This window comes from Echeneis naucrates, chromosome 22 (genome assembly GCF_900963305.1).
Source record: "Echeneis naucrates chromosome 22, fEcheNa1.1, whole genome shotgun sequence".
In the NCBI taxonomy this organism is placed as follows: domain Eukaryota; kingdom Metazoa; phylum Chordata; class Actinopteri; order Carangiformes; family Echeneidae; genus Echeneis; species Echeneis naucrates.
In genome coordinates, this window is record NC_042532.1 from 20,834,290 (window position 1) to 20,958,823 (window position 124,534).

The 124,534-nt window shown below is 43.7% G+C and overlaps 9 protein-coding genes across 19 annotated transcripts; 3 read left to right on the forward strand and 6 right to left on the reverse strand.

The window, feature by feature from the left end:
• Nucleotides 1–7,912: 7,912 nt before the first annotated feature.
• Nucleotides 7,913–38,289, reverse strand: ppp2r5eb (protein phosphatase 2, regulatory subunit B', epsilon isoform b). 7 transcript variants are annotated; one of them, XM_029494663.1, is made up of 14 exons: nt 37,903–38,289; nt 30,703–30,863; nt 13,472–13,668; nt 13,237–13,338; nt 12,230–12,322; nt 11,905–12,035; nt 11,497–11,556; nt 10,459–10,567; nt 10,225–10,278; nt 10,049–10,099; nt 9,852–9,971; nt 9,631–9,758; nt 9,352–9,453; nt 7,913–9,262 (listed from the first exon to the last, which is right to left on the reverse strand). In XM_029494663.1, the coding sequence occupies exons 2-14, from the start codon at nt 30,857–30,859 to the stop codon at nt 9,163–9,165; spliced, it is 1,404 nt and encodes a 467-aa protein (XP_029350523.1). In that variant the 5' UTR covers nt 30,860–30,863; nt 37,903–38,289; the 3' UTR covers nt 7,913–9,162. The 7 variants fall into 7 exon arrangements, with proteins under 7 accessions (XP_029350523.1, XP_029350522.1, XP_029350521.1 ...); XM_029494662.1 differs by having other exon boundaries at nt 30,703–30,866; XM_029494661.1 differs by having other exon boundaries at nt 37,710–38,289.
• Nucleotides 38,290–39,533: 1,244 nt separating this feature from the next.
• Nucleotides 39,534–41,833, reverse strand: wdr89 (WD repeat domain 89). Its single transcript, XM_029494665.1, has 2 exons — nt 41,677–41,833; nt 39,534–41,268 (listed from the first exon to the last, which is right to left on the reverse strand). Exon 2 carries the CDS (start codon nt 41,217–41,219, stop codon nt 40,086–40,088), a length of 1,134 nt encoding a protein of 377 aa, XP_029350525.1. The 5' UTR covers nt 41,220–41,268; nt 41,677–41,833; the 3' UTR covers nt 39,534–40,085.
• Nucleotides 41,834–44,154: 2,321 nt separating this feature from the next.
• Nucleotides 44,155–61,813, reverse strand: sgpp1b (sphingosine-1-phosphate phosphatase 1b). Of its 3 annotated transcripts, none has more exons than XR_003840366.1 (4): nt 60,867–61,813; nt 53,467–53,556; nt 47,556–48,201; nt 44,155–46,758 (listed from the first exon to the last, which is right to left on the reverse strand). XR_003840366.1 is itself a non-coding variant. In XM_029494047.1 (3 exons), the coding sequence occupies exons 1-3, from the start codon at nt 61,557–61,559 to the stop codon at nt 47,650–47,652; spliced, it is 1,335 nt and encodes a 444-aa protein (XP_029349907.1). In that variant the 5' UTR covers nt 61,560–61,813; the 3' UTR covers nt 44,155–47,649. The 3 variants fall into 3 exon arrangements, 1 of the variants encoding a protein (XP_029349907.1); XR_003840367.1 differs by having other exon boundaries at nt 44,155–45,915; nt 46,023–48,201; XM_029494047.1 differs by having other exon boundaries at nt 44,155–48,201.
• A 5,476-nt stretch (nt 61,814–67,289) lies between these two features.
• On the reverse strand, nt 67,290–89,770 carry syt16 (synaptotagmin XVI). Of its 2 annotated transcripts, none has more exons than XM_029494543.1 (7): nt 89,639–89,770; nt 81,397–81,570; nt 77,518–77,748; nt 75,373–75,596; nt 71,935–72,396; nt 71,533–71,722; nt 67,290–70,969 (listed from the first exon to the last, which is right to left on the reverse strand). In XM_029494543.1, exons 1-7 carry the CDS (start codon nt 89,649–89,651, stop codon nt 70,656–70,658), a joined length of 1,608 nt encoding a protein of 535 aa, XP_029350403.1. In that variant the 5' UTR covers nt 89,652–89,770; the 3' UTR covers nt 67,290–70,655. The 2 variants fall into 2 exon arrangements, with proteins under 2 accessions (XP_029350403.1, XP_029350402.1); XM_029494542.1 differs by lacking the exon at nt 89,639–89,770 and adding an exon at nt 87,229–87,343 and having other exon boundaries at nt 70,656–70,969.
• A 766-nt stretch (nt 89,771–90,536) lies between these two features.
• On the reverse strand, nt 90,537–94,520 carry snapc1b (small nuclear RNA activating complex, polypeptide 1b). Its single transcript, XM_029494183.1, has 10 exons — nt 94,245–94,520; nt 93,691–93,850; nt 93,443–93,583; nt 93,059–93,163; nt 92,822–92,977; nt 92,498–92,569; nt 92,106–92,168; nt 91,701–91,836; nt 91,406–91,477; nt 90,537–91,155 (listed from the first exon to the last, which is right to left on the reverse strand). Exons 1-10 carry the CDS (start codon nt 94,403–94,405, stop codon nt 91,127–91,129), a joined length of 1,095 nt encoding a protein of 364 aa, XP_029350043.1. The 5' UTR covers nt 94,406–94,520; the 3' UTR covers nt 90,537–91,126.
• A 401-nt stretch (nt 94,521–94,921) lies between these two features.
• Nucleotides 94,922–98,366, forward strand: yipf6 (Yip1 domain family, member 6). Its single transcript, XM_029493920.1, has 2 exons — nt 94,922–95,459; nt 96,175–98,366. The coding sequence occupies exons 1-2, from the start codon at nt 95,121–95,123 to the stop codon at nt 96,520–96,522; spliced, it is 687 nt and encodes a 228-aa protein (XP_029349780.1). The 5' UTR covers nt 94,922–95,120; the 3' UTR covers nt 96,523–98,366.
• A 502-nt stretch (nt 98,367–98,868) lies between these two features.
• LOC115035966 (uncharacterized) lies at nt 98,869–102,623 on the forward strand. Its single transcript, XM_029494039.1, has 4 exons — nt 98,869–99,709; nt 100,426–100,629; nt 100,817–101,027; nt 101,138–102,623. The coding sequence occupies exons 1-4, from the start codon at nt 99,004–99,006 to the stop codon at nt 101,388–101,390; spliced, it is 1,374 nt and encodes a 457-aa protein (XP_029349899.1). The 5' UTR covers nt 98,869–99,003; the 3' UTR covers nt 101,391–102,623.
• Nucleotides 102,624–102,770: 147 nt separating this feature from the next.
• Nucleotides 102,771–103,680, reverse strand: dtd2 (D-aminoacyl-tRNA deacylase 2). Its single transcript, XM_029494333.1, has 3 exons — nt 103,463–103,680; nt 103,319–103,388; nt 102,771–103,232 (listed from the first exon to the last, which is right to left on the reverse strand). Exons 1-3 carry the CDS (start codon nt 103,571–103,573, stop codon nt 102,907–102,909), a joined length of 507 nt encoding a protein of 168 aa, XP_029350193.1. The 5' UTR covers nt 103,574–103,680; the 3' UTR covers nt 102,771–102,906.
• A 532-nt stretch (nt 103,681–104,212) lies between these two features.
• nubpl (nucleotide binding protein-like) lies at nt 104,213–107,458 on the forward strand. Of its 2 annotated transcripts, none has more exons than XM_029494078.1 (11): nt 104,213–104,383; nt 105,094–105,238; nt 105,365–105,399; nt 105,858–105,948; nt 106,055–106,094; nt 106,175–106,265; nt 106,369–106,462; nt 106,577–106,662; nt 106,752–106,872; nt 106,990–107,072; nt 107,152–107,458. In XM_029494078.1, exons 1-11 carry the CDS (start codon nt 104,255–104,257, stop codon nt 107,257–107,259), a joined length of 1,023 nt encoding a protein of 340 aa, XP_029349938.1. In that variant the 5' UTR covers nt 104,213–104,254; the 3' UTR covers nt 107,260–107,458. The 2 variants fall into 2 exon arrangements, with proteins under 2 accessions (XP_029349938.1, XP_029349939.1); XM_029494079.1 differs by having other exon boundaries at nt 107,193–107,458.
• The last annotated feature ends 17,076 nt before the right edge of the window (nt 107,459–124,534 follow it).

Sequence of the window (124,534 nt, forward strand, 5' to 3'; positions counted from 1 at the left end):
ACATACATATTCTATTAAATGACACGGAGTTCAGTGAATTTGGTTTAATCATTTATTATTTACAATAAGGTACAAAGATGGCCGCTTACTAGACTCGTATTTTTCCCGCTCATTTTATTACGGTTCCATGAAGCTTTGCTTGTTCCAGATTCCATGTTTTAGCAAAACTAAAGTTGTTTCCATATGAAAAGGATTTAAATTACATACCTGGAGAGAAGGGCAAAGATGCAAAGTTGCAGTCTATTTTTCAGTAAATGTGGAGTTTGACAGTTAGCATTCTGCTCCTTTTGCGGCTGAAGAGTTGTACAGGTGCGGAAGGTCGCGTGGTGACGTCAAACTGAATCCAGCGCTCTGATTGGCCCAACTCTTCTTCTTCTTCTGTTGCCGGGTAGACTGGACGCTGCTGCCCCCTGCCGTTAGACTTTACCAAACGCCATCTTGTTTATTAATTTTTTCTCAAACTTTTTAATGAGTTTATTTAAATTAAATATCCTCCAGTTTGATTTACTTTTTATGGATTGAAAAAAAGTTCACAGGAACAATGTGCAGTAATCGCAATAAAAACCAGAACTGAGTCACATGTCAAAACAAAACAAAACAGAACTCTTGTAAACAGCCTGTTCTATCGTACAACACAAACTAGGATATTGGATATGTTGAATCATGTATAATAATAATAATAATAATAATGTACAGCAATCAGAAGTTGTGGTTGACCGTTGACTTGGTGTTGAACTGCATTCACCTCGTTTTTGCACGTGTTAATACTCACTGATCGTCATCATCCAATGCTGTCAAGTAGCCAAGGTCACCTGAGATTGCAATACTGGGTGTGTGTGGTTGTGTTGTCAAATGCACACTGCACCAAACACTCCTCGGGGATGCCCTTAATTGGCCCACTTGCATCATGGGATATCAAACACACATGACAGCTGCTGTCTGCTGTAACAAGCTGAGCTCTGCAGGTAGGCCCCTCTCTCTGATGTTTAGTGAATGTCTCTTGCTGCACGCACTGAAATATGGAGGCTTATTAAAGGTAAAACTGCTGATGGAAAAATATCAAATTACTGCAGGAGGCGCTGCAGGTTCCAAAAATGGGAACTGGAAACTAATGGTGAATTATCACTGAAATGAAAATCTTGATGTTATGTGAGTTATTAAAGCTTTGAAGAATATCTTAGGAAGTTGTCAGATCCTCAAATCGTTCAATATGAAGAAAAATCTCCTTAAATCAGCGTCATACTTTTATCCTGAATACTGAAACAAACACAACATGTTTACTTTCATCTCTTTAGGTTGACTCTGCAGTTTCGTGCACTCAAGCTCCAACTGTCCCATGACAGAGTTCACCCTGAGACTGATAATGAGATATCAACAAAGCCAGAGCTTGATTTAAGTTTCTTATGGTTCAGTTTATCAGACAAGATGGCATCTTTGGCCTAAATCCTACATTTCCTTTTGTACTATTTTATTATTTTCTGCAAATCTGCATCATGTTCATATTGTTAGCACAGCTGTGAACTTCATCCAGCGCAGATTGACATGTTAGTTAAATACTGAAAAAGGAAAGGAAAAGACACAATATGCTCTCTAACCCAAAACCACAAACTTTCCCAAACATGCTTTCGTTGTGTGAAGACAAATGCACTTTTGGAAAAAGAAAAGAGTAGGAAATAAAACATTTCTAAAGGAAAGTAACATACAGTCCAATTTGTGCTTGTAATTATTTACCTGACTGGTTTTGTCACTAATGGACTTCCATACTGTACTGTAGGAGTTGTCAGTGCGTGTCTTGTTCTTTGTTAGTCTTTCTAGGCAAACTGACACATGAATGTGTTAATACGACAACATCAGCTGGCTGAACTCCACCGCCGACTTTCTGCAACTCACCACAAAACTAGAACACGTGTCTCAGGCCGCCTGCTTTTGGACATTGAAGTGTCTCCACAGGGACTTGATGACTGTAATCACTCTAATTATAACACATCACTAACCCCCAATTATGCCCAATCAGCATTCAGCAGGCGGGCGCCATTGTTCATGTGGAACGAGCACTCATGGCCACGAATCTTGGAGGGAGCTGCACGTTGCCCTTAAGCCTGATAAATGTTTTTCTGATGCAGCAGCTCCACAGAAACACATCGGAGTCGACTCATGGACAGAATAAAATGCTTGTTTCCTAATGAGCCAAACTAAAAAACAGGAGAAATAATGTTGCAGTTGGAAGAAGGGCAACAGGCTGTTTGTGTTTCTGCAGCTCTTATTCTGAGCAGCAGTTATTTCTGGCTGCTCCTTGAGCAGAAACGAGTAAATGTCACATTGAGATCAAAGGCAGCGGGAGGACGAAAACTCACGCCTCATTTGGGGAGAGAAAGTTGGAAGAGGTATCGAACCCTCCAGCGTCGATCGATGTGCCACCTGCACATCTGGAGGGAAGCGTAGGTGCATCCCTTCTTATTGATCTCAGAATTAATTGGTCCAGCTTCCATCAGTGCTGTCCACTGGCCCTAAAAGAAGGCAAAGAGCTCAAATATCAAAGTGACCTCCACACTGCGCTCACACTTTGCCTGTCCAGCCAAGTTGGACGGGGTTCAAACACAAGATGGCGTGGTGGTAAAGTGGTAAGGTGGGCAGGGGGTGAGGTGAGGGACTTGGTGGTAAATGCTGTTTGTCCCGTACAGACACGTCTGTGTTGAATTGCCAGTCTGTTGTGTCGAGGTCTAAATTTGTGGATTGATCAATAAAAAGAGCTTTAGGCTCATCAGATAAACAGTCCAGCTCGCACTAACATGTCACAGGAAGTTGAAGCACAAAGTTACTGCCGGACTCCAGCTGAGCCCGACAGTGGACGGCAAAGCAGACGTTACATGGCAGCGTTGCTTCAGTTTGAAATGACACCAGTCATGAATTTTAAACCAGCAGTCGAGGTGAGTTTGTCCTGAGAACACACAGCCGCTCCATTTCAAACATTTGGTGAAGATAAATTGGCCCGGCAGTGCAGAGCTGGATGTGAAGACGTGTTCAGGACTCACAGTTATGGAGCAGAGGGACTTCCTCTTCCCTTGTTTTGCTGCCTAAATCTTAACAGCTCGCTGTGGCATTTAGAAAAGCCCCTTCAGCTGCAGTTTAATCGCAGACGACTTGTGAACCACAAATGTTTTAAATGTGTTCTCTCTCTCCTTTCCAGGCTTTCGGAGGAGGCGCCCGAGGTAACCTTCCTGTGATCACTTTGTCTAGCTGTTACTGCTAATTACAACCACGCTGCTCACGCTGCACTTTCTGTCTCTGAGTCCCTCTTTTTCCATCTGAGCGTTTCAGCTTATTCTGTAGCTTTTCATTAGTCACCCTCCAAAGTTCTCAGGAGGAGGAAACAGAAGCCCGATGTAAGATGAACAGAGGAGTGTCAGAAAACTCTGGAGATGGCTGCTGTGAAGCCAGTAAAACACAATCCAGTCCGTTCACACGATTCCTCCCACAGAGCGGACGTTTGCAGAGGAGATACCACCAGGAAGACGTATTCCTCCGTTCACACCTGTCCACCTGCACCAACACGCTGCCAGATTTATGGGTCAGGAGGTTTTGTGTCGATGTTCTTCCAGCTACAGCTGAATTCAGGAGGCTTTTAACAGACTGTCGGGCAGCCGGAGGCTTTTTACACCATCTGACAGTCGTTTTCTCAACATGCTGCATTTAATCGTTAAATATTTAGCGCCGCTGCCTTGGAACAGCCAAAATGTATGTTTGGAGTCATCAGTGGATTTCCAACCTCCTCTGACCTGCTTCCTAGTTTACCCAGAATCCCCTGCTGCTAAACAAGCCCAACTCCATCAGAGCATCTGCTGCGTTTACTTGGATTAATGAACTCACCAGAAACATTCAGCACAAGGGCCATGAAAAATATTTACCATTTAGGAGAGTCTAACTTTGCCAATTTCTTTCTACTTCATGGCATTGTTTTCTATTTTTGACAAAAAAGAGAGACAAAAGAAAATCCTGCAGTAACAACGCTCAACCAGATTAAAGGTCCCATAGCAAAGATAATCAAAGACCACATGGACGTCTCCCTTTAGACCATATGGACCTTCATCGTCCACCACATCGTCCAAGGTCTAAATCTTGGAATGAAATTAAATCAGTCAAATAAAATCCAGCTTTGTTAGTGTTAATCACATGATGGTGTTCTGACGGAGACGTCTGAAATAAAAGATCACTTTAAATTTGGCTCACAGACAAACTCGTAAAAAGAAAACTGTCTCCTAACCAGCAGGAAAAGAGTAAAATCTGGACCCAAAGTCAGCCAATGTCAGAAAGGTATTTGGTGGAGTTAGTTTTCTCCTCATGTCGCTTCATTTTCATCAAATTCTGATGCAGCGCGCGTCACTGTGCAAACCAAAAGTGATACGAAGGCAGCCTGTTCTGTGAACGTCATGCTGAAGCTGAGTCTGCTCTGACTCGCTCTCATCTAAGAGCTCTATTACATCTGTAAACCAGACACAGGAGTTAAACCTCTGTGATGTTTTACTGATCTGACTGTGGAAGCACTTTGACCTTCAGGAGCTGCTGAGCTCCTTGGGACTCTGGAAGACTGAGGGATTCTGAAGGACGATGAAGGACAATGAAGGATTTTGAAGGACGATGAAGGATTCTGAAGGACGATGAAGGATTCTGAAGGACGATGAAGGATTCTGAAGGACGATGAAGGATGATGAAGGACAATGAAGGATTCTGAAGGACGATGAAGGATTCTGAAGGACGATGAAGGACACTGAAGGATGATGAAGGACGCTGAAGGATTCTGAAGGACGATGAAGGATTTTGAAGGACGATGAAGGATTCTGAAGGACGATGAAGGACAATGAAGGATTCTGAAGGACGATGAAGGACGATGAAGGATGATGAAGGACGCTGAAGGATTCTGAAGGACGATGAAGGACGATGAAGGATGATGGACGATGAAGGACGATGAAGGATGATGGACGATGAAGGATGATGGACGATGAAGGATTCTGAAGGACGCTGAAGGACGCTGAAGGATTCTGAAGGACGATGAAGGATTCTGAAGGACGATGAAGAAGGACGATGAAGGATGATGGACGATGAAGGATGATGAAGGACAATGAAGGACAATGAAGGATTCTGAAGGACGATGAAGGACGCTGAAGGACGATGAAGGATGATGGACGATGAAGGATTCTGAAGGACGCTGAAGGACGCTGAAGGATTCTGAAGGACGATGAAGGATTCTGAAGGACGATGAAGAAGGACGATGAAGGATGATGGACGATGAAGGATTCTGAAGGACGCTGAAGGACAATGAAGGATTCTGAAGGATTCCGAAGGATGCTGAAGGATGAAGGACGTTTCAGTACTATGGTTTCTCCTACAGCTTCAGTATTAAATATCCCTTGAAGCCTCGTTGTGGTCCCTCAGAGTTCAGGATGAACCCACAGAACTCACAGATGAGATGGCCATCGACTCAAAGAGACACATAAAAGTGTCCCATAAAAACGAGGGGGGAGGACGGACACAAGCGGAGACGTGTTGTCCCAACTCATTTACTAAAAATGTTTAAAACCATGAAGAGGGAACCGATGGAGACGCCGGCTGCAGTTAAACATGATGGCAGCACATTAGTCTGACGCAGCAGACGTTTCCCGTGTGTGTGTCGACATGGAACACACACACAGATCATGCAGTGTGTGGGCAGCATTATTTATGGCTGCAAGTGGGAGGACTGAAACGTCCAAAGTCTCTTTTCATTGACGGAAACAGAAGGTTTCTATCTCGCTCACGTTACTGATGTCAAACTATCACAGAAACATTCATTAACATCAAAGACATGAAACACAACACCATCAGTCAGAACATCGATGGGTGGTCGCCTTCAACATGAAGCAGAGCGGAATTAAAAAGGCTCAGATTAATATCCCTCCATTACCACACCGGGATTAAAGAGGGGAGGAGAGTAAAGACTGAAACATAGAAGCTGATCGATGATGACGCCGTTATTTTTCCTCCAAAGGTCAGGAAGTGAACCCTGACTTCCTGTGATCACACCTAGGAGCTGTCAGGACTTCCTGCTCCACAGGTGACCCTCAGGAAATAAGACTGTGTGTGTCTGTGCTCTGAATCATCAACTGACATGATCAGTCACGTGTTGTGTTTTGTGTAACGTGGGACACACACAAACACACACTCCGCTGTGAACTTCAGGTCTGTGCTGCCCTCTGCTGTCAGCTCTGTTAAACGGCACCCCGCCTGTTTGTTTGTGCAGTTAAAATTTCATTAACTTTGATTTTCAACCTGTTCATCTGTAAATAAAACAGTTTTCACACAAATCATTCCTTTGTGAACTGGGTGAAAACAAAACAAAAAAGATGAACTTTCTGAAAAAGTTTGTGCCAAAACTGAAATCAAAATTCAGTTTTCATTTTCCAGGTTCCTTCCCTGTTCATGATCTTTACACGGTAACAGCTTTTCCAACCTGGACCTGAACGAGCACGTGGTCCAGCTGCTGGTTTCAGATCCTGAACTCTTACAGATGTAAACTGGATGAAGACAAAGAAACTCGGCTGACTTGAATTTTTAACTGAAACTATAAAAAAACATGTCGACGGATCGCTGGAGAAAGTTCATAAAATCTTGAGTCTTCCAGTTTTTCTGCAGAAAAATAAGAAACGAATCTGAGGTGATTTTAAATTGCACGCAGAGGATTGTGGATAATCGATGAACGGAGACTTCCGGCCCGCCACGAGGATCCACATCGACATGAAGGTCGAAGTGCAGAATGTCTATTATTATACAGACGTGAAGCACTTTATCTGACCTTTGACCCCCCTCATCTGCTGTTTTCTTATTCTGCTAATAACCAAATCCAAACAAAACGGCAGCTTCCTGATGAAAGAGTTTTGGTATCCAGGCAGAGACAGCCAACACTTTGAAGACAAAAACAGAAAATCCACGTAAAGTTATCTGATTTGACTTCAGCCGGTTCTTCGTCACCGTTAAACTGGAACTCACTCACTTCTCACATTTCCAGCTTCTGTTCCAAATTCAGAAAAGAAAAGAGCCAAACAAAAACAGATTTAGGTTTAACTCACACGAGCACACACAAACACACACCTGTGAACCCAGTAAATAAAGCGATTCAGCGGCTGGGCTTTATCACAAAACAGGTTTAATTTAATATCTCTTTATTTTTTAAAATAATTAAACATTTGTATTTCTCCAACCCTTTTTTATCTTTTTTTTCTTCAGTTTTTAAATCATATTATTTCTGGGCCATTCTAAAGCACACATTAATTCAGCCAGGGAGGGGGAAGGGGGGGGTTCACCGCCAACAAGTGGTCTGCTCCATGCCTTCCTTCCTCCCTCCCTCCCTCCCTCCCTCCCCCATCCGCCGCCTACCTGCCCACACCCTCACCCCTAAACCACACCCCCTCCCCTCCCCACCCTCCCCCAACTAAAAAAAGTATATCCAACAGTCAAAAGAAACTTCAGCAAAAAAATATCCAAACTGAGAATAAAAACTGAGAGAGGAGGGAGGAGTGAGACAGGAAAAGAAAAAACAGACTAAGAGGGGGAAAGACGATCATAAATACCAGGAAGTGGTCTTCCATAATACCTCTTTATATACTGGATACTCCGCCACAGTTTCCTAAGCAACAAAAACAAAAAAACCAAACAAACAAAAAAAAAAAAAAAAACTGGCTAAATTACTACAAGATACAAGATTATCAGTGTACTGCATTCAATAACAATGTACAGGGTTGTCTTTTTTTCTCACTGTTGTAATACTGTGAAGTCAACGCAGCCTCCCTCTCCCTCTCCTTCTCTCAGGGGTGAGGTGGGGTGAGGCCGGACAGAGGGGGCGTGATGGCGGCGGCGGTGTGGTAGGGGAGGGGCACTTGTCTTTTTTTGGCGTTCCTCTGAAGACCGTTTTTTGTTTTTTTTTTATTGTGAATTCCCCGTTATGGCCGGAGGGTACCAGTGCCAGACTGATACCAGAGACACCTGGTACGGTTGGTTGATAGACCAGGAAGGGGGGAGACAGGAAGGGAGGGGGGACACAGGAGGGGAGGAAAGACTTGAATCAAATGAGGAAAAGTAGTCGCCTGTTTCTGAAGGACAACGTTGGATTGAGTGCGTTTACATGTAAACTGTTCACCGCCTGATAATTGGCCGTCGAATGACCCCAAAGGTCAAACAGGAAGTGAGATCAATGATTATTATCTCAGGACGTGAACTACATTTCCCATCATGCTTGGGTAAAGCCAAAGGGAAGGACTGTTTCTGTAGCGTCAGTCTTTTCTTGTTTTGTTCCGATCTCCTCTAAGTTCAGCTGAAAACCAAATAAGAGACTGAACTGATGAAAACAGAACTCATCCTGACAGACATGGAAACGCACTCAGCTGGAGGGAAAGTGTGTGTTTGTGTCACGTGTTTTATTTCCTGTTTAAAACAGGAAGTAAGGAGGGAGGGGGCAGAAATGACAGACGCACCATCAGACAGGAAGGGAAGGGAACAGGAGGGGAAGCAGAGAGAACCAGGAAAATAAAAGTTCGACTCAGGGCAGCAGTGAAGACGAAGGAGAACGGGATGAAGAGTTAAAATCAATCTAGCTTCTCTTTTTTTGTTGTTGTTTTTTTGTTTTTCAAGAGTTCATTTCATGTCCTACAGTCCAAAAGTTTTTTTTGTTGCTGTTAAATCCCCCTCCCACACAAGTCATTTTCTCATTTTCTATTTTTTCTTTCTTTTTTTTATTATTATTGTCTTGTTTTTCCGTTTGCAATAATATCAGTTTAAGGGAAAAAAAAAGAAAAAATTATTTACAGTGCTGTTGAAATAATGAAAACAGACGTGATGAATCTACTGTAAAGTAAGTCGCATAAACAGAGGAAAAAAAAAACATAAGAAAAAACAAAACAAAAAAAAACAAAAAAACAAAAAAACAAAAACACAAAACAAAAAACAATTAAGAAACCAGCGGGCGCTCCGTGTCGATCCAGAGACCGCGGCCTTTATCGGAGATTTCTCGGAGCTCTGGTCAAACATGGCTGATGTGGGGGAGGAAGAGGAGGAGGGAATGGGGTTTGGGAGTCAGGATGGAGGGGGGACAGGAGGAGGAGGGGCGGGGCAGAGGGGAGCGCGGCGCTGTCTTCGTTAAGTTGGGATGATCCCGTCGCTCCTAAGGCCTCGCTTCAGCTCCAAGTCCTCCAGCTTCTTCCACAGCTCCTCCCGCTCCTTCTCCTTCTTCTTCTCACTGAAACACAACAACAGGAGGATGAGGAGGAAGACGAAGGCGACGAAGAGGATGAGGAAGATAATAACCAGGATGTGGCAGCTCCTTACCGCTGGCGGTCCGACTTGTAGGTGGCTGTGAGCTCGTCGAACAGAGTGCTGTTCATCTCCATGAAGGCCTTCAGCACGTTGTAGACCAGCGCCACGATTGCCCTGGGGGGGAGGGGGGAGGGGCAGAATGACATCACAGCTCCATCTAACGTCTTTAAATAAATTTGGTGTCATTCTGAACTTTTTCTGAAAAATAAAAGCCTTGATGGGAAAGATGATTAATGACAATGATCATAACTGACTGATTGGTATTTGGGGGGTTATTCTGTTCAGACTCACGGGTTCCAGTGCTCTTTGGAGATCCTGTACAGGCTGGCGAACATGATGGGCAGGATGACGCTGGAGTTCTCCTCGATCAGACTCATGATGTACTCGTTGTTCCAGTAGTACAGAGCTCGCTCTGCCACCTGAACACACAACAGACACACAAACACCTGAGCTGAGGACGCACACAGGAAGCTACAGCCAGAAACGCCGACAGAGAGCAGAGCGGCTCAGACCTGGAAATGTGGGCTGGAGACACATCTGGAGATCTGTTTGAAAAGCGGCTCCTGGATCTTGACGAACTGTGTGGGCTCAATGACATCCAGGATTTCCTCCAGCTCCCCGAGAAACATCACCTGGAGCACAGCGGGAGGAAGGCGTTAACACACTGAAGAAAAACACACACACACACACAAAGACACCACAACCTCACCTCTTTTTGACTGCAGGTTTTTGGCCAGAACTTCAGTAAGCCTCTGATGACCTGAGGAGGATTTGTTTGAAGAAAGAAATAATCAGGAACATTTCTGCTGATTTAAACAACGTCCACAAACGTCACACCAAACGGTTCAGTGTCTATTCGTGACAGAGTGGCGTCTGGATCCTCACCGGTTCTGTTAATGTTGGGTCTTTCTCTAGGAACTGTACAATGCAATACGCCAACTGGAGAGAGAAGAAAGCACAGAACACACATTACTGAGCCCTTTAGCGTAGCTTAGCTTAGCTTATAGCACTGAATCCTCTCATGAAATTATAACAGAAATGATCGTGTCATGAAGACTTGAAACTACAGACTATGAAATTTCACACACACACCTGTAGGACTTAAAGGTGAGCTCCTACCTGTGCGTGGAAGAGGGACAGACTCCGGACAGTGTGGAGGGGGATCAACACTTTGACCAGAAACTGTTTATGTTCTGCTTTCAGCGGCAGAGCGAAACCATTGATTATACTGCCGGAGAGACGGAGAGCACAAACACAAATTAAACATGAACACATGAAGGCGTTTCTTTGTGAGCGTCTGAAAGCGAGTGATGGACCAATGAGCTGCAGACAAACAGCCGTCAGCTGAAATGAAGGCACGAAGCTGACCAGGACCTGGTTCAGCTTCTCAGCAGATCTTCAACATGTGCTGACTCATTTGTGTGTCTGTATTGTGTTTGTCCTGGATGGGAAGCTCCAGTTTTTAAGGTTCTGCTCTGTAACTTATTATGTATTTAAGTTTTATTTCTATTCCGGACTGAACTGAATTTCCTGATCTGTTTGAGCTTTGATGCTTTACGCCTGGAAAACGTTTTGAATGAGAGCATACAACTGACTAAAACTTAACTGAACTCAGTGATCAGAAATGCCACTTAATTTTCACCTGTTGATTAAAAAATAAAATAAAAATCAATGACCATCTGAGTCCGTCTGAACTTCATTCTCAGTTTTCCAGAGCGCAGACGACGCTCTGAAGGGATCTTACAGATAAATTTCAGACACGTTTCATTTATTAATCAATAAGAAACTAAAAGCAATAACTCCAATGAGTGAGAAAAACCCCAGAGACCCGGAGTGAAGACGACACCGAGCTGATAAACTCTGGAAATCACACCACGTTCTTCCTGAGGGATTAAAAACTGTCGAGTGAGGAGGATTTATCCATTTCTTATCTACGAGTCAAGTGAACCTCAAGTGAGCCAAATCCATTTCTTTAATCACTTCTGATTGATCACTATCAAGTAGGCAGAATCTGCAGAGTCAGATTTAAGAAGCTATAAAAAAACATCAACAAAAAAAAAAAAAAACATCCTCATCGTTGGGACTCAACTAAAACAGGATTTAGTTCAGCTAACGGAGCAGAATGTAAATGTGTGCGTGTCCGAGGCCTCCACATACCTCCCCAGGATCTCCAGCAACTCAGCCACCCCGTTGAAGTGCTCCGTCTCATAAACAAAACTGCAGAGGACAAAGAGACAAAAGACAAAAGAAAAAGGTTCAGCAACTGAACAACGTTGGTGAAAATCAACAAACCGCCTGGAGACATCGCAGGGGAGAGAAGCTCCGGGACTTTAGTCTCAGAAAGTTTGGGTCGATCTATCGATCTTTATCAGCTATCAACTGATCAGCAGTTCTGCTCATTAATGATGAACAATCAGCTCAACACAATGAACTCAGGACCATTCAGGACTGACAAACAGACTCTGATCGGCTGTGACATCACCCACCGGAGCCAGTAGGAGCGTCCGACCTCTAATTGACTGAACTTCACATTACACTGTTCCAGAACTAGGTGTTCAAACTCACCGTAGAAAAATATTATTGATCTGTTTTCGTATAAAAGCCCTCAGCCCCAGGAATTTGCCGTAGATTCTATGCAAGACTGTCTTCAGGTAGTCTCTCTCCCGAGGATCTTCACTGTCAAACAACTCCAAGAGCTGACAGAAGGATGAGGAAGAAGAGGTGAGGGGAGGCACAGTTAGAAAGTGTGTGACAAAGAAAGCTGTTCTCTTTTGGTGAGAGACAGAAAATGAACAGAAGACTGTTGTATGAATAACATTTATGAGTTTATCATCTGTAGCTGCAGCGCTGATGGGAGGAACTCACAGGAAGCTCAGACTGAATGACTCACCTGTAGGACAAACTTCTGGTCTATGTACTTTTTGGCAATGCTGGGCTGGAATTCCTGACTCTCCAAGAACCGGATGAAGAACTCGTATACCAACTGCAGAGAGTGGAAGAAGAAGAGGAGGAGGAGGAGAGTGGTTGGACGGGAGGTGGAGGGAGGAAAGATGACAGAGAGTTGTTCATGTTAAAACAATAAGAGATCAGATTATTCCTTCAAACAAACCCGCACGCAGCTGAGACTGGACCGGATGACAGGGAACGGTCAAAGAGGTCAAAGGTCACAGGTCACAGAGGGAGCACTGGGGGAGGAAAAGTGTCGGGATGGGCCTGAATGAGTTGTGCCAATGAGAAAGGAAAAAACTAAACAAAAACAAAAAGGTTTTACCAGGAAGCTTCTCCTTGAGATTTGCATCTCATTTCTAAAGGAGTCCTAGCAGCAGGCACAGAGACAGAAGGAGGGGACGTGAGAGACCAGAGAGTCCGGCTCGAGACTGGGCCCAGATCCGGACCCGCCCAGGTGACATCTTCGCTCGGCATTAAGAGTGGAAGTGAGAGGAAGCAGCTGAAGGCTCCTAAAAGCTCCAGAGCTCATTAATGAACAGGCTGCATCCTGTTTGTGTGGAAATGACAGTGTGTTTCTGGATGAACACACAGGCAGCGACTGTGCAGCATCACAGTCCGGTTGTGGTTCCACAAACCGCCACGAACAGCTGTTATTTTGACTGTCATGAATTCTGCAGGTCAGCTTTATACAAGTGACCTGTGACCAGTGACAGAAAACAGTCAGTCCACAGATCAGACGGTCTGCGGTTTGAACGCAGCAACCTGCTGAGAGCGTGTGTGTCTGTGTGCGAGTGTAGACAAACTCATTATTGGGGTGAAACTTGGTATTATTGATCATCAGCTCAAAACAGGCTGCCATCAGACTAACGCCTGAACTGTTTGTGTACCAATTACACACCACACACCATGTTAATCAGTGAACACACACACCTCTTCAGCTGTGTTTACCTGTAAGTGTGGCCAGGAGGCCTCGAGTGTGGGCTCGTCCTCCTCTGGGTCAAACTCATTACTGTCACTGGGCGGAAGGGTCCGGAATATGTTGTGAGACACCTGGAGGAACACAAAGAGGAGACTTAGAGTTAACGTGTGTTTGTTGTGTTGTGTGTGGTATGAAGGTGGCCTGAGCCTCAACAGGTAAGGACTGATGAGCTTTATTTTGAAGAGGAAACTCTGCCGCCCTCACCATTTTGACGACCTCGGGGTAGGCCTGCTCTGTGAGGTAGCCCCGGCTGACCGTCACGTAGTCCACCAGCTCGTTGAGCGTGGAGCGTTTGTACTCCTTCATCTTGAGGTCTGACAGCGTGTCCATGAAGTCAAACACAGTACAGCACTGCTGCAGCTTCTTCAGGAACAGCTCCGGCTGCTCCGGCGCCGGCACGTCTGGGCACGCCAATCAAACGCACACACAGGGAGAAAGATGCAAAGTCAGATTGGTGTCGCCTCCACCAGAAGTCAGAAAAATCAAAGAAGAGAGGCGGAGGAGGAAAAATGTGCCGTGTGTTGTTTGAGTCCAGCTGGGATTATAATGTTTTCCAGCTTCCACATGCTCGCTGTAAACTATCAAAACAAGATTATTCTCTCCACATTTTCTGTGATTTACTTTTTGCTGGTTTGTTTGTGTATTTATTCTGTTTTTGTTTGAATTTATGTCTTTGTTTTATTAGCTTCTCCAGAGCTATCCACCAGGGCCAAGTTTGGAAACATAATGGAGTGGGATAAACTGGGAGAGCCCCCCCCACAAACCTGCTGGACAGACAGACAGACGGGACGGCCAAAGTCTCAGAGAGACGGGGCAGGAGGGGTCGTACCGAGTTCAGACACTTGCTGCTCCTCCCCAAATGCCACAAACTCAGACCTGGCGTTGCTGTCCCAGCAGGACTGAGCCATTGTTATGTAAGAGATAAGCTGCTGCTCTCAAGGAGTGTGTGAGTGTGTGTGTGTGTGTGTGTGTGTGTGTGTGTGTGTGTGTGTGTGTGTGTGTGTGTGTGTGAGAGAGAGTGTAAGAGTGTGTACTCCAAAATTACACTTCAAAGTGCTGGTTTGTCATCTTCACTTCTGCTGTGCTTCATGTCACTAAATGAATACAAACTTTCACCTCGTCATCTCAGCGGCTGCTTACAGACAAACTGGACTTTTAGACATTTTCTAACGTTTAACTGATCAAACGATTGATCGATCAACAGAGAGAATATTTTATTCTTATCATTACTTTGTTCCAGTTGGTTGTTCATCACTTCTTCAAACTGTTAAAACTGATTTCACAGTTAAATCATCAACCCTAGCCCAAGAACGTCTCTAAAAGGTAATAACCTTTAATGATAACCTGATTCTGATCTGAATATTCCACCGCAGGTGTAAATAATGATGAACAAATACACTCTTTCCTTCAAATTCATCATTGTTCTTAGATTTTTCTGTGTCTGCCTGTTTTTGTACCCAAATAAAAGTCATTCAGCAGCTCACAGAGGAAGAAGAGGAAAACCTTCACAGCTTCCTGTCCTGGGAAACAACCCAGAGCAGATCTCATCAAGCGCATTTAAAGTGATTATGCTGAACATGTTTTGATCCAAATGCCACTAGTTACTCACGACCTGCTGGCCTCCCGCTTCAGCTCAGCTCATTCAGACTGCATCCATCCAACCAGGCCAGTCCCAAACAGGCCCCAAACCCCCGGGCGGCTGGCAGGACCGGAGACCGGCTCAGTGGGCCCTAATCCCTGCTCCAAGTCTCCCACGGTAAAGTTTAAATCCATCAGAGGAAGTTCTGTGCTTCTGTCAAAGCTTCGAGTTTAAAACGTGATCTCCAGCCAGTCTTTACAGCCGTCCACCACGAAACCAGGTCCAACAGTCTAAATGCTCTTTTAAAGTTCTCTGAACGTTCTTTTAAACAGCCCAGATTTTTCAGAAGAACCCAAACAAACATCTGCATCATCAGCAGCAGAGCATATTACAGCTGAAACACCAACTAAAACAAACAGCTGATCGTTGGCCCTGAAGTGGATTAATAAATCAGTAAGCCTGTGAGCAGACAATCCAACAATCCTTCTCAGGGTACAAACGTGTTGTGATGTGGACTGAGAGAAACGTGTGCGTGTTTACTTTTGTGTTTATTTCAGCGAAATGCAGAGTGACATTTTCTTCAGGTCGGTGAACAGGAAAAACGTTACATACATAATGATGATATGGGGCCAGGAAGCTGTCTGTATTTCTGTAAATGAAAACTGAACAGATTCATATATCGGACGATCTACAGCGTGGTGAGGATGAACAGAGGTCAGAGTTCACCGGCCTGCCGCGTGCTGCTCTGTCCAGCAGTGGACAGGACACTGTAGTCCATCTCAGGAATGAATGGCTGCAGGAGCCTGGAGCTCTGCCTCTATAGGAGCATGTGTACGGCCTTAAAGGAGGATATTAATAGACAGATAATCACACAGGACACACTAATCCCTCCACAGCGACACTGAGAGCACAGCTCAACAGAGGGGGGGCTGCCACTGTGTACAGGAAAGTGTGTTTAACTGTAATTAAAGCCTGTGAGGGACTGTGTGTGTCCTAGAATAATCCAGAAACTATCCTTCATACACATCTGCAGGAAAGAACACACAAAGAGCAGCCTGAAGCATCGCACAACTCACACGGAATCACTGTCAAAGATTGATAATCTGTAATTATAAAAACGGTAAACCAGCATAATTAATTAACGCAGCTAATTACACTGATTACAATGATTTTAGCGTTGAAAGGATTTTTGGTTTATGGTTTTGTTTATAAAACACAGTAACATGAAAAATGCTCATCACAAACTAACCAAGAATTTAATGTCGGTTGTAACATTTTTAATTATAATTAAAGAAAACTAGAATCTCAAGTGAGAGAATCACATAGGAGGAAATAAAATTTGAACTGACTTTTAACTGAATTATTTTCTGTTAATTGATTTCTGTCGCCTGAAGTTAAATGTCAAGTGTTTGTGTCCGTAAATAAATGTGTGTTACCTCAGAGGGAATCAAACTTCACTGTAATTATCATCTCTGAGGTTTTACCAGTCACAGCTGATGTTTTACAGCCAGAGTGGATCAGAGTTCACGTCGAGGACAACGGGTCGCAGCAAGCGGTTAAACATTCAGAGCTTATTTAAAGACGTTTCCGTCCAGGTTCGACACGCCACCTCAGCCTCTGTCAAACCACGTGCTTCCTCACAGGCCGCGAATGAGACAACGCCGGCAGAAAAGAAAACAAGCACACCCAGCCACGGTTGACATGGCGACCAGCTTCATCGTCACCACAGGAACTCTCACTGTCACCGCAGAAGAAGAAGAAAAAAAAAAAACAAACCAAAAACTGCACCCGACAAAGGAGAAGAAAACTTTAAGTTATCTACAGATCGAAGAAGCCGTTACTATGGCAACATTGGAGCATCTTTATCCACGGACCGGACCGGACCTCTAACAGGACTCAAACTGCCCATATCACCAAAGACATTTACTTTTACCGTCCATCTTCATTCCCAAATCCATTTAGTGGGTACAAATGTAATCCGACAGCCACCACAGACTCCGGGTGAGTCAGAGCTGATGTGATGAGAGTTTGAGCAGCCATCATGGAGGATTATCATGAGCTCTGAGCCCAGCGAGATGGAGCTTCATTAGAAAATGTGTCAAGACTTGTTGATTGCAATGTATTACTATTATTATTATTATTATCATCATCATCATCATCGAGAGAACGAAACCTGGGGGGAATCACGTGCAGGAAAGAGTTAGGACAGGAATCAAACGGGATGCATCACTTCCTGGGATAATGATAAAAAAGCATTTTAAAGTCAAGTAACTCTTACTTTAGATGGATAAAATATTTTATTATATCACAGATGGGACAATTGGATTTTGGGGGGAAAGTAATTAAACAATCAAATAAAATCCTGAATAATAGAATAAAATATTATCATAAAAAGAGCAAAAAACTGTCCAAGCCTGGTTTTCCTCATCATGCTTCCTGTCTTTACAGAACTTACAGAAATAACCTCTTGAGAAAAATAAAGACACGAGTCAAACATTAAAAACTCTTGCAGCCTCCTCAGATTCAGTGACAACCGTTTCCATTTCCTGGATATTGTAGATGAAACCACTGATGAAAAAAAGAGCTTCCTGTGTGCTACAGTTCGATATAAAAACACGTCATAGTGCAGATTTTGGAGTTGCACTTTAGGAAACAGACTGGAGATCGAGGATGATCTACAAAAGCATCGCTGTTTCTCATGAAGCAAACTGGTCTCATACTAACAAGACTATTCTGAGATACTTTATGAGCGCGGCTGCGGGGCCGGTGGAAACACTGATGCTCTAGTTTCTCTTTCTCCAGCTCTGGAGAAGACTCATCTGGACTCCCTTGGCAGAGGAAGAGAGAAGTGGCTGCTTCTTAATTAATGGTGGAAAAAAGCTTAATGACTCACAGCGAGCGAGAGCGAGAGAGACAGCGAGCGGTCGACCACAGGAACTCCTTTAAGTTAGTCTAATTACATAAGAGAATTAATCTATTGAACACAGGGTCAGAATTAGCAGCATCCAAGTTTAGGAAAGAGCAGCTTTGTGTGTTTTTGCTGAATTTTAGTCTAAAAAGTCTAATTAGAAGAGCAGCAGTGTTCATATTCACCAGCAGCAAAACATGATTTGTTGGCTCTCCCTCATCAGTCCAACTCTAATGCAACACTGACTACTGTGACGTCTTCAGGGGAGGAAAAGGTGAACGAAGGAAACCAGATAAACGAAGCTTTCAGCCTCAGCGCCACCAACATGTGGCCTAACTGCTTCAGTGTGGTTAGTTAATGGCCACTGGATGTACTTAGCGGCTCCCCCACGCTGACGGTGTTTAAATGATGGAGCGCTGCATTCCTTGGTAAACAAACTCCAGTAATGGAGCCATTCTGAAGCAGCAGCAGGGCTGCAAACAACACATCACTGCTAATACTGCAAAGAAAATAAAATAAAAAGGGGAAGAAATTATTAGAAAAGGGGGCTGGCAAGATCAAAAGGAAGCATGCCAACTGATTGTACGGCTAACTAACAAAATTTATTCAACCTCAAACAAACTAATTTTAAAAAAGTGTACAAAGTTGCAGAGTACAACATGCAACTCACAGGAGATTTTTGTTTTTTGTAGATTTCACTCATGTTAAATGTATTTCGGCTCATTTCTCTCTAAATAAGAAGCTTGTTGGGCTGCTGAATCAACAAGTTACTTTTTCTTTGTTAATGGAAAACACTTGTTGTGATGTTGCGGAGGTTTCAGTGGAAACAAGTCTGGGAAGTTGTAAGATGACCGGCCGGCACACTCTGTCAGAACCGTCCACACACACCCAGTGTAAAGGGGAAAACCCCTCGGCTCTAAAAGCAGTGAGCGTGTGTGACGGGGCGAGCGGGCTTGAGTTACGGCGGGAGAGAGAGAGAGAGAGAGATGGACTCAGCAGGTGACTGGGCGCCGGCCTGAAGGTCAGTTTGTAGGGTGTTATGTACCAACTATGACGATATTATGTATGTACACAAACTGACAGGGTTCGAGTCCCAGGAGGTTCAGGTGGAGATTAGTCCGACAGTCAATGTGTCGGCGCCGTGGGTGTGACACTGCTGGTGGTTTCTAATTAACTGATTAACCAGCAGGAAGGTGGAAAATGTTGGAAAAGTTCTGCCACTTGCTCATCTGTGAAAGGCGGCGATTGCACACAGGAAGCTGATCAACACATTGAACTGGCCAGTTAACTTGATTTTCCTCTCCTCACAAATCAAAACAATACGAGCTGTTCAATTTCTTTTTTCTGGGATATTTATGCGTGTAACTGTACATATGACACAAATACATCTGTGGCCTTCAGAGCAGCTTGCCTCACCTCGGTTGCCCCTGATTTACTGTCGAGTGCAGACATCAACTTATTACAAATATATAAGCATTGGCCTAAATGTCACCCGTTAAAAAGCTAAAAATAGTGACACCATAAGAGAGACATGGTGCACCGGAGGTCATCGATAAGTTTATTTACTAACGATACATCTGTGACAAGCAGTTACCGTTTATCAAGTACAAACATTTCTCCGATTAAAGGGGCTGATGGGGCTCCAGTTAGCACGCTAACTTCAATAGGAGATCATGAGTTTGAGTTTTGAGTAAAGATATGAACTGCTTCCTGCCGTCTAGGCTGAGCGCTGATATTTTCAGCTTAGCTGTAGCCATGATATAATAATAAAAATAATAAATGTAGAAGCAGAAAAGTAGCTTTTCAGTCTTAAAAAAGTGATAGCTCTTTAATGTGCTGTTATAAAAATATTAAAATGAGCTCATGATGTGGAAAATCATTGATGCTGTCTGTGTCTCTAGATGTTTCTATGCAAAACCTCCTCCTCTGATTGAATTGATGCATACAAGGACGATCATCACAACACAAAGTGTGCGTCATGTTTCCTGTGGGGGAGCAGAGTTCCCAGCAGTCACCGCTGTCACTACTGGGCCTATAAGCGATTGAGGTTAAACATTACATAAAGGATTACAGTGAGAGGAGCCGACTGTCACAACATCTGTTCTGTTTGGGCCTCAAAGCAGGAGGCCAGACATGACCCAGCAACATGGCCGCCCTCAGCTGTGCATGCAAATCTCCACAGGAAGCAGGCACATGACCAGCTGCCCGAGAGGCGTGACGCTGCACTCACATGTACAAGCAGCTGGTTTATACGGCGGAGCAGCGTTGCGTGTCAGACACACAAAACACAACACAAACAGTTTAAATTAATTTAAATACAGTGACTGTGGGATTAACCTGCATTTCTCACCAGCGCATGATCGCATGGTGACACACAGCAAGTACACAAGAAAGAAAGAGAAGGATGACATGATATACACTCGTGTGTCAACCTTTCAGCCATCCAAAATTTGTAACCATGGCAACCAAGTCAAAGAGTCAAACACGTAATGACCTGTATCACATGGCCAAGAGGAGCACTGACCTTTTGTCTGCCTAACAGAGAAAATCAGCAAAATCCTCCCGATGACAAATGCTGCAGAATTGAGTGACTGACAGAGTGCAGAGGAGGTCAGATTCATCGCTCCCCTCCTCCTACATCTCCATCTTCTCAAAATCAAGACAGACAAATTATAAACTGGGGTCTCACAAAGTCACCATCACAGCAGGTTGCCACGGCTACGTATGACCCAAATCAGCAGCTGCAGCAAAACACCTGAGTGTGACGGTGTGACAAACTGAACTAAATCTCACTTTAAAGAACTAATTTTCTGTGATCCACTAAATACGAGAGCAGAAGAAGGACCGACCTCCTGTCAACAGAGTCTAAAGGCTCCGTGTCAGCAGGTATAATGAGCAGTTTTGTGCCATCTCCTCCTCTGACACTGGACAAGAGACTGCTGCAGTGCACGTTCTTGTAGCACAACACTGCCGGCAGTTCCCAAGAGTTAAGAGAAGGCTGCCCTGTAATGCATCGACCGAGAAAACAGAAATGTACAGCCGCCAGTGCAGGATCCATGCAATGGAAAATCTCCAACATATAAATATACATTCATGACCCAGATACAGGTCCATGTTCTCAGGTCTCATATAATCACCGTGCAAGTCGCCAGGCTGCTGTCAATCATTAACACATTCCGTCGTTCTGGGTAAACTCTGCTGCCGACAACAACAAGGCAGCGCTGCAGAGGGCCGAGTCACTTTCCCGAGGTAAAAACGTGTCACAGGTACTGAATGAAATCTGACAGAGGAACTCCGAGGTTCGTTCCAGCTCTGTCACCGATGTGTTTCATTTCCTTTCGAATCCCAGTAACCCAGCACCTTCTGCTTCCTCTAATTCTGCCTTTGTGTAGCTGGAGTCTGGTATGGACGTCCACTGGGGTGAGGGGTTGCATTCCTTGTACAGTTCAATAAATAAACACAACATAAAAACTTCACAGAGAACTTCCAGTGTGAGAGTTTCCATTCATCATCGTGACATCGGTAAAGCTTCAGTGAGGCCTCGGTGTGAGTCGTAAGTCCTGCATCCATTGAATCAGAGAGAAGAGGTCTTAGGGGAGATCCTACAGAGAGACGTGCTCTGAGGATTCAGGAGCTGGTTCATCATCAGGCACCCAAAGACCAGAACAGTCTGCACTGAGATGGCCCAGTTTCAGAATGGTGATGCCAGAACACGTCATCCATCTTAAAGCCCACCGAAAGACAGGTAATATTTTTTATTTATTCACCATGGTGACACAGAAGTTCCTGAAGAGAAGGACGTATAATATAAATAAATTTTAATTCAAATGAATTGCAATTTCACATAGAAAACAGAATTTACAATCTGTGGAGCTGAAGGTATCAACGCTTAAACTTTTTCTCTGAAATCAAATCTGAAACTTCAGCAACTGCCGTGCCAGCACAGTGTTGTTTGGCTCGAGCTGGACAGACTCTCACATAACGGACAGGTCACAGGTTTGAACCCGGTGACAGCTGATGTGTCATGTCAAACTTTCCTGGAGTTAAGTGGCCGTTTTAAAAACATCAGCACAAAGCGGAGTGTAAAGACGCTGCTCTGAGCTCTCAGGACGGAGCTGGCTGGACGATCATTCAGGGCGGTTTACACAAAGGACGCCTTCACGAGTGCAGGTGAGGACCACCAGGACGCTCGCATAGCAGGAATTCCTCCCAGCTGTGAGCAGCACAGTGTCACACTCAACACAACACAACGTAACAGGGGCCCTTCCTTCACTGTCGGCCATGAGCCGATTTGTTTTGTTTAGACTTTTTCTATAGGGGCTGAGTCAGCATCGAGAAAACTAATGAAAGAACTAAGACTTTCCTTGTTATTTTACTCAGCATTCTGAGTCTGTCTGTGCTTTTCTGTTCATTTTGATTATCCAGGTTCTTTTGTTTCCCTTTAAGACTTTACACGGTCTGGCAGTAAAGTACTTTTGAGCTCATCGCCCTCCTTTTCCATCTGCAGATCATCCAGACCCTCAGACCAGCTGCTCCTGGCTGTCTCCTGGTTGAAGCTGGGGTGGAAAAGGTGATGGGGCGTTTAATGTTGCTGCCCCAAAGCTTTGGAACAGTTCACTTCCTTGTGTTAATTGTTTTCCTCCACTGACGTTTTTAAGGCTCAACTTAAACCTGATTTTTCACTGTGAGCTTTTACTCTAAGCTGTCTGTGGTACAGTGAAGGCATCACAAACATCATGTCCTTGCTGAGGTTTCATTCAGTTGTGTATGCCATGTCACGTTAGGTCTCAGGGAAACAGCAAATGATTTGATATTATGTTTTGTGTTTTATGCATAGACATGAAAGACAGCAGGAAGTTGTGCTGACTGTATTATTTTCTCAACACAACAATTCATCAGCTAAACAGAAGGCTCTTATATTATCAACACTCTACATCTGCATGCAGACGGAAGCCCAGCAGGCCCAAACTTCAGCACAGTTCAGGAATCTGAAGAGGAAATCTTTTGACTTTTCGCAGCAGTTAAACCTCAGAACCAGATCCGATCACAGACCGAATCCACTTAATCAAATCGAACATTAGCTGTAGCCCTCCAGGAATCACATGGATGAAATGAACTGACTCAGCCAGTGAACTTTCCATTCTCCTCTCAGCCAATAAAAACACTCGTCTTCTGTTACTGTCCCAGTCCATTTTAAGTCTACCTTTCCATCTGTCCGACACACACACCCGACAGGCTGGGCCGGCTGGTAGTAGCAACAGCCCTTGACAGCACAGGCTAACTTTAACACGCCATGCTCCTGTGCTAGCAAGTATGCAACACCCCCCACCTCTCTCCTGCAGCAGCACATTGAAAAATGCCACTCACTTAATCAGGTTTCTGCTCCCCGTTTGGCTCCAACAGCAGTGAACAACAGTCATGAACGTCGAGACAAGCATGAGAACTACAGAAGTTTTTAGCAGACCCACGCTCTTCTTGTGTCTTGTTTGTAGCGAGTGGGGCTGGAAAAATGTAAAGAGACACCTCGTGGATCGGGTTTCTCCTGAGGGGAGGACGTGGAGGGGAGGGAAGACATGGCAGCATGTCGGTGGGCTTCATTGGTCACACAGAGACTGGTGGGGGGGGGGGGCTGTGCAGCATTGTACATCTCTTTTCTATTTTCTCCTCCTCCTCGCTCTATGAAAGCCTGCTGTCAGAGGCAGATCAGTTCTCATACGGGAGGTGGACTGGAGAGGAACTCAGTTTGGGTTGAAATTGCATCGGTGTGTTCCACCTCAGGAGGATTCGCCCCCATTTGCCATGCACGCTGTCTTCACCGGGTGGTCGTGTTTTCTGTGATCTGAGGGGAGGAGTCACTCTGTGATGTCACACCTGCTAACGTCAGCATGGAGCGTGACGTGAGAACCTCCAGGACACCTGGGAAGAGCATGAGGATGGGACATCTGATCTTTATTCATATATCTTCCTCTTCCTCTCACTCAGACTTATTTCCCCGTGGTCCTTCCAGCTTACCACCCAGACAGAAAATAATACTAGCTGGTATTGACTTATCCACTAATCTTACTTAAATGCATTTGTCTAAATCTTCTAAATAGAGAAAAATACATAGGGTATTGGGCATCATGCATTAAAGGTCAAACTATGTATTGACTATAAATGAGGTTGAGGTTTTATATGAATACTGTGCTCAGTCCACAGAGAAATATATTCAGAAACTACTAAGGACTTAAAACCAGCCAGTCAAGTTGATGTGATGTTGTGATGTCACAAATAAGCAATCAGCAATCAGCACCCCCATTCTCTCCACATTGGCGAAGACTATGACAATATTTTGAATATTTTAAAGACATATTAGAGCTGGATTGATTAATCAATGAAGGAATTTGAAAGGATAAATAAAATAAATGTTACCTGGTTATTCACACATCTGAAAAGGAACAGATGCTGGAAACAAAAAAACAAAAAAAAAAACACCTGTTGACCTGGATGTTTAGGCCTTTGAGATGTTTTATATTAACGCGTCAGACCAAGTTTCAAATTAAAAATTGTGATTTACATAAATATTTTTGACAGATGTAATATTTTCCTACATTTCTCCATCTACTGGGAGCTCAACTGTTGTAGATTGATTAACAGTTTCAGCACGTGTTTCTTTTCCTCGCTGATCAAACCTAACATGACGCAGGACTTTCTGCTTTTAGGTTCGTCCGCGCATCGAGTGAAGCGTGAAACGTTTCAGAGCCGATGTGGAGATGACAGAGTAAAAGAAGGATGTGACGGAGCGCAGAGGTTTGTTTACATTTAGCCGTTGCCTAACAGGAACTATCTCCTTTCCCTCCAGAACATTAAAGCACTTCTAATCCTTCCTCCAGGTTTCCCGCCAGCTTCTTCACCTCTTTCTCTCTCTCTCTGTTTGCATTCCTACCTCGTTCTACCTCCTTAAGCGAACGTCTCCGTGGAAACACTTAATGAAGCCTCAGCTATGTGGCCGGCTGTAATGGGTATGTAAATTAGAATTTCTACTGTATTTTCACACTATCATGGCAGTATCTTCTTGTGGATTCATCCAGACGCTGGGATGTTTTTGTTGCTATGCCAACTCTGGTGGTAACTAAGGACTTTGCTGGCAGTTCTCGCTGCTCTCTTCCTATGAATGTTTATTACTTCGGAGAAAACTTTTTATCTTGCACGTGCCCAAGCAAGAGAAGCACTTTAAACTTTACCTCCAAAGGAACAAGAGTGAGACAGACTTTCAAATTTCCATTTGTATTTTTCTTTTTTGGCTTGTTCTTTGACCTTTATTTATTCAGAAGACTGGCTGAGTGTCATTGTTTCTTTTTGCCTCACATTCACTCCGTTGTGTGGAGTTGTGTTGTACAATCTCAGACCTGCTCTGGAAGATTTAGGGCCTTGCTCAAGGGCAGCATCACAGCATGACTTGTGTGGCCTTTTCCCAGACTGTTTCTTGCATCGCTGGATTCAATAGTACATTTCTTTCATCTGGGAATAAACTTTCTTCAGATCCACATGAACCAAAACATCACTGTCCAATGCTCCCTCTTCTTATCACATCCATGTCTAAGTGTGACGCAGCCCAGTAAACTTTGCTACTCCAGTCACTGGTTAGGTCCTAAAAACCAGAGCCAATACAGCCAGTGATAACTGTGATGCATCAAAACTCAAAGTTTCAAAACCTTTTTTTGGATATAATAGTTTCAGTTTTATTTTTTTTTGTTTGATAAAGACTCTCTTACATGATGCACGTTTTTAGAAATCTTTACATGGTAAACTATCCGCGGCTGGACTTAATTCACATCTTCATGTCTGTTTGAATGCTCTTTTAAAAACAAGCTGCAGTCATACAGGAATTATTCATCATTTAGTGAAGCCTGAAAATATACCAAAAAATTGGAGTAAAAAGAGAGTTCTGCTTGTTGACTGTAAATTCAAAAAAAGAGACCAAAATGGAGATGGACAAAAACTGGAACAGATCACAAACCAATGGGTGATGTCACAGAGGGCTGACACAATTTTTTACTGACAACTACAATAATTATTGTTTGAAAGCACACAGAGCTCATGTTGGGAGGTGATCGTCAAAAACCAGTGAGCAGATGATGATGGGGGAAAACAAGAGGCCCCACCTCTCAGCCGGTCTGGTGAAAGTCCTCTGGGAGTCACTTTCAAACAAATACTGCAAACCTCTCAAGGCTCTAATTATATACATTTTGGTCATTAAAAAACAGGTTATTAAACTCAGACACAGACACAGAAAAGGCACAGACTGGCGTGTTGCTGCTTGTTCACTACAGTCTGGGACTGATTGTTGTAGGTTCACAGATCCTTTCCAGTAAAATTCACAGCTAACATCTAGATAGACGAAACTGATGAGCCTCTGACTCTGGCTCTAATCACACACGTGATCATGTGATCTGTATCAGGGTTGGGTGCTGGAGTCCAAAGGAGCTCAGAGCTGGACAGAAGACTGTTTGGGAACTGTGAAAACCTTAGATCTGGATTTTTCATTGTGGTAAGGGAACAACCTGATCTATAGCTAGCTTGGGGGTATTTATTTTCCTGATCTTAAAAGATAAAAAATATATAAAGGAACTGAGATAAGTCACTATCTGTTAGACCAGGGGCGTGGCCTTGGGTGTGAACTGACACTGACCTGAGCTATTGAGAAAATTCCTGACAGCATGCATCATCCTTTCAGCCCAGGGATCCCCCTTGAGGAAACTGCACCCTCCTCGTTTTCCTCTCAATGTCAATGAAAGAACTGCACTGCCGACGATGGGATTTATGTAATCCTCTATGCCTCACCAAGACCCTGCGCATCATTTCTGGCTTAGGTCTGACCTACAACAACGACGACTAACCGAGGAGGAGGTGGTATTGGAGGATGATGATGAGGAAGAAGGGAAGATGTCATGTGTGCAGCTAGATGTTGCGTTTTTGCAGAATGCATGGAGGATATGTCTGTCCAAAGAGACGCCCACCTCTGCTGCTGTGGCTGAGCACATTTTCACCTCCAGAAAGAATATGGAAATGAGGAGGAAAAAATATAAGCAAAGCGGCTTGCAGAAATTTTGAAAATGTAAATATATTCCTCCCTGCAAGAAAAGATTGAATGAAAGACAAACAGGTTTGGTTGACTTTTGGACTGACAATACAAGAAGAAAGGGGAGCAATCGTATCCTGAATGCCACATTCTTATGAAAGATAACATCCTCTAGATGAATTAAGAAAATGAACAGAAAGCAAGAAAACAGGAAATTCTTTTCGGAAAACAGTGGTGTCCTGGAAATAACAGATACCTGTTGGATCTCCACATGTTTCAAACCTGGAGCTAAATATTCACAGCGGGTTAGCAGGAATTTTAACTTCAAACAAATAGGAGGTGTGTCTAGGGAATATCTACTGAAAAAAATAAATGAAAAAACAGCCCTTGAGACTGTAAAACAACATGAATATATAATTTAAAATGGAATTCAAAAATGCAGCCAACGAGCATGAAATAAAAAACTGTCTAATTTGCAGAGAAAACAGTGAAATGTTGACAAATATTTATCTGACTTCTTTCTCTGAACGCTGGTGTAAAACAGTCCCAAATGGGTCGAGCCTGGGGGGCCTCAGAGACTGCCAGACAGTTAATAAAATACAGCGCTGCCCGATACACATCACAGTTATATAATGCTGAGAGATTAGAGGAAGAGGAGCCTGTCAGTGGAGGAGATGACAAAAGGCAGTCACTGTGCAACATACCTGAAGGCCATGCATGTATTACGGTTGCATGAGGTCGGCTGACGTTGGTAGATTGCATTAGTTAATCAACTCTTGTTGGTTAGCAGTTTAACACGGGGCTAGTGCTGCCGCTCACAACAAACAAGGGGAAGAGGCCAAACTTAATCCTCGTTCTTCCACTTGGTTTACGTTGACATATATGGGACCAGAGGGAAGCTCTGAGCTGGGAGTGCTCGTCTCGTCTTGTGACCAAAGGGATCTCTGGGAAATAAATGAGATGCTCCTGCTGCTTTGCCAAAAAACAGGCAGTGAGGTGGTTGTATTTAGACAGTTCAGGATGAACAAAGAGACGTTAAGCATCCTCAGTCTGTGTGTGCTTATACAGAGCATTAGCATAACTGCTTTTTAACCAGCCACCTACAACTACTAAATCATAATAATATAAATCAAAGATCCCTTGTTTGATTTCCCTAAAATGTTAAACTATTCCTTGGTCACATGTACAAAGCAGCGAAATCTGGCAGTTTACTCTTATAAACCAACAACAAACTCAGATAATTGTCATCAGTGCATTTTTGCACTGCAGACAATGGTACTTGTAGTGTGTTCCCTTGGGTCTGGACATTAACATTAGTAGGTCTCTGAAGCACCACCGCATTGATGGGGCCAACAGTGCACAGCAATGTTGCTGAAACAGCTGGCCTTTATCAAAAATTGAGCCTGGCTGAATTGCAATTCATGTTTTAATTAATTCTGCAGCATTGAATGCAACAGAGATAGTGAGAAAGTGCAGTAAAGGGCCTGATGAAATATGTCAAAAGAAAAACATTCGAAACAAAAATAAACATGGTGGGTTTTACAGCTATAACAACGAATATCAGCCAAGTCAAATCTGCACCTCTTTGAAAAGCAGCTCTCAGCTGGACCATGTCCTGTCTCATAATGTTCAGTGAGTCTCAACAGGAATAGGACACAGTAGATTAACACCCTGCAGTGAAATATGTTATCGATTGTGTTTCTCATTCAGCTCCACTGTAACTGAGCTACCTCCTGAAGCCAGGAAAGCAGAACATCCACTGCACCCGGATCTAGATGTGGATCGGGCCAGGAGACAGGAGTCAGGAGACAGACTGCGATCGTGCAAGGGAGGAGGTGGGAAATGTATGAAGCTGCGAATGTGATGTAAAGGTGTGAAAGTGAAGTAGGGAGGTGCTGAAAAGAACCGAGTGAGTGTCGGCGCAGCCACAGATAAATACAGTACAACCGTAAAAACAGACGACAACAAGAACTGAGTGTACAGGCTAGTTTTACACACATGGCAATTACAGCTCAGCCTGCAATTACGCAACTTAGAATTCTTGCATTTATGTACTACTGTATTATGTGCCATTTCTTTATTTTGATTGTCAAAGGAACATCCTGGTGTATTAGGTTAAAGCAAAACAGAAAGTTGCAATGAAACCTATTTAATGCTTTACCTGTAAAATGTCAGTATTCAGTTGTTTCTTTCAAATTACTGTAAATATGAAATAAAAACTGACTAACAACATAAGATGTGGTGCTAAAAATGATCTGACATTGTGGAAGTCACTTCTCAGCCAAAACCTGACCAGGCTTGGAGAACGTAGCCCTCAAAACAAACCAGCAAAACAACAAAGAGGCGCATGACAAAGTCATTTAGAGAAAAAAGCTCATGACCCTAACGTGATCCTGGCTTCTGTCCAAACAACAATCTGAAACTCCAAGAGGGACATGAGGCCAAAAAAAAAGAATCAATAATCAATGATCAGAGTAATTGCCTTCATGCTCTTCTGGTTGATGACTTAACTAAATATCTGTTCACAGAAGCCCAGTAAAAATATTTTCGGCTTATGTTTTGTCATCCATGTAGATTTCCAGAATGTCTTCTCAGAGAGTTGTGCTGTTCCTTGAAAGACGCCTGATGTTGTTTGGATTGCTGATTCTTTATCAAACAGTGTTGATGCCTGCAGTTTATGGCGTCAACATTGTATGAGGGTGGAGGTCAGGTGCTGTGTTTACACTGGGACGTGTTAAAGCGAAGCATGAGCAGAGACGTGCACATTTAAACGCTGGATCCCGCCCCGTCCTGATTGAAGGCGTCAGGTTGCAGCCTCCATCTGACATAGAGGCAGGAAGCACTTTTCCATTAGATCAAACAGGTGGTTGATCTGTCTGGTTTCTGTATGGCAACATTCCTGCTGTCACCACCTAACCACACCACAACGTGGCTGCATTTAGACTATTGAAAAGAGAAAGTATGCCTCAATGTGCATTACAGCATCTGACTGCATATCACGCACAACTTAATTCACTAAATCAGGCCTCACCTGATGATATGAATGAATCTGTTCCACTGCCGACACTCCTTAAATGAAGATGACTCATGAAGCGTAACTTTGGTCATGTCCAAAGTATGAAAGGAACTGTATAAGAAATTCAGATGTGTTATGTCTGACCTGCCCCATGTTATTGTTATGATCTACCTGTCTAGGCACGTTGCTAACACACACATCACATATACAGAAGAGCAGGTACAAAAACAGCAACACCACCAAAGCAGAGCAAGTCCAACCAGACTGTGGACTGAGCCAGGAAGGGAATAATCCATTCAAATTTCATGATCGCAGCTCAAACAGCGGACAAACAGAATATCAGTGCATGGTTTACATGATAAAAGAAAAAGGTGAAGTTAATTTAAAGCTAATAAAGTCCAGCAGCCTCTTTACCAGCTATCCATTAGTAAAGTCAGTAATTAGTCGCTGCTCACACTGGAATGTCACGGCATGTAAAACCAAAGTCACAGAAGCTGGATTGAAGTTAAAATGTAGGTAGCATCATAATCAAGTTGTTTATGTTGCATAAAAGCATGAAAATGTGACAAGGCAGGTGTTTTTATATTGTTTGATCTAAAGGTTAAATCTCTCTGGGGATTTAAGATCTCAGTTTGAGCCATTTGTTTAGACCCAGTTTAGTTTAGTTTGCGCTGCAAGAGTTTAGGAAATCATGATGTACGATTACCAGATATGGATTATTATGGATTTACTGTCTTCGCTAACTGCGCTGACTTTAAGTAAAATTATTTTAGTTTAAATTCCAAGTAATTGTGAACATAGCCTGATACTGTTAAAACTAATACTTTGGAGCTACCCCCCATGATCAACCCCAACAGTCATACTCGCTTACCCTTGAGCAGCGGCAAGGGCGTGAGCTCTATGGGTTTGCCCTGAGAGCGGAACTGGGATGAACTCTGCGACCGCTTCTGCTTAGCCTTCCTGACAGACTTCCGTGAAAATCCGTCCACTTTGTCCACAGATGGAGATGTGGTGGCTGCCGAGGACATAGCCCTGCTGGGAGAAACACAAAGGAGGAGGGCGAGCGTTTAACACAATCACATTAGACAAGCTCTAAGTTCACACAGGACACAGTGATTAGTCAAACACACAATTTCACTGGACCTGGCCTGAAAAGGATTTTATTGTGTGTTTGATTTATTTAGGACACAGTTCATATCTTCGTATGGATATCAGCACTTGAAAATAAAATCTGAAATATGTCCAAATTGCAGCAACTTGATGAATCTTACATCAGACGAGATAATACATCAAAACCTAAAGTTGCATTTTCCATAATCTGAGCATAATCCAAAAATGTTTCTAATTTCTCAGCAGCTTTTGACTGGAGCTGGATTTTTTGCACATTTGTGGCCCTTGTCATGCAGCTTCTGACCTGAGTTCTTTGTTGGTGGCAAGCTCATGAAGGCAAAAGAAAAAGAAACAAGTTAAATAAAAAAGAAAGAAAGCAAACAACTTCCTCGCTGTCTTTTTTTTTTTTTTTTTTTTTTTTTTTTACTGTGTATCAGTCCAGCATCCTCTCATTAGTCTCACAACAAACCTGAGCAGCCAAAGCAGACAGTCTCATTTACTCCGTATGGGAGACTATTTGGGGCTCAGGCCTCAGTTTTGGTGCACAAAACACACAACCATTGGACCTGCCAACAAACCATCACACTCAAAGACACACACACCAAATTCACCGGCGTCTATCCACAACAATGAAGGTAGCTCTGCGGCTTTGAGCCGCCGCCACAGTGGGAGGAAGCTGAGGAAACGTCCATTACGATGTGTTTGCTGCTGATTACATGCCAAAAAAACAAACGTCAAGCAAACTGGCTGGTAAGAACAACAAAAAACAAGCCACAGCAGCAGCACTCGCATCTCTTAATGCACACTACTGAACTACGGTTGTGCACCACACCCATGAAGAAAGGGTTAGGAACATCAAGTAGAAGATTTTCTTTGCATTTGTCAGAAGGAGCTCTTAACCTCGTGGTGACGGGCCAGCTTGAAAGTCTGGGGCTGTGGTAATGAAAGGAATTTGCTGAAGCTGTGTTTTTGAAAAAAGACAGTAAAGTCCACTGTCCAGTTTAATAATGGTGTATGCTCAACACTAATGTGTTGATAAGTGTTCATTTTAATTGTGGTTCAGTTTTTGACAGGAATGATTGAATTGTGTACTCATCTGGGGTTCGAACCCACAACATTCTTGCAAACAGGCGGCATGATTAGTTCTGTCGCAGTTCAGTTCTCCAGTTGAGGAAAGTTTTGAGATCTAAAAAGCCAATTCTCAGGTCTGTCAGAACATTCACCTTTGGCAAAGAGTTCATGAAGTCCATCCACTAATTGTTGAAATATTTCACTTCAATTCAACTGTTGGACCGACAGATCTAAAGCTTTGTGGATAAGAATATTACTGTAATTGTCGAGTTTCAAAACCAATCAAAGTCAACTGGATCTAATGGGAGGAAAAACTGTTATTTCACATTTGAGTAAATCCCGTGTCAATCTACATTTTCTAATCCTGTGTCATTAATTCGGCACATGACATGTCTAGGCTTGCACATGACATTAGAAACAAAAACTGGAGGCAGAGATGCAGCACGGAACAATTTAGTCCAGTCTGACTCAGCTGGGCGACATGCAGACATGAGAGGGAGCAAAAACCTTTGCGTGTTAAAGTCACGCAGGCAAGCATACAGTGCGTTTGCCAGGCCTGGCCCATGACAGAACGGACAGCGCACAAACACACACAGACACACACCATTGTGCTGCCTGAGGAGATGAGCAGTACAAGTATGTGACTCTGCAGCTGATCATCGATTCATGACTACAGAGAAGCAGCAGGCCTACATGCGTTTACAAACCATCAGGGTGTCAATGCACGTATGACTAAGTCGAGGAAAATTACAATCAACACTGACAACTGTGATTTAAAAAGCAGCATTTTCAAACAGTTTCATTGTCATTCTTTCCCCCTTGTTCATTTGGTTTGACGTCAGCTTTCAGTTTGTTGAAATCATCCTTCAGCTTAAAACATAGCTGATATTTTGTTTGTCATCAGGTGTGGATATGAAAGAATCTCTCTGCTGGGAAGAGGAAACCACTGAACACACCAAACTGCTGTTTTGTTGTTGCTGTTTGTGATATTTAATTTAAAAGTTAATCCCAAATCTGAAAACTAATAAGACTTTCCCATAATGCAAATTTCTTCCTCATAGATATGATTGTATTAATTTACTTTAACTGGATCAGAAAAGTGGAAAAGTAATGAGGTTTAGTATCCAATCTGTTGCTGTTCTTGCATTTAGGATTGGATGTTAAAACTAATTTCATTGTTTGACTAGCAGTATGTTTCAATGACAACAAAATTGGATCTAATCTAAGCAGTTTTTAAATTTAACCATGCCCTACAGATGCAGAATCACATGTGACAACAACAATTACAAGACGAGAGCCATCTGTCAACACCAGTCATTGTCTTCTCTGTTATAACCAAGCAGCTGCTGATGATCCGTCTGTGTAAAACGCCTTCTGTTGGGCATCATCTTTGTCGTTGTGGTGGGAAAACACCTCCATATCAGCGCTGATCTGTCTAATCTGCCACTGCTGACTTTAAATTCTCAGGCAGTAACTTTTGCAAATTACTCGTCCAGAAATCTGCAAGTCCTGCTGCGTTGGACGATAAAAGCAAAAGTGAGGCTGAATACCAAGTAGCATGGAGGACATACAGCACGTGAACAAAAATCCAAATTTCAATTAAACCATTCAAACTCTGGCACAGGACAATTCAAATATAACACAAAGTCAATCCCAGCCTTGTTCCAAACAGGAATGTACAACAACACAAACTGCAAATTGACACTTCAACACCTGTTAACTGCTGCTGCTGAGCCTCAGACACCAGACACAAAGCACAAGGCCTCTGGAAATCACCTTCACTCCCAGATTAACTCCAAATGAAGGCTTAAAGTACTCTGACGTCCACACTCTGTGAGCTGTGACGCTGATTGGGTGCAATTTATTGCCATCAAAGTCTCAATCACAGGCAAAAGGGATTTTTCCTAAACTGGGGTGTGACATGGAGCTAAAACTGGGACGTATAAATATCTAGTACATCACTAGGCAATAAACTATAATTTCAACAATTGGTTAATTTGTAAATTAATCGATTAGTCAATTGCTAGGAGTGATTCAACAAACTGGGTCATTAGAGAATGTTATAATTACAATTGGATTGGACAATCACTGGATTTAAAAAAAAATGGGATACTCTGGTATTATGGGATTATCTGTGGGAAGATGTGAACGTTTTCTGGAATTTTGTGAATAAATTAACTGATTAATAAACCAAAAGAAAAAATTAAACGGATAAATTGATAATGAAAACAGCTGTTAGCTGGAGCTGTAAAGCCATTCATCGATCAGCACATTAATAATTAATCTGACTTTTAGCTCAGAGAGCAGTGTTTTAAATACAGTTCTCACATACAAACTACTTCCTCGTGCAACTATCAGCCTCTGCCTGGATGATTTCAGCCTGCTTCATTCAGTGCTGCTCTCTGCTGTGTTCCTCAAGCGTCTGGGAAGTTGTACACCTCAGTAATCTGCTCCGTTTCATCACCATTTGCAACAATAAATACTCAAACTACAATCTGTTGCTGTCAGAGAACCATAAACACTGACCACCTGCATCCCTCTTACCTGTGCAAAGGGGCATTGGAATCCCCATGTACAACCATCAGTCCCTCACTGTCTGTCCCTCTCCCTGAAGAGCCGGCTGACAGTGAAAACACTCCAATGTCGCCACAACACAGAGGCGGGAGAGAGCAGGACTACGGCGGGTGGTCAGGCGTACGGCACCCAAGCACCAAAGCCATTCCCCGCCCATGCCTCTTACATAAGAGACCAGATGACATCCAAACAGGCTCGGGGAGGGTGGGATTAAAGAACAAGGAGGAAGGAGAGGGGAGGGGGCGCAGTGAGCAACAGAAAGGGAGGAAGAGGAGGGAGGAAGAGGAGGGAGGGAGGGAGCCAGCGTTCAACAGGAAGTCAACACACAGGCAGCGGCAGGGCAGAACGAGAGGAGCTGAACAGAGAGAACAAAATGCACATAAACATGTACAAGAAGACAGAGGTAGGAGATTTAAAAAAAAAAAAAAGAGGAAGCCGGGAGGGGACGACATCAAGGACCTCAGATGAAATTTAAATCCAAACTCCTGAGAGTTAGAATAATCAAACAGGACTGTAGCACTAAGTCAACTTTAGGAAGGAACATTTGTTCTGATGTGAATATCACAGACAACAGCTGGAGGGGAATAAACTCCTGATTCCACACAGCTAAAACAATGAAATCAGTTCAGAGACCAGGAGCAGGCTGAAGAGCAAAGGCAGATTTTAACACACAGCACGACATCACTGCTGATATCATGATGAATTTTACAGCTACAGCTGACGTAAAATATTCAGAGGCATCAATGCATAAAAACAAGAAGAATATTATCCCTAATTCTTGGCATGATTGCAGCTGCTGCTAATCATATCTGTATTCAATGAATAAAAGTATTTTCCTTATTCCATCCGATGCAAACATTTATGTATAAATTCCCATCACTGATGAAAATGGTGGCTGTCTGATACTGTTTCAATTCTATATATATTAGAGGCCATTTAATTACGTAAAACTGTGCAGGCTAATGCAAACCAATAAAACTGCGCTGCCATAAATTCAAATACATCAGTTAATTCTATTCTATTAATTACCATTGTGATGTTGTAGAGGACTGTGACATTCAGGGGGCGTATTTAATATCCTACCCCATCTTTTTTTAAATTATAACAGGTAGGAGAAAAACACCAAACTTCACATCACCAACTTGAACTAGAGCTTATTTATGGCAGAACTGTTGTCGTATACCTACAAGTGTACCCTCACAGACTAGATAAGAAAATAAAAACTCAGAAATGAATTTTAAAAGGAAATCACCAGTGATGACAGGAGAACATCTTAAGTATCCAAAAACAGTCCCACTCTATTATGTTTATATGTAAGATATTTAGTTTGGTGTTTCAAGATTAAAAAACTAAAAAATATTTATTTGACACTTTGCTTCGAGAAATTATAACGTGACTCTTTGTTTGATACTGTTGCAGATTTAACTGCCTGATTATTAAAGTTTTATGATTTACACAAGCATAATACATATGATATTGAGCAAATGCTCATTATACATTTCTGCAAAAAACAAATCCAAAGAAACTTAAAGTCCGACAAGCTTCTAAAATCATACAAATTTAAGACAGAAGCTGCTTCAGTGTTGCTGCCATGACTGACTCCAGGTGCCATTACTAAGCCTATCACAGTAAGAAATCATTTATACATATCAAAGGTCAGATTTTTTAATACATTGGTTTCATAGATTGACTGGTTAATGAATAAGAGGTCACCCTTCTAATATCTATCAGTATGAGTCCTATTTTATTTTTGACTGTAATCTGACAGCATGTCTAATTATGTGATTAATTTGTTCATTTTTCATGTTGTTCACAGTCAAGAACAAATGAACTCAGCAAGCTTCCAACACACAAACACCCACCCACCCATACAGAGCTGATAAGAAGGAGGCAGTTACTACTCCAATGTCACCATAAACACAGAAGACTTTGGATGTTAAGATATCTCAGCGGGGGCTGGACCAGCCCTAAAACCAATGTGACATTCAGAAACCTTGAAGATGAGCCGGCATGACGGCGCCAGAACCAGAAGTCCACCATCACATGGAGGGCACAACACTACACCTGGCCTCCAGCACACTGCTGTCATCCACACATGCCCGACAGGTCAGAGGTCAGGTGGAAACAAAAGTAAAAGTGTGAGCTTACAGGAGAAACCAGTCAGCGCTGTGCATCCCGTCAGAGCTTAACTTCATCTATCCACCTCTCATCAGCTCATTTCACTACTGTGCCATCAGCTGTGATCATGTTTGTATACACACTTCCAAAGACTGCCTGCACAGAAAAAGCAAAACACAACACCAGAGTCCTGTGAGAGTATCCTGATGCAAGGCCAGTCAAAGTTCATGTGAGATTATCACCACACATTTGACGGGAAAGCTAAACTTGTCTCAGACCAGATTCACAAAGGCTTTTCCACCCCAGGAGGATTAAACATCAGCATTTACTTTGAAATGCTGACGGTCCTGACATGAGGAAAGATCCACTGAGCCAACAGCCTAAATACACACAATAAACAGAAAATCCCTTCACGGTGCAGTTGGCTCTAATATATTTACTGCCATGTGAGGGTTCTTCCATCAGCTGAATATGGGCGAAATATTCAATTTAAAGAATATAGAGCGCTTTAGGGGGAGCTGTCGTTAGCTTGGCCATGTTGGGCCTGGCAGCAGTGCAGAATATTCAAAACTTGACAGCGCGATATTCCTTCATTTACGTTAGCTAGCTAGCAACATTAGCTCCCCGATTAATCGTTACACAGCGACCGGATTTTAAACAGACAATCCGTTAAGTGGTCATGTCCTCGGGACCCATTTGAAACTTTAATACAGTTACCAACAAGAAAGTTTGGTCTTTTACCAAAGCCGATTGGATTTAATTCAGAAATTGGACATTTTTAGGTAGCTAGCTAGCTAACGTCAGTGCAACGGCTATCGCGGGTTAGCTCAAGTTGAACATGTTAGCTTTAGCATGTTAGCTTTAGCCGCCAGCTCGCATTCTGTTGCAAATGAAAAGAAAAAAAAAAACCAAAAACAAAACAAAAACATGAGAAGCTGATACAAACACAGTAAAAACAGACCAAAAGGCTACATTTTTAAATGTGTGCTGCTGGGATAACGTTACCTGGGCGGGCTCGGGCGATCACCCATCATCCCAGATGTAAATACAGGGGCAGTGCTAATGCCGCTACCGTTAGCTAGCGCTCACAGACTGACAGACCGACCGGGCTGGGAAACACACACCGTCCCGAGTCCCGACACCCCGACAAGCTGCAGCCGACCCAGTGGCTGTTAGCTCTCCGGCTGTAGTACTTTACCTTGATCCTCTGCGGTTTTCGCAACGGAGACGGCGGCGAGGAGTTTATCCTATGTTTGGAAATCTAGCGGGCTAAGCGTTAGGCTACCTCCCGGCTCGGTGCGGACAGCCTTTCCCAAGCAGCGGCGGAGCAGGCAGGAAAATCTCGGCCTGAAACAGCCAAACCCACGAGCACCTTTTTTTACTACCAACGGAACGATCCCTCAAACTTCCATTAATAACAAAACACGGCTGTATAAAACGATCAGGGCTTCACGCAGTTACATCCCCGTCAGTGATCTCGTCTTCCACGAAGCCCTGTGTTTTTGTGGGTTTTGCAGTTTTTCCTTCAGCTCGTTTGTGATTCGGGCTGTTTCTTTTCACCCTTTTGTCAACACTGCTGGGCTGAGACCATGGCACACATAACAGACGCGCAGCCTAACGTGCTCGTGGGGGCCGACGTGCGGCGCCGATTGGCCGCCGCGGCCGGCGCCGCGCCTTCTGATTGGACGGCGGTGCTTGTCAATCAAAGGAGGGGTATGAATCCGACGGTTAGGTGGAGCGGAAGGGACGAGGGGAAGAGATCGGGGCAGAAAGCGGCGGAGCGCACCGTGAGAGTGTGTGTCCGTGTGTGTGTGTGTGTGTGTGTCTGTAACACAACAATCTGCCGGAATGAGGCTCAACCTGCCCCGGGCCTCGGCTCTCCGGACCGGCCTCCGGGTGCAGGAGGACCGGAGCCCCCTGCATGTATCTGCAGGATACATGGGGGTTACATAACCAGGACATCCAGGTCCACTCCGACCAGAGCAGCCCCCCTCATCCTGACCAAAAACAAATGAAATGATAATAAATGAAACAAATAAAACTAAACCTCCACGTTTCATGTACACCCCTTTAACTACAGCCTCAGTTATAATAAACTTATTTATGGCAGAGCTGTTGTCTCTTCGGTACAAGTGTGCCTTCACAGACTCCATAATAATAATAATAATAATGAATATTTATTTTCTAATCAGTCAGTTGTTTGGTTGAACCGGTCAAAAACACTCCCAAACTAGTATGTTTGTATCTGAGATAGATAGTTTGTTCTGTTCAAAGGTTAAAGATGGTCATTATTTATTTAGCACTTTTCTTCAACGATTAACCAGACTTGACTATATTTATATTTATAGATCTGGTATTAGACCTTCATGGACTTTATGTACTAACTGCAAAGTAAATACAACTAGTCCTATTTTTAGTTTCACAACTGATTTATTTAGATAATGAATTCATTTTCATTATATTTGGCTGACACAAAAACAAAAACCCACCTCAAAATATTGGAAAGGCAGTCAAGTCTTCACTTTGCGTTTACTGACAGTGTTAATATCTTGGATAAACCCATAATAAATAATAATAAACACCTGGTACATCTCACTCATTCATACTGGAGGTAATACTGACATAATTATTGCCATATTTTAGGTTTAGAAATAGAAAATGTATCTTTTAAAATGAGGTTCTGTCATTCTGCATTCACGATAATGTTACGTTTCAAAGGTCTGAGTCCACAGAGAAATACTGTGTTCAGAACCTAAACCTCAACAACAGCTGTCAGGACGTCCAGAAGGCAGAAAAATAAAACAGACCAAGTTCACATATGGACTTTTAATGATATTGATGATGAGATAAATAACAAGCCTGGTTATGAAGATTTCATTTCATTGGGCTACTGTGTGCTTGACCCGACTGTACAGAGTACAGAGCTGGTCCCATCGTCCTCCTCCTCAGCACAGCTCAGAAACTGATGGGTTGGCCTGAGAACCGTCAGGATGAAGTGTTTCAGGCTGCAGCCACTGAAGACGCTCATAACCATTTTAACACAAACAGCACCATCACACCAGCAGTTGGATATCAGTCAGTTATTAAACGATTATCATAAAAAAAGCAGGAGCATCGACGCCACCACATCACAGTCAGAAAGAAAAACTGTTTACACTCAAACATTTATTCACTCATAAAACTGTCCTGAGCTTAAACACGTCAAGTCTGTTCATCAAATATTCACCTTAGAAAGTGTGAGACTCATTTCTCTCCGACACACACGATCTATTTCAATATCAGCACTGATCTCTGTGATCCTGGGGATTGTGCAGTGCATTGTGGGACATGATCAGCGGTTTGGACCTTCAGTCTGTTCTGGTCCGATCCGGTCCAGTGTGGTTACGTTGACTTCTTCTGCCTCTGGTATCTCTGTTTTTTATGCGGCCTGGATTTGAGTCTCAAAGCTGATTCGCTCTTCATTGACCTGTTACCTGTTGTTAGCTCCTCCCCTCCTGGTTTCCACAGCAACAGCTGAGCATCCTCTCCTCCCGTCACCAGCGCCTCGCCGGCCGGGTCCCACAGGAAGCAGCGCACCGTGGAGGAGTGGCCGCCCTCCAGGCTCCTCAGCAGGCGGAGCCCCTTGTGGTCACACTCCGTCAGATGGAGGTCCCCGTTGTTCTTCCCTCCGACCACCAGCAGCTTCTGGGCCTCCTCCAGCCACCTCCCTCCCACCAGGTAGTCCACGCCGCCCCCGTCGCCCAGCGGGGTCAGGCTGCGAGCGTCGGAGGCGCTGAAGACGGTGAGGGGCTCCTCTGTGTCCAGCTGGCTCAGGTCCCACAGGTGCAGCCCCTCGTCGTGACTGAGACACAGCAGCTGGGTGTAGTCCGGTCCGGACCAGCAGACCGAACCGGCGGAGGAGTCGCTGTTGCAGGTGGCGAGCAGCGCGTCCTCCTCCGCTCCCCGGCTCAGGTCGAACACATTAACCAGGCCGTCTGTGGAGCCGGAGGCCAGGCGGTCTTTGTCTCTTGGGTGGAAGCACACCTGTGTGATGTCATCACTGTGTGACTCAGAGTACACCCCAAGGAGCCCGCTTCCTGGTTTCCTGGCGTCCCAGAAAACCAGGAAGCTGTCCTCGTTGTCCACCTGCTCGGTGCCTGCACACAGGAGGGCGTCGCTGCAGCTCAGGTCGAAGCTGCAGTAGCTGTGAGATGAGTCGCTCTTAAACAGCTGGACCGCCTCCGTCCCGGGGCGGCGGACGTCCCAGCCCCGGACCGTCCCGTCTGCAGAACCAGAGTAGATGATGTCAGAGGAGCTGTGGGCAAACGTGACCCCACAAAGCGGCCCGCCGTGACCCCGGTACTGTCCCAGCAGGGCCAGAGTGTCCTTGCTGTGCAGGTGGACGGTGAAGTTGGAGCAGGACACGGCGAGCAGGCCGCCCGGCTGCAGGGCGGCGTGCAGCAGGTAGGTGGGCTCCTCCGGGTTGGACCGCCGGGCGATGGACAGACCTCTGACCTTCTCCTCCAGACTCTCCATGACGGCCCACAGAGGAACCTCCACCTCAGGGCCAAAACCTCGTCGTCGGCTTGGTATAAATGGAAAGTAGCAAAAAGCTCTTAGTGTTTTAGGAATCAGCAAAAACTAGTTTGCAATTCGGCAACATTCAACACGAGAAGCAGTGATGATTGAAGCATCCGTGAGTCTCTTCCGTCCAAGTGCGTCACAGTTTGAGATCATTTTATCAGAACGTGTCTTTTGGACGGTGCAACTGATGCCGAATTAAAATTGAGCATCTTAACAATTAATACAAAGTCGAAAGTCGTATTCTGAGTTCTGTTAGTGTCCGACATGAAGCGAATGCACAAAAAATCTTCGATATTTCATACGAAATTTTGCGTTGCCTTTATTTTTTTTTACACTTTGACAGATTTAAGTAGAAATCAGAGTTTTAATGAGTCTCGATGTTTCTGTTTTCTGTTTTTGATCAACTCACCTTCTCCACAAACAGAAAGACGCTTTTAATGTTTCTGCTCGTTTGACTCCATTTCGAACAAAAAGAAAATCAGAAAATATGTTAAATCTTATTTTAACATGAATATTTATTAAAAACACACTAATAAAAAGAAGTATTCTTTAACTGCAAACACGCATGGAGGACTCACTGTGTGTTACAGTATTTAGAGCCGGACTGAAACTCTTCCTCATTAAAGGTTCCGCTGCTGGAAAAATGTTTTGGATTTATAATTTGTTATATATTTGTTAATTTGAAATATTATATTTCAATAATGGTTTGTTTTGAATTGCACCAGAATCTTGTCTGGTTAATTAAACTTCCACATCTTATAGTCTTATAATCTGATTTTGCTTTTCTGTTTATGTTATTTTTAAGTAATTTGTAATAAAATAAAAATTAAAAAGTTTATGAAGCTACATAAAAATTATAAATCTAGACATATTTGAGCACTGGAAGACTGACACGGGACTGAATTCATTTAATAGAATTGAATTTTAATCTTCTATTGTGTCTTTAAAGACATTTTCTGAAACACTCTCAGAGATCTTAAAATGTCTGTATCAAAATAACCTAGATGTTAAGTTGCTTAGTTTATATTTAAAAAATATTTCACCTCCATAACTTGAAAACAACAAATAAAAACTTTCTCATTTTTTGTTTTCACCATTTTTTTCTTGAGCATTTTGTGTTTGTTCTTTTTTGTGAAATGACTGCTTGACCAGGAAATGAAGGTCTTTGACAATAAAGGAGAGAGGAGAGTTTAATCATAATCAAACTTGAGGCAGGTTAAAGAGCCAAATGTCAGTCAGTCCTCAGTTTGAACCTTTTCTGTGACTCCTGTGTCCTCCAGCAGGCGGCAGCAGCTTCAGGCTGACTGAATGTTTGTCCTGCAACAAATCTGAGGCTCAAACAAACGAACACAAACTGTGATGTTGTGTGTTTGACCTTTGACCCTCACACCTTTTCACATATTCACACATTTATCACCTTTGCTTCTGCTCCTGTTTGTTCATCACTTCCTGCTATCTGCCATTAATTGGACTGATTTTTCAGGAACCCCCCCGACGTAGAAAAGGGGGTCAGATGGCCCAGAAGTTTTCAGAAACAGCTTAAAAAAAAAACAAGGCTTTCAGGGACTGTGAATGATCACCTCAGCGGGCTCAGAGAGGCTGCAGGTGGGTTCGTTGGTTCTTTGGTCCAGTTTGAGCCGCAGAAGGAAAAACAAAGAGAGATGTGTTTAATGTTCAGACCAGCAGCTGGAAGCCGTCTGCTCTGCCGCTCTGGCAGAGCTCAGTGGAAAAGAGCGCCTGCTGTGACATCACCACATCACCACATGACCACACGGCCATCTGTGGACGGATGGCGAGGAGGCGACGTCACTAAAAACCCTCCTGGTCTTATTCAAACACAACACAACACAACACAACATAACATGAACACTTGATGCATCACATTCAAGGTTTCCTCTCCGGCTGCAGTTTGAGGACTGACAGACGGTTTAAAGTCTGTTGGGTCCTCTTTCTGTCAGTCAAATGTCATCACAGACTGAGCTGCTCCACTGTCGCCATCTTGGTTCCTGAAGATGCCACGCCGTCCTCAAACCTCCAAAGTGGAACGCTCAATAAAACAAACAGGTGAGCTGCACAGACTTCATCAGAAAGGAGCAGCAGGTCGTTTGTTTCATCGTCACTTTTATTGCCGTTAATTTCACACAAATTATCAGACATAAAAGCCTCATTTTGAATTACAGATCTAATCCACCAATGATAGACTGATATATAAAAAATAAATCTGTGAAACTGAACGAAATATCTTTGAATGTTCACGAACCATGAAAATGAGAAAACATGAGTTTAAATCCAAAATGAAACGATGAGTGAGACTTTAGATCTGCTTACCAACAATATATCACCTCAGTTTGAATGATTCGGGGGTGGATTTGGGTCCAATGTCGGAGGATGTGAACTTATTTGGTTTGGAATGAACAGATGAAACAAACACTTTCTCTTCTAATACAAACAGTCAGTTCACCCAAATGTAAAAGTTCAAACCAGATATCAATCAAGATAAACACTCATCCACAGTGACAGCTTGGTCATTTGAGTAAAGGCAGAAAGGTGAAACAGTAATCTGGTTTAAATGAATCACAGGGAAGTTTTAGTCCATTCGTTCCCTTTTTCCCCTCTCAGGGGGAAGATTTAGTGCAAAAGGCCACAGCGACAGAACGAGCAAAGACCACAAGAGTTTTCACATAAGACAAAAAAATCTTCTTCCTGAACGTTAAAGGCACCGAATGGAAACGAGAAGCAGAATCAGCTGCAGTTCAACACCTGAATTTGGTCAGAAAAAAAAGAGAAAAGACAAAGTTGTTTCTCTGAGATTCAGCATTTGAAGAAGAAAGAAAACGACACAGACGTCGAAAATGTTAATCAGAGAAGATTCGGCCCTAAAAATATCAACACGGGTGTTTTTAAATCGGTTTCATTTTAAATCTAAAGTATTTCTTAATAATCTCCCTGATTGTGGGTTTTTTTTTTTTATTTTAAATATTTTTTCTTCAGTTCTGTGAATGTTTTTATAGCAAAAAATAAAACTAGTATAAAGTATACTAGTACTTATATATAAAAGGGTATAGCAACATACCTCAAAGCTGCTGAGCTCAACAAAATGAGAAATTTTCAGCCATTTTAATGCAAAAATGGGATCATCTGTTCTGTTCAAATATTTTGTGTCCTACGAAATAAAATTTGGATTATTTTGGGCTAATTTTGATTCTTCTATCATCAAATTTATCAAACCCAAAATTTAAGACTACAATAAATACATTTGGAACAATGTTCCAACATTATCCGAAATCAGATTACGGCTTCAACGCAGAAAAATCCGGATTGAGATCCAAATGAAAGAATTTAACCAAAAACACAAGATCACAACATAAAATGATTTGTTAGTTCATTGTGATCATTTATCACTGAATGTTTTTGGTAGTTCACTGAAATATGATTTCAATATAAACATGGAAACAGTCTCTGTTCTCTGACTGTTCCGTCCCGTCAGGATCTAAAACCAAACGTCCGCAGGTGGAAACATCTGGATTGACGCTGTGGATCATTAAACCACACTTGGTTCTTACTGACGGCTGTCCAATCTGTCCAACAAAACAAAAGACACTAACCCTAACCCTTTTCACATGAACGGACACGAAACCACATTCAGACAAAAAAGTACAACAAATAAACAAACAAACAAACACAGCGGTGAACCTGGCAGAGCCGCAGGAAGTGGGAGGGGCCAGACAGACGACCACGAGGGTTTTTAGTCTGACAGAGTGACAGCAAGTGGAGTCAAAGTTTGTGTTTGTGTTGTTGTAAATTCTGGATTTGTAGTTTGGTCAAATCTGTTTCTGCTAAATCAACAAAATGACAAATATTTTCTCCTCCAACATTCATGTGATCAGCTGTTCCTCTTTTAAATCACCAGACAAACAACAAATCTGTGAACTACAAAAAGAGTCACGTTTTCTGACCTTAACACCCAAAACTAAATATGTGCCTGAAACTTTCATGCTTTTGCAAGCAGGTCTAAATAATATCTAATTTCTTAACAACCTAAATAATTTTTTATCCAATTAGCAACTTCATTTAATGTTTTGTTTTATCTTCAGCCAAAAAAGTGAAATAATATTTTGGCACTTTATGCAACACAAAGCAGACTTGACAGTTCAAATCTAAATATTCTGAATAAAAACTCAAACATGACCTCAGACGGTTAGTTTGACATTTAGGATGTCGACCTTTCTGTCCGACTGGGGTGCATTCATAATAAGACAGTACCGTATCCGACAAACACAACACACATCAGCTTAAACCAGACCACCAATTAAGACTCAAGAAGTTTCGTTTTTCTATCGACATTGTTGGTCCTCTGGGTCAGAGGTCAGAGGTCACGTCCTCCAGGAGACTCAGGACTGGAGGTTCAGATCTGGTCTCACCTGATTCTGACCCTTCAGATGAATTCAGGTTTGGAGGGTTTTTTCCTGTGATTTTCTGGATGATTCAGGATTCACAGTCACAGATGATCAGTGAATCCCGGTGCTGATCCTGGTCCCGATCCTGGTCCCGATCCTGGTCCCGATCCTGGTCCCGATCCTGGTCCCGATCCTGGTCCCGATCCTGGTCCCGATCCTGGTCCCGATCCTGGTCCCGATCTCTTCAGAGTCTAGAATAGAACCAAACCCTCAGACGTCTCTCAGACTCCTTCAGGTGTTTTCCACATTAATGTCTCAGAACTGTTGATGTTAAACAGCAGTTTATTTTGAAAGTCACATTGTTTAGCTTGATGCCACACAGACGCAGACAGGAGGCCTCGCTGTCTGTCTGTCTGTCTGTCTGTCTGTCCGTCCTCTGAGCAGATTCTGACGGTGATCCGAGTCGTGACCTCTCACTGCCTGATCGGTGTCGTCTTCCTGTAGAACCAGACGGGAACCTGGTCTAGTCCTGGAGCTGATCCGGACTGAAGCTTAAAGTGGGCTTGTTGTCTGAGGAGGGTTTTAAACAGAGCAGGTGGCATGTTTGTTTTTTAATATATAGTTTTATAGAAATAAAAACCTGCCATGAAATGTGGAATGGTGCCAAAAAGTTGATAAAAAGCTTCATCTGTTTTGGTTCATTCTGTGCATGTTTTTTTTTTTCCCCAAAATACTGCCTCTTTCAAAAACTAGATTTTACATAATATATTTTTGCCTGAGCTGGATCATCATCATCATCATCATCATCATCTTCATCCCTTCGCCGTCCAGACCGATGTGGCTCCGCCCCCCTGTCCTCATCAGGATCCATCTGATCAAAATACAGTGTCAAAGTAAAACAAACAGCTGATTGGACTGGAGCGATCACATCGTATGTGCCTCGTCAGCTGAAAACTTCTGTCCCTTCAAGACTTTCCGTCCAAAATGTGTCTGCTCCCGTTTGAGGGGACGTCCCTGTCGTCTCCACGGAGATGGCGTATCCATGGGGACGAGGTAGAACCAGGGACAACACAGGAGGAACAGCGGTCTTATTGCTTTGGGGGGAAAAAAAAATACTAAATATTAACATTAAGAATCTATCCGGCAGAGAACCAGACAGAGTGTGGAGACCAAACCTGAGTGTGAATCTGTTCTGTTTTTGAATCCGTCTACATTTAAAATATATATTTCCAGCTGAACTTAAACAGAATCAGCAGATTAAAGGATGATGCTGTGTTTTGGAGGAGAGGCGGTTATTTGTTGTCACCTGCTGATCAGCTGATCCATGAAAAGTGTAGTTCCAATGTGAAGCTGATTTTAGCATTTTCTTCTGTCGACGCCACGTTAAATCACCTGAATGCTGGACCTGATGACATCATTACGTCTGTCAATAAGTCCAGATCTGCTGTCAAACTGATTTGACTGCTTAAAAATCTTTAATCTGCTGATTTGGTTTATAATTCAGTGTTTCATTATGAGCTCTCCGTCCTCTCACCTCTCGGTGACGTTCTTTGAGTTAATAATAATAATAATAATAATAATAATAATAATAATAACAATAATAACAACAACAATAACAACAGCATTCATAAAAATAGAAATGAGAAGACACAGGTTTCTATCAGTAGCATTGAGAGGCCTTTAAGTCTTTCAGAGGCCACTTTAGGTTTCTTGGTTCTCCTTGAAACCAGCTGGAGCCTCCTGGATGAGGATCAGCCTGATCTCAGAGCAGTCAGAGGAAACCAGACATCCAGGCCATCAGGACCGTCTCCTGAGTCCTGAACAGAACAAGAGGAACTACAAAACCCAGAACACAGGCAGAATCCGGATCAGAGCTGAGGCTTTAATTCACCGTCATCAGTGCTGGACCAGCTGCCTGGAAACCAGTAGGAAAGTGGTTTTGGATGAAAAATAAAAGTCTGATCTGACATCGGCGTGAGGGCGAGTCAGGAGAGCTGCGTGTAGCTGAAGAGCAGCGGGACCAGGCAGAGCACGTTGAAGCCCACCATCCCGTAGACGATGTATCTGTAGGGCAGCTCCACCTCCATGTGCTGCCTGGCCTTCCTGACGTCGCCGCTGGGCACGCCGAACACCCGGCACACCAGCGGGATGGTGACGGCCTTCATCGCCGCCCGCGTGGCCATCAGCACCAGGACGCCGAGGACGAGTCTCAGCACAGCTGTGGCCACCAGACCGGCGCTGAGAGCGGGCATGGTGAACGGGAGCTGGTCCGGTGTGGGGTCAGGCAGCAGGCCAAAGCGATAGTTGACGTGGGAGGCCACGGCCACGCCGGCCCCCGTGCCCAGGATCTGGGCGGTGTCGCCCCGCGAGGTGCTCCACGTGTCCAGGGTGAAGGAGAAGAGACCCAGGCCCAGGTGGAGGGAGATGATGATGAGCGGCGCGTAGCGGCAGGTCAGGTTGAAGCCATCGATCAGGTCCAAGGCCGGCAGGAAGAAGAGCAGGATCAGGCCGCTGTACAGGACGCCGACGATCACATCCTGGAGGGAGCAAACAGATACAGAGACATCAACACACACAACGCTGCGTTCAGCATCTTTGACATGAAGCAGTGACCTGAAAGTCCTGAGAGGAAGGTCACAGTCACTTTTAAATTCTCCTTTCTCTCCGATTGTTTCCTGACCTCTGACCTCTGCCCTCCTATCTCTGCTTTGTGATGGTTCATGCAGCAGGCAGCTGAGAGGTTGTGTGTTTCACATGCACAACGTACGCACAATCAAGGCTCTGACTGAAGCTGCATCAGCAGATTCTCTGGTGTCCTTTCACTCAGATAAATATTTGTTTGTGCATTTCATCCTCGTGGATGAAGGAAGTTTAGGAGTGCTGACAGGAAGCAGGAAGTCAGCGAGTCCATCATGGCCATGAACTTTGCACACAAACACAAAGTTCATTAATCAAAAAAAGTGTTTTATGAGGTCACAGTGACCTTCGACACCTCACAGTCAGTCATTAACCTGAGCTGAACTGTCAGCACACGGCGACACAGCAGGGACACGTTTTACTGCACGTCCGTTTAAAGGTGACGGCGAGGTTTCATACAGGAAGCGTCCCTGCTGCTGCAAACCGTTATCAGACCGCTCTGTCTGACAAGCAGGGGGGAGAACTGGAACCATAAAATTGTCCAGAAGGAGCCGGCGGCGCTCAAGGACCAGCTGCCATCTGGGGCCAGCTCTTATCTAAAGTGCTTTACGGTGAAAATAAATGTGTGTACATTGTGAGTCTGCGGAGTCTGGGTGGAAAAACAACCACACAGTCTGCTGTCTAAAGCCAACGTGACACAAATCACCATAATCAGTGGATCCATTAATGGACTGCACAAGTTGGAGCCGCGGACACATGAACAAACATTGTTAATTTAATGTTCTGGAGAAAGATTAGATGTGGAAAACAAACTTTTGGGCTCCACCTAAAACTCCGACTTCTCAGCATTGTCTAACCAACCAATTAGTGCATTTAATGGACACTCATTTCAGCTTCTGTGCTTCAAATACCGAGAACTTCACTTCCAATTTGTAGTTTTACAACATGAGCCCCGAAACAGACAATCTGAGTGAACGCTCTTATTTGGCAGATGTCAACAACTTCATCAGCAGCAGAACAGCTTTTTGTCTCCGAGCTCTTCCTGCAGAACAAAGGAGGAGGAAGTCGTTTCATTGGGCGTGATGATTTCCAGAGCACATTAAGTTGCCCCTCCACCCCAGGCCTGGCAGAGCCGACCGTTATTTGCTCCCCGCATGTGTTTCAGCTCCACTCCCTGAAACACAACAGTCACACTGTGTTATCAGACGCTCAGGTCTGCGGTCCTTGGTCCAGACATAAATGAGCAGCTGAGGTTTCCTCCGTATCAGAGGATTACAGTGGACGCCGTCTGAAGGCTTCAAGACAAACAGGTACAGCAACAGCTAACAGATTCCAATCTACAAAACCAAACACGTCAGACTTCCACAGATCTGTCAACTGACAAAGCTAAACTGAATACAGGTTATGAATCCATGTGGCACTGCCTGGTTTATTATTTACAGTTTGTTATTCTCTGGAATCACCAGCGACTGGCCTGCAGTGTGCCGCAGTCACAGTTACAGATATTGTTTACAGCCATCCTGTGTGAGCAGGAGTCGGAGTTTGTGGATTCTGTGAATGTGAGGAGGAGGAAGGGCTGAGCAGTGTCACAGCAAAAGCACTGAGGAAGGAAACAGGTGGTTCAGTAAACAGGACAGCACGAGATCCTCCAAAACAAAATGTCCCTAAAGAGCTTTTACAGCCTCAGCAGCTGGAAAACTCGTCTATGGTCAACTTTCATCTAAATTATAAAACCAGACCTGGTGCTGACACTCTGCGGCATGAAACCATTTTAGACTGAGTCTCTGCAAAGTTAAAATTCAGACACTGAGACATTTTATCAGGAACTGTGTGCAGGACTGGGTTCAGGTCACTGGTGTTGCCTTACCCTCCTAAGAACCAAACTCTTTTTCATTTCTCTGTCGGGTGTGTTGTTGGTCATCTTGAATCTAACCTGTAAGCCATTATACTCCTCTGCCACCACTAAGTGGAAGTATAATGGCCTCATATGTGGGCGCCAGGTCCGAGGAGGTTAAGAAGCTGAGAAGGAAAACCGACCCAAAGTGGTGACGTGCTTGACTTGGTTTCTTAACTTGAGCAGACAGTGTCTGATGAGGAATCAATGAAAACACAGAAGTCAAGCAGAAAAGCTCCAGTCAGGCTCATCCAAGCCTGAACTAACTGATTGTCTTCCATTGACTAATGAAGGTTGAAGCGTTTTTTGTTTATTAATTATTAATAATTATTATTTATTAATTTATTTTTAACTTCTTGTTATGTGGTTAGGGTTAGCTCTGAAGTAGATTCACCTCCAAAGAGTTGATCTGGGAGGACAGCCAGAGCGCTGTAACGTCTGCTGCTCCCACGCCAACAGCCATCAGTCGCTGTGGCCATGGAGGCTGTTGCCCTAACAGACAGTCCAACCCCAACAGCGAACCGAGACTGACATCATCTGTACGAGGTTAGCGTGACCTCACGCCTGGGCAGAAAAGCCCACAAGATTCTGTGGTGTCTTTGTTATTTATCATTCCACATTTACTTCCTTAAAATAACGTATAAAGCTCAGTAACCACAACAGCCTCTGGAGGTCGGTGAGAAGAGGGGGCACCAGGCCGAGCAGAGAAGACATCCTCCTCAGGAACGTCTCCCTCTCAGGCAGCACAGGATATGTAGCCGTTTCGAACTGCTGGTTGGACAGTTGAAGTTGCCGCCTCTGACTTTGGGAAATTAATAAAAAATACTTTCCCACAATTACATACATATTACACACCTAATAAAGACTTGTTTATACAGCGTGAGTTTGTTTCTATGCTTGGCCTCTCTCACAGTGTGTGTTGGCTGTCGTACACACTCTCTGGCAGGCTCTCCAGGCGGTGGAACTCTGTGAGAGAGCTCAGGCGATCACACCCACCCTCTGCTGTGTTCTGCTTTTCATGACTGTGCCTGTATTGTGCGGCTTGTCGAGCCAGATCTCTGCTGTCGGCAAAACAATCCTCTAACATGAGAGCGAGCGACAGACAAATGATGCTGGGCAGGTTTTTGCAGGCACGGATACTCCTGAAACTTTCCCTCTGAGAAATTCTGAAATGATTGTATCACTCACTGGCACATCAGCGCCGAGCGCAGACCTGAGCTCACGTGAAAGTTTCAGCACGAACAAACTTTCCTCTGTCCACAGATTCCAAGGCCCAAAATGAAAACACAGAAACTACAAGGTACTAAAAAAAAAAAAAAAAAATCACCCCCCCCTAACTGTGAATGAGGAGCAGATGCCTGGCAGATGTTGGTCCACTTGGATCGGGTTCTCCACGTTACTCAGGCCTGCAGCAGAAAAACCATTGTTTGGAGATTTGAGTTCAAATTCCACCTCCTGCTTAAAAATCAATGGGTGGAAAGGTTTCCTGTTTCAGTCTGCCTGCTAATCACACCAAATACCACAGAGACACACAGTTCAGTCCACACGATCAACACAACCTCCCATGGACTGTTAGGTCCACGTGACGTCGGAGCGTCGCTCTGTGGAATGATGTTTGCAGCTAAAGTCTCTGTTCTGGTCTCTTGAGGAACATGTGACGTGTAACCTTTAAACCTCCGACAAGTCAGACCAAAAACATCCATCTAAAATTCAATGCAAAGCAAATAAAAGATTATCGCTCTCAAAAACCTTCACAACAATGAATATCTTACCAACTTTGACTGCTAGCTGAGAAGGAAACACTAAAATAAATAAGTAAATCTGGGCTCCAGCTGAATTTAACAGTATGCAACAAAAGGTCCTTGGTTGGGAATCGAAGCTGACTGAGTACAAAATCAGCTGCCTTTCTCTACGGACCGTGCCAACACTGACCAGGAATCTGGGCTCGACATGGTAACTTCCACAAAAGCGGAAAAAAGAAGTACATTTGGAGAATCAGGAGACAGAATTTACGTTTTCACTGCTACAGACGGCGAAGCAGAGATCGTACAAACCGCCGTCTGTCCAATGCAGCGGTGCACTGTTTCCTGGACCTTATTCTGCCATGATGACACACACACACAGACACACACACACAGACAGACACAGACAACACAGACACAGAGACACACACACACACACACACACACAGAGACACAGAGACACACACACACACACACAGACACAGAGAGACACAGACACACACACACAGAGACACAGACACACAGACACACACACACAGACACAACACAGACACACACACACAGACACACACACAGAGACAGACAACACAGACAGACACACACAGACACACACACAGACAGACACAACACAGACAACACAGACACACACACAGACACACACACACAGAGACAGACAACACAGACAGACACAACACAGACAGACACAGAGACACACACACACACACACAGACACAGAGACACACACACACACACACACACAGACACAGAGAGACACAGACACACACACACAGAGACACAGACACACACACACACACACACAGACACAACACAGACACACACACACAGACAGACACACACACAGACAACACAGACAGACACACACACACAGACAGACACACACACAGAGACACAGAGACACACACACAGACACACAGAGACACAGACAGACAGACACACACACACAGACAGACAGACAGACACACACAACACAGACACACACACACAGACAGACAGACACACACACACAGACAGACAGACACACACAGACAGACAGACACACACACACAGACAGACAGACAGACACACACACACACAGACAGACAGACAGACAGACAGACAGACAGACAGACAGACACACAGACAGACACACAGACACACACACAGACACACACACAGACACACACACAGACAGGAAAACAATACCAGGCCTGCTGTTGCAGGTTAATACTGTTAATACTTTAACAGCTGGAAAAGTGCATTTCACCACTAATAACTAATATTATGTGTTCAATTTAAAAGTCCACATATTTGAAGAGGTGACAGTCGAGTCTGTGTGTGTGTGCAAATGTGTAGTAGTTGTATAGTTGTACAGTTGTGCACAACCTGACAATGACCCAGATCCGGAGAAGAGCTGAGGTTACAGCAGGTCAGATATGGTTTCCTACAGGTCAGCTATCATGTTTAAACAGGCGGGCTGACAACACTCGCACTGCGTGTGTGGATGTGTGTGTGGGGGAGTTCAGACTTACCAGGACTGAGTGCATCCCCATGTAGACCCGACTGAGGCAGACCAGCAGACACCAGCAGAGAGCCAGACTGAAGCCCAGAGAGAACGGGTACTGTGGAGGGAAACGCAGCAGTGTTTAGACATTAAACCACTCCAGCCATCTGAACTCAAGAAAACCTGAAGACAGACGGGAAATAAAACAGGGACCGGTCCATCCGGTCTAAAGGTAGACCTCCATGTGGTCTGTGATTCTGCATCAGGTCTAAGTTCTACCGTAATAAAGTTCCAATCTATATCCATAACTCTTTAAATTCAGATAAAGTTGACTCTGCCTGTCTCCCCTTTGACCATCAGGACTTTAACTGGCTCACTTTGTGTAGTAAAACACATGAAACTGCAGCACTATGTAATAATGTAATAGGATGTGATGATGTAATAAGTCAGACGAGGTGTGTGATGATCGAAAGATGTGCTGAACGCACTTCAGCCGTTTCTTATCAGATGGGCTCAGCCTGGAGCGAAGAGAGGAGGGAGGAGCAGAAACTCTGGTTCTGACAGCCCTAAATTCCTTCTCTGTTGTGCGACTCAGATTGTTTATCAGTCTAAACCGCCAAAAACACAAAACAAAAAAAAGTGAGTCACATGATCCTGAGCCAACGTGTGACGCTCAGCTGGAGGAAATCTTAGAAGACTTTGACAAACTCCAGGTCCAGGTCTGCAGGGCGGATCTTAGGGGATCCTGTTGGCCTGTTTCCTCTTGCCGAGATGATCAAATGATCGCTGAAATTTCAAATTAAGAGCTGCAGATGTCTCGTCTCTTGGTGTCCGAGTCAGGTCACAAATCCTCTCATGCCTCAATCTGTCCATACCACGGCGAAGATCCAATACCAGAAATCTCCTTTAACCAAATTAAAATCTGTATAACTCACTTAAATTGATCTCATTGGAAGAACTTCCTGTGAGGTAACAGGAGGCCTGTAAACTGATTACCCAGCTGAATGAATGACGCAGACAAAGAAACAGCAGATCAGTTACATCAGGGCTGATACTCAAACCCTCTAATAAGCTCAGTGTGGAGACTAATACCAATAAAAATGCCCATCAGTTTCCTCAGCAGCACCACTGAGCCGTTCACCACTTTAAAATTTGGCATTTAAACTCGAAGAATTGCTTTTCTGCTGATCTACAGTTGGATGTGTTAAGCAGCTCTGCAGCCTGAACACAAGGAGCAGGAGAGAGTGGCCGACAGCTCGGCTGAGAGCAGGAGCTGCTGAGGTTTGCACAGTTGCTAAAAGCCTTTTGTTCCCTCCATTGTTGCCCCCGTATGTTGAGATAGCTCAGATTTCGACTCGCACGCCATCACTGACTCCCAGACCTCCAGCCTTCAGTGGACCGGTAAAACTGTCACTGTCACAACATCCAGATGTGTCCTAGATGGTTAACATCTCACAGAATCATCACAGCCTGTCTGTTTATCTGCCGGTGTAGCTTTAGTGTACGCTTATTCAAAGGTTTGTGTCACAGAAAAGTAAATTCAATTAATTTACTTCTTCCACGTGTTTAACTCCAACTCACAGAGTTTCGTCTTTACGACCCCTCCCACAAAGATGAAAGTTGTTTATGTGCTAAAAACAGAGACAGTATTTTGTGTTGTGTAGTAGGAATGACAGTTCACTTCTGTCTGCCCGCCACTTTAACTATCTCAACAACTTGTGGACGTCCTGTCATCACATGTGTGTTATACAAAGTGGACGAACCGTCCAATTTCTGTCAATACAACATATCACATTCATTTCATTTCATACACAAAGCCTTCTGTACCAACAATGACCAACAATGTTTGTGACATATTGTCGGCTGTAGCCGTCTGTCATAGTGAGTGTGCAGCCGTAGACACTAAACAAAGATGGTGGACACAGAAAACATTACACCTGCTAAAAAAATAAATAAATAAAATGGCGTTGACATTGAACCTGGTTCAGACAAATAAAAAAAAAAAAAAAAAGTTTTTTCAAATTGTCAGTTTGACAAATGTTTATTTCTCTTCACATCAGCAGGATCTCCCTCCCTCCAACCAGTGGGCTGCTCTTCAAACGGCAATTAGCCGTGAAGTTCAGGTAAACGCTCCGGGGGTGGAGGGGTCAGCGAGGTAACCGTGTGCAGACATGTTGTCCAAACAGCGTCCTCTGTCCGAGCGCAAACAGAGCATGTGTCACCGGGGTCCCGCGGCTGTGTTTGCCTGCTTGCTCTGGCCTCGGGCCTGCGACCACGGCGGTGTGGCGGCGGTCGCCTTGAGCACGGTTTTATGGACGTGGTGTGTTTTTTGTGTGGCTTGTGGTTCAATGCACACTGCTTATTGACTGTTAGCCTCAGAGTTGGGTTTGTTCTCCACTCCCCAACATTACACATGCTGCCGCACACATACACACCCAAACCACAACACCAACTGGGACGAACCGTGTTTGACTTTCAACGCTGCCAAGACGTAAATTAGTCTTAACTGTCATCTACAGACGACATGTGAACGCAGGAACAAGTGTGACGATTCTCTCTGCAGAGCGCTGGTACTGAACACGACATTAGAGAAGTAGTCTGCAACAACTTAAGCAGCTCATAAATAATAAATTCAGCCACAAGCACCAACATCATTATTACGCTCCCAACTTTCTCCCCTTTTCATCAAAATCTTCGATATACAAAGTACTAAAGAAAACGACCGTCATAAATGCTGTCTGCAACTCTGTTGCAGCAATGAGTCCAATTTGTTTGACTATCAACCTGAACATGCCACTTCCTGTCAGTAAAATGAGGAACAGGAGCTGTAAATGATCACATTGACACTTTTCATTTCCTCCACCGAAGGGAAGTAACGACTGAAGAGAATCAAAAAGGCAGAGAAGCAGGACGTCAGTCCACGTGAGAAGTTAACATTAAGAATTAATTTTTAAATGAGTGGCAGATGTTCGTTTTCTGCTCTGCACATCTGCACTAAATAGCATTTAATTCATCAACGATCCAGATGCCTGAATATCTATAAAGCGATCTCAGAGTGGAAAACTATATGTTGATGTCCATCACAGGAAAACACAACGGGAAACACTGGACCGTTAAAGTCATTCAAGCCTGCAGGAAGAGCTGTCGTGTTCCTGCTGGAGGGAGGAAGTGTCGCACAAAGCACGTTACCCATAATGCATTCTGTTCTGGCTTCAGCGGACACTAACAATGAAATAGAGAAAATCAGGCCATGTTAACTAATGAAACGGTTTCTGTCCTCCTCTGCATGCTTCTCTTCAACCATCATCCTTCTTCCCTCCATCTCACCACCTCATCGGCTTCCTCTCATCTAGATCTAATCTTTCATCCACTCGCTCGCCCCTCTCTCTCCTCAAACTGCTCTCTTAGCTCACTCTTTTCTATCATCGTCTTTGGAGACATCTGGTTTGAGTTACGGTGGAATGGGAGGAGCAACTCATCCAAATCTAAACATTCCTACTCGGTTCATACGAGCAGGCAGGAGCAGTTTTCTCTGAATTCTCTGACATCTTCTTCCTGTCTGCGTTTCTTATTTCACTAGCCTGACGTTTCATTCACTTCTTAAAAGAGTAGATTTTACTGTCAAACACCGATCACTGTGTTGTCAGAGATGAGACGTGGCCCTTTCCTGCCAGCTTCCGGTGCTAACACACTTTCCCTTTTGCAAATTCAATGAGTGGAGCAGTCCTATTCTGAGCTGAATAAAGAAGCTCTTAGTTTTATTCTTTTTATGAAATGTAGACAGGTAGAGGAGTTAGAATTGAGACGGGAAACCCAAAAGGACAAAAACGATACAGCTTTTAGTTTTTGTGCCCATTTTGAGATAAACAACAAAACTCCTCACACAATTTCTCCACAACTGTCCACCAGAGAAAGTCAGAGACACTCTTCATGAATCATAAATCAGACCAACAATTGCAGGAAATTATGAAAGCTGTGAGTCAGAACAGAAGACTCAAGACTCACAAACTTGAACTATCTGCAGAACGTATAAGTCAATCTGGAAAGGAATTCATTTGTCCCATACCGGCTCAGTTTCAGGGATTAAATCATGTTAATGCTCAATTCAACCATTTTTCTGTTTGCAGTGGATATGTGGTACCACAGGACGGTTTGCTTAGGAACAAATCTGTGACCTGTGTGTGGGTGTGATGTGAACCATGCGGATTAGGCCAAAGAATTTAAATCTATTTAATCTAGACTCTGTATTGGTGCTGCCATGTGGCCAAAACAACATTTAGAAGCTGCAAAATGAAACGTTTTCTGAAATCAGCCATGAAAAGGTGAAGGGCTGAGCGATAAATGTCATTATATTCTCAGTTAGAATTTAGCTTTCTGAAAACAGGAGCATCCAGATGGACTGCAGGAGAGCACGGACAGTTTGTCTGTCTGCTGCACCGATGTGTCACATTTATAAACCAGAACTGAAGCTAAAGAAGAACTTTGTGTTGAAATCGTTGTACTACCTAAAAAACTGAGAAAAATGAAGGTGTGTTTCTTTGTCTTTACCATCCCTGTTTACAGTGAACAGTCTTTATTGAGTGACATATATAATTAGCTGAGGTTGAGCTGACTGAGGGACGTTTCGTATAAATGAAGGACATGTAAGTACAGAACCGCCTTAAAGTGGATCTAACAGGCTCAAAGGAGGATTTATGCGTCTGGAGAAAATGACTGCAGGTCTGTCTTGGTCCCTGCAGGTCTCGCCTTTTCTTAAAATCAGGGCAAGTTAATGAGTGACGTTTGAGGCCTAAATAAACGTGGGAGAGTGAGATTCAGAGAGTTAGACTTTATCTCACTGTCTGACAGGCCAGAAGGGTTTGGGGACCCTTCTGGGTGTTGATGGATTGGACAGGACCCTTTGTGACGGTGCGGTGAAAGGACAGAGATAAAGGCACTAAATGGGTCTTATCTCGGAGTCCCACACTTGGGGGTCGGGGGTCAGGGGTCGGCTCTCTTTTGTCCTCCTGTGGCAGACTGCCGGGGAGGCAGAGGGGTCATAAATCAATCCCACCTCAGCTCTGGCTTGCTGTGATTCAGCCAACAGGGACCAAACGGATTTTACATTTCAAACACAGCTTTTTTTTCCTGCCTCCCACACCAAAGTCAGGACGGCTGCATGCCAAGCAACTTTCTGCAGGCCGTGACCGAGCATTATGGGAACGGTGCTGGAGCTCCAGCGGCCTACAACTGCTGCTTCTCAGCATGTTAGTAAACACAGTGAACGCACCACACACACCGGGCACGGTGAAGACGTGGCGTTCACTGCACACACAGACGAGCTTTTATCCCTCTTAAAAACAAACTAAAGTGACAAAGAAATTATTCAAACGATTTTCCCTTCTGGAATTTCAACAAAATATCCCTTTTTAGGTTAAAGTGGTAAGGTGTAAAAAGTTCTTCTTTAGGCTGCCACCCTTTTTGTCCAAGTAGAGCTAACGTACACAGCTGTCCAAGACGGACCATCATGGCACTCACATCAGATAACGACAAGCTGAGCCCACTGTGAACTACGACAGCCTGAAGGGAGCGCCAGCAGCAGAAGCTAAAGACAAAACAGATTCCATATTCCACTTCAATGATGAAACTGATTTATCGCCCAGCCCTGTATAGTTTAGAGATGATGATGATGATGATGATGATGATGACGATGATGATGGAGTCATTCTTTTTTGAATTCCTTTCTAATGACGAGACTTCTGAGGGATACTGTCAATCAGGGATGAGTAATAAAAGAAAAAAGAACTGCAGCTGGGCTGTTCACCTTAATTTGAAAGAAGCAATTCAGCCTTTTTTTATTTCCTAAAAATAAAATAGAATGACACAGAGCTGATCTTTATCATGACCTTGTGAATTTACACTGCGAGAACGGTTGAGAATGTGTGTCTTCTCATTCATCCAGGTCACAGCCAGACTGGTCAGACTGATGAAGCCCCGCAGATAAGAGGCGAAAGTCCAGCTGCCGGATATAAAGGTAAAGAATGAAACTCCTCAGTTTCTTTTCACGGAGCAGAAAGCTGCTCTATAAGAAACAAACGGACTTCCTGCGGGGCTCTGTTGGGGTCCTCACTGTGTGGATGCTCACATAGACAATGGAGCCGGACTACAGTCTGCCACAGACTGGACACAATGGAGAGCTGTTCCTGCCGACTGAATAGGAGGAGATGAAGCAAAGAACAACAGGGAAAGGCTTGTTAAAACTAAATTCCTGCATGAATGTTATTCCAACGATTTGGGACAGTTCCGAGGATTCAGCACACAGATCAGCGTCAGACTGTCTCAGCTTTCCTTCTCAAATCAGCGTTTCAAATCTACATAGCAACAAGCCGAGTGTGAGGTGTCCCAAAAAGGCCACCGTACATTAATGTCAAGGTTACAGCTATGAAGCACTTTCCAACTATCTGCTCAGTTTTCAGTTTTTAATACACGTTTTTGTCTAAAACATGGAGCTCAGACACACGAGAAGGGATTGTTGCGTGAAATGACAACTGCTGCTGAACTTTCTGTTCATCTGGTCTCCACAGAATTCACTGAACTAAAGCACTCGTTCATTGTTCACGACAAAGCTTCAGGCAGACGGCTTCAGAGGGCAAGGTCTCAGGAATCTGGTGTCAGGACTTGGCAGCTGGAGCTGGGAGGGGATATCAATACGAACCACCCACTAAACTGCCAGACTGCAGGTTCGATGCCAAGTCAGCTCATATCAAAGTGCCCTTGAGCAAAAGAGTCGAAGCCAACTAGGTGACAGACTGTTCTCTGCAGTGACATGGCTGCAAATGTGCACAAGATAAAGAAAGAGAATGAGGTTAACCAAATCCTGCGAGGTTTGAGGGAAACTGGTGTTTTGTTGTGACATCACAACGTTCCAGAAGTCCTGATGGCACATTTTAAGGCTCAGTTACTCTGATACTTTCATTTTACAGATAAAGAAGACCACATTTCTATGAACCTATAGCCTTTTGCCAGCCTTGATGTGACTTTGTTATAATTTGGTATAAATATAAAGAAATCTGATTGAGGACCATCCACCTTTAGACCGTGTGGATCTCCTTGGACGTCACATGAAGCCACAAAGTCCATTTTTAAAATGCCAACTTTAGGTTTCATTTTTTTCATCACTACGTTCTGACATTTTGCAAAAACAGCCAGCATCACTTTGAGTCTGTGCACTTCAGCTCTGATGGAGAAATGTCTGACAAACATCTGGAGAAATAAATATTAAATCTGCAGCAACTAACTCAAAGCTTTCTGGGAAATAGCCTGGATGCTTATGAGAAACAACGATCAGGTAGACGAACCAGAACCAGGATCCAGTTCACATCTGAGACTCCTCGGAAGCTTTCCACCTTAAATCCCGACCTGTCTGCGTGTTAAGGTGGATTATTTTACCTCCCAGCGGCCGCAGGTCATGTAGAAGAGGGAGAAGGGGATGGTGGTGCCCGACATGGCGTGTGTGGACGGCATGCCGTACTCCGAGTTGTAGAACACCTCCAACTTGACCACGGGGGGGGAGGCGGGCCGGGGCCAGCCGAACACGTCCTTGGTGCACTGGCCCAGGTACATGACCCAGACCCAGACCATGATGAGCCGCCGGCCCACGAAGGCGTCCAGGGTCCAGATGACGAAGGGGAAGAAGGTGATGTAGAAGAGCTCGTTGCCCAGCTCGGTGCCGAAGGTGAACAGGTAGTAGAGCAGCCGGTTCTGGACGAGGAACGCCTGCCCGGCGTCCCCCGTCAGAGAGTTCCTGCGGAGCGGCTTCACCGTGCCGCCGCCGCCCGTCTCCCCGCCGGCCGGAGCCCCGTTGGGGGGCGCGTTTGTCTCCGGAAGCCTCCTCCGAGGGCCCGCTTGAGCTTCATCCCCTTCGCCGGCTCCGATGGCGGGCCGGCTGTCGCTCCGGTTCTCCCCCCGGTTCTCTCCGGCGACCTGCTGATGATGAGCCCCGTTCTTACGGGACCGAGCCCGGTCCGCTTCCTTCCCGCTGGAAAACGTCCCTCGGACCCCGCAGATGTGCTGGAAACGGGCCACCAGCTGCGGGTCCTGGAGGTACCGGCAGGGCTCGGCCCACCAGCCGCTCTTCTCCATGTTCCTCCGGTGTGTCTCACTCTCTCCTCCCGAAGCGGACGCTAGTTTTCCGGCTAACGTTAGCTGGCCAGCCCGCGCATCCCGGCGACTTTTTAAACTAAAACAACTTATTGTGACGACAAAGGCCGTTTTAAGGGGGAATCTAAAAACGTCCGTTTCTGTTACTTTTCTGTTATTTTTCGGTTATTTTTCCGGGTTTTCACTTTCTGGCGGTTCCCGAAGCGCTCGGTCGCGGTGCGTTCACGGCCCCGCTCCTGCTGGAACTGACAGCTCTGAGCGGCGCATGCTGCCTTCAAGTACCGTCGGAAATTTCGTAACCGCGTCGTCCTGCCCCTAAACCGGGCCGCCCTGGGGCGGAGGATTTAGGATCAGTGGGGCCGCCTAAAGTCAGATCCACCTCAGACTAAATCCAGGATTTCACCTTTTAAACTCCATCCTGTCTCCTTGAGTATTATATTTGTATATTTTATCAAACAACACCTTTTTATATAAAAATAGAATAGAATGAGAGCTTCTCCCTCTCCAGTGCAGAATAAACACACACACAGTGACGAAATGAAAACATTTCCACAACCACAGTTTAGTTTTAGCCGACAGGACCAACTAATTCAGAAAATTCCTGCTTTTATATGAACTCATGCAGTCACAGGAACAGAAACATTCTTGAAGTGAATTTAGCTGATTTTTACTTTTATTTTAGAAATATTTTCAGTGCAGTTTTAGTGTCAGCTCTTTTACTAAAGGAAAAATGTCAACATGTTCTGGTCATTTGACGGGTTGCAGTAGTTTAAAGCATTGTGAGGTTGCTTGAATTTCTCCGAGCCAAGTAAATAACACATGACACACTTTCCAACAGGAGGATTCAAGAAAACACAACATCGACACAAAAATAAAAAACATGTTCTGATTAGAGGAAAGAAATTGAGCTTCGTTTGAGTTTGGTCGGAGCGCCTGAAGGAAACACAAGCTCCGGCGCGCACGCACAACAGACGTATGTAAGACGTCACGACGTAACGTGACCGCGCTTCGAGGGCGACATCCTCTGATTTCAGATCTGCATCGATCACAAGATAGAAAATAAAGACAAGCTTGTCACCTCACATGTTTAATTTCATAATCACCTGAAAAACAGTTCAAAATATTTCCTCTTAAATATGGAATATGAATTTTCATCAAAATATAAATTCTTGTTTTAAAATATCAAGTTTCTCTTTAATAGTTGCTCTCAGTTTGTGGTGTGTATGTGTCTGTGTGTGTGTGTCATTTTTGTTATTAATTGTAGTGATTGTTGTCAAGATCATAATTTTTCAGCTCATTAAATTTCCCAGACAGACAGCAAACACTGAAAATACAGAGCGACACTGAAAAGGGATGAATCGTGAATCAGCAGGTTGGTCAGATTTATCCAATCTGAGCTGCAAATAAGATATCTGCAGACAATTTAGCAAAACTCAGCCATTAATGTAAATATGAAAAATCGATTTAAAGATGTTCTTTGATATTCAGCTTTTAAAACAGACAAACTTCACAAAAACAGGATTTGGTAGCAGTAAAAGAAAACAAAGCTGAAAAAAATGAGGAGAGACGTGATTTTCTTTTTCTTTTTTAAAGTTTGACTCATTTTGTCGCCGTAAAATATTGATCCTTTTCAGAAAAGCTTTCCTTTAACTCCCTCTATGAAGCATTTCAAACATAATGACAGAGACAGAGTTTATTATGGCGGATTGTTTTGGTCAATTCATAACCTCTTCATGAAGAAATATTAAAAATGTATTTCACCACATGTATTATATTCAGACAACAGAGACTTGTGGGAGCTCTAAACATGAATTATTTAAGCTTGTAGCTGCAATATAGTATGTTAGAAATTATTTATGAGATGTTTAATACTGCTTATAAATACTAAATGGGGACTTGGCGTTAAGTGTCACCGTTTTTTTTACTTATCGTTCACTTTGATTGATGAACACATCAGCCACAAATGAAGAGGGGGGAGAGATGAATTCTTCCACCAGCAGAGAGCAGCAAAGTGACGCAAAATGAAAACAGCATACTGACTGAGCACAGGACATCAAGTACAGACGGACAGTCTTCCCACGGGCAGTGAATGCACCTAACATGGCACAGTCCACCGAGCCACAGAATATTTCACATAAAAAGATAACAGAAGCACAGCAGCACATTCTCTCCAGGTGAGCCGGAGTGCGTCGAAGGCCGAGCTGCAGTCTGGAAATCCCTGAAGTGCTCACATGAGCAACAGCAACAACCAAAATATTCCCGTCTGCTCTGATTCTCACTAAAGTCTCAGAAGAAGAATCACGGTTTCTCAGCTTCCTGTTTCGCTGCTGCCTCTTAGCACGATGACAAAAACGAGGCCTCTTCCTGCTGGCCCTCCAAAAGCCTTTCAGTGGTGAGCTGAGGGAAGGCGGCGTCTTCCCTCCTGCTGATTTTCCACAAACAGTACATGTTTGCATATCCCAGCTTTGCGACCTGAGGCGTTGCGGTGAGGTCGGCGGGGTCAGCCGTTGTCGTCCAGGTCGTACAGAAGGACCTGGCGGTCGGGGGTAAATCCCGGGCAGCCGCCCAGACCGTACAGGCACCCGGCTGAAGGGCAGCACGGCACCAGCCGGTAGCGCTGCAGGTTCTCCAGCCCAAACGCCGGAGAGCAGCAGTCTGTCACCAGCACCTTCACCCGCTTCCTGTCAGGGTACGTCAGCGTCCGCCGCCTGCCCTCCTCCTCCTCCTCTACCTCATCTTCTTCCTCTTCCTCGGCCTCCAGCTCCTCCTCCTCATGGTGGATCTTCCTCAGGAGGTTGTTGATGAGCACCGAGCGCCTCAGGTAGGCCTCGGGGTCCTCCAGGAACCTCAGCTTCTCCAGGGACAGCTTCAGGATGCAGCTCCGGTCCTCCTGCAGTATCAGGTGCTGCAGAGGACAAACAACGAGAACATTTCAGCGTTTCATCCAGAGCAGTTTGGGAGAAAACATTTAGATAAGCAGCTGAAACTATCATGTGATTCATCTTCATCAACGATCAGAGAAAACTCAGCAGTCTGGAGCTATTTTATCAGAAGTGTAACGGTATATTTGTAATCTAGCCGTTTCATCCTTCAGTCTAGTTCTACTTATTTTACAAAGTCGATATCTTTGGATCCAAAATAAGATATGATGCTGTACTTTAATGTTACCGTTCAACAATAATAATCTAACACAACAGACAGAAGTGAATCTGTCATGAATACAAAGGTGTCCTCTGCATAGAAGCAGAGACGGCTGTTTTACTGAAGGACAGCAAACAATATGACGAGTAAAACGAACAAAACTGGGAGTAAAAAGGGCAAAATCAGAGGAGATGATCAATGCAGGAAAAATCTAATCACACAAAAGTTTGACCCTGAACGTCGAAGAAAAATGCACACATGAGGACGAAAGACCAGATTTGTACTTTTTGAAAATATCCACGTAGGCCTCGGTGTAAATCCTCCTCCTCCGCATATTTCCTCTTAAAGTAAGCAACTTTCGACGTTGTTGAATGGTTTGGTCTCTCTCACAGGAAACGAGCTGCTGGAGGAAAGAACGGCAGGCAGAAACAGGTGTCAGAATTCAAACACTTAGTTATTAACAGTAAGATTTTCACAGCAAAGGTTTATTTCAAAAAACCAGAAGAAGAATCCAAATGACCACTAGAGGTCCGTGTCAGCTAAACGTGAACATGAGGTGTTGAGCTGAATTTACAAAAAGCCACATCGCCGATAAAGTCTGTCAGTGAAGTCACACAGCAGCTCAGGTTTTACCTGCAGCTGACGGTCCACAGCCAGAACTCAGGTCTCAGACCGGTCCGGATCAGTGAGCTGATCTGGACCTCCACATCGTCCTCAGACTCCTGCAGGAGGAAGAGAAGAAGATATGACCAAAATATCTGAGTATGAGTCATTACACACACTGTTGTCTTCTGCTTCGATCTCTGAATGAATTTTCTTTTAATATCTACCTGAATTTCAAAACTTCTTTTCTGCTAATTTCAATTTCAAAGAGAGAAAATATTTCCTCAGGTAAAATCTGACAGGACTGCTGCTGTGTGACAGCTCGGTGGTTTCTGTGAGCCAGAAACAAAAAGAAGAGGAAAAAATGAACTAATTAACACGAAACCATGAGAGAGAAAGAATTTTTTAAATAAATCTAATAGAGATTATAAATGAAGTTCTGTGATTAAAAATCTGCATTTCATTTTATTTGCTTTCTCTGATTCAATCCTTTTTATTTGTTCGCTGCTAGAAACAAACAACAAACACATCAACTTCCCTCCGAGTCTCATTTGAATTCAATAAACAGCAAAGGGAGGAGTGTGTGTGTGTGTTATTGAATCAGTTATTAACAGATCGGGAAGATTTATCTGCTGAAACATAACGCTGCAGAAGATTTCAATATTTCATCTGTGGAGAGAAACTCAGAGATGGCCGAGAGGCAGAGAGAGGCTGCAGGGCAGGAAGCCTCCATCTGTGTGTGTTTGTGTGCATACAACACTTGTTGTGTCTCCTTTTGCAGAGAAATATTTCCACTGACAGCAGAAGCTGCTTCGTTCAGACACTAAAATAAAAGTTTTTCTGGGCAGATCCAGACAAACCTGCCTGATGATGATTATTATTGTTTAAACAGAAACAGAAATATGAAACAGACACACAAACACTTTTATATTTATATGAATCCAACAGTTTTATGTTTTCTTTGTTTTTATTTTAGTTTGAAATAAAAACCTTTTTTATTAGTCAGAACAATAAAACAGACTGACCTGTAGTTTCCACCTCGGAGAAGAAGAAACCCTGAGACCTCCTGAATCCTCCGCTCCTGCTCGGTGTGTCGGTGTGTTCCCGCAGACGGACTCACTGCGGGATGATATCTCTCTGCTGCCCCGCCCCCTCAAATATCCCGTTAACGCCAACAGGAAGAAGGCACGCGCGCCCCGATTGGTCCGGGCGGAGGCAGATGTTTCCTGTTGCTAGGAGACCGAGCACGCGCCGCTGTGACGCCGCAGCATCCAGACACCGCAACTGTGCGTGTTTGGAGCTTCTTCTCCGCCTTCACATCGATTTCTAAGATTTTTGTTGATTTGTCTAAGATGTTTTTTGTTTGTGAATCTGATCAGCAGCTGAGAGCAGACAAACAAACAAACAAACAAACAGACAGACGGACAAACAAACAGACAGACAAACAGACAAACAAATAAACAAACAAACAAACAGACAAATAAACAAACAAACACACAAACAAACAGACAGACAGACAGACAGACAGACAAACAAACAAACAGACAAAATGACAAACAAACAGACAGACAGACAGACAGACAAACAAACAAACGGACAAAATGACAAACACACAAACAAACAGACAGACAGACAAAATGACAAACAAACAAACAAACAGACAGAAAAACAAACAGACAAACAAACAAACAAACAGACAAACAAACAGACAGACAAACAGACAAACAAACAAACAGACAGACAAACAGACAAACAAACAAACAGACAGAAAAACAAACAGACAGACAGACAAACAGACAAACAAACAAACAGACAGAAAAACAAACAAACAGACAAACAGACAAACAAACAGACAGACAGACAGACAAACAAACAGACAAACAAACAAAAAAACACTGGGTGGGGGTTGACTTTCTGCTGCTCGTCTGAAGATGAAGACGTTGGAGATGAAAAAGCAGACAGATGGGAGACAGACCGTCCCACAGCGGGGAGCTTCTGGCTCTTTATTGGCAACCACAAAACTTGGTACAAAAAGTGCTTTCTGGATGCCGTGGGGGCTCAGCATGCTGGGCCCAGACCAGGACTGCAGGCCCCACAGTGTCACTGTCACAGCCCGGAAACTTCTCCAACCTAAATCCACTTTGTCCTCTGTACAACTTCTTCGATTCAAATCTGATCAAATCAAGTTTTGAGGGAATAAAAGAAAACAACTGTTTTAAAGGAGAAATTAATTTACTTGGTTTGTTGCTGAGAGCTAACATGATGCCTGGAGGTCAAAGGTCATCATTCTATCTTAGCATAAAGAATGGAAGCAGGGGGGACAGCAAGCCTGGTTCTGTTGGACAGAAATATACATCCAGGTGTAATTATATCTGAATGGACTGCAGTTAAAGATTACTGACCTTTAATGCTCCAACAGGCTAGCTGCTCCCTTTGTCCACACTGTTTATGCTAAGCTACGCTAACTACCATCATACTCAAGTTCCATTTTGAATCAACATGAATCTTCTAATCAATCTCCCAGAAAGAAAATTTGAGCATGTTGTTGAACTACTGCATCAAAGACATGTTGAATATGGTCTTCAAATTAAATGTAATTATACTCACATTAAAAAGGCCAAAGAATACAATTCTTCAAAAAAGTGAAATTTCCTTATTTTAGTGATTAAATTCCTTTGATTTGGTTAAGTGTCCAAAAGTGACTAAATCAGAACGTCTGCTCCTGTCCTGACTTTGACAGTTTGGAGCCCTGGTCTGGGCCGAGACATCAGGACGGAGTAAACCTTCCATACATGCAGACCAGCAGCTGCATTCGGGGGCAACAACAAGAAGGTTTCATGCAAATTTAGATCATCTCTTTGTCTCGGTGGATGTTTCATCTCAAAACATTACAGGCACTTCATCAAGAGGATTACAGCGGGATTTCATCTGCAGCACAGCCTGACTATCTCAGATCTGCAAAACAACCGTCTCCAACTCGGCATGCAGATGTGTAACTACGATAGAAATCCTGGGAAATATAACAGTGAATTGTTTACTATCTTAAAAAATATAGAGTAGATATAGATTTTGTACAAGTCCACATGCATAAAATTGTTCAGTCTGTGCAGTAAATATAGGTGACACTCACATTTGAAGCCTGTAGAAAAGGAGTGCTGATATCAGTCAGACTATTTTAGAGCCACATTTAAATGAAATATAACCTCAACCAATTCATGTGTTATTTTATATAGTTCTTCTGCAGTTTGTTGTGCTAGCAATAGTTTTTTAAATTGCATTCTCTGCTGGGGTTCTTCTAGTTTTCTTATATTTTACTAAAATATCTGTTATTGATGCAGCACATTTTAAAAAATGAAGTTATTTCACAGTGGCTTTGGAGTTTGTTGAGTTGTTGTGGAGTTCGTTGCAGAGTTGAAGTCTACATCACTAATTCTAGGATTTCAAGTAAATATGGGAAATATTCCCATATTTACAGTTTGCGAGCTGCAGCACTCCTATTCTTCAGCAACGCTTCATTTATACCTGAAACAGTCACACACCATCACATATCTGTAGTCTAAACATGAAAAAGAAATTAAGGTTTTCTGTATTTAACAGATAAGAGTCCATTCAGTCGTGCCCTTTAACTTTTATTTTCGTTCTCCCCCGATTCACCTTCGACTAATAAACCTTCATGTTGGAAGAGAGAGGAGATGAAGATTCGTACATTAACTGCCGCAATAAATCTGACTGAAGCTTGATGGTTAATTAAAAACTAGTTGTGTTGACGAAGCTGATGAAAACCAACCTCTGCTATAAATTAGACAGCTCATGAGGTTTGAAGTGTTTTAATTATTCAATAATGAAAGAAGAGGAAGACGAAGAAAAAGAAAATATGACTGTATAAACTCTGCGGATGATGTTAAATATGAGACTTTTAATCTGACAATATATTATTCAATTTTTGTGCTGTTGGCCTTCATGCCGATGTGACTCCACAGTTGAACTGACCCTTCAGCTCACAGGAATAATTTGAATCTAATTCACGATGAAGTCATTACAGCCTGTCATCGTCGTCTCGTTTCTTTTCATGAGTAATGTCTTGCTTCCGATCGGTTTTCAAACTTTTCAAAGGATGGATTTTTAAAATCACCTGCCTGAAGAAAATCAACACGTGTGAAGCCCTGAAGGTTTTGGAGCTGCACAAACAGATATAATCCCCTCCCCCCAACAACCCCCCTCCACGGCTGAGCTGCTGCTTCATGAGTCAGTGAAGAAGAGGATGAGCGTTACCTTCATCACACTGTATGACTCCACTGCTGGAACTAGCAATTACCACACACACACACACACACACAGCATGTTATTAACAGCTGCACTGAGACTTAAAGCCTCTTTTGAGCTCAGTGTTGACGGATGTTGGCTTTGACTTGTAAAGGAAACTGAGTCGCAGCCAAATAACATAATTCAGTTTTGATGATTAGTGGAGGGGGTGAGGAGGGTGATGGGGGTGAGGGCGCGCTCATCCTTCAGGGGGTGAAGAGCCTCCAGCTGCTGGTCTTCCTGTCTGTAGTAGCTGGAGTGTCAGCAGGATGTGAATGAGTGCTGAATATGAATGACACGCGTTTCTCCTCCTCCACTTCAATCGAGGTTCTTTTCTCAGCGTGTTCTTCGCCATTACCCAGAATCCCTCACTTCACTATGAGCTCATCCACTAATCTCATGACGCGAAGCACTTCACATCGCTTCTGTCTTTTAGAATTGTTTGGTTTCTTTGACAAAATCAGTTTGGGCTCTATTTTCTACTGCGTGGCTTCACAACCTCCATTAAAGTGGCTTTACTTGAAAGCTTCCATGAGAGTGAGGTCCAGTTTGTTGGAACAGCAGGAGCTAACTAGTTGGTTTAGTTGAAGTCCTCACTTTCAAATCAATTGAGTATGTTCATTAAAAAAAATATTTAAACTGCTGATAGTTTCCTTTTTTGTTATTTACAGGATGACGATTCTTCTTCTCCTGAACTGAGTGTTTGGTTGGTTGATGGATTTTTCTTTATCTCCTCCATTTCAGGAGGACAATAAGAAATGAGTGAGTCAGGAATGAACCTGAATTTAAGGGGATTTTTTTGGGTCATGTACTCTTTCTTTGAAATCATTTCTTTCCTTTCCTGATTCATCAGAGAGAGGTTTTATTTTGAACTCCCATCAGCCTCCAACAGCAGATGTTGAGATAACCAGACAGGTGGACAGATGTGACCACAGTGCTAAACAGGCTTCTTCCTGTTCCTGACTTTTCCTTCCCCCAGCACCTTCAAACTACGGAACAACCTCCCCTCCGCCTTAAGAAGACGAAGCGGCGTTAGGCTTCCAGCAGGACGTGCCAGCGGCAGACCTGCTGTCCTCGACTCTCCCTCATGTCCTGCCAGTGGAGCTGCTCCTCCTCGCCGCTGCTGTTCTGACCCAGAGCGATCCAGCCCACCATCTCTTTGCGCTTCATGCTGCGCCGGTTGTAGATGGAGATCAGCAGCGTGACGTCCGACAGCTGGAAGAGCGCCACCTGGAAGACGAAGGTCTCCTTGTAGACGGGGTTGGGTTGGCCGCGACGCATGGACGTCTTACAGCGAGAGATCTCCTGACCGACCGAGTTCAGCAGAGTCAGGCGACCGTAGGTGTCTGGACCGGAGGGAGGAAGAAAACATCAAACATGCTCTTTATTTTTGAACTAGCTGCCTGTAAATGCTCACTGCGTTGAATTTTTCTTTTTACTTATTCGTTTTTGTACTCATTGTACTTATTTCTTTCTTTTACGCTTTTATTTTTCCTCCATTGTTTTTTTCTGGTAATTAAAATTTACCTCAACTTTTGCCTCTGGTTTTATTTTTGTCCAAACATCTCTTCCACTAATTTAATATTTCATTCTTACTGTTTTGTCAAGATTTTAAAATACCCTACTTTTATTTTATCACTCCTCTTATCTTTGCTCTCTCGTCCTGTTGTTGTGAAAATGGGGGTGACTTTATCTGTGTGTGTGTGTGAAGAGGGGGAGGAGCGGTCTTAATTCAGTGTGCTTCTTTGTGTTACGCTGTTGCATTAGTGTACACCAGCACAACACAAATAAAGACAGACTGATTAAAAGAGGATGCTCCTCGTCCTCCTGGTTCGTTGGGTAATTGCATGAATAAGCAGGTGTTCCTACTGAAGTGAGTCTTTGTGTGTTGTTTGTGCGTCTGTCTGACCTGGCGGTCTGTTGATGGCCAGGTTTCTGAAGTGGCTGCCCTTGATGAGCTCCACAGACATGCGGCCGGTGGTGGCGTTGTAGGAGAGGCCGAGCAGCAGTTCGGGGACGCCGCCGTGGGTCAGAGACTGGGTGGAGGAGGCGCTGTCGCTCTGAGACACGGCCGACAGACTCAGCTGGGAGTTGAGAGTCTGACAAAACACAGACACACAAACTCAATGAGCAGGTGCAGCCTGTTTTCTCACAGCTCGAACGCCTCAGAGTCTCTTCTCTGACTTTTTTTTCTTTCAGCGATGACGTGAAACGATTCCTGTCTGTATAATCGAAGCCTGACTGTCACACATTAAGCTTTAGGCTGCAGCAGAGAGATGGTTCATTTAAACAAAGCTCTGGAGAAGTTCACCTTCAGGTTACTGCGAGGCTCCAGAACCAGCGTGGTCTCCATCGTTCCTCCGTTCGGGTCCAGCCCTCCTAGACGCAGCACCTTCTCCCCCATCATCCGCTCACGGTATATCCTGCCTCCGAGTGCGTACAGCCGGAACCTGACGGCCGACGTGTGCAGCACCGACGGCTCCAGGCGGGAGAAGCGAAACGTCTCGTTGAACTGAGGCAGCGAGCCCTTCTGGACCGACGTCTTGTGCCGCTGTTTTTTGGAGGGGAGCAGGACCATGTGAACCTGCCACGAGTCCATCCCACTCCGAGCCTTGTCAGGGATGTCCCGGGCCACCACCACAGAGACCAGCAGCTTCTCTGTATTGGGGCGGTACTCCAGAGACAAGACCAGGTCTCCACATTTAGAGATGGGGGGTCGAGGGGAGGAGGTGACGGGTTGAGACGAGACGTCGTCATGGGGAGGCTGCTCTTGCTGAGAGAAAATACAAATAAAAATATGAATTAATCAATATTAAACAATTCAAATCAGTACCTTGTAGATGTTAAAGTCCATTAGTGACTCAGACATCACTCAGTTTTCATTCTCTTATCAGTATTTCTGCCACTCATGATTATGAATTCAAGGAAACGTCCTCACAATCAGTGAAGTTCACAGGGTTCATTTTCTCACCGGCCTCGCTGCTTTGCAAACACAAAATTGGCTGCGAAAGGAACAGAAAGGCAGGAGAACGAGGACAAACAAAGAATAATTTGGACATTGATTCCTACCAGCCCACGTGTTTCCAAAGCAAAGATAATCTTATCAGCCGAGCGAACACATTTGGCCTCTTCTGCAGAAACCGAAAGGTTTCTGAGGAGGTTTTTCTCAAGGTGTAATTTCCTCTGGGGGCTGTTTGATTCATTCACCAGGATCTCTCCAGGCTGTGTCCTCAGCAAGAGGGGATAAGACGGACAATACGTCGCCTTTAATTATGCTCTTACTATTTTAGAACGAGACACTTATAAGCAACAGAGAAAAGACTTTACTTTGAAGAGGAGGAGGATCGGGAAAGTGTTTTTTTTTCCAACTCCTCATTATCCGTCTGCAGAGACGACACAGAAGAGCTAATTCAGATCGCTGGAGGCAATGCCCCATGAATAATGCAAATCAGAGCTATATATATCTGATCTGACCCTGATTTGATGACTTATTGGAAGAATATGCACCAGAATTTAAAGACCAGGAGCTCATTCCCTCCTAATTTACATTCATTGTCAGACATGGCAGATCTCACTGGAAGATAAAAGCCTGAACTGTTCTTAAAACCCAACACTCCCTCTGTGGAGATGATGAGTAATAATATCTGCTACTTGTTTGTTCATTCGCTCAGATCTTGTCTTTGTTTGTTTTGTCCCCATTTTTACGAATATCTCAAAAGTGAAACAAACAAACAAAAAATGTCAGTTGAGACAAAGAATTAAATTTTTTAGAGACTCAGATCAGCAGGTCACTGCGACATTGTCTGGTTCTGTTGCTAGGCGACAGCTAGTGGTCACAGTGATGATGACGGGCGCGAAGGGAAAAGTGCGATAACCGAGTTTATAGAACGACAAAGTGGTTTTAATATGACATGGGAGAGCCGCGTTCGATTCCCATTTGACATGCCTTTGTGTTGTTTCTGATCTGTTTTCAGACTGGTTCTCAAACGTGATGCATTTATAAAAGCTCTAAAATGTTCACAAAGGGAAGCTGCTCTTCTTCTTCTTCTTCCTCCTCCCCTCAGCAGCCAATCTCAGCCTCCCATATAGTCAGCAAACACAACATCGATTGTGTTGACAGAGAGAGGCTGCGTGTCGACGTTGACATGGCAACCAGAACAGAGATAAGATAATCGTCGAGCTGCTGCTGCTGGAGTCTATTGAACGTGCTGGTCAGGAGGTCCACAAGTGAGGAAGACGAGGGCCACGCAGAGGCAGATGTCCATCTGTCAACAGGACGAGCAGGAGCTGTGAACATGGAGAGCTGCACGTTACAGCAAAGTGTGAAAAGTCTGCGTAATGCAACTGGTCCAGTCCGATGAGTGCTATAAAAGAAAAACTGTTCAAATGCTTTTGTGGTGGAACGTCGTCACAATCCCATTAAACTCCATTTATCCTACAAGCCAAACAACCGGCCAACGAACTAACCATCAGCCAACCAGCTGACTGATTTACGGCTTCAGTCCAACGAGCTGTGATGCTGTCGGACGAATAAAATGGCGGAGGCTCGTGTTGTGTTTTAGTTTGTTGACATGGTGTTTTTCCAGCACACGACACAAACTCAACTCGACTGCACCGGCAGTTGGTGCAGATGTGGTGTCGTCACTATAGTGACGGGACACCGGACGCAGAAGCGCCCTCGGCCAACGGCGGCTTAGTTTGGCAGGTTGTTGTACAGGACAACAGCGAGCGGCGGTGTTTCCACGCCACCTGTTGGTATCCCATCCTTTCACTGCATGGAAAACCAACAGCGGTCAGCAGCTCTGAGCAGTAAATGCAGTGTTAACTGTAGTGGAGCTGGTATTATTAGCAGCAGTAGTACTGGCTGTATTCGCAGCACGGTTGTTATATAACTGTATAAATAAACTGCTACAACATGGCTCTCCCAGGTTTTCTCCACTGACGCCTCTTCATTTATTATTTATGAAGTGTTTCTAGATGTCAGTATCACACAGTGGATCTATTGATGTGTGTGTGTGTGTGTGGGAGGTGTTGACTGTACAGATTGCTCCCAATTCCAAAGTGTGATTTGGTGACTGAGAAGTTGTTACATGCTACTTTCCTGCTCTCCTACGGGGTGATTAATATTCATGAGCTCCTGTTTGTCGGCGGAAAGGAAAGGAATAAATAATAATAAATAAATGTAAAAAATCAACCATTTATACAAAACCTCGGGGGCTGTGTTTGGTTTGATTCTGCCAAACGAACCTGAGAGGATAACATGGCAGAGCAGTAATCCTCTCACAGCTGAACGACGATGATACATCAGCCAAGCATGACGGGTAACAGCAGGACTGCGGTCAGCTCGCTGACCCTGCTAAATAATTCCTGCCACACTTTATTTATTCCTTTTTTTTGTGATTTTTGTGAAATGTAGCCAGTCTGGGCTGATGCATGTTCGGCATCTTACTGATCATATATCAGCTTTAATTTTCACGAGATAATTCTGCACCATTTTCTCTCGTTTGTGTCATCCCACTGGTTTGGTAATGCGGGTTTATTCGTCTTTTCTATTTCCTGCTCTGGTTTCCTCCCTCCGTCCAAAGACACCATGTTTGGGTCCACTGGTGACCCTAAACTGTCCGTAGGTCTGTCTGTCTCTGTGATGGACTGCACACCTGTCCAGGGTGACCCGGAAACAGATCAGAGGAAGAATGGATGGTATTTCTGCTTTTGTTCCACGGGGTGTTACAGCAGCAGTCAGCAGTACCTCAGGGCTCCAGTTGGAGGAGTTGTCTGTGGCTTCATTTTTGGCCCGATCTGCGACCTTCTCCATGTCCTCGCTACCGTCCGCAGCCTGTCGGCTTGTACTGGGGGCGGGGCTGTCCATGGCGCCTGCCGCCTCGTCCGGTGAGACGGTGGACGCCCTCTTGCGTTCCTCCAGTGCTGCAGAGAGCGGGTCCTGGAAACCCGACTGGCTCTGAGCCTCCGTTTCTGCAGAAGGAAGGCAACAGGGCAGGAGAGTCAGAGTGATGCCCCCTGGTGGCCTGTCTGAAATCTGTGGGCGTAAGGACAGTGAGTCTGAGGGCGAAGAGGTGGCCTGCTGCCTTCCTGCAAAAAAAAATCCACTTCACCTAATATATCCGTAAATCTATGGGAAAATGTCCCTCCGCCTCTCTTACATTGAAGTCTATGGGACAATGTCACTCCTCCTCCCTTACATTGAAGTCTATGGGAAAATATCCCTCCTCCCTTATATTGAAGCCTATGGGAAAATATCCCTCCTCCCTTATATTAAAGTCTATGGGAAAATGCCCCTCCTCCTCCCTTACATTGAAGTCTATGGGAAAATATCCCTCCTCCCTTATATTAAAATCTATGGGAAAATGCCCCTCCTCCTCCTCAGCAAACGTTTTCCTGGTGAGTTTATGGTCTCAGTCTGAAATACAACATGATGTTCATGCTACTGTGTGACTGACTGTATCACCCAATCAGGAGTACAGAGCGGGTCAGATCCACCCCTCAATCCTCCTCAGCTCTACTTTCTCCAGTTTGGTCCCAAAAATTCAAGATGGCCCATAGACAAATTACAAACTGGGGGCTTCAAAAAGGCATCTTGCAAACCAAATGGACACAACAGGTCACACATGCAACAGCAGCTGTGACGCAAACGTCAAGCATACGTTTGTCTGAAGCTGGAGAAAATGGCACAACTGCACAAAACTCAAGAGTTAGCTTTACTTCAGGCAGCACAAGTTCAATCAAAAGCAGCAGCGTGTTTTATTTGTATTAATTTATAAACCTTACAGTTATCGTGGGTTGGCTGTCACACAAGTCGTAGCCGGGTCGGTTCATAATCTGTCTGGACAGACCTGAAGTCTGGATGTAAAAACAGCTAACACTCTTAACGAAAATTCTGTCTTCGCTCTAAAGCCATGGTATATATGATCCCTTTTATCATCTCGTTGTCTCTTCTGATAAACCATCTAATTTAGTCTCAGTGATTCTAAAGAGGCTTCGTAAACCTTGTTTGGTGCTGCTGTGTGTTAACGCGGGAGATATTGTGTCATCTGTCAAACACTGGCCTTTCCCTGAGACAGAAAGGACTCGGAGAACAGGCCGTACCTCGGCCAATCAATAGCAATTATCTCCAATTCACTGTCATTAAAGTTAGTCTGACTGTTACATCAATGGCTGCATAGAGCGATCACCATAGCAACAAACTGAGGTGAGTCATCAGCCTATGTGTGTCTGTCTGTGTGCGTTTGTGTTACCTTGTACATTTGCAGGTTATATCATTGCTCCGGTCACATATTGGTTAAAGAAGATAAATAAATACCAAATGAGACAGTGTGATCCCAAATAAACCAAACAACAATGACCAGAAGCTCCAGGTTCAAACCTAAAGATGGTTGGACCGTGTACACACAGCACACAACAAAAAGAAAAGGTTTACTGTTTAATGTCAGTAAGTTTAACAGAACGAGCCGACGCCGGGCTTCATCCTGAAGCACATATATCAAACAGAGGACTGCCTCAAACAACACCGGTTAGTGTTGAGGGTTTTCTTTTGAGGAGAAACTGTGAAGAATCCGCTTTATCTGAAATGTTTTTCTGTGTCCAACACAAAGCTGACCAATGGTGAGACTTCAGACATTTTTAAGAAAGGCCGTCCCTCTTTGGCTCTAATTATGAGGGGAACAGATAAACTTCTGCTGTAGTTTCAGTCTGATTATATTTGTTATCGAAAGTTTGCCCCAACTATGAGCTGCTTCATCATAAATAAAATGGTTTGAACTGATGTTCGTGATGGATATCGATTGAACTGCTTGTCTGCCTCTTTTCTCAGGAAGTTGTTAATAAAGTCTTCTATGTTCTGTGGAAAGCACATTAGAGATAAATGTCAACACCACACCTTCACAGTCCGACGGCTCGGTGCTGCCCTCCTCCTGCTCTGACAGTCGGGTGAACTTGTTGCGTCGGCCCGAGCCGAGCTGACTCTGCTGGGGTTGTGCTTCGCTCCCGTTTGCTGCTGCCGCGCGGAAACTCTGCGATCGCGACACAGAGATCTCGAACTGCTTCAGGACTTCCTCCTCGCTGTCGGAGGAGCTGATGCCTTCGTCGTCATCGTCGCCGTAGCTGTTCACTGGAGGAAGATAAACAGAGGGAGACAGTGGGGTTGGAAAACAGGAACATCTGGGAGTTGGGAAATGAGGAGGAAGGAGAGAGGAATGAAAGCATCAAGAAACGCCTCAGTAAGACAGAAATCTTCAGCGGATGGAGAGTCTGGCTGCACTCTTTGAACTCAGTACATTTTAGATTAAAAAGATGAAAAAATCTTTGTTCATTGCTTGATTCGGGACTTTTAATCGATGGTGACAATTACAGAAAACTTAAAGAACAACACAAAAGAATCAGAAGTCAGAAAATGATTGAAACTGATAAAATGTCACAGTATATTTTTCTCTGGTTTCTCATGAACTAAGCTGTTTCAATTATTAGACAAAAAGCCTGCAGGAACTGGGACTGAATATAACAGTGAATTTTAAGAGGAATTTAAGATTATATTGCTCCTCAAACAGTTTCCACCAGAGCCAGAAATTCAAGCAGCTTTTCATGTCATGAATTTTCTGGAGAAATTAATTTAACTTTTTAGAGATTTTAAGGTCATTCATTACAGAGCGTGACACGCACACCTTTCCTATCAGATTAGATTTGCATTTAATTTTTAAACATTAGCAGGTGACTGCAATATATTATGTTGTCACGTGTGTATTACATTCCTTAACTCAATAATGAATTATTCAAAACCTTTTGTAAACTGTAAAATATTTATAATCTGCAGATTGATCAACAGCTCTCATTATTAAAGGGAATAAATGTGGACATACGTTTGAAGCCACTCTCTCTCCGTCTGCCTGTTTCTGATGAAAATCACTCAACCTGTAGGCATTCACGGTGACGGAGGGTCATTCCGCTCACATCATAATTTGACTATAATTGGATAGCAACAGCTGAATGAGTGACGCCGCTGTGCGGGTCATCGTCTCCACTTCAGTGATCGCCATGGTTACCTGCAGTACAGGAAGCGGCTCTATGATTGGGAGAGTTATGGCTGATTGGCTATTAACTTCTGTCTTGTAAAGGGATTCACAAGTGGAAGCTTTTAGAGCAGGGGTGTGAAACTCATTTTCATCGAGGGCCACATGCAGACAGTAAGACAGTATAATGTATAATAAATGTAACTACACCTAATGGTAAATAATTTATTATATTTATTAAAATATAAATATTAGATGTAATATAAATATATATTTGCTAGTTGCTCTGTTATTATAACATAAATCCGTTTAATTTGTCAGGCTAATAAACCCACATTACTCCATCAATCAACAATCAAACTATCCAAGTGAGTAAAGAAAAATATCATCCAACACCAGTTATGACTTTGACTTTGTTCAAATCTTTTTTTCACGGTTGAGAGGGGCAGAATAACGGTACAACCAGCAGTTGTAACAGTTTGCTGTTTTTCTGGAAGGCTAACTTTGGCACACTAACCCAAACTCTGTGTTTGGTGTCAGAATACTCATATCACAAAAGACATATCGGCTTCTCTCCAGGAAGCACAAACATGTATTCGCCTTCCCATCTTTCATGTAACATGTAGTTTATAGTCAATGCTCACTTTTGACATATTTATTTTAAGACAGTCAAAGGTCCAAACAGTCTGAAGGTGGACCTTAAAGATCCAAACGCTCTGAAGGTGGACCTGATGATTTTGGGTCTTAAAACCACTAACATATTTTCTTATGGAGATCGACCCTTCAAAATAAAACCCTGGAGAAGTTCAACGATTGGACCTTTAATCTGACGGTGCATACATTGGCTGCCTTTCTGTTGATCCTTCTTCACCATAACTATCATCCACTATCATCCAAAGATTCACTTTGGGTGTGCAAGTCAGACAGCAAACTACACAACATGCTCATCCAATTGTACGACATTTCAACAACATAACTTGGTTCATAGCCTTGTACATTATGTCAGACAGCAGAATATTAGAAGATGGACTCATTGGAAGTGAAATATCTTGGCAGCAGTCTAAACACGTTTAAAGCCCAACCAGAGTGGATTAATTCAATTAAATGTACCTCACACTAATTTCAAGAGGTGGACAAATGAGCGACATTTAACAATCCAGACCACCGAATTTAAAAAAATTCTGTTTTAAAACCTGTGAGGCGGAAAAGGATGTTTAGCTAAGTTCCTGTTTTTTATTACAACACACTGAAAGTGAATGTTTTGTCAAACTTAGTTTCAAGAAAACCAAATTAATTGAATCAAAAACTATGCTGCCTGCCACAGCTGGTGGTTGAGAGTCCCTACCTCGTCCTGTGAGGCTCCAAAAGGATTTTGACTGATGGAAAAACTCCAAACAGGACGTGCTGTTTGCTCAGGAGACCAACTGGAAATTCCAGAGACTCCACCTGCTGCAGGTGGGGAATCAGTAAACCAGCTCGCTGTTTGCTCAGCGTTTGACTCATAGTCTCCACCTGGAATCAAACATCATGCTGGAGGGAATGTGAGGTTTAATGTCACAACGTCTAAAGGCATACGATCTAAAGGTAAACCCCCTCGTTTGTCCTGGCTAGTTTACAGGAAAGAAGAGTAAGACAACAGGTGACAGAATCCACCTGTGGGCGTCCTTAAAACTGTAAAAATGTAAACAGACTTTAGAATAAACACTTTCCCCAATCACAAACCACTTGTTCAGGAGAGTTCAGTCTGGAGAAAAACAATCAATAGTTTGATGAAATATTCCTAAAAACACTTTCCTGTTTCGGCCTTGGAAATGTGATGAAAAAAAAAAAAACCAAACAAACACACAGTTCTGCTCCTTTAACTCCTTAACATTTTATTAACCATGAAAACCTGCCCTTGGTGTATTCATTGTTTGACAAGTGGGAGGAAAAGAAAGTCTCTCTGGGCAATAAAGCGACAAACTAACTGTCCTGTTCTTTCTTTTTGCTGAATTCTTCCTCAAGGTTTTTTCTAGTCGATATTTCACGTTATTGTGAGCTGCTGCAGAGCTTTGTGGCAGTGTGCGGTTGAGTCACGCCACTCTTTCTCTCATACACACAAACTCGCCCACAGAAAGCGACTGCACAAAAACAAACTCACCCACGTTCTCGCTCTGATCCTGAAGAGTTGAACTGGAGTCACCGAGGAGACGCGCACACTCTCTTTTCAGGTGATATAACAGATTAACCTTGATTAGAAAGCAAAGCTGCTCACATCTTCAGTGTACGTGGGTAACGTAGCTTAGCTTAAAGACTGGAGGCAGGTGGGAGCAGCTAGCCTAGCTGAGCCTGAGCTCACCGGCTCCCATCTAGTCTTCGTCCTCCACTGCTCCGATTCTGGTCCTGGCTCTCTGGTACTTACACCTGACCCTGGTCAGACTTCCATTCGTCTGTTCGTCTCCAGCTTTTCCTGCCCTTTAACACAAATTATCTAAGTTGCAGAGATCATGTTTCACATCCGTGTTGCCTTACGAGAGACTTCTGGGTCTGGACCATCTACTGGACCACCTACTGGACCTCGGTCATTCAGTCGCCTGTTTCTTCTAAGCTACCATGATCCCCCATGATCTGCCCCGACCATCTGAGTCCAGACTGTTCCGGTCTGTGGTTCTGTCCTGAATCCACTCCAACTCCTCTCTCCAGAGAAAAGGCTCTTTTTGTTGTGCTTTCTTATGTGTGCATCTTCCCTGTAAATGAATTTGTGGGTCACTCACCGAGCCCTTGGCGAATGCCCACTCGTCCTTTCTTCCGGCGGCCATGTTGCTCCAGACAGGGCAGCCCGCCAACACGCGAGAAACACAGCTTCTTGTTGATGAAGAGGAAGAGGACGGCCAACGCCACGATGAAGACGCCCACTGCCGACAGGAAGCCGATGGCCTCTGGGGTGACTGGTAGGAGGAGAGAGAGGGAGAGGGGACACACAATGACACACTGATCAGACCACACAAACAGACAGCCTGGACACACACACACACACACACACACACACACACACAGTACGCATGGTACATGTGATACACACAGACAGAACGAGTGACACTTTAGTATGTGAGTTGCCCTCAGTGCCTTGCTCAAGAGCACAGTATAAAAACAGCTGCTGGCAAAAGACGATGAATCTGTCCGTTTTTTGGAACCAGCACCTCAGCGTCTTGCTCAAGAGCACTGGATGGGTAGTTTTATTAAAGGGCCCATATCTGACACCAATCTGAGGCTGAAGGTCCTCAGTTGGTTCACCTGGACTGGGACGACCCAGCATCAGGTTTAAGATGCTCATTAATGACAGCATTAAACACACCAGGATCAAAACACCCAACAAAAACTGAAGGACTAATTATCAGACATGACAAAGAGCCTCGGCAGATGGACAAAAAGTTTTGGTCCAATAAACTAAACCTTTATTTTTTATCATTTATTTTTGAGAATATATTCCTGCTTAAAGTGACTCTGAGGTCATGTTATATGAACACACAATAGGAAAGGCAGAGATTGTTTAATTATCCTCCATTATACGTAAAAAAAAGTTCATAGTGAAAAAAATTAAAGACAGAAAGAAGGGAGGAATTTGATGGAAAAAATGTAGAAGCTGAGAAAGAGAGGCAGGAAAATAAAAGATGATAACAGAGAGAAAGTGATGAAGGAAGAAGAAGAGAAGAGAAACGGAGATACGAGGCGTATTCAGCTCCTTCAGTGCAGATGAATAGAAACGCATATCTTGGTGGGGGCGCCGCCTCCCGTTTCCATAGCAACATTTTAGCCAGCAGTGAAGTGAATCAATGGGAGCAAATGGAAATGAGTACGTATCCTGCTGAGAGCAAGCCAAAGACTCTACAGCGTAGGTGTGTGTCTGTGTGTGTGTAGTATCATTTATTTATGTCACACAGCACTTTTTGTTTTGCTCTCTCTCTGTCGGTGTTTGGAATCTGAACTCCGACACTGCAGATATCTCATTAATCACCTCACATCAACGAACATCAAAAAGGGTGTGTGTGTGTGTGTGTGGCTGCAAAATAACGAGCAACAGCATCAGCTGTTTCTTGATGGCAGAATATTCACATCCTGATGATATTATTCCTCTTTCGAGAGAAATTGGAGCTTAATGTTCTCGAAGGTTGATAAAGTTGCGCTGAGCAACAGACATTTTCAGACAGACCTCAGTTGTGACTGTGTCTGTTAGGATTTTCTAAAAGTTGTCACTAAAAGTGACACCTGAACTGCACATCAACACAAAACACAAGTTGAAATCTGAAAAACACCTGTACTGTGTTTTGAGAGCAGATAGAAGACGCTGCAGACGTTGTGTTCAGCTGCTGTTCAGCTTCACTCCCACAGAGAGAGAGATGTGTGGACATGTTAACACACCACAGATGCAGTTCCACTCACCAGAAAATATAAATAAATGAATAATTAAAAAGACATCATCTCCACCTACTCTGTCTTCACCTCCACTTTTATGACGACACTGAAAGAGAAGATGCTCCAATGGCAACCGACCATCAGTTTCTCTCCAAACTACCAGTCTGAAGGTTCGTGGTCCTCAGAGGATCTTTTCCACTGAATCTACTGAACTGCCAAAACCTTCAGCAGTTTACATGCAGCAGCAACAACAACAGTTTCCGTCTCTGCAGCCAACTTCCTCCTTCATGACAACCATATGGGGGTAAAGGTGAACTCCCCTGTTTACATTCGGGATTGAAGTTATGTGTAATTGGGGGCGTGGCAGTTTGAGTGAATTAAACACTTCTGGAAACTCTTTACCCTGACGTCATTGTCGACATACTCCGTGAACAACTTGATCAATGTGAGTTTAACCGTCACATTTCCTGAATTTTATGGAATTAAAAATGCAAAAACAGACCAAAGGACTAAGATCCCACTGATTACAAGAAGCTGCGACTGTGACTCATGTTGACACACAGAAATAAATCCCCCGATGGAGCGAACGGAGCACGACAGCAGACATTTGGACGGTGTGTTTGGGTGCAGTGGTAAAGTGGAGTTCCCCTCTCAGCTGCTCTGACAGTCAGACACTGAGCTCAGTGTTGGAAATTCAGTCTCCTACTGTCTGCATCCAGATGGACAGGAAGAAACCCCGGGTCAAAGTCTGGCCTCACACCTGCTGCACACACACACCTCATTCAAAGTGCAGTGATCCGTGGCCTACACACATGCATCATTATACACCCAATAACCTCATACGAACTAAAGTCTGAGGAGCTTTCTGGGCTTAGAGAGGAATTTTACAAACATTCAGTGTTGATGCTTTGAATCCTCTTAGTTTGTATGATATGCACGAGGCGTCACTTTGTAAATGACACAAAGTCAACACCGTTGGTCGTAAACACAGGTCAAGGTTACTTTTATTCCAAGTAAACTCAGATGAGAACATACAGTAAGAGCTGAGATAAAAAAAAAAATAATAAAAAAAAACGTAATTATGCTGTTAATCAGGTTTTATGGTTCGTTGGACCCAAACTGTCCAAGATCATCATCAATCGATTGGAAAATAACGACTCTTTTTTTTTTTTTTTTTTTTTACATTTAATGTGCTCGTCAGTCACTTTCCCTCCAGATAAAATCTCGGGAGGGTGAACTCCATTATTGCACCAGCAGTGAGTCGGTTTCAAACGATAACAGGACGAATTGTGGGTATTGGTGAAACTCTGAATGCAAAATATAATGAATTAATGTGCAAACAAGGATTAGGAGGCAGTGTGACCCAGAAGTCAATGAGAGGCATCAGACCAGGCTAATGAGGTGGTGAGGCTAGAACTGAAGGCAATAAAACTTCACAGTCACTAATCTGTGACAGACACGGTGGTGAAAGCCTGTTTGCCTGTGTGTGTGTGTAAATAGTAAATCTTTATCCGCTGATTACTATGCAGCTGCTGACTTTTCCAACCCGGCTTTGAAGTGAGAAGCTCCGGATGAGAGGCAGAAGACGGCGCTTTGATGTGAGTGTTAGATTAGGACGAATAAAAAAGAAGACGCAGGAGAAGTCGCAGCAGTGGTGGAGGTGAAGGCCACGTCGTTACTGCTCATTAAGAAGAGACAGATTCTGAAAAGGACGAACATGCCGCTTTGTAGTTTTTTTCCTCTCTTCTTTTTTTAGCTGTGAATAAAAGCGAGCGCCTGCTGGCTCTATCAGTTCGCTGTGAGGTCACTCATTAATGCGGGTAATTACTTTCAGGGCTTTGTAGATGTGTGAGTGCTGGCCCCGTTTCCTATGGATTATTACTATACGATGGCTGAGTGCTGCGTTCAGGGCGGCAGTAAAGTCAGGTCCCGGAGGAGTGTTCCTCTGTAGTAACCAGCCTGGCTGTGACGTTATATCAGAAACTAGTTTTCAAGCTGTCTGTTTTAGGTCCTCACTGACTCAGGTGGTTTTCCCTCCCACAGAAAAACCTGAAAAATGTTGTATCATGTAGGAGAAGAAGTTCTTCTTCGGCTCATCTGATGTCAGAGTCCAGGAGCGGTTCCTGATCTTCAACCACATACAGGCGAAAAGAAAGTCGAAGAAAGATTCCAGCTTCTGAAATACAAGGAGCTCAAATTTTTGTTTGGCCATAAAGTTCTTGTTTTGGATGAGCCAAGCCCTTTGATGACATCATCGCAACACAACTGATTAACGAAAAAGTGAAGTCAACGCTGAGCAGCCTGAAACATTCATTCAGTCTAATGATCTGTATTGAAGTCTATGGGAAAATGTCCCTCCTCCTCCTCAGTAAATGTTTTCCTGATGGGTTTATGGTCTCAGTCACTAGTTTACAGTCTTCAACACAACATGATGTTCAATTTTTTTAAATGATGCCACATTTAGGTGGAAGGGGGAGGGGTTAGGGGGCGGGGCTACTGTGGGCAGATCCTGGTGTCAGTTGGGAAGAGACTGATCGGACTTGGATCCTCCATAAAAACCGCCATGAAATCAGAGACAGACATGTGACATTCACTGACCCCACTGAACTGAACGCACAAACAGTCAAGCTGTTGTTGTTGTTATCAGGAGGTCAAGTCAACTCAGAAACATCCACACATCATGTTTTAGTCTGACACACACACACCTGAAAATCATAGTTTCCCTGGAAACAGGCCAGAGGCTCCATTAAGGTATAACGAGTTTGCCTTTTCCCACGCACATGTAAGAAGATCTCATGTTACCATCACGCTGTCTGTGTGTTTGTCCTGATTGGCTGGGAGGACGACAACATCTCAGGGTTGAGATGGAGACATGAAGAGAAGAAAAGCAAAAAACAATAACTTTGAAGAACTGCAACATTCAGAGTCTCCTTCAGAACCCGATGACAAACACAACACCAACAGGTACAACTGAGAAACTCAAGGGCCTCAAACTCAGAAGCATCTGCTTTCAATCGCTTCATTTCAGTTTGGAAGCCAACTGTGTAACAGCATCAGAAACATGAAGGTTCGTGTTTGTCTGTGTGAGCTTGTTTCACTCCATTATTTTTCCGATTTGATGAATAATTTACTGCATTAGTTTGTTTGTTTTTACCCAAAAATCAACATTGATTGAACACGCAGCATTCTCTTTAAAATCAGCCCCCAACAGATGCTGCTGAACTAGTTTGTACAACAAATACAGCAGCATGTTGTCAGGACTTTTTTTTAACACAATCTGATGATGGTGTTTGAGTTAAGACTGACAGGAAGTGAACTCAGCACCACACCGCCAACTTTCAGGTCTCAGTTAATAACTTGGTGACATGAGGGAGCTATTAAAAAGGAACTCATATCAGCTCCACTCTCTGTCTGGTAATTTAGTGATATTGATAAGAGACTGAGGGACCAGAGAGCTTGCTGACGTTAACGCTCAGCAATGGTGATGCTGAGCTGCCGCCTACTGGAGAAAGGCTGCAACACAACTCTACAATATGAGACGCTTCAGCGTGCTTGTCCTTGCCTCAGGACTTTTGGACATAATTAGCTTTGGCAGCGCATTATTAAGTATCAAAACTACAACAGAGACAAAAAAGGCCATGAAGAGACACAAAACAATCATAAATACATGCAAGAAGACCATAAAGAGACACAAAACAACCATAAAGAGACACAACAAGACCAAAAAGATAGAGAAAACAACCATAAAGACACTCAGAGGGAAAGTAATGAGACACACAAGAGCAATAAAAGGGAGCCAAACAATGGTAAAGAGATATAATATGGGCCAAATGACCATATAGAGACATAAAACAACGATTAAGAGATTATAAATAACAATAAAGAGACACAACCAGACTGTAAAGAAATGATGAACAACCATAAAGAGATGTGAAAGTTTGTTCATGTTTATGATCATCTGAGTCTACATCTCAAATATTCTGACTGTGAAACTGATGTTGTGCTGACATCAACAGTCACATACTGGTAGTTTTAGGAAATATCCATCCAACCAACACACAACAAAAACGTCTCAATGTCTCGTATCTTTTCCTCACCAACAGCGGCGAGGAAACGTCTCCCTGAAGCTAAACAAGACGAAAGCTGAGCTTCATCATGATTATTGGAGAAAAGCTAATAAACAAAAAGCTTACGGGTTACATGTCTGTCTTCTGCTGCCGGCTGAGTTTCAGTAGGTCCTCCCTCACTGGCCATGTCTTCCCTTCCTCTCTTTTTCTGAGTTTTTCTCAACAAACAGAAATTCAACGGGTACGAACTTGTTTGCTCTCCTGAAACTCTCTCATCCGTTTTCAGTCTGAACGTCTGTGTGTGAACCGTCAATCATCGAGACTTTCCTGCCTCTCAGTGGGCGAGCCAGACATCCCTTCCTGACTCCCACCAAGACACAACAGTAGTAGTTTCCTAATGTCTGTGGATTTTTCTCTGGTTATCTTAAAGAGTTTCCATCTTTCAAAGCTTCACTATTACTGATGATCTGAAGACACACAAACAGGTCTTAGATGGACTTCGATGCTTTTGTTCTGTTCTTGTTAGTTAACAGGTTAGTTGGCAGCTCTTGGCCAATAAGGCCTCAGGGCTGTGGAGTCCTGACGCCCCCTGGTGGGTACTTTTAATTTGACCTACCATAATTTTAACATGAATTGAAACTCCAAACATGTGAGAAATTGTGACGTGACTCCAATCAGCCTCGGAAGCAAAAGGAAAATGACTCTAAGTGACTGAAATGAGTGCAGTTTCCCGTCAGGCAGCAGAACTCCATTAGACGGCCACAGAGCTCAAATAAACAGGAACACAGATCTAAAGGCGGTTTCAATTTCCTGATAGTGCAAATCATACACACACACACACAGCAGCATTAAATATTACCCATGAGTTGCCTTTCATCCCGCAGGAGGAGGAGAGAGCTATGAATTAGACATTGAACCAGTCTGTAACTAGGCCGCAACAACCAGAACCAGCATCCCACCCGGCTGACTGCTTCTAATTCATACTCAAGTGAAGACGTTATGTCCGAATGCAGTATAAACTCTATCCAAACTGTTGTATGATCCAACCCGAGGACTCTGGATGCACAGAGAATTCATTTCCACGAAACCAAAACCAGAACCAGATGACAGTGACGTGAAGTGACTGTTAGAAAAGGCACAGCTCAATGAGAAGACTGAAAACAAGAAAATACTGTGGACCCGAAACGAAACAGAGCAACTGCAAAGAGACAAAAAACAACCACAAAGAGACAGAAAGAAACACAAAAAAGACAGACAAAATAACTGCACAGAATCACAAAACAACCACAGAGACGCAAAGAGACAACAATTATAACAAAGCGACCACAAAGAGGAGATTTTGGTCTTCCAGGTCAAATCTTTTACTCATCTGCTCTAAAAAAGACCAACAGCGCTCAGATTGTCTCCTCTGATTGACCTTTGAACTACATGGACAATTTTTACCAGCAGCTTGTTTCTGCCACTTGTATTTGCACCCAATGATGTGTTTTAAACAGCCGCAGTTTTCTGTTTTTCTACAAAATTCATTATTTATGAGGCAAACATAGTAAAGTCAGCAGAACTGTGGTGGAGCCAAAGTATGAAACTTCATAAAAACAGACAAACAGCACAAAGTAAGTTGACTTAGACAGAGTGTGCAGCAATGTGACAGGAAATGAAATCTGAATAATTACATAAAAAAAAAAGAGTCTCAGAGTCTCCTGAAATGTTTTCAGGTTAAACAGGTTTCACTATTTCTGATCAGCTAAAAGCAAATATTAGCACATTTCCTACAATTATAATAATTAACAGATCATGAACAAACGTACAGTACAGTAATCTAAAAAGTTTGCAGTGTTATGTCATAATGTAATCTGACATTTGGCCATTTTTTTAGGAACAATATACGTCACATTTATCCTGCTGTCACAGCTTCCTTTTCTTTCTAGTTCTATTATTCCTATTACGCCTGTATGTGTTCCACCTATTCATTGTTCACTATTCACTGTCAAATATAAATAATCTTAAATGAATTTTGCTCCACATGACCTGCAGGTCTTCTCCAGAGGATGCAACAGACCAGACAGGTTTCCCAAATGAATCACACAACATGACCAGGAGGACGATTTTCCACAATCTGACCAATAAAAAGTTGTTCCAATAATTGGATGATGACTGCTCTATCCAGAATGATGGAACTGTACGTTATGTATAAATAGATCAACTGAAAACATCTTACCAAGCCCAAATAGATGCAGAAAATGGTGCGTTATATTTTATAATTTGGTGCAGGAGATATAAAAATAGACTTCCATGCGGTGGCCATGATGAGGCGCCTATAAACACTGAGCTCCTGCAGACTGAGAATATTTATGATAATTATTCATTCGATTCGTGAAAGATGCTCCAGAAATGGAATTAAATTGGATAAAACGCTGCTGGGCAGTAAGAGGACGAGCCGGCCTGCTGGTGCTGCTCCTCCCTGAAAACAGGCTCGGTCCTCCGGGTCAGGGTGGATGTTAGGCGGCCCCACGGTGCGGAGATGGTCGGTACTTACTGTCGGAGGCCATGGCGGCGGCTGTTCCCCCTCAGGCCGGCTGCAGAAACGGGCGTGTGGTCGGCGGAGCTGAGGCTGCAGCGTCCCCGCATCTCCGCGTCCCCGCATCCGGCGGCCCCGCAGCTCAGGACCGCGACGCCTTCACGGGCTGTAGGACACATCCGCTTCGTCTGTAAACGTTCGTGTTTAGACCTGACTTTGTGTGTTTTGTTTTTTTAGTTTATTTTCGTGTTAAATTCGTTACTGCCACATTAAAATGTTCAAAAAAGATCGATCAGGTAGATGAATTCAAGGAAGGAAGAGATGGATATTTACCTTTTACACACCCGAACAGCAGATTCTGTCATAACAGTAAAACCAAATGAATTAATTAAAAACGCGATATTATCACTTAAAACACACTTAAAAGAAAATAAAATCTCATTTAGGGGCCGATTTTTGTTGACATTTGTTCGAACGTCTCACCTCAAAGGCTAATAGCAAAATTAGCCAAAGCGCTTAGTTAACATTTAGGAGGCTAGGCTAATTTAATACACAGCAAAAATGATAATTGAGCTTATAATAGTTTGAAACAATTAAAAAAAAACGCACATTCACACTACAAATACACAAAACTTTGAAAATGTAAAAAAAAAACAAAACGAAAATGTCACAACAAGAAGGCTAACGGTAATGTTAGCTAAGAAGCTAAAACTGTTAGCCTAGCAAGTTTAGACATATATTAAATATAAATAAATGGTTTTAAACTGTAAAATATTCTTTAGGCAAACTTATTCTTCAACCATAAAAACATTTAAAAAATAAATTAAATAAATACTTACTGTGCTGGGGGAACATTTACTCATTTCAGTGTAAAACAAACACAAACACAAACTTTAATATTTCTATTTTAGTTTTATTTTCTGACAGCCGATTTTTCTTTTTCAGATCAACATTTCTTACTAAAATCGTAAAAACAAAAACATAACGATTGTCAGTTTAAGATAAAATGTCAAGATTAAAGAAGAAAAGCATTAAAAACAAAGCCAAACCTGTAAACATGGTGTCCACTTACTTTTGGCCATTCAGTGCAAATAAAGTCTCCAGTGATTAAATTGAATAAATGCAGTAAGGGAACTGATTACATTATTTTTTTATATTTATAAAACACTAAAATTGTGTAAAAAATTTTTTAAATGACTAGAAAAAAAAGGAAATAAACAAGCTACAGAGATGAACGTCAGGATGTGAACATAAACTCAGATCATTATATTTTACATAATGTCTTATTATTCATGTGCTGCTAAAAGGGAACGTTTCTCTGATAAAACAAGTGACAGCCTCAGGGTTACAACATTTTCTTTTCTTTTTTTTCTCCAACAATATAAAAACATTCACTTTTAAAAGGTTACAGAAATCTAGTTTAAAAAAACTAAACAATAGGATTTTTCCTGTTGCATCCACCTAAAAAAGGATGAAGGTGGATTCTTTTGTTATCTTCATCACCTCTCAAACTTCCTTCAACCCTTTTGATTTTGCTGGATGGAGAAAAAAGAAAAACATCATGAATTTTAAAGTGTTATCTGTTTTTAGTTATTCTGTTAGTGTGGTTTTTGTATTTATTGTGGTATGGATTTATTAAACACAATGAGCCAACATTGATGTTTGTTAGTTTGTGTTAAAGTCTTGTGTTTAGGCAGTTGTGACAATCATTTCTACTGTCACTCTACTGTCATTTCTACTTGTAACTCATGGCTCCTTGATGAATCTGTGTTTAATATGTGTTACCTTCAGGGTCAGAGGTCGGGTCCAGACTGGTCAGACGGTTGATAAGCGTCGGCGTTCCTTTCCCCGTGTTACCTGCGATGAGATGAGGTTCATTCAACGTATCTTTGGTTTTTCCCTCGTTCTGAATTGTCACCCTGTTGGCTTTGGGTTTTTTTTTTTATAACTGCTAAAATCTCTCTTTTTTTAACAACAAAGATTAAATCAGTCAGATTTAGCATGAAGAAGCAAAGGAAGCACAAGTATTAGTTTAGAGATTTTAAATAATTAGAAATGTCCCCCTGTAGGAGGTATTCACCTGAGATAAGGATCTTCTGTGACGTTCTGGCTTTGAGTGATGGTTTACTGATCCTAATATAACCTGTTTTGATGGAAGGTCCAGCTGTGGTGTTTAAATCCAGCTCCACCTGACGATGGCGACGAGCCTTTGAGGTCTGAGAAAAGCAAATACAATGACGCAGACTTTAATACTTGACATCTGGCTGATTTGTGAGGAATATGTTTGATACAATATATTTATTTTAAGGAAAAGGGAACATTCATCATTTGACATTTAACGAAAAGGTCCATGTAGTCTTTGATTCTAATTCGGGTCCAGGTTCAATATTAATCCAGGGAAAGTCTCAAAGGTCTCAATCACAGAAGGACTATCAAATATTGGATCCTTAAAAAAGGTCATAAATCAGTTACATGAAGCACAAACCTCTGCTACTTGTCCATACGCCCTTGATTTGATGGAAGCAATAATGCTGGCTCTTCTTGAACACTGAGGAAACAAACAGAAAACAAACACAATCAACAGCGCCGCTCCTTGGACAAGGTCATTATTACAGCTTTCAGGGATTTCCATGACAAAGCTGAGTGGCATCATTGCAGAAATGATGAAGAACAACAAAATGAGTTTTTGGACATTTTTACTTTAATAATACTGACAAAAGAAAAAATAAAGGAAACTGGGGAGAGAGACTAATAACTCTCAGCAAAGAGCTGCGAGTTTGCTGTTGCATTTAGCCTTTTTTCACCTGGTGAAAAAAAATGCAAAAGTGAACATTTTGATTTTATCTAAAATGGAATGATCGTCTAAACCCCACTCACCTCCTGTTGTGACGACGTTCCCTCACCGCTGTCCTCGTCTTCATCTTCATCTTCATCTCTATATTCAGCATCCTTACACATGCACAAAAACATTTCCCATCAAATGCACATACTTTAATATTTACATGTTTTACAGAGACACCAACGTGATAAAGGATTATAGTACAGTAAACACAGAATAAGGGTACTTAATTTTAACAGTTTATTAAAGAAACAGTGATTTGTTAATTTAAAGTCTGAAATGTGAAGAGAAGCATTTTTTTAGGAATATTTCAGACATGTTTTCAGGAGACTTTAAACTAAAATCCGTGGAGATGTTTTCACCTGCATTTTTTGCCACTTGTAAAAATCCACCACAGTGCTGCGCAGCTTAGGGACTAGATCTTTATGGATCAGGTTGACAGACGAGTCCATCTGTCCCGACAGCGAGGGGACAGACGACTTCAGCTTCTCATAGATCTCTTGAATGTTGGACAACTCCTGATGAACACAAAATAAAAAAAGAACTCTGTTTAGATTTCAGGTTAAAGGAATCACAGCTGATTTTCTCTTGGTGTTTACCTCCAACAGCTCGATGTTGATCAGCTCCTGTGGACGAGACGGTCGCTCGATGAACTCCTCGCACAGCAGCGACTTTTCCACATTCCTCTTCCTATTGAAATGTAGCTGGTTAGAGAGGAAGAAGGGGAGGAAGTGATGAAGGGAAGAGAGAAAATAAATCAGCAAACTGGGACTGAGCCCCTGGAAGGACCCAGTCCATACTCTACTCTATCCTATACAAGAAAGGTTCACCTGCGCAAGAAGAAAACAAAGACAAGACCACCAGATAAAAAACACAACAATTTAAGCAGTATTAACCATAGATTGTTTATAAAGGTGGACGCAGACTCTGGAGATTCTACACTGGAAACCTGGATTCTATCTAACGACTGGGTGGCAGCTCACTTGAATGGGCATGGCGGTGAAGTGGAATGCTTTGAGGAACATCAGCTTTTGGAAAACGTACACGACGTCCAGGTGCTTCGCGTTCACAGCATCTTTCTCAAACTTTTTCACGTCATCCCAGTCCTTTAGCGCCAGACGGATCTGCAGACAGATGAATAACTTTTATACTTTAACATTTAAACAGGGAACAATATAGATAACATACTGACAGACCCTTTAAAAATCATGAATGTGCGTTTTGTCCTCACCCTTTCTATCGGCAGTGCTGTCTGACATCGGTACAGACTGTACAGCAGATAAAGTCCTCCCACTCTGATATGGAAGCTGAATGGTGGCAGGAAGAAGCTGTAGGCCATGTCCAGAACCAGACGACTGAACTTTCGCTTCTTATGCATCACAGTGATGCCGCTGCAAGGCCAGAAAAACATGTTGGACCGAATACTGAACAGAACACCATAAGCATCAACAAACTACTGGAAATTACTTTTTTTTTTTTTAACCAATGTTGAATCGTTCTAACACGTCTAAATTAGAAACTGGCATTTATTAATTAGGTCACATACATTAAATATATTAAATATGTTGTAAGTGGACTTTTTTTTACCAATGTATTAAACTCCAAACTACAAATTAGTCTTGTTTGTTGAATGAGGTAACATATTTTAATAAATGCACCAAACATCAACAAGCTGACAATGAACAATTGTAAAATATAAACTGTACCAGCTGCTCTCCTACATCTACTCCCCTGGTTTCAATAAGAGCCCGACGGTGTTTTCTTCATTTTAAAAGTTAAACTTACTAGAAAATGTGCCCGAAATTCATTTCTCTCCAGATGTTGGAGAAAGTCTCGAAGCGGACAGACTCGGTTTGCTTGAACCGGCTCAGCAGCATCTCAAAGTCCGACTTCAGGGCCTTCCTGACCGGCTCCGAGTCCCGTCGCTCCCTCACAAGCTTTGACATTTTAATTCACCAGCTGCAGAAACCGTTTTTAGCTACTTTTTTTTAACCATTTTGACCAAAAACAGATGCTTCTGGCTGAAGCAAAACAAACGACTGTGCGACGAGCGTCGAGGAATTAGTGCGTCATCGTCAACTTCTGTGATAACTTCACTGACCGTCGTCATTTATAATTACTCGAGATAAACCACACCGCCTGTGCACATGTGATGAATTGTTTTAGAAAAATTTCTATGATGGTTTAAAATAAACTACCGAAGATTGTATTCAATATTTATTCAGCCAATTCTGTTTTAAAAATATCTTTTTTAGGTTTAATACGGATATCAATGTATGTTATTTATTTTTATGTAAGTATAGATATCTATTTAAGAAGAAAACATAACGACTTAATGACACGAACATGATTTTATTACATTACTGGGTAAAGTAATAAAATAAACAGTTGGTTGTGTTCCTATGTCAGTCACATTTTGTGGCCTGTGAACGCACCACGCGGATATGCTTGCGTCACGGCTCGTCATGCGGAAGTAAACAATCCTCAGATGACGTGGAGAAGCTGACGGACGGACCGGACCCGACCCGCTCGGTTTAGAGACACGTTTTCCGTCCCGGTCTCCGGTTCTTTCCCGTTTAACGTTAAACCGGGTCTGTCGGTGCCGTCTGGGCTTCCGGATCGACCGACGTGTCCGTGTTAGAAGGCTCTCCGTGCGGCAACATGGCGGCAGCGGAGGAGGCCAGCAGGCCGTTCGCCGGACTGTCCGATGTCTCCATCTCGGAGGACATCCCGGTGGAGGGGGACATCTCCGTGCCCGTCGGCTCCACCAGGAGAGACGACGAGTTCTCCACGCTGGACGAGCCGGTGAAGGAGACCATCCTGCGGGACCTGCGGGCGGTGGGGACCAAGTTCGTCCACGTCCTGTACCCGAAGCGGAGCTCGGCTCTGCTGCGGGACTGGGACCTGTGGGGCCCGCTGCTGCTCTGCGTGACTCTGGCTCTGCTGCTGCAGGGCGGCGCGGCCGAAGGCGACGACCAGGGCGGCCCGCAGTTCGCCGAGGTGATTCAGTCCGGAAACGGGTTCTTTGGTTTTGCTTCTGGATGTTGTTTAAATCGTGTAAATTCTGGTCCGGAAGAGGTTTGGTTTTATTTAGGTGTTAATACTGAACCACAGGAGGTGAAGGAGGCCGTGGTGAATCTGCTTTAATTGTAAATTAACCACCAAATCCGCTATAATAAGTGAACTAATAAATATAGATTCACTTCATTATTACCAAACTGGGAGATTCTCATTTTACAGCCGCGTGAATATGTCATTGCTTCATACAGGACATGTACCAGGACAGAGTCCAGTCCTCCTCAGCTCCATCTCCTCCAAATATTGTGTGTCTCTCCTGGTTTCAGGAGATTAAATTACAAACTGGACACTGTCTTGAAAATGGCAGCTCACAGACTGACCGGTGGCGTCAGCCTCATATATAAAGAGTGAGATTGGACGAGAATGGCAGAATTAGTTTCCTCTGAATTGTGGTCGGACTCTGAGCAGCAGCTCCTTCATGCTGAAAGGAGCCAGTTGAGATGGTTCAGGGTCAGATCAGGTTTCCCAGCCCACCCAACTGGTAGGAGAACCAGGACAGGTGCAGTCTGCCTTGGAATCAAAACCTTGGTGGCTGCTGCCACCTCCACTCACATGCTGATAGGCAGCAGAAAATGTGAATATTTAGAATGAAATTACTCAACTGATTCTTACTCTGAAATGTATTGCTGTGTTTCAGGTCTTCGTCATCGTCTGGTTCGGCTCCATCGTCATCACCCTCAACTCCAAGCTGCTGGGCGGCACCATCTCCTTCTTCCAGAGCCTGTGTGTGTTGGGATACTGCATCATGCCCCTGACGGTGGCCATGGCCGTGTGTCGGATCGTCCTGATAGGCGGCTCTGGGAAGGTCAGCTTCGCTGTGCGGCTGGCGGTGGTGACCGCATCCTTTGGATGGTCCACCTTCGCCTCCACGGCCTTCCTCGCCGACAGCCAGCCTCCCAACAGAAAGGCGCTGGTGGTGTACCCGGTGTTCCTGTTTTACTTCGTGATTGGGTGGATGATCCTGACGTTCTCCCCCTCGCAGTAGAGGAGCGTGACAAAAAGGGCTGGATGAACTGATGAAGATGATGGAGGTTTTTATGGAGTGACAGAACTCAAACAAACCACCAGAATCTGCCTTTCAGTGAAGATGAAGAACTACTGAAGAGACCGAGTGTTTTTGAGCCTCTGAAACAGCATTTAGACTCATGGGACACCAAAGAACTCCTTCAGGAGCAGCAGAGGCTTGTCGAGTTGATGCCGAGCTGCAGATGTAGTGTGAAAAAGCTGATGAATATGTTCTTATTTTTCCAGTTTATCTCCTAAAATACGTTTACGAGCTGTGTGAAGTAAAGACCTTAGGCTTGTACATAGAAATGCTCGATGAATGTTTGAACTACCAGGGCTATGATTATTTTTCTGGGCGTTTTAAACCTCATCTTAAAAATTGGTGCAAAACATACTGACCCCTAAATCTTCACACTACTTCCTTGACCAAGTACCTGAACTGTTGAACTTTTGGGAAGAATTTCTGGCTGACTGCCGCCTCTAATTTTGGGTTCCAGTTTTTCCTTTCAAGTATTTTTATTTTAGTATTTCTGAGGGATTTTTTGTTTGCGTTTGACCAAGGACGGCCTCACTTGAGCTGAGGGGCATGTCCTTAACCTCCCCTGCCGTCAACAGAGCTCTAACTGACCATCGCTATTCACTCTCTTGTTGATCGTCAAAGGAGAACAAAAAGATTCTATATATTTATATTTCCTATCATTAATAATAATTTCTCATTTATTAATGTTGTGAATAATAGAAAAATAGTGAAAAATACCTGCTACAATATTCACTAAACCCAAGTGATGTCTTGAACTTTTAGTTTAACTCATTAGTAGTTGGTTTAAAAGTCCAGACCCCAAAGAGCTTCAGTTAACTGAAATAAAATGTTGGACTGAGCAAATGCTTCAGTGTCTTTGTCTGAAAAATGGCTAAATAAGATAAATCAGCTGTCAAAATGGTTGGTATGTCACTAATTGATCATCTCGACCTGCAATGATTTTGTAAATTTAAGAAAAGGAATCATCATGAATAAATGAATAACTTGGACGTTTTCTAAAAATGTGGATTTGGATACTGCACTTGGCCATATTGTGATTTTGGATCATTAAATTTTTGCTTCATTTAAGCCTCCAGTTGCTGCCCCTCCAATCTGATTTTCTCTGTCTTCTGTTTTTAAAACTGAATCTCTTTGGGTTTTGGACTTTTGCTGGAACACAACAGGACTTGCAAAGAGGTTGAAATGGAAAATACAGTGGCCAGTCTGACGACTTCCACAATAAGTTGTTGTCCCTCACAGACTTACAGATTAAAAACACACAGACTCGTTTGGAGCCAACTTAATTTTAGCTTCCTGCTTTTCTTCTGCTGGAGGTAAAACAAGAGACTGACCAAACCTGCTCAGTGTGGAGTTGGAGCCACGTTTGACAGCAGCAGAAAGACCAGAATGCATTGCTGCTGTCAGATTGTTTGCGTTTGGAGTCACATCCTCAAATGTTGTCATCATAATTTCTGTCTTTACTTCCACACTCAGACTGTTAACCCACTGACATGGAAATGTGGACTCCATTCTCCCTGTGCAGGATCAAACAGGAGGCATTCTGGGAAATGTAGGACATCTGTAACCGAGTAAGAAGTGGAGGTGGGTCACACATTAATGTATGAATCGCTGCTCAGTGGCTGTGCTCTGTCTACTAACCTCTGACGACCTTAAACCTTTGACCTTGGCTCTGTAGTCATTTAAGCTGTCGCCTCAGTTCTCCCACATCACTGGGACTTCCTTTGCTCCTTCATATGTATTAATTTACAAAAACAAAACAAGAATATTAAAATGTTTGATCTGCAGTGATTCTTTTTTTTTCTTCTTAATGTGACCTAAATCTTATTTAATGAGACCTTTTTTTTTGTTTTCTCCACGATGTAAATTGTGTGTGTGTGTGTGTGTGTATTTTACACACATTCTTTTCAGAGCTTCGTTATTTTATCAGTTAATAAAAAAAGGGTCCCACTGAAAGCTCCATGTCAGACTTTAAAGGTCAATCTGTTGTAACAATCCTCTTTATCTTTTTGTTCAAAATGAATCATTATGTTGACTGTTGAAGGGTGACAGAGGGAGTGACGCTTAAAGTTTCAGGGTGAAAACTCAACTCATTAAAATAAACTTCAATTTTACAAATCAAAAACCGTGAGATGAAATTAAAATCAGAAAAGAAAAATGAAGAGATTCAGTTTAGTTTAATCACCGGATTGTCTGTTTTTGTGTGGAGCAAAATCAATAAATGAAAATAACAGATCAGCGTTTCCTCATCCAATCAACAAACGACGTCATCACGGCGCGACAGCATCCCGGACGCGCGTCGGTGCGGTGTAAACATGAAGTCGCGGCGTGTAACTCTAAGAGCTGCGGTACGTAAATGCGGTTCATGACACGCACGCACACGCACGGTGAGCCCCGGTAGATCGGGGCCCGACCCGGCCTCAGATGGAGGAGCCGCCGCCGCTGCCGCCCGAAGTCTGGGTGTGTGTGTTCGGCTTCCTGAGCACGGAGGAGAAACACACGCTGCGCTGCTGCTGCCGCTCCCTGAAGAGGCTGGTCGACCACCCGGCCCTGTGGAGGGGCTACACGGTGGTGCTGTCCGACCTCCGCCGGTACTCCCGCGGCTTCTGGGACACCCTGCAGCGGCGCAGGCTCACCCGGGTGGCGGTGCGCCACCTGCGGCGGAAAGAGTGGCGGCGGCTCGTCCGGCTGCTCCCGTCGCTCACCGCCGTCGTGTTCGTGGACGGCGGGCGGCTGTACAAGGAGAAATACCTGGATCACCTGTCGCGCTTCCCCGAGCTGAGGGACCTGGGCGTGCGGAACTCCACCTGGGACGAGCCGATGCTGGGCCGGAGCCTGAGCCAGCAGCTGCGGGAGCGGCTCACCCAGCTGAGCGTCTGCAACGTCCGGCTGCCCTGCACGGTGGACTTCATCAACACCGTGTCGCTGCTGGTCAACCTGCGGGGCCTGCTGTTCCACCAGCAGGGGGAGGGCTACGGCCTGGACACGGTGAGGCCGGTGCCCCGCGGCGTCTTCCACCACCTGCTGCTGAGCCTGAAGAAGCTCCGGCAGCTGTCCTGGGGCATGAGGGGGGAGCCGCCGGAGCCGCTGCCCGACGACTACCTCAGCCCGCCGGACCCGCAGCAGCCAGGTCAGCCGGTAACCTCCGGACAGAGAATGAACGAGCTCTAACCCTGGGAGGCATGATTATTTCCCGAGAACCAAACAGCCAAAAACCCCAGAATCAAGTTTATTATCACATCAGACAAAGCAGCACAAATGTCAAAATTTACTGTCAAATAGGAGGCAGCTGATATTTTCTCTGTTAATTATAAAATGACAACAAACCTCTAAGATAGATAGATAGATACTTTATCTATCCCAGACTGGGAAATTGCAGTGTAACAGCAGCATTACACAAAGGGAATAAAATATATAACATGAATGCATCTGGGTGTTCAGTCAGTAGTTTGGCAGCGGTGGAGCTGATGACTTCACAGGCTACCGCTGCATCAGGTTTTTTTTTAGGGCCCATAAATGCTTCTTAATGAGCACTGATTTTTAAATCATCCATAAAACGTCTGAAGTGACACATTAAACCTTCTAAAGCAACAACCCAACAACAATTAAAAACAGAAAACAACAAACAGGACAACTTTAGCCTTTCCAACCTTTAGGACCATCTGGAGAATCTCTGTGATGACTACTAAGACCTTGATGAGATGAAATTAAGTATTTGTGAGCTTTCTCCCTCATCTTCTTTTATTTTCTCAGCAGTTGGAGAACCAACTTCCTGTGCGATTTAACTGATGCGTCTTCCTTTGGGTTTCTTTGTCAAACCAATAAAAATCCCCTCGGGTCCTTCAGGGTCCAGCCGGTATGGCGGTCCAGCACTGACCAGTCTGGAACTGGTGGACTACCCAGAAACCATCCTGCCAGAGAACGCCTTGCGGAGCCTGACCTCGCTCAGGTCGCTGACCGTCCGCTACAGGTACATCAGAGAGGGCGTCGAGTGTCGGCTGCGGTCCTGGCTCAGTCCGCTTCAACAGCTGGAGACTCTCACCATTATCGGTCAGAAAGGTTTCTGATTCACATTGATGCTTTTGTTGTTGACATTGCATCTGAAGCCGGCTGGTTCTGGTCCAGTTACCGTCAGTAAATCAGTAACTGGACTACTGTCCAGCTCCACGTCGTTAAATCATTTCCTCTTGATATGCAGCAAGGGAACTCTAGTTTCTAGTTTCTGCTCTTCCCTCAGGTGGGAACTCTCTTGCTACCTACACGACCACCATCCCGTCCAGCGTGACCAGACTGACACTACGTGTGGCCATCACCCTGAAGGACATGGACTCCATCGCCCCTAAAGTCCCCACACTGGAGCACCTGGACATCGAGCAGAACCGATCCAGTGGCAGCCTCTGCAGACGGATCCCGATGCTGTTCCCTCAGCTCAGGACACTCAGGATACGGTGAGGAAAACAGGAAACCAGAGACAGGGACCTTTATACCGCATGGATCTTTACTGCAGTTGGTGAACATGAAGGAGCCACATTCATGCTGTGTCTATTTGTGCCTCCAGGTTTTTCCGCAGAGAACCAGAGAAGGACCTGCTGAGCCTCCACCGGCTTCGGCACCTGGTGGAGCTGGAGCTGCTGGTCGAGCGTTCCTTCATCCTCAGAGATTACCTGAACGGTCACCCCTGGCCCAGCCCCTGCGTACAGGAGCTGATCAACCAGCTCCGAGAGCTGTCGGAGAACAGGATCACCGTCATCACCACCATGCGCCAGAGAAACCCGCTTCGAGAATGTGACTGTGTGTGGGAGGGAGACTGAGAACCAGAGAAGCCTCGTGAAGACAGAGATGGAACGACGGCGTGCTGTGAAGCTGTGAAGAGGCACGCTGAAAGAAGCACTGGAGCCACTGGAGATCAACTTAGGATCTGACTGAGCTGTCAGCCAAATGAGTCAGATGTTTCAGTGAACTGAAGCCAAAATGAAATAAATAAGAGCACGAGCAGAGTGAGGAGGAGAGCTGTGGTTGTGTTTTGGAAGAACAGAAGTGCGAAACATTTGCTGGTTCAAATGTTAGTGGCATGACATAAGACTTTTGGGAATTTAAATTTAGTTGTGTTGTGTTTTATTCAAAATGTCTGATGCGTCATTGACCAAATTAACTGTTCAACTGGCAGATTAAAACAGAATAAATAACTTATTTTCATAAGTTAATAACAGCTCTAAATTAAATCATCTATGAATCAGTGAGTCTGTCTGAGTTCCATGTCCAGTCTGCACATGGACTGGAATATAACAATTCTATAAATGAATTGTTTGATTAGGAACACATCAGAGAACAGAGAAAACTCTCCCACAACTATTCCAGACTCTTTACACCACTACTTTAATAAAAGGGGACAAAGTTCAGCCATAATTGCATTGACAGAAGAACTTTGTCCGAAAGTAACAATTTTACATTAGAGCCAAAGCAAAGTTTGATTTGAACGTTTTCACACAGAAGAAACAGGAAATGTAACTTTGCCACAGACTCAGTGATTTCCACTGTCGGCTACAGCCTGAGCCCTGATGTTTTTGGTTTATATTCGTTGTGACACAGATTCCATTCACATTTCCCTGAAGAATGTACTGACAGTTAACGCTGAACGACAGAAGGAAACTTGGAACAAACAAGATGAAGTTTGAAACGTTAAGAAAAACGACACATTAAACTGAACAGGGATGAAATAATGTGACACTGGAGAGAATCTGGTGATGCCTTAAGTCACTCGTTTGTACTTTCGGTCATTTATGTGTGTGAGTGTTTATTTTTAAGTCACAGACCGATTCGTTGGAGGAAGAATCACAGAAACCGAATCATATGTTTCAAAACTGTTTGTTTTTGTTTGTTGAGCATTTTCACTTTTTAATTTGTGCAGCAAAATATAAACTGTAATGCACTTTTGCTTTTTGGATTGTTCAGTTTTTTTTAAAAGCCTAAAGAATGTGGAAGCAGACTGCACACTGTTCTGTATTATTTACACATGTAACGGTTGTTCATTAAAAGAATTTACTCCTTAATTTGATTACTTTCATTTTTCTGTTTTCAGTATTTTGCTGTTTTTTTTCACGGGTGTTCTTCTCAAACTGGACAGAAACATCCATAATGACGCAAATTCGTGAATGTAGTTTCATTTTCTACTCATGTTTGTGGGGAAGTCAACAAAAGGAGTGAAATTTTACAAATCTCTGATTTGTTTTTAATGAAAAATACATCAGATATCAATACACAAGTCTTAGAAATCACTGTTTTCCATCATTGTTAATTCAACAGTGACATTGTATGTGTGACTCAAGCTCAGAACTCCATCAGGTGTGTGTAAGGTCCATTAGTGTCCAGTTTCAGCACCTGTCTGTTTCCGTACGTCCCGTGTTTCACTGTCACTTCGGTCCCAGCTGAAGCAGCAGCAGCTGTCAGCTCCTTCTCGCAGAGAGCCACGAACGCGCCGTACAACCGCAGTCCGTCCTCTTTGCTGATGTTGTTGTGGTACTGCATGGCCCTGCCTTTGGCCTTCCCGCCCAGCGTGGCCTGAGGGACGATCAGCACGCTGCCAGGAAGCTCCAGAACTGACACCATCTTCCCCGAGTCGGACTCGCACAGGCGCAGGTTCAACAGAGTGGAAACTGGGTGGAGGAAAGGACTCATTTATGAAGAGTAGAGCAGGAGGGATCTACTATGTGGAGGTCAAAGGTTAAAAAAGGTTACTGACCCATCTTTGGCAGGATGTCGTCTGTGGCTCCTTTGAAGAAACAGACGTAGATCACCATTCCTCTGTCAATCTGTGTGGGAACAAACCAGGAGTCAGTTTTTCTCCACGTTTAAATCTGTAACTACCACAAACCTCTGCTGTCACCTGGACGAACTGAGCCTCGGAGGTGTGATCGGCCGGTTTCACCTGCAGCCTGGCCTGCAGACACTGCTGCAGGACGGTCCGGGCCGCCGGCCCGCCGCCTCTCTCTGCCATCTCTGCCCGGACTCCCGTCCACTTTAGACACACACACAGCACAGACTCAGAAAATCAGCATCAACAACACCGAGAAACGATTCATGAATGAAAGCAAAAGCACAGGACGTCACATGCAGCGCACTTCCGTGATTCAAACCTGCGTCTTATTTACGCATACCATCCTGAAGTAACATCCCCAAGAGCCTTTAGTCTCATTTCGTCTGATTTTATGCCCAAAATTGAAATACTCATAAAATACCCATAAAATTAAACACTCGTATTTGTATACTTTATTTTCTAATGTTGAACATTAAAAAAAAAAAAAAAATTGTATCTGATTCTCTTAAAGATTTAGACATTTTATTTTGTGTCATACAACCTTCACTGAAACATATTGTACATCATAATTTCTCATAAAAGTAAAAAAAAAAAAAATCTTACCTCATTACTATTATCATCTTTTTGTTGTATGATTAGTTTTACATTTTATTTCATAGTTAATATTTCAAGTGAAAAATTCTCCACATTTGGGTTTTTAATTTTCACGTGAGATCAAAAATATTAATTCGAACACACATTTAAAAAAAATATATAATAATAATTTAAATTAACGACACAACGACACAACGCGCCTGCGTAAACTGCGCAGACGTGGTGCGCAGAGGCCTGTAGATTTAGGAGGCAGCTAACGAGCTAAACATGTCTCAGTTCACGTACAGCAGATTGTCCCATTTATTCAGAATATCTGGGAATAAATTTTCCGTTTCGGGAGCCAGGACTGAACGGACGCACGGGCCCGCCTGCTGTTTGCAGCTGGTGCGCTGCCAGGTGAGAAAAACGCTAAAAAACGGCTAAGCTAGCTGGCTAACTGTTAGCATCAAGCGAGAGCAGAGGAAACAGGAACAAGACCGGAAGTGCGGGTTTCAATTCAAAATAATAACAACTATTAAATACACGAACGATAAATCATATCCAAACTATAATTGACTGTCAACATGTTGCATTTATTTTGATTTACTTTAAATTATTATAATTAATACCCAGTATTTATATGTCTACGCTTTCAGTACATTTTTAAGAAAATTGAGTTGAACCATTTACCGGAAGTGCGTCTGTATTCATCTCAACTTCATTCTACTATTTAAAATGTCCTAAATTTGTGTACATCACACTAAAACTGTCACCAGCCATGAATATGTCACATTAATTTGACTATTAAGGTCTACATTTGGTATTATTATTATTACTTTTATTAGATTTACAGTGAAAGTAGTTTAATTTATTATGTTATTTGTATGTACAGAGTGAACTCACATTGGCTAACTAAAACTCTAGTAAATGATCAGAACACACATGAATCGTATTCGTCAATTCAGCACTTCTTGTGTAATCCTGATCATTCCTGCTAAATATAACCACCACAGCTCAAGTCCTGGAGTCTGGCTTCATGAATACTGTAGTTCATTAAGTCAAAACGGTAATAATTTGGTGAGTGGTTTTACGTTGTTTCTTCAAATGTTGTGGTGGTTGTGTTCTAGAGGTCTGTGGACAGTAAAGCCTTACAGGAGAGGCAGAAACAGCAGATGGCCAGAGGTCTTCCCAAACAGAAGCCCATTGCAGGGGTCAAACAGGTCATCGTCGTGGCTTCAGGAAAAGGTGGAGTGGGCAAGTCCACCACCTCAGGTACAGCACTTTGTTTGTGTGTTTTTAAGCTGACTGTGGGACAGAAACTCAGTGATGTGAATCTGCAGCCTGGTGTTTCTGTTTCCTGTCCAGAGAAGTTTAAGGTCTGTTTTTCTGTCATTGCAGTGAATTTGGCTCTGGGATTAATGGCCAACGATCCAGTAAGGACTCGTCTCTTCCCTCACATTTTTATTTTTTTATATTAGTATAACACACAGCAAAGCTAAGTCACATCTCCAACGTACATTAGAAAAACAGCAAAGCAAAATCAGGACCAATGAGGCAGGTAAGATGCTCAGAGAGAGCAGATGTTGTTGGTTAAAACACAACTAAACTGTAGTGTGTGTCTCTCATACATGTGGCATGATTCTTCGACTGAAGATGAACCAACACATTACGATAAAGGAGATGATCCAGCACACCAGAACATCTCTCACCTGTCCACAACGGCTCTGGATTACAGTTGCATCTGTAGTGTAGATGTCCAATATGAAAAGAAATGGTCCCATTTCTATTGTTGCTGTACGTGCTGAGGGAATATGTGAGTCAGTGGTGTCAAACAGGAGGCGCAGCTTTGTTTCAAATGGCCAACTCTTCGCTCTCTGTTTCTCTCTCTCAGTCAAAGTCAGTTGGTTTGTTGGATGCTGACGTCTACGGCCCGTCGATCCCCAAACTGATGAACCTGAAGGGGAACCCAGAGCTCAGTGACAGTACGACATTATCGATACTTCCAGAGATGCTGTCCATCGTCTAGTTGCTAATAAAGGTTTTTCTGTGACGCTGCAGCTGACGCCGTCTCTGTTATTTCTCCTGCAGACAATCTGATGGTCCCGCTCACCAACTATGGGATTCCTTGGTGAGTTTTTGTATTTATCTCTCCTTTTCCATGACCTCCGACCTCCTGGCTTTGACTCCTCCCTTTCTCGTCTCTCTCAGCATGTCGATGGGCTTCCTGGTGGAGGATGTGGCTCCGATCGTGTGGCGGGGGCTGATGGTGATGTCGGCGATAGAGAAGCTGCTGAGACAGGTCAGAATTTCATGATCCCAGTCTGAGAAGTTCTTCTCAGGTTGGATGAACTGAGTTGTTAGACTGTAAGTATGCTGGTGTGTGCGTGTTTGTGTGTCTGTAGGTGGACTGGGGCTCGTTGGACTATCTGGTGGTCGACATGCCTCCTGGGACAGGAGACGTCCAGCTGTCAATCACCCAGAACATCCCGATAGCCGGTGAGTCACAACAACAACTACAGCTACAAACACAACAACTCCACAAGTCTGAGTCATGGTGGAGAACCTGCTCAGTGTGAAGTAAAGTCATGTGATCTTTGTTTTGCGGTGGAGGTGCCGTAATCGTATCGACGCCACAGGACATCGCCCTGCTGGACGCTCGCCGAGGAGCTGAGATGTTCAAGAAAGTTCATGTGCCGGTAAAGTGTGTTTGTGTGGCTGCCAGATTGAACTGATGTGGTGGAAGTTACAGAAAGGTGAGCATGCTGTCTTCTGGGTTCTGCTCCAGGTTCTCGGGCTGGTGCAGAACATGAGCGTCTTCCAGTGTCCCAACTGTAATCACCAGACTCACATCTTCGGCTCTGATGGGGCCCGACAGCTCGCCGACACTCTGGGGGTCAACCTGCTGGGTAGGAGGATCCTCAGAACCAGAACCAGACTGGACATCTCTTCATGCCAGATATCGTTTTCTCAGAAATCTCACAGATTCTGTTTTTTTTTTCATGCTTATTGTCTGTCTCCATCAGGTGACGTTCCTCTTCACCTGAACATCAGAGAGACATCGGACAGAGGACGACCGGTCGTCGTCTCCTCTCCGGACAGCCCAGAGGTCTCCTTTCTGCTCTCACCTGCTCTTCTGTCTGACATTAATGATACATCTTATTTTTAATTAGCTTTTAAATATACAGCTATGGGGAAATGTGTGTGTCTGTGTGTGTCTGTTCCCTAGGCCGAGGCGTACAGGAAGTTGGCGACTGCTGTGGTCCAGAGACTGGAGGAAGTCAACACTTGAGTGACAGGAAGTGATGCTGATCAACATACATGAAGAAGCTCCAACGCACAAAAGCACACACCCATAAACTCACATATGCATGTGTGTGTACGTACATAAATACAATGTTGTGACTCAAAACAGTTCAGTCCAGTTTATATTGTTAGTTACCGGATGTAGAATCTGATTCTTTCAGTTCTCTGATGATATTTAATAAAACTACATGAACTGAAACACGTCTGTTCTGCTTCTGTCACATTTCTGAAATATTTCATTTTACTCATCGATCTCCACGCACTTACCTGTGAGTGGAGACAGAGACATTCAATTTTGTTGTTTACATTCCAACGGCAGCCTGCAGCATCAGGAGTGGGCAGTGGGGGGCGCCAGTGGTATGAATGTCCAAAGGATGATGACCTCAGCGATCAGCTGAGCTCTTTGGTGCTGCAGATGAAAGTCAACTAAAGAACAGCAGGTCCAGACCTCCATAAAAAACCCTTCACACTTCACACAGTTTCTTTCCTTAAACATGCTTCCTATCTAATGACCCCCAGGGGCAACTCCACAAAAAAAAATAAAACAATTCAGATTGTAATGACGTCTATGTACGTACGTGTCCCTTTATGTGACCCCTCAGATTCTCAGTCATTCAGGTCTTAGAGAAAATTCCATCCAGAGAAGCTGGACTCCTTTAAGATGTTTTAACTCATCCAAGATTCTTTTTCAGTTCTTCTGTAGACGTCTTTCATCACTCCTCCTCAGCTCCACCTTCTCCTCCCAACATGGTTTTCTTCTGGTTTAGATAGACCAAGATGGCCGCAGCACCAGCTGGAGTCAGAAAGTTTGATCAGTTATAACTTGTTTATATGAGAAACCTGCCAACAGATTGTTTTGACTTGGATGAAGTCACATGACTGTTTCCAGGAGGGGGAGGAGTCAGTGATGTCACCAGACGCAGACTTTGGTTCACAGCGGGCGTTTGATTCACACAGTCTTCGCCAGGAACTGTTGACCACAGCTGTGAAACGTCTCACTGTGTAGGCGCAGAACAGCACCCGGATCCTAGGAGTACACAAAGACACACAATCACGGACTCACACACACATAGAGGGAGGGTTTCTCTGGAAAGGTGACAGGAATGAGCGGACAATAACTGGCCTCATCTGGGAAAATCTCTCTTTCAGTCTTTTGTGTGTTTTTAAGTGTATGTGTGAGTGTGTGAGTGAGTCAGCCCACACTCAGATTCCTGGCTGGAGGTGGGTGACTGGCAGCTTGCCGTGAGGAGGGACAGCCAAGGACACACACACACACACACACATGCACATGCACATGCACATGCATAAACATTAAAAGTCCAATAAAAGTAAAATGTAAAGATTACAAGTTCAAAACATTCAAAACTAAAATTCTGCACACACACACACACACACACACACACACAACACAACAACCAGATAAGAACATTTCCCAGATGGGAAGGGGTTTTATTCCTCCTAAACTTTCCACTGAAACAGGAGGATTCAGATTCACTGACAGAGGGAGGGGGACTCCCCAAGAGCAGGACCAGATCTGGAAGACCAGGCCATTATTCTGCCCGGTGGGTGTTGGCTCAGTTGAGGTGACGGAGGGAAAAATTAATCCATCACATATCAACAGATTCTGGTCAATAAAGTGAAAAGCAGCTTAAATCCACCAAAACCGGTCCAGAATCCTCCTGATCCAAAGTTCACTGGAAATCTGCGATGAATTATCTCTTTTCTGTCGGTCAGTCTGTTTGTTTTTCTGACTAAAAGGCTGCAGGACAACTTGAAAAGATGTTTTCTATCTGTCAGTCAACATAATAACCTGATCTCTCTCTCTCTCTCTCTCTCTCTCTCGCTCTCTCGCTCTCTCTCTCTCTCTCTCTCTCTCTCTCTCTCTCTCTCTCTCTCTCTCTCGCTCTCTCTCTCTCTCTCTCTCGCTCTCTCTCTCTGCTGAGATTTGACATTAAACTCATTTAACCTTACATCAGGAAGTCAATTCTATTTCAGCTCAGGAAATGAGCAGATATATCAGGAGAGGAAACAAGAGAAAAGAGGAAGACCACAAGAGACAAAGAGGGAAGGAAGTGAAACTCTTCATCGTCTCTGTCAAAGAAAATAAGAAATTAAACCAATAAAAGTGAAAGCAGATACACAGATATGATAGATAGATGAAAAACATTCACAGTGCAGGAAAGTAGAAACAATTATCATGAGGAGATGCAACAAATCGGGATCAGCATCAGATGTCATTCATGTTGATCTCTGTGTCCATAGAAACACAACTAATGTGATTATATATATCTACAAATTTAGATGGCATCATCTTCTTTCAGGTTTGGAAGAAGCTTTTTCAGGACGGCGACAAACAGCTGATCGTCACGTCTCATGTCAGGTGTGAAGCTAAAAGTGTGTGATTTCCCTCCTTTTATTCTGACTTTGAGGGCTGAAACTGTTTAAGCGAAATAATGACGACGATTAAAACAAAAATAAAGCAGATCAGATCACGGCTCATTCAGCAGCATCGCTCATTTCCATTTTCTTCTCTCTACATCTTCCTGCTCCTTATGTGTGTGTTTGTATGTGCGTGATTGTGTGTGTGTGTGTGTGTGTGTGGGTTTGGTTTGGTTGCTTTTGTGCCAGTGTTCAGTTTGTGCTGCACATTTGCATAATACACAATACACATTAAATACACTCTGGTACGCCTGTGTGTGTGTGTGTGCCGACTCTTTTCAGTGTTTGAATGCATGTGTGTGTGCGCTGTCTACATTTGCACAATGTGTGTGTGTTTGTGTGAGTGCGTCTTCTTCTTTGTGTCAGTTTTGTGTATGTTTGTGCTTCAGTCGGCACTGAAATGAAATAAAACTCCTCGTTGTTATGAAAACCACATCCTGCATTCTCAAATTAGAGAAGAAGAAGAAAATGAGTGGGAGAGCCCCCCCGCCCTCCCCCAGCTTCTTCTGCGGCTGCTCTGTTTGGAAGTTCAGGTGAAGACTCAGGTTTAAAAACAACAGCAGAAAAAAGAAGATGAAGGCCTGTGTGTGGAAGCCGTAAACAATATGAAAACATGGAACTGCCCCCCCTCGGCCAACCAAATCCAGCTTCTGCATCTTTAAAATTACAGGAAAAAAAGATTTAATTTGGGCCAAAAGCATCGGAGCTGAAATAACACAATAATTCATCATCGCAACAAATCAGAGAAACACAAAAAAAGGTTCAAACACACAGAATGAGTGAATCCAAACACCTTCAGCAGCTTCAGCTAGACGGTGATTAAAAAGGGAAATGAGACTTTACCTCACGTTAATATCTCAAAATGAGGATTAATTGTTTTCTGCTTCATTATCTCTACTTTTTGTTGCTCTTCTGTTGCCTGCAGCCTGCAGATGCTGCTTTTGCCCCTCGATGACCTTTGACCCCTGGGCCTACGGAGAGCTGAACGACCATTTTTATCCACATTTTCACTTTCACAGCCACACAGCAGCGATTAGATGTCTCATCTCACTAATGGAGAGCTGACTGCAGATTAGAGCAAATGGATGATGAAAATGAAAATGAGAAATGGAAATGGGCCTTTTGGTGTTTCAGGTTTTAGGTTCCAGACACGACTGGAAACATCTGGATAAAAATCAAACCATCAACATTTCTAAACATTGATTAAAAAGTGCATCAGCAGCAGCTGGTAAATGAGAGCGGAGTGCTCCCCGATCAGCAGTCGAGCTGCGTCGCTGAAAAAAGTCCAACTTGGTCAAAGTTGAAAGTGAGGATTTTTCTCCGGACGGCCTTCCTGTTGGGGGGCTGCAGTTGGCCTCTGGCGCCTTCAGAACGGACCTTTCCTTTAATTGGTTCATAATGAGGAAGGTCATTTACACCCGTCCACACACACACTGTCTTGGTTGACCTTGTGATCACTGCAGCTCTGAGCGTTGCCTCGCTGCCATGGTGACGCAGCTGTAACGCTCGTAGCCGAATAAACAGCAGCAGCTGGTTCCAATTGTGCTGTGTCACCGTGTGTGTGTGTGTGTGTGTGTGCCCTCTCATTAAAGCAGCACCCCCACACTCCATCAGTCATCTGCCTTTTTCTTCGTGGAGAACAAGGTGAACCTTCCTCTCACTCTTCTTCTCTCCTAATATTTCTGTCTCGCCTTCTTCGTCTTCTTCTTCATCCCCACCCTCCATTCTCTCTCCTCTCGTCTCCTCTGCTAAATTTGGTTACAACATCTTCCTGCACCAGACACATTACACCGACAGGAAAAGAAGTCCCGGCGCTCATCTGCCGAGGAAACGGGGAAAAATCGGCCTTTATAACCGGGACAGTTAATAATAACAGCAGAGTGATCCGTATTTGCTCCGCTGGAAATAAGAAGAAAAATGACAGATATTTGACTAAAAGCACATTAAGGCGCTCCAGATCCTGAACGGTGGGAATGAAAGTATTGGAACCAAATCCTGAACCAGTTGGTAGAAGGGGACTTTCCGAGGCTCCTGCTCTCCTCAGAAACAAAACGTGGAACAGGTGGATCCTTCGGAGCCTCAACCATCCAAAGAGCCACACACGGGCAGAGAGATGGAAGAGTTAAGAAACGTTATGTTCAACCCATAAATATGTAGACGTAATGCCTAAAGTTGCAACTGATTGACTGAACTTTCAAGAGGGGAGGTTGGCCCCTCTTGGTTATTTCCCATGATGCTCTGGGCTGTGCGTGTGTGTATTCACGTGCTTGTCGATGCATAAATTTCAATGTGTGTGTTGGAGGGTTAATAAGCTCTGTGGTTCACCTGAGTCTCCACAGCCTCGGGACAGACAACCAGACGTGTGTGTGTGAATAATTTATAGGTGCTGAGAAACCACAGCACCATTCCTTTCTCTTCATAATTGCAGTTTCTCCACATTATTGTGATAAGAGTTCGGGTTATTGTGTCGTGCAGAGTTTTTGGGGTTTTTTTGGAACGAGGATTTGGCAAAGTGCAACGAGTTCTTGCAGTTGTGACATGTCGATCATCCAAAACCACAAACTGAGGCGTTTACATTTCTGTTTGTGTAGAGACTAAACAAACAAAACACAATGTGGAAGCAACACACTGGCTCCAGTGTGCTTTTGAACCTTGTAAGCAGCCAGGCTGTCTCCTCCTGCTTCCATTCTTAATGCTAAGCTAAGCTAACCAGAGTTCTGGTTAACATTTCTTTTAAAAGATCTGAGGAGAAAAGAGAAACAACACATGATACTATTCAATGTTTTTCTTTTTGGCTAAATGTTTATTATCGTTGTATCTCAAATTGTGTGTGTCCACATTTCAGTGTGCTCATTTCATTGATGTCTTCCTTTGACCTCGTCCAGGGAGCAACGATGGCGGTTGAGGAAACAAAATAAAATGGCGGCCCAGTTTCAATGTCTTCTTCATCTTCTGCTGTCCTCTGAAATGGCGCCCCTGACCTTTGTTGCCGTGGTTACTCCAACAACAGTCATGCCTCGGGGACGTTTAGGCGCTAAAATGTCTAAAATATCTGAAATGAAGTTCCTCATCTCTGTTGTCATGGTTTCAATTCCAACAACAGAAACAACACAAACTGCTGCTCTCACACGGGAATCGAACACAGCTCGTTCCACCCTGCCTCTCCTCACACTTTAATACGTCATCGTCGCCTAGCAACAAGTCCTCTCTCCTGAACGTAACTTGTGAATTTCCTGCTTTTGGTTGAGTTTTGACTGGCAGACGTGATGAAGTTGTTGCCGTCTTCTCCAGCAGCATCAGGAAGGAGACTTTTGCTTTGATTGGATTTGGTTGCCCTTCACCGAGCACCAACCTTTTCCACAATAACATCAACGACGGTGAACTGCATTTACATGAGTCAGATGCAGAATTCTGTCCGCTCGCGTTGCTTCATTACCGAGATAATTAAAGGACACAGTCCCTCCACTGACATTATCACAAACTGGCCTTCTCTCTTTTTTGTCGCACTGACAGATGAAAATCTTGATGAAAAGGTCTGCACATGACGAGGCAGGTGCTGCAGCAGCAGCTCTCAGTTTCACCTCTCTGCTGCTGTGAATTATCAAAACACAATTAAATGGTTCATTTAAACTTTAAACACAGATGGGAAGCTTTCAGTGCAATATAGAAAATGGCGGAGACACCTCAGCGCCACTTTGGTTTGAAACTTTTTTTCTTTGGAGCTTTTCCTGGAAACTGGTTGTCCAGTTTGGGATTCAGCTGTCAGACACCATGTTGGGTGGAAGAATTGAAACTTCCAGATGAGTTTATGTTCTCAGTCATCACTCATATCCTGTGTGACTGACAGATTCCCAATAGAGGACAGGGATTTGAACCGAGGACCTCCTGTGTATGAGACAGGCATGGTCACACGTCCAGTCTACGTCCTTTTGTGTAAACTGACTGTGGGTCAAATAAGGACCACCTTATTGAGAAAACCGTCCAACTTCCATTCAGCATGAGAAGTTCTGAAGGTTTAACAGTCGCATGAATGTGAAAACCAGACAGCGTGTGTTGTTTAAATGTGTGAAATGTGTCGGTGTGTGTGTGCGATGAAAGGGATGAACGTCAGCCTCGGGCTGCAATTAAAAACAGGCTGAGGTTGCTATGGCGATACAGGTGAGCTGACGGGGCCGTTTGCACCTCCAGCTCAGAACAAACTGGTCTGTTTCCAGGTTGATGTTTAACTTTGCGTTTGTTCTGCTTTTATTGTGCGTCTGCGAAGACACAAAACCTAAAGATCTGCTCTGCTCACTCTGTTTCAGGTGAGAGCTACACAAACTTTACAACCAACCGCCTCCACAGTCCCGATCCTGGAGGTCTGGACGTTAGCAGCAGGTCCTTAACGTCCTGGAAGTTGTTGGTCCAGCTCATCCCACAGATCCTAGTCTGGTCTGGTCCTCCTGATTACAGCCCTTCTCTTCTCATCCCTGTGACATCAGCTTTCTACCAGAAGCTGCATGAACTTCTTCAGCAGTCTGAGCTCCAGGAAGCTTTAAAACAGGAGAGCACCAGATTCTGTTCCTGGTCCTTTTCTCTTCTCTAACTTTCACTTGTCAGCAATTGTTTTTTTTCCTCCCAGTTTTTCCCAAAAGATGCAGTTTTCTCCTTCTTATTTTTATTCTTCTGCTTTCACCTTCCCCGCTCCGTTCCTCTTTTCCAGGTCTCCTATTTTAGAATGTATTTCTCTTCACTGAGACACCAGGCAGAACAACGTGTGCTAATGTTAGCGCTCATCGGCTGATTAAATCAGAGAAACTTCTTGGAGTCAGACTCGGCCTGTTGCTGCAGAGTCAGTGTGCATCACTGAAGCTGCTGCTGCTGACTCACACAGGAAAGAAACAAACTGACCCCCCCTCCAGAGAGAGAGAGAGAAATGATTCATTACACGCTTTTGTTTCGATTATAAGGCTGCTTCCTTCTCAGGACACACACACACTCTTCCCGTTTGAGTCGACTTGTTGTTCCTGTCAGTTGGTTTTATTTCACTGCATTCATCCTCTTTGGGAAAAAGAGCAGTGTGTGTTTACTGTCAATAGAGCGCATGAGTTAGTAAGTGTGTGTGTGTGTGTGTGTGTGTGTGTGTTCGTCAATAAGTGGTCCGATCCGCCCGCTCTGTTTTTGTCACATGACCAAATGATCAGTGTGTGATAAAGATTCACTTTCATGTTTTCATGTCTGTCTGCTGATGTTTCGTTTGTCTCTCTCACACACACACACACACACACACACACACACACACACACACACACACACACACACACACCTCTGTCCTCTGTGTTCTGTTCTATTTTTAAATGTCACCTCTCTCTCTCTCTCTGTCTGCTCTGTCTCTTGGTGTCTCTCGTCCTTCTTACCCCTCTTTATGCAAACTCATGCCTCCTCCCTCCTCCCTCCTCCCCTCCTCCCCTCCTTCCCTCCTCCCTCCTTCCCTCCTTCCCTCCTCCCTCCTTTCTTCTGTCTGACTTTCACTTTTCTCTCCTTTTTCTCGTTCACTCTCTTTTACTTTCACATTCTTTCACATTTCACTCTCGTCACAAGCTCTTTGTCCAAAGGTCTGTGTCCAGATGACCCTTTTCATTCAGTCTGATCCTAAACTTGTCTAAGTTTCAGTGAAAGGGAATTACATAAAAACCTATTTTTGACACTGAGGTTCTAATTCTGTGGAAACAAAGTCAGTTTCTTTTTTTCTCATTAATGAAACGCTCAATTTGACTGAAGCACTTTCTGTAATTTCATCGTCTTGCTGTGTCTCTTCTCTCGCTCATTGATCAATCTCATGTTAATTCACATTAACTTTGGTTCATGTCTTTCATTATTTGCCTTTTAGAGACACATTAAGGCGTCTCTATTTTTTAATGCCTTTGTGTTTTGTTATTTTGAAAAATGTCTCCACTTCATCAACACAACAGTCAGTCAGCAGCGACACCGATGAGCGATCCAGATGAACGCGTACATTGAAGGATATTTCTCTGGTCCTTCCTGGTTGTGCTGAGGACTCTCAGCTGGAGGAAGCAGCAGAGTTACAGCTCTTCTGAATGAGCTGCAGCTCCATAAAGTTGTGGAGCTGAAGCTGTTCTGTCTGGACGGAGATTTGGGGGTTAATGCTCAGCTGTCACAGATGAACGGTGACATGTTCTCCTCCCTCCATTGTTCCTCCTCATGAGGCCTCACATGACCGAAGCAGAGCTGCTCCGAGCCTCTCACACCCATAAAAACTGATTTTGCCAAAATTTAACGCACACACACAAACACTTCAGTTAATAGTATCAGGGCCAGCCAGCTGGTTGCCACTGCAGCAAAGACCCCCCATGGAGCACTGTTAAACCTGTGTGTGTGTCTGTGTGTGTGTTGGCTCCACCCTCATACTAAGCAGATGAAATCATCACATCTTGATGAAAATAACCAAATAGGTCAAAACGCATTTTCTTTTTCCTCATTGTGTTCATGCTGCTGTGTTCATGTCGCCTGTGTGTGTGTGTGTGTGTGTGTGTGTGTGTGTGTGTGTCTGTGGGTTATCATGTTAGAAAAGAATGAATTGTAATGAAGGCTGTCTGTATGAGGGATCAGTGTGTCGGCGCTCAGCAGCAGCTGAAACTCAGACTGAGGCTCTGAGGAACTCTGAAGTCCCGAAGAGCCGAAGCTGCTGCTTCCATCGTCCTCATCATCGTCCTCATCATCGTCCTCATCATCGTCCTCATCATCGTCCTCATCGTCCTCATCGTCCTCATCATCGTCCTCATCATCGTCCTCATCATCATCATCATCATCATCATCATCATCATCCTCATCATTGTCCTCATCGTCCTCATCGTCCTCATCATCGTCCTCATCATCGTCCTCATCATCGTCCTCATCGTCCTCATCGTCCTCATCATCGTCCTCATCATCGTCCTCAACATCATCATCATCATCATCATCATCATCATCATCATCCTCATCATTGTCCTCATCGTCCTCATCATCGTCCTCATCATCGTCCTCATCGTCCTCATCATCGTCCTCATCGTCCTCATCATCGTCCTCATCATTGTCCTCATCATCATCCTCATCATCGTCCTCATCGTCCTCATCATCATCATCATCATCATCATCATCATCATCATCATCATCATCATCATTGTCCTCATCATCATCCTCATCGTCCTCATCATCATCATCCTCATCGTCCTCATCATCGTCCTCATCATCATCATCATTGTCCTCATCCTCATCGTCCTCATCATCGTCCTGATCATCATCACAAACAACTTGTGGCTTTTATAGTAAATTAGTGCCGAGGTGCTCATTTCGATAAACATTTAAAAAGTGTTCTTATTCTTTCTTATTTTTTCAACTACAAAAAACAAATAAATAAATAAATTAAATTAAGTTTTTAAATGGTGCATTCTGGCCACTTCAGATGAAAATGTTCTGTGCTGGACTTCAAACACACCCAGAAATCTGCTAGAACTCCTTATTCTGCATCGATTCTCATATCGATTGTGGGTGTTTTATTTTATGACTGTGTCCTGATGTCCATAAAAAAGCTTGAGTCAGGGCTTTGGGGCGATAACAGTCATCATCATGACTCTGGGAACGTCAAAGTCCTCCCTTAATTTAGCAGCAGCCAGACAAGAAGAGCCAATGATAAGTAGAAAAAAGATTTGGAGATTTCTTTATATGATATAAATTCTCATCTTCCTGGAGCAGTGATCGGTGTCTTTCTCTGCTGCGTCCTCCCCTCCAGCAGAAAATGGCTTTATAGGTTCATATTCATAGAAGAGCATTAAAACTGCGGTGTGAAATCACCGCTGCTGCCTTTAACACAGGCGAACAGATTTATTCTTATTGCATTCATGCTGTAAATTACACATCAGCAGGTTTTGTTGATGGACCCAAACGGTGTCTTTTATGAAGGGAGTGGCAGCATTATTGTTATCTCGCTGTATAATTTACAGCTCCGGTGTGTGAGCGTGAAGCTGCCGACAGAGTTTAACCTCTGAAAATGAAACACAGTCTGCTCCACTCTTTGCTCTGTACGTGCGATCGCTCCCAGCGTGGCGGCGTCTTCCCAGCCTGCTTTGCATATGACTGCAGGGTTCTGGGATCAAAGAGAGGAAGTGCTGGAGCAGACAGCGGCAGGCCTGCTGCTATCACCAGGCCACGGGAGAGGTTTCACTGTCCAGCCTCCACAGAACTGCTGTATCTGTGCTGTCGACGGGTCGAGTCGAGCACGAGGAAGAGCTGATGGACTCGCGCTGGTGACCTTTCAGCAGAGACAGCTCGGAGCAATGGGAGAAAGCATTTGACATTAAAATGTATAAAGTATTTTATCAGTCTCAGCACGGACTGATAAAACACAATTTAATTTGTCCCTTAGATTCTTTCTTCTTTATCGCTTAATTTGAAAGTTTTTGAAAAGTTCAAAGTTTTAGGTCGTCGTTCGTAACATGAAACTGTCCAGTTGAGTTCAAGTCAGAACTCCAGACACACATGAGGGGAAAACAAAAGGTGAAAGAATTACCACCTTAAATTTAAACATGCTTACCGTAGCTCGCACTTGCCCTGGTCCTCTGCTTGTGTTCTCAGCTCTTAACAAACACAACTGCAGGAACTGAATGAAGTTGTGTTTGTTTAATTGTGGAGCCGTCTGTCTGTGGGTGTTTTCCCATCACCCTGACAGGTGCTCTCCTGAAGAGGAAACCACGACTCGCCGCCTCCAGGAGAACAGTCCATACGTGTGTCCCAACAGACAGGCAGCTTTGGCCCTTACTGATACATTAAAGGTGCAGCTAGCATTAGCATCAGTGATAACAGATGGTTTCTTCCATTGACAGAAACAGACATAAATAAAGGACTGAACAGAAGGAAGAGGTGACGGAGACGAGATGCTAACACGATAATAAACTTCAGACCAGAGAGACCGGAGCCTTGTGATGGTTAGCGGTGACTCAGTGTGAAATCCTGCAGGACTTGGCTTGTTCACAGCTCTGTATTGTTGGAGAGGAGGGAGATATAAATACTCCGACAGCTTCCTGCTTCTGCGTGCTGGGGTTCAGTATTACAGCCGTCCCAGCTGAACACACATCCAGACACAATAGGCCGGACCAGGCCGCCTGAAAGGGGCCTTCATAAAGGATTATCAGTGTGACAGCAGCACGTCGGACAAAAAGAAGGTTATGTATGAAAAAGAAAATGATCCTGGTTAATGAGACTGTCTTTAACTCAACTCTGACTGACTTCTCCACATTTTTCCTCAAAGGACTTTATTTTTGGTGCTCTGATTCAGAGACAGGAAGAAAGTGGTGGAGCACCAACAGCTTTTTCAGACAGCATTTATTATATTACTCCCATTAAGAGAGCAGTTTAATCTCAGTCCTCCAACATGCCAACTTCGTGCTGTCAAGGATAACCCACTTGGTATACAGTGAACATATTCAAAATAAATGGTGCATTTAAAATGATATCGTTCACCTTTCAAAGGAGGTTAAAACATGTGCTCTGAAAGCTGGCCAGCTTTCAACATTTCAACAGAAATCAACATGCACAAAGTCCTGACCGCCAGTCGCTGTCATTTACATTCCAACCACAGATCCTCTATCAACTCTGGGTGTGAAAAGTGAAGCCAAAGCCATCATTGATTGGCTCAGGAAACCTCCAGCCCTCACTCCTCCTCAGCTCCACCATCTCCTCCAAATGTGCTTTTCAAAAAGCCAGGAAAAATATGTTTATCATAAAAACCTGAGCAGTGTGGATAAATGAATTTAATTAGAGGAACAGACATTATTGAATCTGATACAGAGACAGATATTGACTTTGTTTATCAGCACAAACAGTAAATGTGTGTGTAAATGAGGACGTTACATCATGGCATGAGGGGAAGCACCAGCATCTCCAGTTTGAGCTGACGGGGAGGACAGGATGTCCTCTCAGCCCATCTGATGTCTTTTTCAAAGCGCTCTCACCCTTCGGGGCTTTACTCTCTGAGTGGGCTTTAAGGAGATTTTCACAAGAAAAAAAAACTGTTTCATAAGCCCCAGAGTGTTGCTTTGGAATGATGTGTTGGGGGGGGTGTCTGACATGGATGCTGTGGGGGTTTTATAATCGTCATATTGCACTCCAGAAGCAGACACGCTTTAAGGTTCAGGGTGAGGACCGAGGCAGGAAATCAGCAGATAAATCTTTAAATGCAGCCAGAGGCACTCTCACTATTTAACCAGGCGGAGGAGCTTTATCTTTAATAGCAGCCTGTGAAGGAAAAGCATCATTTCCCCATTCAGAACATCACAAACACAAACAGTCAGTCAGCTGCTCCACAACCTGCATTCGCAGGATCATCGCGTGTCCTCCAACCTGAACAATCACATCGGCCAAAACGTCTCAGCACCGAAATGGCCGCATCTTTACAAGACCCTGGTTGCCATGGTTACGATATTAAACATGAGCATACGCTTTTTGGCACGGTCGGGGTTTGGGTTTAATTAAAGCTGCCTTCTGGAAACACAAATGAAAACGTCCAACCAAACATGACTTTTATCACCTTTTTTATCTCATCGATTGTATTTGACACGATGAACTTAAACCATCATAACAAAATGTTTCAATGACAGTCGTGTCTTATATTTACAGGTGGATTCTTCCTGGTCCAATATATCCCAAGATTCATTGGGAGAAGCTCCAAGCAGCAGGACTCAGACAGTCACAGCCAGTCCTCCCACTGACCCCGGCCGGCGCCACCATGCATCACCGCCATCGTGTCATTAACTGTGCTGCAGGTTCTCTAACGAGGATGAGTCAGCCTGCCACCAGGAGAACAGCCTCCGGTTGAAGAGACGGTTGTTGACTCGAGATGAAGAGACCTCTTCACATCAGGGGAGGCGGCACTCAGCCGCATGCTGCCCAGTGAGATGGCCCTTACTGAACTGGAGACCAACGTCTCTGATCCCCAGAGGCTGAAGAGAGGCTGAGCAGCTGTTACAGATGTTACAGAACACGCTGATAGTGTCATCAGTGAAAATATCAAAACAGGTTTACACCATAATGAAGAAACACTCTTCCTTTGCACCTGAAGGTCTTTGAGTTTGGCACCACCACAAGCTGATTATCTTTTGGCAGTCAGCGGTCAAAGGTGAAATTCACTGCTGACCACCTGAAACATGTTTTCAGCCATAACTCTAGTGCTAATTCTGACAGAATACGGTTTTTAATAAACTATTTATTCAATCTTTCCAAAGACGTAAAACTCCTCACCCTCATTTATTACGCCTGTCAGTTTACAAGAGTCACAGTGTGTCTTCTGCTCTGCACTTCGGCTCACATTTGCAATGCTAATGGGAGTTAATATGCTGGATGGGAATCACTGTGTTTGTGTTCTCTGAAGTGGTTTTTAAAGTGCCCAGACTGGAGTAAAAGTTTGAGGTAGTTTGTTGGAAAATGTCTCTGTCCTCATCAGGTGATCAGTGGAATCTCACTGAGCCGTGTCAGCCGTCATGGAAACAGTCTTCCCTGATGTCAGTGGCCTGTTTCAGCAGGATCAGTTTCCCCGTCGAGGTTCGAGGAACAACAAACAGTTCAAGGTGTTGCCTCGGCTCCCTCTCCCTGTTCCCACCAACCATGGGCCTGTGTTTGCTGAGTTACAGCACCACAAACTTTATAGATTCTGGGCACACGCTGAGGAGAGAGACAGAAAAAAACCCACTCCGTCAGGATTTTACAAAGCAGAAAGGTGTGAAACATGAAAGGCTGACAGAAAGTGAAACATCTGCAGATTCCATATGGAGGTGCTGATGGTGCAGCGCCTGCAGCAGGGGTTGCCTGTGGCAGCCGCTGACTGCACTGCACACACTCACACAGACACACACCACACAAGCCAACCTCCTCAGCAACTTCTACTTTTATGTTGATTCGCTGCATTTCTCAAATTGCCCGTCAACGATATTGTGTTCTTGGAAAACCCAGAGAACGGGTGGATCCTACCCGCAGAACCACAGAATGTTCTCTTTGATTCTGGTTATTCTCGTCACGTGACCTTGTCATAATTACTACGACCAGTATGTGATAAAACCAGCGACAAAACCAAACTATGAGGTCATAATAACCTGTAGTTCCTTTTTGGACCACTTGTGGTTTCTTTTGTTCGGTCTGGTTATTTTATTCATCACCATTTAAAGCCATCTTTTATATTCACTCACAGATCCATTGATTCACCATCTCGTCCTTAAAGGTGAAGACGCTCACGACGCTCACACTATAATCGTCTTGATATTTAAAATGGAGCTATTATCCATCATCAGCAGAAACAGGCACTCAGCTGAGCTTACAACAGTTATTCAAGCTGATATTTGTACTTCCATTGTTCTCTTCATTTCATACTTGGGTCCATTAGTGCAATTAGACATGATTTGTTCTTTATTTCCAGCTGTGTGCGTTTTCCTCCTTTTCTTCGTGGATCGAGTGACAAGTTGCTCTTGGTTTTCTGAAGTTGTGTGTGTCTGTATGAAGGTGTATAATCGTGGCTCAGCTATGCAGCAGAAACCGACCCCGTCTTCCACTGTACAGATCGGTCTGTGCTTCCTCTCCTCTGATGGGTCGGCCCCACTGGGGCTCTTACATCACTGCTGCTCTTTAAGAAGGAAGCCTGCGATCTTTAATCCAAAACCAGATCCTGATGGTCAGTGTTTGGATGACAGAAAGCTTCTGGATGAATTTAATGGCGACATCTTCTCACCTTGCGGGTCAATACACCAAGCAGCTGACAAAACACAGAACATCTCTCATGTGTTTTTGTCAGTCTGTTTTTTTTTTTTTATTGAACCTCTGAAGAGGAAGCGTCAGCTTCTAAAACACTAAGATATGTCCTTTAATTTGATCTTGCACTGGGCTAATTTTAGATTTTGGACCCGTCCCCACTGAGTCTGCTCATTCTTTTCTGGGTGAGTGTACGTTTCTGTCTGGGCTCTGAGGATCATTAACGCAGCATTGCACTCGAGGGAATCCACTGGAACCAGCAGCCAATATTGATCCCAGCCCAGAACAACTGAAATATAAATGAAGGATTTTCACTGCGGGCTCCTTTGTGTACCCACAGCCCACCATTATCTAACAGTGTCTGCAGCGTTTCTTTTCATTACTGTCAACATTGTGGCTGGAACATCACAGAAATGTTGCTTTAAGTTACTTAAATGGGGAAAATGAAGAGTGTTTTCTTTTCAAAAGGGAACCAGACCAGTAAAAGGCTGTAAAGGTCTTCAGGAGAGGTCAATGTTTGTTGATAAAATCCTAAATTAAGCGACAAATTGGTTCAGTTTTCTTTTTCTACCCATGCACGAAAACACAAAATTCCTGATGTGATTACATGGCTGAGAGAAAATGAAAGAGCAAAAGCAAAATTTTAATTTGTTTTTAGATACTTTGGCAACACAGCTGATCTCACATTCATGCCAAGAAAGATGATTATTGAAATGAATCAGAAAAGAGAAAGAAACATTTATGAAAACAGGATCAGAGTGACAATCGCACAATGATGAAAAGAGAAGAAGCAATGTAATGTGTATTAAATGGACTGTGTGTCGGGTTGCCTGGGTGAATTTAAATGCCATATCTCTGCATGTAGGTCACGTTAACACTGCAGATTTGTTACATTTGTTTAATGCTTTGTGTTTACCGTTAGCAGATTTTGGTGTTTTGTCTTGTCTTTATTCTTTATGTACTATTTTGGAAGCACTTATTTAAATCTGCCGGTGAAGCTGCAGCAAACATTGATTTATCTGTTGATGGTAATTCAACAAGAATGACTCATTTGCGTTAAAGCTCTTCATTAAGAACTTTTAAAAGTATAAACTTGTCACTCCACATCAAGTTTAAATGTAAAAATGCCTAAATAACCAAAGAAATAAACCAATTAGAAAAAAACAAACAATCATTGAATATTTTTGAGCTAACGCAACATAAAAAAATCAGACCATGTGGCTCCAGGTTCCCTGTGAGGCCACGAATATGGGGTCATATAATTAACTGCCCATTTGTTTATTAAGTTCTTTGCATGATTTGAATAAACTAATATAGTCTGTCTGCTCACTCTTCATCAGGTATGATACATATAATATTATATAACCAATGCACCTTTCTCTAATAAGGCACATAAATGACCAACTATCTTCATTCATTCATTAAAATCACTTTTCACAGCTTCATTATCTTGTTTGTGCTGGATATGTGCAGGTTCACGTTGTAATTTTGCACCACAAACAAATGACTAATTAATTCATACACAGTGGACAGACAGTAGAGGTCAAAAGGTGAGGGAACTGAATTTACATAACTTCTTTAAGCAATGAATTTCAAATAAGAAATAAGAAAACGTTTAATCTTTCTTTCATTTCCTTCCTGTACTCTAAATATGCAACACACACAAAGCTTCTGTCTGTATGACAGAAGTACTGAGAGGCTGCAGTCATCCTTTTTTCCCATAATCAATATCAAACATTGATTGACTGGTTATTACAAGGCTGCCCACCATTATTCCCTTAGGCATTAATTAGTATATTCAAAATGGTTTCATTTTGTCTAAACTACAGATTAAACCACCAAAAGGTTGAGTTTACAAATCAATAAAATATCTATATATCTATCTATCTTATTACTTTTACATGTTGTTTTAATTTCATTTAACATAAATGCAACCTGAGAAAGAGAGACACTGAAGATGTATATCAGCTTATTTAGAGATGATAAAAAATGGGATTGGGAGTTAAGAGAAGTATTTTCAATGTTTAGGCCTGAGGGAGAATGACTCGGCCTGCTGTG

Excerpts from the sequence above, each read along its gene's own strand:
- yipf6 (XM_029493920.1), top strand. The coding sequence starts at position 95,121 with ATGGCGGCAGCGGAGGAGGCCAGCAGGCCGTTCGCCGGACTGTCCGAT. Across the intron at positions 95,460-96,174 it reads GCGGCCCGCAGTTCGCCGAG|GTCTTCGTCATCGTCTGGTT; the intron begins GTGATTCAGTCC and ends GCTGTGTTTCAG.
- nubpl (XM_029494078.1), top strand. The coding sequence starts at position 104,255 with ATGTCTCAGTTCACGTACAGCAGATTGTCCCATTTATTCAGAATATCT. Across the intron at positions 106,095-106,174 it reads ACCAACTATGGGATTCCTTG|CATGTCGATGGGCTTCCTGG; the intron begins GTGAGTTTTTGT and ends CGTCTCTCTCAG. Across the intron at positions 106,463-106,576 it reads CCAGAACATCCCGATAGCCG|GTGCCGTAATCGTATCGACG; the intron begins GTGAGTCACAAC and ends TTTGCGGTGGAG.
- sgpp1b (XM_029494047.1), bottom strand. The coding sequence starts at position 61,559 with ATGGAGAAGAGCGGCTGGTGGGCCGAGCCCTGCCGGTACCTCCAGGAC. Across the intron at positions 53,557-60,866 it reads TGACCTGCGGCCGCTGGGAG|TACCCGTTCTCTCTGGGCTT; the intron begins GTAAAATAATCC and ends TTCCCTCCACAG. Across the intron at positions 48,202-53,466 it reads TGGGGATGCACTCAGTCCTG|GATGTGATCGTCGGCGTCCT; the intron begins GTAAGTCTGAAC and ends TGCTCCCTCCAG.
- wdr89 (XM_029494665.1), bottom strand. The coding sequence starts at position 41,219 with ATGGAGAGTCTGGAGGAGAAGGTCAGAGGTCTGTCCATCGCCCGGCGG.
- snapc1b (XM_029494183.1), bottom strand. The coding sequence starts at position 94,405 with ATGTCAAAGCTTGTGAGGGAGCGACGGGACTCGGAGCCGGTCAGGAAG. Across the intron at positions 93,164-93,442 it reads TCACCGCCATGCCCATTCAA|CTACATTTCAATAGGAAGAG; the intron begins GTGAGCTGCCAC and ends CTCTCTAACCAG. Across the intron at positions 92,978-93,058 it reads TCAACATCGAGCTGTTGGAG|GAGTTGTCCAACATTCAAGA; the intron begins GTAAACACCAAG and ends TGTGTTCATCAG.
- dtd2 (XM_029494333.1), bottom strand. The coding sequence starts at position 103,573 with ATGGCAGAGAGAGGCGGCGGGCCGGCGGCCCGGACCGTCCTGCAGCAG. Across the intron at positions 103,389-103,462 it reads CCGAGGCTCAGTTCGTCCAG|ATTGACAGAGGAATGGTGAT; the intron begins GTGACAGCAGAG and ends GTTCCCACACAG. Across the intron at positions 103,233-103,318 it reads CGACATCCTGCCAAAGATGG|TTTCCACTCTGTTGAACCTG; the intron begins GTCAGTAACCTT and ends TCCTCCACCCAG.
- LOC115035966 (XM_029494039.1), top strand. The coding sequence starts at position 99,004 with ATGGAGGAGCCGCCGCCGCTGCCGCCCGAAGTCTGGGTGTGTGTGTTC. Across the intron at positions 100,630-100,816 it reads GGAGACTCTCACCATTATCG|GTGGGAACTCTCTTGCTACC; the intron begins GTCAGAAAGGTT and ends CTCTTCCCTCAG. Across the intron at positions 101,028-101,137 it reads CTCAGGACACTCAGGATACG|GTTTTTCCGCAGAGAACCAG; the intron begins GTGAGGAAAACA and ends TTGTGCCTCCAG.
- syt16 (XM_029494542.1), bottom strand. The coding sequence starts at position 87,289 with ATGGCCAGTGAGGGAGGACCTACTGAAACTCAGCCGGCAGCAGAAGAC. Across the intron at positions 75,597-77,517 it reads CGAGCCGTCGGACTGTGAAG|AAACGGAGGCTCAGAGCCAG; the intron begins GTGTGGTGTTGA and ends TTCCTTCTGCAG. Across the intron at positions 71,723-71,934 it reads AGCCTCGCAGTAACCTGAAG|ACTCTCAACTCCCAGCTGAG; the intron begins GTGAACTTCTCC and ends GTGTTTTGTCAG.
- ppp2r5eb (XM_029494658.1), bottom strand. The coding sequence starts at position 34,594 with ATGGTTGTACATGGGGATTCCAATGCCCCTTTGCACAG. Across the intron at positions 11,557-11,904 it reads ATCAATAATATTTTTCTACG|TTTTGTTTATGAGACGGAGC; the intron begins GTGAGTTTGAAC and ends TGTCCTCTGCAG. Across the intron at positions 10,279-10,458 it reads TGTCCCTCTTCCACGCACAG|TTGGCGTATTGCATTGTACA; the intron begins GTAGGAGCTCAC and ends TTCTCTCTCCAG.